At 37.7% G+C, this 144,179-nt stretch overlaps 1 protein-coding gene across 4 annotated transcripts; it reads right to left on the reverse strand.

The window, feature by feature from the left end:
* Positions 1 to 23,429: 23,429 nt before the first annotated feature.
* On the reverse strand, positions 23,430 to 100,666 carry LOC131070756 (protein CELLULOSE SYNTHASE INTERACTIVE 1). 4 transcript variants are annotated; one of them, XM_058006396.2, is made up of 8 exons: positions 100,080 to 100,665; positions 74,571 to 74,760; positions 63,467 to 63,590; positions 32,568 to 35,643; positions 29,554 to 32,098; positions 24,684 to 25,138; positions 24,386 to 24,502; positions 23,430 to 24,271 (listed from the first exon to the last, which is right to left on the reverse strand). In XM_058006396.2, exons 3-8 carry the CDS (start codon positions 63,475 to 63,477, stop codon positions 24,128 to 24,130), a joined length of 6,348 nt encoding a protein of 2,115 aa, XP_057862379.2. In that variant the 5' UTR covers positions 63,478 to 63,590; positions 74,571 to 74,760; positions 100,080 to 100,665; the 3' UTR covers positions 23,430 to 24,127. The 4 variants fall into 4 exon arrangements, with proteins under 4 accessions (XP_057862379.2, XP_057862380.2, XP_057862378.2 ...); XM_058006397.2 differs by lacking the exon at positions 74,571 to 74,760 and adding an exon at positions 99,874 to 99,930 and having other exon boundaries at positions 100,080 to 100,191; XM_058006395.2 differs by lacking the exon at positions 74,571 to 74,760.
* Between the last annotated feature and the right edge of the window lie 43,513 nt (positions 100,667 to 144,179).

Raw genomic sequence — 144,179 nt, forward strand, 5'->3', positions numbered from 1 at the left:
AAACCACATTTGATTTTCTTAAGGGAAAGAACTTTTTTCGTGTTTGGGGTGGACCTACTATTGCATTAATTAACTTTCCACCCGCCTTCGGGGTCTTTGGAGAAAGGAAGGAGGTGATAACGACACCCAATTTTATTTTATTCCACGTAGTGAGGGGTATCTTTGACTGGGGATTTCATCACCCCACAGAGGTACTTTGAATTGGGATGCGTTGGGGATATCATCTCCCCCAGCGTACTCTCGAGCGGGTTTTTATAAATATATTGGTTAGGGGGCTAGAGTATTGAGTGAATTCGACGTATGTGGGGGTCTTCCTTGCACCGATAAGATCAACTAAAGTCTTAAGTGGCTTGCTCTGAGAATCCGTCGTTGGATCGGGACCCCTCAAAATTTTACAATAAGAACCAACTTAGTAGCCCAAAATCCTACATTCAGTGATTCTGAGAGTGTGGATCGTACCCCATAGATACCCCTCATGTACATTGCATTATGAGACAGTTTGGATCTTTAGGGTAAGAGAGACTGGCATGCCCGAGAAGTGTGTGCCTGGAGTGGAGCTAGTGCTGCCAGACTCTCTATCTGTCCGTCTTGTTTTAGTATTTTGCTGCAGGGGCCTCATTGAATGGTGTCCACTTTCTAGCCTAAGATTGTATTTTGTGCTTTTTTATGTATTGTTGTATCAGACTAGTATTGAGTCAGTTCTTTGGGCTATTTCACGCCCTATCCTACGTATCTTTGGATTCTCTAAGATTGTGTGAAAAAATAGTTCAGTCAGCTATATCTACCTCCAAACAATTGTTCTCAGACTTGGAAAACCACAAAACCCGTCCTACACACAGAATTACTAAAAATGAAGTCCATTTTGAAACGTCAGACAATCCTACAAACTCAAAAGTTTTACACACTTGTGACCCTAGGTAGTCCTTGCATAGTCCTCATTTACGCCCTTATTATCATCCTTAGTCCTTGAATATTCCTCATTTACGTCCTTACTATCATCTTAAGTCCTTGCATAGTCCTCGTTTACATCCTTATTATCGTCCTAAGTCCTCATTATCATCCTCATAGAGTTCCCATATACGTCATCATAATCTTCGCATAAGTCCTTATTTGTGTCCCATTGACCTCCTAGTTCATTTTAGTGTTATTATAATCTTTATTTTAGTCCTTGTCTAGACTTCATATACATTTGTATTAGTCCGTCGTCAGTTGCATAATCATCCTAGAAAGTCACACCCCAAACGTCCAAATTACAATCAGAGGATCAATCAAACTCAACCTCAACTCAAACAAGCTGGTCAAGTTCAATCAAACATTGTCACATTCAAAGAAATAGAGAAAATATCTTACATGTGGTGATCCTAGGTCCAAACCAATCAAGAAAAAATCATGGATTGGCATTATACATTTCTTAGAGAAGGTGGACGATTCATCCCTTCCATTCCTATTCCATCACCATCCATATAAACCTTAGCTCAAGAGATCAAGACTTTGCCACAACAAGTGACAGACACAACTAGTCCTGACAACCATAGCACGACTGGTTAGAAAACATGATGAGAGAAGTGATGACCACGAGGGGATCAGTATCAAGCCAGCCTTCTTCTTCTGGTGAGGCCATTCAAACATGACAACCTTCATTCTTCAACAAAAGCATTCCTACCTCAGTTCAACCAACATTAGAGTCATGTAAACCTTCTTTTTCTTTCAACCCACTATATCAATTATACCAATCACACCAACCCAACATTCAGACCCCTTTCAACCAAAATCAAACCCTATTCAACCAAAGTCCAAATCAAAATTTACATCAACCCAACATTCAAACCTCTTTCAACCAAAATCACACCCCTTTCAACCAAAGTCCAAATCAAAATTCATTCAACCAAAATCAAACATCTTTCACCCAAAATCTTACCCCATTCAACCAAAATCAAAGTCCTCTCAACCAAATCCCAAATAAACTATATCTATCCACCATTTCATCATCCCCTGAAATCACACAAGACCAATCCATGCCATCTCTATCTAATAACACAATCTCCCAAGGGCTATCCATCGTACAAATCCAATCTAATTCAAGTCATGATTCAGAGCATCTCATTCAAAATCCTTCTTCATCAGGCCAAAATGTTGAAACATTCCAACAATCTCCCATGCATTTCCAAACTCCTTCCCCGAGTCAAGAGGATGATCCAAAATCAGAAGAAATGAGTCCTGAAATAAATAAAGATCAAGAACAACCACTTCCATCCTACCCAATTTTTGATCAAGATCTGTCCGACCAAGAATCTTATGATGATCCGCTCGCTCTTTTCTATTCCATTCATAATCAAACCCTTCCATCTCAAGAACAAAGTGTCATTTCAAGTCCCATCCAACATCCACCTCCTAAGCAAGATCGAGACATCCCTTCTATCCTTCATAATAACCCCTTTCCAAGACAAGATCAAATCATACCTTTAACTTCATGTCCTAAACAAGATCCCATTATCTCTCCAAATCATGATCAAGGTCCCTCCATCCCTTCATCTCCATGTCATAATCCTCCATGTTCCTCACAAGATTCCCTCTCAAATAAACTTACCATTTATCCTAGTCACCCTAGTGATCCCAATCCCTCTACACAAGTTGTTCATGAACCCCTTATCAATGAAATCACCAATCCAAATCATATTGTAGAGAGCAATTTATCAATGATTGTATGTGAGCTATCATCAAATGCTAATGTAGTGACAAAAACAAGCATAACACCAACTAATGAGATCGACACCTGGTTGACTTCATCATCCTCTTCAAGTGCATCAATAGAAACAAGCATAACACCCGCTCATGTCACAACTTCAGAACTAGAATCTATTTGCCTCATGCACCCACACTTGAAAGACTGGGGGCAAGAGAACCTACCACAGTTGGATTTCTTTGAAAATGATAACGTTATAGCTAAATTCATGGGTTCCAGAGATGAATTTCCCTATGATGATCCACAAAATCCAAAAGCTAAAAAATCAACCTTGGAGATGTTGAACGTGTACACTTAGTTGAGTCCTTAAATCCTATTGAAAAAAGACATCTTTATCCGACTCTTCAAACAAAGACCAATGAACTATCTACACAAAACTCTGACCCTATGAACAACATGCACCTTAAATGATATTATACCTAAGGGTTGGGTTAGTTTAGGTTTTACTTTCCACATTGCATTGCATATTATTCAAAGAATTGCATTGCATATAGTTTCTTTTTCAAGTGCGTCACATTCGCAAAGTTTTCGCATTTTCATATAGCAATACCAATAAAACAAGGCAACTGCCCAAGTTTATCATCTGTTTGCATTCAAGAGAAGCAAGGGTCATCTCCTTTCTTAGATATTAGGACATGAAGTCTTTGAGGTCCTGAGGTCATTCATTTTCAACATTACCCTGTGATGACACTTTACTTATGGTTGGGTAGTGATTTCACTATTTGAGACTTGTTAACCCAAAATCTATCAATTGCTATATCTCAAACATATTAAGAAGATCTCTAATTCATTCTAGACACCTAGTTGATCATATGACTAGTGAAAAATCTAAAATTCTACTTCAGCGCCGCTGTAATTGTCACACCCAAGTAGGTTTCATTACTTACAAGTTAAGGCAAGAAAAGAAAAAGAAAAAGAGCTATGCCAAATATTCATCTCAAGGCAAAAGAGAAATGACATATAATTGAAATATAATGCATACAAAGTGCGACAAAAAGATTGACTATGGGAACATACAAGTAACTCCATCAGGGCTATGAACGCCTACTGGCAATGAAGCAATATTTGAGAAATTGCAGTCCATAACCTCGTAAGCTTGTTGGCAGCGAGACTCTATTCAGGATGCTTTTGAAGTTAGGATAATCCATGTAGCTAGTCATGTAGGATGCTAAGGATCTTTAGTGAACACAAGAGTAAGAATTAACTCATCTGCACACACATGGGCAAAAGAAGATCAAAGTTTCAATAATCAATGGGGAAGTTTTTCGCGTCTCCATTTGTAAATCCTAGTCATTGAGTGTGTTGATTTGTATGTTCCAAGGGACCTTAGGGATCAATTGACCGCTTATCTGCTAAAAGTTTTGCACCTCCATTTCAATTGGTGTATTATAAAAGGCTAAATAAACATAATCAATGTTGTTTGAATAGGAAATGCATCTTCATCATGTATATTGCATTAACATAGGTCATGTCAAAAATTCATTGTCTCCACATGCATTCTGCAGATCATCATGTCATACAGGTTTGCACACTAGGGGAATAACTGAAAAAATCCTAAAAATCATATAAAGTCCTGAAAAAATCCTAAAATCGTAAAAAGTCCTGAAAAAATCCAAAAACACTGAAAAACTCAAAAATCCAAAAACATTCAAATACGATCCTGAAAAAATCCAAAAATATTCAAATCCGATCCTCAAAAAATCCCAAAACAGTGAAAAACTCAAAAATACCAAAAAATTCATATAACGTCCTTTAAAAATACCAAAAACATTTGGAAAATGTCCTTAAAAAATCAATCCAAAAACATTCAAATATTGATCCACATAATCCAAAAACATCGAAAAAGCTCTTGGAAAAGAACTAAAAATTGAAAATCAATCAATCAAAAAACTTGCAATAAAATGTCTTGCGAGAAACAAATACCCTAGTAGATATCCAACAAACACTTCACACAAAGTTAACAAAGGATACGACTATCCAGTCAAGCATCTGCAATCAACTAAGCAAACTATCTTATCAACTGTATCATATCCATATCCAAGTGATCATTATCTTGTCTTAAACAGAAGAGAATACACTTGAAATCAGACAGGTCAGTCTTAAACGAGGTCCACAACTTTCTGAGATCAAACATTATCAACCATCACATCAAGCAACTGAGAACGAAGGCACAAGGTCAGTATAGCTGCTGAATTTTGTCTGGGTCAGTCTTTATCTTTTATCATTTGGCGACAGATTATGTCCCTATGCTACTCAAGGATGTCCACAAGTGACTAGAGGAGCCGTGATGGGCATTATCTTTTTCTTTGTTTGCTTCTTGTTTGCTACGTGTTTGTTTCTTCAATGAGATATCTTTACATCTTGGTTCCTTATACTCTGATGTGCTAAGCTCCATTGTTCAATAATAAGGCTCAGTGATGAATATATATTGTGCAGTAAATAATGATACGGGTTCGTGAATCAATCATTCTCATTTCATCTCATTTGCTTATTGCTAGTTTGTTGATTCTTTTCTCATCATCTCTTTCTAAATCATTTTCTATCATCTAATATTATTCTATTTCATTCTAAGGTTCATTCTCTCATATTCTATCTCAATGTCATCTTCACATCACCTATCTCTATCTCTAATCCGCTAACCATTCTTCTGTCTTTCATCTCACATTCTTCTTTTTTCAAGAGATCATTCATGTCTTTAGTGCACAAACAATCTCTCGAGGGGGCATTACACCTTAAGTATCACTAGAGCATACAGGTAGAATTTTTCATTTTCTTTGAAACGATGTCGTTCTGACATTGTCTCAAAGAGGGGCAAATATAGACACCTAAAAATGTCTCATTGATCATGTACTAATTATTCCTCTAATTGATTAAATAATTCTTTAATTATTTAATGAAGTTAGTTAATCATATTCAAGTGTAATTTCATATTTCCTCATCATCTTACTAATTATTTCATTTCCTAATCTATCATCATTTAATCATTTTAACCATTTTCTAATATTTAATTAATTCTTTTTAATTCCATAATTTAAATAATCTTTATTATTTAAATAAATTCTATTCTCAATTTCTATCTCTAATCAATTAATCATTCAATCCTTTTCTAAATATTAATTATTTAATTAATTATAATTTAATCTTTTAATTTAAATAATCTTTATTATTTAATCGAAGTCCATTTCTAAAATAATTAAATAGTTTCTTTAAATTATTTAATTAACTAATTAATTCTTTTAGTTCTTCTAATTTCATTCTAATTTCATTTAACTAATTCTTCTAATTTCAAATACATGTGCATGATTTCAAAAACCAAATTGAAAATCAAAGTCAAGTTCTAAATATATTCAAATGCTAAATTGAATTAAATAAATTCAATTATTTGAATTAAAATCTCATGCAAAGATTAAATTGAAAATCTAAGTTAAAATGCAAGTACATGCTAAATTAATTAATTAAATCAATTATCTCTCCAATCTCTATTTCCATCTTCTAGTTAGCTTTGTCATCTTCTTTATTTCCTCCAATCATTCTTTTTCTTCCTTCAGTTAGTTTTTTCTCAATCAGTTGACTCAATTAATCTATTCAGTCTATTCTGTTTCACCTCCAAGTCAGCAGTTCAACTATCAATCAACATGTGAGCTCACCTGAGTTCCACCTCTTGATCATTTTGTTCCACCTTTCAATCAATCTCATCCAATTATCTATAAATTGAGCATTCAATCCTCACAATTCCTCTGAATCACAAACTTTAGATTTCTGTGTCAATTGCAGGTTGCTAGCGCAATATCTAAGAGCCATCATACCACAGAGAGGAGAAGAGCAATGAAATCCATATGCGATCATGGAATAGGGAGTTTTGATTAATATATTTTACATTCATATTTCTTAATTGCATTATTTAGTTAAGAAATTCGTAAGAAATTTCTTAACTATTTAGCAATGATGAATTTGAGCATTATCACGAATTGCTTAGATAGTTAAGAAATTCGTGATTGTCCTTATTTACTATTTAGCAATGATGAATTTGAGCATAGCACAATATCGATGGATGAAAGTGCAATGTTTCAAGAACAACTTACGGTTTTTGTATAAGAAACTTATTCTTTTTTGGGTTTTCTTTTCATTTTGCTTCTTTTTGGTTTTTTATAAATTGACTTTTTGACATATTTGAGAGATTTCCAAACACGAAGCATGGGTAGCTTTTTGCAAGAATGTGTGAAGTTGTTTTGTTGAGATTGTTGTTGGGGTGTAACTTGTTTCAATTTGTTTGAATCCTTTTGACAAGAAAATACGTCAAACACACAAGCACATATTCTTGCCTTTTAAAAAAATGGCACAAAAGGTGTGGGTCTAAATCAACCCAATCATGAAATTTTTGACCCTGATAAATGTATGTATGTTCATAGGCCTAAAGTCGGTCCAAATTTTCACTGGTATGAAACAAGACGAAGACAACTAAAACACTTTTTATCCCTAAGGTAATGGTCAGTTGCGATATTTTCAGCCCACAACTTGATATTTTTTCGACTTTGGTACTACATACCTTATGTATCCCGCCATAGCAAGTAAGGATGTGATATACTAAGTCTTGCATGAGCATAATAGATAGGTGGTCCCTATGATGGGGGAGTCACCATTTTCATTCAAGCTACAAGTAGCCTTTCAAAAAGCCCTGTTTCTACTCAAGGAAATATGTATGGTGAGTATCTTGGGAGCAAAACCATCTATGCTTTTGCACTGAACTTTTCACAAATATCCTCAATCAATAGAACGGGTGGACTTCTAAATAAGAGGTGTGTAGTAATGTTCGATGTCTTTAGACGTAAGTTCATTTTGCAATGACTCACTTAAGAGCCTTTTAACTCACGGTGGGGCCCATATGTGCTTTCGGCAAGTTACATTGTAGGAACAACTACACCCAAGGCTACAACTTTCGCTCTCACCTGATTTCTATAGCTCCTCGAAGGATTTACCGCTCAAGGTCATCCCAAGGGTGATGTGTCCCTTGGTAGGCCTCTCTTAAAAATAGAAAATTTAGAGTGTTACTGACACTTTTCTCTTTCACCTAGGACCGCGAGATCCAAGGGAGAGGATAGCCTGTGTTAGTTTTGGGACCACTCTACAAATTTGCACAAGTGTGTCAAACACAAAAGACACTTGTTCTTTTTAACCCATCATTGCAATGTGATCTATTTGCTACTTGGAGATGTTGCTCCAACAACCATGGTGTTCTTTTTAGCCAAGATAGCAAAATGAAATGTTCGTTTTATCCAAGATCGTACCAAAATGACAATGTGATTGTTCGTTTTAAACCAAGCTAGCAATGTGATTGTTCGTTTTAAACCATTTGTTGCTTAAAATAAAAATTGGCTATCCTAGGATTGGTCAATTTTCACCATTAAAACGTGTTAACAAAAAACAAGATTGCAAATTTGATATTCTTCCAAAACCTACAAGCGATGTGTTAGAAACACGCTCCTTGATGTCCTGCACAAATGTAAACCTAAGATTAGTTTCCAAAGTAAAACAAAATGGATTGAAAAAAATCAAAACTTTAATCTAACCAACTAATCTAATCACACAAATAAAAATCAAACTTAACTAACAAACAAAAATTAAATCTAAATTAACAAACTAATTTAAATCTAATCTAAAGATTAAATTAAAAACTAAATTAAAATCTAAATTAAAGACTAATTTAAAAATCCCAATTTAAAGACCACTTTTAAAAAGAAACTAATTTAAAAACTATGTAAAAAAAGTTATTCTAAAAATCTAATTAAAAACCATGCCTTAAAACTAATAAAAAGACTAAATAATAAAAAAAAGAAACTTTAAACTAATTAACAAGTTAGATAAAAAGATAACTTAAAAGAAAAGCTTTTTCTACTTTTAGGCCTCACGTAGGCTTTGAGATAAGTTGCAGCATGTGTCAAACAATGAAAAAGGCTTTTGGAGTCTTTCAAACAAATGCATTTTTCAGGTATAAAATCAACTTCCACAAACTTTGCCAGCCATCTTCCTGCACAAAACTCTTTGATAGAATGCCTTAAAATGATGTCAGCTCACGGGATACAGGATGCCGTGTAAAAATGGATTTGTTGAAAGACTTTAAAACTTCCAAGCAAACGTATTTGGCAGGTTTAGAACAGCTTTACTGCTAAATCTACAATCAAATCCAATAGCACAGATATATATATATGAAAGCCGATAGATACTGGATTTGTTGAAAAGGCTTTACAAACGGTTAATCAAATGCCATCTGCAACTGTAATTGGAGCTATGGAATCGGGTAAGTACAGCTATCAGAGCACAAAGAAACTTAACTGAACTGCTGGACCAAATGCATGAAAGTGATAGATGTCTCATAGAATTCATTTAAGCTTTGAAAACATGGCGATAAATCTATTGCTCTCTATTCCATAAACCCCATGGCAATTTCATTGATCTGAAAATTAAAGAAATGAATTAACAGAGTGCTACTTTCAATAAGACTCTTTTGAAGGAAGATCATCCATAATTAATATGTGTTGGCGGTTCATTCCATGGAAGATCATCAATACATAGGTGCAGCCAATATTGAATAAGCATAAAAGAGATCTGCAAAGTTAGCACAAAATAAGCACAAGTGTAAAAGTAGCACGAAAGAGATCTGCAAAGAGGCGTTAGAAACGTTCAAGCACATGCATGTGATAGGTGCATTATAGGGCCTAAAGTCTAATGTCACAACCTTTGGCAATCAAGTCTGATATTAGAAGGTTACGTGTTCGATTCATGTCAGGTTCACCAAATGATGCAATAAAAATGAGATTAGTGGACAATCACAAGGAAATCATGTTACTAAACTTTCAACCATAAGCATAACATAAAGATGAATCCATTTCAAAAGCATATCAAAAAAGAATAGTAACAAAGCAAATAGAAAAATAAAGAACTGGACAACTCCAATACTCCCCCTATGCTTGATGATGTTGGCTCTTCCTTGTTCCTCCCCTCTCCAAGATCCAAAAAGTCTTGCTTAATTGTAGGTCTTAGCTTCTAGCATAAAACCATGGATGGCAAATGGAGTATTGAGTGTGGTTGAGAATGTAGCTCTATGACTTATGCAAAGGCACAAACTAGAGTTGCTATGAGAAACTTAGTAATGTTATGCAAGTATAGTAACAATACTCTAATGCTTCCTCCCTTTTTTTTATAGGAATGAGGTCCTTTTATAGGGAAAAATGTTGATTGAGTGGCCAAGATTGAGTGAGCTTGTGAAGGGCTAGGATTGATGGGTTTGTGAACCATGTGATGGTTTTCAATCCAATGTACTGATGACAAATGTCACTATGAGAGGCCTTGAGAGGAGAGAGAAGAAGCATTAAATGTTTGAGATGACATGAGGGTTACTCCAGGAGGGTTTGGTTAGGCTTGAGTTAGTGGATAAAGCTTTTATCCAAGGGCGATGCTTTTATCCAATGGATAAACTCTTGTGCAAAATTTAAAGGGATAACCATGGTCAAAGCAATGAATGCTTGAAGAGACTTGTGAGTTAAAGGGATAGTTGAGTTAGAGAGAAAGTCTCTAACAAATGGTTGAGTTTGAGTTAACCATAAATGGTTATTGAAGACTTTGGAAGGTAAATTGATGGAGACACAAAGCCTTTAATGGTGATTGCGCATATTTTGAGAAGTGATCTTTCTTAAGGAATGTGCAAATGATTAGGAGGGGGTTTAGGCTAATTCGAAGGGTTTAGAAGAATCTAGAAGGAAGTTAGTGAGCAAGTGGGCTAGGATAAAAGGGGATTTTAATTAAAATAAAATCAATTTATTTCAACTAAAAGTATGCAACTTGCATTTGTAGGAGAATGCAAGTGGGAGGGTTTTAGGGATTTTAAATAAATATTTATTTATTTAAATGTGAGAGAGAGGATTTTAAGGATTTAAATAAATGTTGATTTATTTAAATGTGGAGAGGGGTTAATTAAACAAATATGTTTTATTTATTTAATTAATTATCACAACATGGTTTAATGAATTAAATTAAATAAATTGAATAATTTATTTAATTAATAGGAGAAGAGGGTTAAGATGAATTAATTAATATTAATTAAATTAATTGTTGATCGATGGTTAAATAATCAAATAAATACTAAGTATTCATTTAATTAAGTGGACATATTTGGGTGTCTACAATTCCTACTTTTATTGTTAGGATATATATATTGTACATAGTCAGTTATCATAAAGATTCCTCTATATCTTTCATCCAATCTATCATCTCATTATGAACGGGAGAAAGTGCATATGAAGAATGGAAGTAGCTAGAAATCCATTCAAGTAGAGACCACCCCAAGTGGGCTTGGGAGATTGAATGACAAGTGTCATTCTGTGTTGTTGGGCTTTATGAAATGGTTCGAGGCGCATTGTATGATCTCCCACGGTGCTTCATATTGTGGATGGGTTGTTGGGTAAAGCCTTAAGGGAATCCACATGCACATTATGAATTTACAATGATGATTAAGATAATGTTCCTAACCCTAGTAGGAAAATACAATTTTATATCGAGCATGATTCAGGGGTCTCAATTAGGATCTAATTGGTAAATAATGTCTATATTTCATTTCTTATTTTACTTGGGATTAAGATCTAGGGCAAAACTAGGGCAAAACTAGGGCATTTACAAAAGGGGACATTACAAATGGAATCAAAGCCTTAATCCTTCCAACTTGTGGGATAAACCTACTTAACCGCTAGTTAGGGTTAACTATTCAACACTTTATTAATTGAATTAAATAGGCCATTGCACCGCACTTCTATATGTGTGTGCCTTTTAAATGTATGCTTCATGCCCAACATGTATTTATATGGTTTCATGTCCTACATGTATTTATACTTCATGCATTACATGTACACTTCATGGCTTATGTGTGTTACTTCGTGCCTCAAATGTATACGTTATGCTACGTGTATTCACGTGCATGCTTCATGCCTTAAGTGAATTACTGTGTGTACTTCATGCTTTATGTACTATGTGTATTCATTTGTATGCTTCATGCCTTAAGCGAATTCATGTGTGTACTTCATGTTTTATGTGCTACATGTATTCACGTGCATGGTTCATGCCTTAAGTGAATTCATGTGTGTACTTCATGCTTTATGTGCTATGTGTATTCACGTTTATGCTTCATGGCTTAATTGAATTAATGTTTGCACTTCATTCTTTATGCACTACATGTATTCACATGTATACTTCATGCCTTAAGAGAATTCATGTGTATACTTCATGTGCTTCATGTATGCTTTATGCCTTAAGTGTATTCATACATATACTTCATGCTTTACGCATCACATGCCTTATGTATATTCACATGTATGGTTCATGACTTACATGTATTCATGTATATGATTAATGTCTTACATGTATTCATGTGTATGATTCATGTCTTATGTATATTCATGTGTATGATATGTACCTTATGTGTATTCATGTGTATACTTCATGCTTTACACCTTACATGTATTTGTGTGTATAATTCATGCCTTATATGTATGCATGTGTTTTATGCCTTATGTGCATTCATGTGCATACTTCATGCTCTACATGTATTTGTGTGTATAATTCATGCCTTATGCATATCATGTGAATACTTCATGTTTTATGTGTTTGATTCATGTCTAATGTGGTTTTAACATGGTTACTTTATGTGTGTATATAGATTCCTAATGTATACACTTTATGTTTGGTGCGTCTCCATACAAATTTATTTCATGAGTGTTTTATTACTTATAAATGTTTCAAGAGCTATATTCTCGCATTCAAATTAAAATGGGTTGCATGTTTTTGATTATCAATACACTTTTGTTTGCAAATAAAATTGGCATGTCACTAGTAAATACAACATAGGGATTGTTGAACAAAAAATGTCATGAAAATCTATAAGTTGTATGCCATAGGATAGGAAAGAAGAATGTGTGAGAATATAGATGCTCAAACACCATGGAGTGATGAAGTAAGAAAGTGATGAATATAATGAGTTTGCCTATAAAATATGAAAGGAAATGTGTTGAACCATTCACAATAATTTCATGACAAACAATAGCAAGCCACTAAAGCCATAGGTCAATAACCATAAAATCATATGAGGAACAATCCATAATAATAGAACCATCCTCAAAGGCATATTGTGATAAGTTACAACACAATACCTAGCAGTCCTCTTTGAAAGCCACCTGGTTAAAACCTTACTACCCAAAGTCCAACTATATAGCATGGTAAGCTTATAGATTTTTTTGTCATATAGAGAATCATGCTTACAAAGAAGTTACTAGGAATTTCCAAATTATTATAGCATGAGGTTCGTAATGCAATTTGGACCTCTTCTTCACAACTAGACTCCTCAACTTCCAAGTAGATGGAAATTCAGTCATGTACCAAATATCAACATGAAATTTAATAAGTACCAAACATTATATAGACAACAATTAACATTAAGTTAAGTCTACACAATAGCTTTTGAACCTAATAGGGTCAAACTTCTTTCATAAATGATGTAGCCCCTACAAATTTTTTCAGAAATTTATCTCACCAATTGTCATTGACCTAGACATAATTATCTAACAACTTATAAAGAAAGAAACATAGACATATCGGTATGCCTATCATGAACAATATGTAATCATTTAGGGTTTCCTCATAGTCACTTCCACAATCATAAGTTATACTTAATTGCTCTTTGACTCCACACAGTAATTATCATTTCACAAGCTACTTATCACACATTGTGGAACACACTAAAACCATATTAAAAAAAAATACACTTTGATTGAACTACTTTGTAAGACCATAGATGTGTGTCATGCTTCTAATCCTCATCTAATATGTGTTAATCTTACCCTTCCTTTAACGCAAAAATATATTCATAATGTTGAACAGATGTCAAGCTCCTTTATGAATATTGGTACATCATACAAACAATTGGGATTCAATAAAAAGATTCCTAACATCATAAAATCTCTATTACTATTCTATATTTGGCCCATCATCAAAAAATACTTTGATTGAACTACTTTGTAAGATCATAGATGTGTGTTAATCTTACCCTTCCTTTAACGCAAAAAGATATCCATAATATTGAGCAGGTGTTTGAAGTAATGTGGTCTTATCCTTCCTCTCTATTGATGGGAGAAGACTTATTCAAAATTATGAACCTTCCCAACTCTTGATTATGTCATTGAGAGATATTAATTAAGCTAGCACAACATAAATGAATTGAACAAGTGGCAATCATCTCGAGCATTCCCACATTGGTCATCCTAATTTGAATTGCTTAAGGACAAGCAATTTCGGGAAGGGCGGATTGTCATGTCCCTGACTTAGATTGTAGCCTCTATAAATAATGATAGTGGTGTACAAGGTAAGGGTGGAACTAGTTAAGTTTTATGGAAAATACATTCAAATCATATTTGGGCCAACCCTCATCTTTGGTGTTCAAGACAAAGTTTATGCCTAATGCTGGCTGACTTCCTTTTAAGACTTTTTGCATTATGAAAGACAAAATATTGGTCGACTTCCTTATGAAGACAACATATATTTGAATCACCCAAATAATAAATTAATAACACATCATTTATGGGCAGTAAATATACTAAAAGTTTAAGGAATGCATTAAAGTTGAGCAGATGGTATCAATAATTAATGAAAGAGCAATTAAGGAAAACATTTAGCAGTGATTGTATTTCATAGAAGGCAATGCTTAAGTTTACAATGCAAATATTTTGTCAAAGCAATGTTTAAGGTTATCAGTAGCACTTCATAAGGCAACAATCAAGTAATGGTTTAAAGGAAGAAAGTATGTTTATAAAAGACAACACTTAAAGTTTGAGTAAGGCTAGTCTCTAAACAAAAGGTTAAGATCTTTAAAAGGGAGACCACTCTTCAAAGAGATGCCTCTCTTTAGGAAGGCAATACAATATATAAATAAGAGGATTTTTTCATAAAGTGGGGGGGGGGGGGGAGGGGGATATGGGAAATATATTTGATATACACTAATGTATACTTGAGTATAACTAGTAGATTAGTTTTATATAAGGTTATACTCAGATATATATAAGCATTCAAAAGAATTGAGTGATCATCAATTGAACAACAAAATAATAGAAAGACGGTCAAATATAAAAGACAAATCTAATGGCAGGAGACATCAAGAATAGTCAACAAACTTTGTTAATCACAAAGAGTTGGATATGATATTGCATAATTTATATTATGATTCACTCATCGCATAATAATGCTTCAATTATATATATATATATATAGAACATAATCAATTGTCATAGAGATTCCTCTAAAGATTTCATCCAATTTGTCATCCCATTATGGAGGGGAGAAGCTGCATATCAGGAATGCAAGTAGCTAGGAAGCCATTTAGGTAAAGACACCCCAAGTGGGCCTAGGAGGCCGAATGGTCACTTGGGGTGTCATTTCATGTTGTGGGTTTGATGGAATGGCTTGAGGTGCCTTGTATGATCTCCCATGGTTCTTCATAATGTGGATGGGTTGTTGGGTAAAGCGTTAGGGGAATCCACATGCACATTATGTAATTTACAATGATGATTAAAATAATGTTCCTAACCCTAGTAGAAAAAAATGATTTTATATCTAACATGATTGAGGGGTCTCAATCATGATCTAATTGGTAAATGATATCCCTATTTCATTTTTTTTTATTTTACTTGGGATTTAAGATCTAGGGCAAAGAGTAGGGCATTTACAAAAAGAGACATTATAAACATCTCCTTTATCACCTTCTCTATCTCTTCTTTGTGGATATTGGGATAATAATAGAGAGTATTGATTGTCACTAACTTTGCACTTGTTTCCAACTCAATAATGTGTTGGAACACTTGATCAAGAGGGAATCTTGGGGAAATGCACTAATTTTTTTTTTTACATGTCCAAAATAGCTTGCACATCAATATTGTTGGTGTAAATTATGCCTCATAAGTACACTTTACTTAAGTTGACTTAAGTTAACGCATTTCATAGTAGTTTGGATATGAGACACTTAGGGAAGTGTGCACATAGGGAAGTTGCTTGTAGGAGAAATTCCACCTTTTGTGGTCTTATCTTGGTGTTACATTCCACCTTCGGTGGGTGATCCACCTCTTGTGGAATACTTTATCATTTCTCCTACCTACCCTTATTTCTCATTGAGCCACATGTCATGATTGTGTGCACACATATTCATATAATCTTGCCTTTATAAGTAGGCACATCTACATTGTATGTAATTTTGATGATCCAATTGATCAACATTTTGCATTTTGATTCGAATACAGTTTATTCTTATCAATATTTTGTCTCTCTTATGTGTTATTCATTGAGCTCTTGATCTTGGTTGTTTTTGACAAATTCTTACATGGTATCAGAGCCATTGGGGCTTCATTGAGTAGTCTTTTGGGAGAGATTTTGAAGCATTCATTTTTTTTAGATCTAGGGAGCAGCGCAGTTTGGGAGCGTCCTATACCAATTTCGACCTCACCATTGCGTCCGGAAGTTTGTTTCCATGAATTTTGAGTATAAGTTCGCCTATGTTTGGTGAAAATCAATTTTGGGGCTTTGGAGAAATTTTTTTCCCTATTTGATTGTACGGTATGATTTATTCTTTTTTTAAAAATTCTGCGAATTTAATTTTACTTTCATATTTTATTTTTTAATTCAAATTTTTAATGTAAAATTTTATATATATATTCCCCCACACACCCCGTCGTACTATACTAGTTTTTTCTGTAGGTTTTGTCGCACCGCCCGTCCGTATTGGCCACTGCCAGTTGTTGCCACTAGCTTACCATCGTCGTACTTACCTCTCTGGCGACAACCGTGCTCCCGACAACCCTCATCTCGGCCACCGCTTCTATTGCCCTCCTCACCGGCCCTTACCTCCAACGTCGCCCACCTCTCTAGCACCTACTTCTCCGATCACACTGCATGGGACCTCACTCGTCGAGCCTCTGCTAGCCAATAGTGCCACGTGGCATGCTTTTACTCGTTGGACTCGTTCCTAGACAATTCCACTTGTTCGACATTCACTTGACCACAGTGCGCCATGCGACATTCACATATTCATCTGCAACATATATGTGGTGGGCCCTCGCTTCTTCGTCAACGCTGACATATCCCTACATGTTGTCATGCGACAATCTACCATTCAACCACGTAGGTATATTGTGCGTCCAGTCAGCAACCAACATGGACACCACCTGAGTTCCACGTAGGTGACATACAGACACATGGCGCACCGCTATTGGTCCACGCCATCATTCAGTACACACATGCATCGTACAAAAAGCATAGTAAACAACCTGGTCAGCAGGTCCATGTCGGATTTTGTACGCCACACGATAAATTATTATTGGGCCACATGCCATTTTTATATTATATGGACAACCACATAGGAAGGGGCATTTTTGGCGATGTCATACGACCATCAAATTTACCTCTTGAAATATTGACGCAAGAACTACGTCGGCTCAATTTTTTGAAATTTTTTGACCCCTATCCATTGAGATTTTTTATTTTGTAGTCCAACTTCGGAGGCTCATAACTTGATCATTTTGAGTGCAATTTTTTTTTATTTGGGCTAATTTTTTGTTCTCTGCAGTGGTGTGGGTGTTTTCTAATTTTGGTGGACAGATTTTTTAGAAATTTCAGTTTTTCACAACTGTACTTGTCGAATCCTTCATTCTACAACTTCTCAAGATTCGTTCTAACTCATACAACCTCCCTTTTTAGGTACCTTTTTTTCAAAGTGCATAATTTTTATTCTACTTTCATGTGGTGCTATCATATTTTCACCATTTTGAGTAGAAATTGCACTTTCAGTATTTGGTCATTTTTGGCCTATTTAGTACTTGTAATTTGCTTGGATCTTGGTTTAGATATTTTGCATTAACTCTTTGATTCTTGTATAGCTTTGAGGTAGTTGTAATTTTGAAATCAAAAGCCCACTTTGTCGTTATTTGCAAATGGCCCATTGTAATCACGCTAAGTATAAAGTGCCATATCATCTTTTTTTTTTTTTTTTTTTGGGGGGGGGGGGGTGGTTGTTCTTTAATTGAGTGAATTTGGGGGGGTGTCTTGTGTGATTTTGCCTCTCTCTATCTTGTGCTCATGCATTTTTTTGCTATGGGTTCTCCTAAATTTTCACTTTTAACTCCACATAATTAAGTTTTTTGGAAAATTGATGCATGGAGTAAGTTAATGAAAAAAGGATTAACTCACTATATTGATGGAACTATTATGACACCAATTGATCCTAAGGTTGATCCTAATGCTCACATGGAATGGATCACTAAAAACATTATGGCTCTTGGAACTTTGAGAAAATATGTATCTAAGGATCTCATCTTTCATATTGAGAAGTGCACAACAGTTAAAGATGCATGAGATATTTTGGGTAAATTGTATGGTCAAATTGATGAGATTAGGGTCTATCAACTTGATAATGATCTCACTTTGTTGGACCTCAAGAACTTTGATACAATCCAAGACTATGTCACTAAGGAAAATGAGCTAAGAGCGCAACTTAGGGATTGTGGCATTGACAAGAAGGATGCACAGTTGGTCTACAATTTGTTGGGAAAGCTTCCATCAAAATATGCAACATTTGTTTCTAGCTTCCAAACCCATTGCTTAATAGTGGGTAGTTCCTTCACTATGCCCTCATTTGATGCATTCACATAAATGTTGATGTTAGAGCAGTTAAAGTAAATGAGCATGGGGATTCTCAAGACTTCAAAGTCCAAGCTTTGGTGGATAAAGGGAATCAAAGCAATCAAGGAAAATGAAAGAACCAAAAGTAGTCTAAGCCAAAGCCACAACAAGATAGAGCACAATTATCCTCTCCACAACATGGTGATTCTACATCCTCACCTAAGGGGAAATCATATAAGGAGAAGCTTTTTGTGCATATTGCAAGAAGTCAGGACATGGTGAACACCATTGTTACAAGAAGGACATTGATGAATTGAAACATCTTCTTGAGAAGAATAGAATTAGTTTGCCTTCTAGAATGTCTACTTTAGCTTCTTCTTCCAAAGAAAAGGAATTTGATAAAGGAAAGGATCACACTTCTGGACAAATAAAGGACAAGCTCTTTGTGCTACTACAAGTCATGATTCAAGAAGATGACTTTTAGATTCGGGAGCTTCTCATCATATGGCATCTTCACAGTCTATGTTCTCTTCATTTGAGACTTGCAACATGCCACCAATTTTGATGGGCAATCATACACATATGAATGTGATTGGGAAAAGATATTGCCATTGGGGATAGCTCCTTCAATGATTTGTTGTGTGTACCTCATTTGACAAATAATCTTCTTTCCATCTATTAGATCACTCATGGGGCAACAAGGAAGACTGTGGAGTTCACACCTGATTCAATTGCCATGACTTGGAGAGTAGAGATATCATTGCAACTAGGGTGGTGGATCATGCATCTTGGTTGTACTCCTTTGCAGATTTTGGTCCTATTGATGAGTTTGATTCTTCATATGATGATCACACTTATTGTGTGGATTTAGATATCGAGGAGTACTCTGGTTACTTGAACTTGGGTGTTCTCATATGTGACCCCATTCTTGAGACTAGCATTTCATCTCTCCCATTGATACCACATATACCATTGCACCCGATGATGCGGATATTATAACAATTTTTCCCTCTTGTGATTCAATGGAGCAGGATATACCTTGTCCTCTAGATTCAGTTCATTGGGATGACTACTTGATAGACATTGCAGGTTTGTTTGTGGCGTCCTACATTGCAGATTCGAAAGACATCATTGATGATTCTCATCTTCTCTTTGATGGAGATGATCCTTCTTTAGTTGTCGCAAGGGAATACTTTGACCCTCTTGTTCATTCTCTACATGATCATTCTTTCGAGGTTGACATGATTGTGGATACTATGTACAACATTTGGAGGAGGTCTCTTTATCCTTAGAGGAGACATGTGAGTCTTTGGATCATGTTCTACATTCATCTCCATTATATCTCGTATTGCCCTTTTTAGTAGTGTGGCCTAGTACACCTGATTTGGAGGGGGCAACTTTCAACATCGACATGGGGACACTTAAGCAGTTTTCAGAGACTCCATACATCTTGAGTTTTTTCCCTACATTGTCATGTCATGATTGGGGAGACTTCATGGACACACCTTTGGTTTTGTTTCTTCCTAAGGGGAAGAACGTTGTTCGATGATTGTGGAGCAATTTCTTCATTTAGTTTCGAGCTTCTACCATTGGTGCACATTCTACATTGAGAGGGGGCTACTTGGTCTCTCTTCTTCTCTCTTATGGGGAGGACTTTTTCCTCACATGGGGTTTTGGTTCTTTTGTAAATTTTATCTCTCTTTTGGGAGGGGCGGTGGAGTTTTTTCTCACGTGGTTTTCTCCCTTTCTCCATTTGTGAGAGATTTCATTGCATTTGTACAGGGTACCTAACATGGCCTCATAACCAAGACCCATCTTGCATTGTGAGCTTGAGTCAACATTCCCTTAAGTTGCACTTAAGGGGGGGTGTTGGTGTAAATTATGCCTCATAATTACACTCTACTTAAGTTGACTTAGAGTAATGCATTTCATAGTAGTTTGGATATGAGACTTAGGGAAGTTGCTTGTAGGAGAAATTCCACCTTTTGTGGTCTTATCTTGTTACATTTCACCTTCGGTGGGTGATCCACCTCTTGTGGAATACTTTATCATTTCTCCTACCTACCCTTGTTTCTCATTGAGCCACATGTAATGATTGTGTGCACACATATCCATATGGCCTTGCCTTTATAAGTAGGCTCATCTACATTGTATGTAACTTTGATGATCCAGTTGATCAATATTTTGCATCTTGATTAGAATACAATTTATTCTTATCAATATTTTGTCTCTCTTATATGTGTTATTCATTGAGCTCTTGATCGTGGTTTTTTTTGACAAATTCTTACAAATGTGATAATAATCCTCTGTGTTCATGGATGATTTTTTCATGTGATCAAGCAACTAACCACCCAAGCTACTTGTCCTCTCCTAAAAGCTATTTTCGTCCTGTTAATAGTAATTACTTGGGATGCTCTATTTTAAATTCCCTTGAGAACTAATTCATTTCCTTCACTTCTCCATCAATTGCTAGTTTTGTGAGACTTCTCCCAAAGATTGTAACCATTATACACCAAGCACCATGGTGGTATCTCCTAATCTAACCACATAGAAATCCTCCCACATTGCATGATATCCAAAAGTCATTTTTGGTTGTTGAGTTCTTCATGCACATAGTATGGTAAACCTATTAACCATAGTCCCATTGGATCCATTGAAAATCCCATCAACTAAGCCCATTCTCGCCACCAGACTCTTGTTTATAAAATTGTGGGTTTCTCTACTATTGATCAAGATGATTCTTTGGCTTGCTAGCACTCCAAAACCTTGAACAAATTATACATTTGATTCCAAAGAGAGCCTCAAGATTTCCTTCACCTAGGCCTTCTCCTTCTTCATCAAATTCTTCATTTGCCTTCTCAACCTCAACTTCTTCTATTTCCTCATCTAAGTTGACTTCAATATAGTCCATTGGACCTTTGCCAAGGCACTTGTGTCCTTGCTCCCAAGGTTCTTTGCAGTGGAGAGAATTCTCGAGTTCATGCTATTGCCTTCATTTATTTTTAATGGCGGTGAAATCATTTTTGTGCTTGATTCGACCTTTTAAAACTTCTATTTGTTTATAGTTGGAGCATTTGCATATGATTTACTCCAAGGTAAGGAAGACTCCATGATGAGGCCCCTTTTTATTGCCTCTTGAAGAGTGGAAGGCTACTATGCCTTGACCAATCCCTTTTAGTGGCTCTATCAATCCATCTATGAGTAGAACTATGATCCTTTTCTAAGATATATCATGAACTTTGACAACTATACTCTAATAGTCACTTGTAGTGCCCCATTGATCCATAGTATTTTAGTCGCGCTAATTCTTGAGAGTGAATTTCAAGGTCAATCCTCTCAAATCTCTCAATTAACCTTTGATTGAACTCTTCAAGAGTAGTGATGTGACTGGATTTTAATGATCCGATGAAAGAAAATATTTTATTATACTATTTAATTTTTTATGTAATATTGAAAATGAATGTATCAAAATGAAAATAAAATAATAAGAAAATTGCATTATTAAATAATAAATTAGAAAAGAACAAATTTATTATGTGATTAAAATGTCATCACAATATATTATTTTATATGTAATAGTTTTATCTATTATATGTAATAAAACAAAAATATAAAATTATGTATATTAAGAACAAAGAATAAATACTTAAAAATAAATCTAAAAAAGTGCATATACATATACATATTTCATAATAATATTTTAATTATAACATATTCATTTACAATAATTAATTTGTTATTTCTCTATTTTATTAATATATTATTCTACCTTCTTTTCTATATATTATAAGATAATAAATTAAAAAGAAAAAATTTATTGTGTAATTAAAATATTTCATAATAACATAATAATTTATTATGTAATAATTGTACTTATAATATATTATAAAACAAAAATATAAAATTATGTATACTAAGAACGAAGAATAAATACTTAAAAATGAATATAAAATAAATGTATGTGCATACACACATAAACATACACACACATATATATAATATTCATTTACAATAATTTATTTTTAATTTCACTATTTTATTCTACCTTCTTTTCTTAACTAGATCCAACTTTCATTATATTTCGTGTATAAGTTTTCATTCATTTATTCCTATTGTTTATTCACCTATCATCTTATGGATTGTGACAAATTGATGAATTAATTTAGTAACTGGCATTATGCTTTGGATCATTCCTACCAGTGGTAAGGAAATCCATCTTCTGGGTCAATTTAAGATCAGAAACAATCTACCGTAACGCCTTTACGGCTAATTGTTTTGGAGAAAAATGATCCAAGCAGTGTGATGAGTTGAATCATACAATAAAAACTGTTATTTGTAATTATCTGCAGGTCCAGTTTCACGCTGAGATGACAAACTAGTAACTGGCGTTGTACCATGTTATAACTTGACTCATCCCTGCAAGTAGTAATACAGCTCATCTTCTGGATCAATTCAAGCTCAGAAACCATACACTGTAACATCTATTTGCAGCTATTTCCAGTCTGCATGATTAATTGAATACCAGAATCGTATATTAATAACTCGCCTAACTCGTGAGTTCTCGTGAAATAAAACTCTACGAATCACTCACCCAAAAACTCGGGGGCAACTTTTTCTTGAAAATCGATGAGTTAATTGCCAAGCGCGCGGCAAAACTCAGCAAAAAACTCGCTCGAAGCTGTAAAGACACCATATGAAAGATATGGAATGCAGGAATCGCGCCGTTTTAAGATACCCTCGACCAAGCACATCCCAAATGCCAAAAAAGGGCAAATCCCGTACGCACATTTTCCAGTAGCCGTCCGTCAAGGGCACGTCGTCTGATCGGGAGTAGCTGATTAAATGTCTGCTGTTAGTTTGTGTATGGGAGAGTTTCAGGCATTTTCCATCATGAATGGACAGTTTACAATCACTTGCTGAGTTTTGGCAAGTTCTTCCAAGGTCGCCTAGTCCAGTTAGTTTCGCTGAGTCACAAATATTTAAACTATGACCAGAATAAAACAGTTATTTATATTTATTGGCAGGTCCAGAATCTTTCCAGACATAATTATAATTACATGCACATTTATGAAAGTGAATGTTGTAAATTCTTATAACACATAATTTCTTATGGAACAGTGTACAGAACCGTACACTCCGAAATTCAAATCTTGATTTCATTGTTCAAGAAAATAGAGGTCCAGTAGAAAGTAATTGACCTCCTTACTATTCGTAGAAATAAATACAATTTATGTGGACTTGTACAATTTATGTGCTTATGCCATGAGGAAACTGAGAAAGAATGACATGAGAGATGTGTGCCTTCTTTCCATTGGAATCATGCACAGTATTATTGAACTTCAACAACGTAGCAGCTTGTCACGTGAAGCTTAATGTTAAGAGTTTTTCCCAAAGCGATCATGCTGCACTCAATCCAGTAAGCAGGCTGCCTCTGAAAGCCTAATACTTGACAGAATACTATCCAAGCAGCAACAACATCAATGCCTCTCAGATAATATAGGATTGGCACTGTCTGTGGAAAGAAATGAAATCGACTGATGGCAGACATGCAGAGTTTGCATAATCTAGTACATATTTTCGTTACATGCTCTCCATTCTCAACTCTAGAGACAGAAAAATGCCATGTGTAGCAACTCTTAGTGATTACAAAGCGCAAAAAGCTTGTGAGGGGATACTATATTTAAGTCACCTGTTGGACCACTGAAATTCTATCTCGAGTGTTCGTGATGTACCATCACGGTTGCTATCAGGGATTAATGTATACTGGCCACTTATCGTTCCCAACATTACCACTCGGTCTATCTGAATAGCCACTTTTCCAAGAGCAACCTGAAAGTAAGGAACATAAATTGGTCAGGAACCTTTTTTTCTGTAAGATTTTTTGAAGCATTTATATTTCAGATTAGCCATCAGTAATGTCTTAACAAAAGAAATATAGCTCACCTTTCCAAAGGTATTCTTGCTCTTGCAAGAAATAATAAGTTTTTGACCCTTAGGAGGCATGTCAAATGCCCAAGCAAATCCTTGCTTCCATTCTGGTGAGGTATTTTGATTTACCACCTGTGAGATTCAAGATCTGAGTTAGAAAGTCCGTTTTTAACAATATATTCTGTTACTAAATCAAAAGGACATTTATACGGGTTTTTAATAGGACTGTTGTAAAGATGATAAAGAAAATTATGGAAAACGAGAAGTATATTTTCAACTAACACCTGAAAAGAAGAAGATATATGCAACTCACTTTGGTTTCTCTAGGAGGACCATTGCCAAATGTTAGTTTACAGTATGCATTAGTACTAGCCATAGCCTGTTTCAAGTTATTGCCTCGCTTTATGGTAACAGTCAAGGTTCCTGGCAAATATTGTAACAAGCTTTCAGCTTTCTCCTGGAATCGAGGGAGACCAGACTTGACGAGCAATTGTAGTATGGGAATTGCCTCTGCTGCAGCCATAGCCTGTGCTTTGCCAACATCCACAGGACTAGACGCCCATGAATGCTTTAGCAAACATAATGCATCCAAAGCAGCCTCTTGAGTTGATTCTATTCCAGCCTGTAGAGCACCAACCAAATGTGGGATGCAAAGGGTGGCCACTTCTGTTTCACGAAGTCTTGAAAAGTTACTGAAAATAGCATAAATAGCCCTGACAACATCTTCATTGACAGTGGCCGTTGCCCAAAGTTCCTTTTCCAATACCACTGCCACAGAAAATCAGATTCCATAAGAGGAAAATTTAAAGCATTTTATCCTACGTTCCATTGCTATTGTCCACACTGATTGCAAAGAAGAATAAAAAGGCCAAAACTGAGTAAATCATCTTCTAAAAATTACCGTCCAAAATTTTATTCAAACAGTTTGGTGAAGGGAGTGGAAATTGGATGAAAAAAATAGAGAAGTACGTTTACTCAGTTAAGCCTTATGGTGGTCTTATAAAATAAAACTAAGGGCAAATATTTCATGAGAATACTATGTGCAACATTTTTGAAGTAGATGAGAAAAAGATAGGGTTCTAAATAAAGAAGAAAGAAGTTCAAATTCATGATTAAACTAAATGAGAAGAAGAAAAAAATACCTCAACTTTAGAAAAAAAATTCCTTTCACCAAGAATTGAAAAATGCATCTCCAAATGAATTACTTGGGATACCTCTTAAGAGAGTTTAAAATTTTACCAAGAGTTCAACCTATGTCTAAGCCATATTATAGAATGAATGCAACCAAATTAATAGAACTAAAATTGCAATTAGAGGAATTATTAAGAAAGAGACTAATTAAACTAAGTGTATTGCTATGAAGAACGCCAAGATGGAACCTTAAGATTATGATGGTTCAATGGGACTCCTATGCTGAGATGGTATTTGAGAAAGCTGGCACATAAACCAACCTCAGCTCAATGTTGACAAAACACTTTCAGATCATCAACATAATTCAATACGTAACTAAAAAAGTATAGGTCGGGGCATATTCAACTCCACCAGAACTATGTTATAAGAATATAAATGTCTACAAGTGACCAAATTTAAGTCAATAGATGGACTTGAGAATACACCAGTTTACAAAAGCATGTCCTAAGAAGATAGCACTCTTGGGAAGCAAAAATATAGGAACAAATGCACTAGAAATAAAATGAAGCAGTGCAACAATGACACAGGTCATTAATAAACCGATACATATGGTCATGTGGGGGGAAAAAACTCTACAAAGAGAAATGGCTGATGAAGACTGGAAGACTAGGATACAAATTACTTTAAATATCTCTATCAGAGCCTGAAGGAAGGAATCGCTGGTGACATCATTGACTGCTGAAAAAGAAGAGAGGTGAGACAAACAAATATTGAATTTGACATAAACTTTCTGACATGTTTGTCAACTGCAGTCAAAAGCGAGAGGAGAGTCACATTTATATTGACCTTTAAAATATAACCTTTTCCCTTTCAATCCAGGAGTCTCTTATATTAACTCAATGGACCCTCCTGTAAACAGTTTCTCTTTCCATAACTAGACAACTTCTTGACCACTTAAATTTCATGAGCAACTCAGCTTCAGCCAAATGGTCTGTGGTCATTGGGCATTGAAAGCGCAAGGGAGGGAGAAAGAGTGAATATACTCTTTTTCCCATTATTACTTGGTGTCAGAATGCAATTGCTGCATGAATACTATCGAACACTTTAAATGCCTGATGACCACATACCATTTGGCCGAAGCTGACGTGCTCATATACTGACACAGAGTTTTTGCCATTCTTGCTTGGTGACAGAATGTAATTGCTGCATGAATATTATTACTTAAGCTGAGTTGCTCATATATGTATGAGAGAGAGTAATACTCAATAATATTCATGCAGCGATTGCATTTCTGACACCAAGCAAGAATGGCAAAAACTGTGTCAGGATATATATATATATATATATATATATAGTAAGAATGACAAAAAGATTATTACTCTCTTTTATATATATTATTGAGTGCTTTAAATGCTTGACAGCCACAGTCAATTTGGCAGAAGCTAAGTTGCTTGTATATATATAGTTTGTCATAGCACATGTAATATACATCCTTCATGAATCATCTGGATCAGATTATTATATTTTAGCTATGACTTGAGTTCACATTGATATTGATGTTGCTGATATTTGCATTATTTCAGTTTGTGATTGCATTTAGATTAAATTTGTCCTTGAGTTACTTTATTTTTCAAGTTTTGAGGTCTAATGGACAACTATAGTTGTTTGAAAACTCTTCTAGCTTTGTCAATGTTTTGTGAGAAAATCAAGCCTTTCCCCATCAGTCCCTTTATGCATGATGAATCCATTGTATGTTATCTAATATTAATCCTTTTATTTCTGGGGTAAATGCATCTTATATAACATCTATGAAAATAAGAGTTGCATCACTTGAACAAGGATTGAAATCCTCTCCTCTCCCTCTAAGCAAGGAATAAAAGCACACAAGCCTGTGCCCCATCATGAAAGTAATTGATATCTCTACAAGACCACATATAGTTTACTCTGACAAGGCCAGGTCTTGCTTAAATGTGTCAACTTCCCTAAGACAATAGGAAAGTGTCCTCCCGTACATCCTCTCTTCCATAATACATCAATGGCTGCCAGGAGCATGACATCAAATCCTGCAACTGCAATCCATAAATTCAAAAGAGAGGACCCCTATAAGCAAGGAAAAATGAAAAGGAGGCTGGATTCAGACTATGACCACATCCAAGACATATTGGCAGTGAAGCTGCTCAAAAGGACATAACTGTGTCTTCTTTTCCACAGAGAATGAAAAAGCATCTGAAACAGCAGCTTTGTGCAATCATGTTTTCACTGCCCCAATTGGATGAAGAGTTAGCCTTCCAAAGAAGAAGAGCAATCACTGAATGGTCTGCAAACGCTTTTACACTTCTTATTCAGATGTAGAGCAATAGCTGAGGTATCTAACTTGCATATACAAGTCCTTTGACACAATGCTATAAATTGCCTTTCCATTCCTCCAACAAGAGCCTGATCCTTAAACTTGCAATTTGAAGAGACAACCTTTAGGGACTATTTTGCAAAGCTCTTACTAAGCTGGTTTGCTCATTGCACTTAACTTTTGGGCCCAGTCTAAATCACACCAAGTGTGCTATTTCTGCAAGTCCAGAGTCAATAAATCCTCCCAGAAAGATAATCCTTTTCTTGTCAATCTTTAACCCACAAAAGAAGGCAAAAAACTAATCAGTCCTCGAGGCACATAGAAATTCCAGGTAGGTTGTGAAGCTGGTAATAAGCATAAGGTCCCCTATATTCCGGATAAAGACATCTAGAAGGCACTTTTCAAAGTGGCTCTGATTTGATTGAGCAGTTTTGATTGGACAAGAGTGATTTCCTTTGTCATTGCCAGTTATATCACAGGTTTGAAAGATCCTTAACCATTGAATATGATAGGCAGTATTCCTTTTGGTAATTCAATTCTGTTTTCAGCATCTCGTCTTCAAAATGAGGCGTCAATAACTTTTGACATAAAGCAAAAATTAATGGGTTGAACATTTATTTGAAACACCTGGAAGTCTAGTATGCGATAAAAATTAGTAATACAATAACCTTATTAGAAATTATAGTGACTCAACAAGAAGACTTGTTTTGCAAGGGAAGAGGTACTTTGTGATTTATAGACTCCTTAATCACTATGTTATTCCTCTTCATATTATCTAAAGAGTGGAAATTTACAATTTATATCCTAAATTGATTTTTGAGTTTTCTTCACATATGTTTGTAATCTTAGATCGATATATACTATATAGTTTTCAATGCTTTTACAGGCAACCAAACTAGGGAAACCAGATTTGTGGTATCAGCTATTGTTGCAGAGATTTTTTTGGGGGTACTAAATATACAACCAAAGGATGACAAAAGAAGAATGGAGTCTGTATGCATGCGATCTTTATGGAGAACATGCGATGGGTGAGAATGGTATATTTTAAGTGTCACAAACGGGGACAGTGCAGGCCAAACAGGATATGGCACTTTAAAAATGCAGAATGGCAAATTGGATGTGATAGGAAAAGTGCAATGAATGAATGACAGAGACAGACAGAAAATAGCCTAGAATATAATGTCAAAAACTTGGGCAGCTGGGTAATGGGGGTAGAGGGTCTAGCAGTAGCTGTGAGGAAAAATGGTATTGGCTGCAGAACGTGAAACCCAGTTGTCAAGTGAACAAACTGCAATTGGAGAATTGGAAGATGACGTATGATCTTAAATGAAGGGAAAAAAATTCTGAGCTTAGTCATGCCCCACTCCATCTGTAACAGGATGTTAATAAATTCCAAGTTGGATCAGATAAATAAAAACACCTAAAGAATGAATATGAATGTTGTTGAGGGCATATTATGTATACTGATTTATTGTTAATATATTTCATATGTTTAAAAATTTAAATTTATTACTTGTATAATTTTTTAAGTATTGTCCTTTATTGTTAATAATTAGATTTTAACAAGATTACACTATTATCATGTTTTCAAAAGAAAATGTGTATCCTATTTGAAATTACAAACCTCAAAGAATCAAGTGGAATTAAAAATGAAAATTGAGATAAATAATCTTCATGTTTCCGACCATATTGGAGCCTCTCTTACCTGTCAAAGAGTGTAAGATTTCACTAGAAACATATTCTTTGAGTACATGACTGGAGAACAGAAGTTTTATCAGCAATGCTGCTTGTGCAGATATCTCTGAATTATTTGAAGTTAAAAGCTCTTGCACAACCTGTATACCACCTGCCTCTGCAACTGCACGCCTATTTGTCCTACTGTGTGCAACTAAATTCTGCAATGCACATATTGCAACCATTTGCATATCTTCTGTAGGCTGATCCTCAAGCAGACTAACCAGTGCACGGCATGCTGAGACAGAATCACTTGTCCGGGCTAGTCCATCATGCTGGAAAAGATCACCAAGTGCAAGAGCAGCTAATAATCTGGCAGGCTGGGCTCTAGTCTGTGGATCAAGAAGATACTGTGACAGAGGAGAAATTGCATGCTTGGCTACTTTCATTTCTCGCACTTTGCTATTGTTGAACAAGGCCTCTAGTAGACCAGATGCTACTTCCTCACATTGGTGACACCTTAAAAGCCCCAACAGTGACTTTACAATCCCAGCTTCTGCCATCATTTCAGCACTGGAAGCATCATCTTTTTCTAGAACAACTAGTGCTTTGAGAGCTACTGCAACAGTTGTCTCGGAGCTTGATCGCAACAGCTCAACTAGAACAGAAAGAGGCACCTTAAAATAGTATTGTGAACTAAAACGCAAAACATTTGAAATTACTGAGGCAGCTGATTCCCATAATGAATGCGGTGGTCTTGGATCAACTTGTAAGATGACCTTTGATAGCTCCATAATGCCACCAGCTTCGGCAATTGCATTTGGCCAACTGATAGATGCGTTTTCCAGTGCCTTGATTGACTTCTCCTGTAAGCTCTGAATACCAATACCCGCAAGCCGTACAAGTGGAACAACAGCATGCTGTGTTAAAGTATCACGTTGAAAATACTCGTGAGCAAGAAGATGCGATAGTAGTTCAGCACCATGTTGTTGTACGGTTTGAGATGGTGATTCAAGAAGCATAACTAATGGCTCAATGGCCTGATTCGGTGTAAGTTTCAAGTCAAGAGAGCCTTGATGTTTCTTCAAGATATTTACAATTGCTTGCAGTGCACTATTCTGTCCCCATGTACTCAACTCTGGGTGAGTCAAAGCTATAAAAAGAGGCTCCACTAGCCTGGAAGCAACTGCAGCCTTGGCAATACTGCTTGTAGTTGTTAAAATCCGAAATAGCTCTGAAATAAGAGCACAAAGAGAATCAGGAACAACTGGCATAACTTCCAAAGCATAATCAATTACACCAGCTTTAACCATGTCAATCTTGCAAAGTGAGTGGTCCTTTGCCAACTTGATCAGAGCACTAATGGCTGCCTCAAGTAATGGATAACTTGTACTAGACACTAATTGAACAAGAGGTATCACAGCACCACAAGCCACAACACATTCTGCCTGTTGTTTGTCATCCAACAGCTTATCTAGTGCACAAGCCCCTGCTTGCTGAACTGCAATGTGATCTGTCTTCAGGAGTTCTACAAGAGATTCGATACAATTAGAGGCCACAGATGTAGTTTCTACCGTGGAGTTCCTGAATAAAACACAGAAAAGTTGTGCCGCACTTTCCTTCAATCGCAAGGAACAGGAAGTTGATAAAATCTTGCGTAAGCATTCCACAGGATTGTTTTCATCATCTGCAATGGCTAGTGCCCTGGCAGGATTTTCAAATGATAACTTGATAAGGGCATTGATTGCAGCTTCTTGTTCTTTCTCAGATCCTGTGATAAGAATTTCCACCAATGGTTTAACAGCTTTCTTTGATGTATCACTGGATTTTATCTTTTTGGCATCCAGAATTTCTTCAAGAGCTCTAGTTGCATTATATCTAGCACCCCGTGAACCTAATCGCAGAACTGCTACAAGCTGGCTTGCAGCACCTTTTGCTGCTTCATGATGCCGAAGCTCATAATTTTCAAATAGGATTCGCAACAACTCTGTGCCAGCTTCTTCTATTGAATCTTGAGGACCTAATGATATATACCTGGTTATAGCTTCCAAAGCTCCTGCATCTGCCATAGCAAGTTTGTTTGCATCACTGCTTATAGCAATCTGGGATAGAATGTTGAGTGCTAATGGAGGTGCACCTGGGCGATCTGGCATGGGCCTTAGTAGTTCAACTAAAGCAGGTATTGATTTTCGAGCAGTTGCATTCACCCTAATTTCATCCACCTGGAAAAGCTGTTCTAGAACTACTTGATCAGGATGATGCACTAAAGAGAATTCATCTGATAACATCTCAAGATTGGCTATGTCACTGTCCATGGTACCAAGAAATGGGATTAGACTTCCAGCTGCTCCAGAATTTGCAACTGCAAGAAGTGTCCCCTTCTTTCCATTGCAAACAAGACTAGCCAATGCTTGTGCAGCAAAGTATTTGTTGATTACTTCTTCAGAACTTAACAAATGAGTAAGAGATGCTATTGCACGCATTGTAGCAGCAGTCTCAATGACTTTTCTGTCTTGGAACAAGAGTGCCAACAATAATGCACCAACCCAAATGCCTTCATTGACCTCCACCTGTGCCTGGTAAAAATAAAAGAAGCTCTCTACCTTAATAACAGAAACCTTAAGAGATCGCCTCTGGAGGGCATTGAAGAGCTCACAAAATGAGCTAGAATAAACAAAATTTTAATAATAAAAGAGTGCCTTAGAAAGCTCTCAATAATAAGAGATGAGAATTGTTAGAAGATGAAAAAAAATTAATTGTCATAGCATACCGATATTTTCTTTAAGCCTGCATAGACTTCAATTCAAACCAAACTTTAATAAACACTAGCAGTTCAATATTATTAGTTGATTTAAATGAAATAGCAAGTAGTCTGGCCAAAACTATATAAATTTTAATTCATTCCCACAATCAAAAGTCCACCATGTGACAAATAAAAATGTAAAGCAAAAATGTGCATCCAAGGAGAAAGAAGTTATATGTTGATATTAAACATGCATGAAGATGGAGGAAGAAAAGAAAGTCTGAATTGAGAGAAAATCATACCTGACATGAATTTGAAGAGTAAGATGATAGTTTATGAGTCAGGATCTCAACTGTGCCTGCCTCCATGATAGCAATTTTACATGCGTCATCATGTGATGCAAATATGGATAGCAACCACAGTGCAAAGTTAGCTGCTGTGACAGATTGAGGATCAAGATCTGAAAGTGGTTCAACCTTGGCTTCTCCATCCAATTCCATGAGCCTTTCTTGGCTATTGTACTTTCTATTTTCCTCAGTTTTAACAAATTCACAATCACTAATGTCTGCACTTATCTTAAGCATATCAACAAGACAGTGGACAAGCTCTCTGAAGTTTCCTGATCCATTAAGAGCTTCCATTGTTTTCTGCTTGTGTTGTTTGGCAGCGCAAATAAGAACAGCAGTTCCTCCAACTTTCACTTCCAAACTGGAAGAATGTAAAATACAATCACAAAGTCCATTAATGCAACTTGATGCTTTTGTAACCATGTCTCCAAGAACTACAGGTGTGACTCGACACAGTTTAGAAAGAATTTCAATTGCCTTTTCTTGTACTGGTGGAATGCCAACTTCCAAACATGTAACCAATGGCTGCAAGCAGTTAGGTGCTTCCACAAGTACTTCCCATAGAGGATGATTCACTGCTCCACCATGTTGTTCTTTGCACAATAAGGAAAGTGCTTCAAGTACCTTCTCTTTAATCTTATCTTTCAAATTTGTATTAGAAAGGAAAGAGACCAGATGAAGAACAGTTCCAAAGCGGTGAATTGCCTCAATGAATACATGATCAACTGGCCCATGACATATTAATCTAGCTAATGCATCTGCCGCTTGTTGCTTTCCTCTGAGAGTCCCTTCCATTAATACTCTCGTCAATGGAGGAATAACATCATCTGCGATAGCTTCATTAGCGATTTGTCCATCTAATAGAAGATTAGCTAAAGCAGCTATTCCCATCTCTACAGCAGATATGCTTGGAGATTTTGTGAGATTAAATAATGGTATAATTGCATCTTTCGCAAGAAAAGACATCTGCTTATTAGTTTCAATTGATACAAAAAGGGCTGCAAGTGCTCTGGCAGATTGAATGGCAATACGCTCCGTTCCACTGTGTAGCAAACTAATCAAAGGGCCAATGATCTCCAGTTTATCAAGACTTGCAGAAATGCCTTTGTGGACATCAAAAACATCAGCCAGAACAGATGCAGCTTTCTCTTGGATATCCAAATTAGCAGATCCAAGCAAATTCAAGACCACATGAAGGCTTTTGTTAGCAGCAGCTCCGTCAGAAACCAGGTCTTCAAGAGATGCCAATGAAAGCATATGGCCCAACACATCGAGTATGTGCACCTTTAACTCTGGATGATCTCCTGAAAGTAAACTCCTCAACTGGCTGAAAGTATTAGGATTCGAATCCTCAATTAGTTGCCTAAGTGCCTCTGAAGCAATTTCTTGACCTTTGGTACTAGAATCTTTCAGCAGGCATAAGAAGGCTGGAACAGCTTCTGCACTCTGGACACAAGCACGAATATCTCTACTATGACAAATTAAATTTCGTAACACGAGAGCAGCATCTTCTTTTGCTTTCACAGAGCCTGTTTCAAGCAGTTGCACAAGTGGAGGTATTCCACCTGCAGCTGTTATAGCCCACTTGCCCTCATCAGCTTCTAGAGATATAATAGAAAGTAGAGCAACAGCATGTTCTTGTTGTTGCCTACTAGATAAACTCAGCAGTGATATCAACAGCTGAACCCCTTCTCGTCCTCTAAGAGATTGCCAGATATCTGAACTAGTAGTACACAAGATTTTTAATGAGTGTGTGAGCTCTCTGCGCACTTCAATACTAGCCCCTATAAGCAGACCAATGAGCAACTTTTTTGCTTCTGCATGATACAAATGCCTATGGAAGTAAACATTGCCGTACAAACCAGCCAAGGCTTCAATTGCATGTTTTTGCACAAGCCTTGGCACGTCTGGCTTGAGTTGTGTGATTAGTAGGCCCTCCAATTCAACCACATTTATGGAATCTTCTGAGTCTGAATCAGAAAACATCATCAGTACATAAGCCAAAGCACCAATTGTGTCAACAAGTTGAATACCATTACTGCCACTTCTGATGGTTTCTCCGAGACTGCAAACTACAGAAGACATACTCCCCAAAATATTAGCTAATGCCTTCATGGCATTCTCTTGCAAGGCTTGGGCAGATTCTCCATACAGAGACTCCTTGGAAGGTGCTGCAATTGCACCAATCAGAAGTGGAATGCCACCTGCATCCTCTAGAGATTTCCTTGCACTCTTTAACTTGGAGGTAAGAGCTTGCAATGCACCAACTGCCTCAGCACGTACAGAGGTCTCATTTTTGGAATCTAAAAGCTTAAGCAGAGATTTAACAGCACCAGCCTCATCCACTAGAACACTGCTAGTTTCAGAACCCAAAATCAGATTAGCCAAGAGAAAAGATGCATTGGCTTGAGCAACTGGATTGCCAGAAAAGAGTAATCTCACAAGGATTTCCACTCCACCAACCTCAATAGTTACTTTCCAGAATCCTTCGGTATTATTACATAAATTCTTTAATGCCCCAGTTAGAAGACCGTCGACAAACTTGTCTTGATTGCAATTCATACCAAGTTGATCCCACAGACAGGTGACTACACCCTCAGTCACAAATATCTTGCTCCCAACATGATCTGTCAGACTGCCATACGAAACAGCATATATGGCCTCTCCAGCTGCTTTCTGTGCTTCTACCGACCCAAGTTTTAACAGTCCAAGCAAAGGAGGAATGCAACCTCCAAGCAGAACTTTGATTCTTAACTCCTCTTCTTGACATAGGACCCCTAAAATTGAAGCTACATTGATCTTGGCAGTGGATGTTCCAGATTTAAGGAGTGCAACAAGCAAAGGAATTGCCTGTGAATGAGAGCAAATTGCTATCCTTGCATCCTTCCCTGACTTTGCTATATTCAGAAGCCGTTGGGTGATCAGCTCCTTCTCATGAGTAGTGGAAGAACTTGTGCGTAGTTGTTCAATGAACTGTGCAACATTTGCCCATATACCATCAGGGTCTTCCAACCCTACTCCATTTTGGTTCCTGCAAAATTAACAAAATTCTAATTAATGACTTAAAAGAAATATATTGAATGATCAAAGTGAATGGAAGCAATCCAGAAAATAAAAACATCAAGTATTGCTGCTTACTGTGAACAGTCACTAAAACATCAGGGGCTTAAAATTTGAGGTATTTTGTAATTTTCATGAGTATTATTTTCAAATGTTTGACTAAACAATATGTAAAGCTTGATGAAACTATTTCCCATATACATTTACTATATTACCAGTTTCATCAACTCAATTGTAAAAAGTGCACAGAAAGTAGTTTTCCCATTTATTTTTATTTGTTTATTAAATTATAATCAAGCATCCTTTTCTTTTCCTTTTTCCTATACCAAACCCCCAAGAATATTTTGAATGTTATTATTTATATAACACAAACATGTAATGTTTAATAAGATTTATTCTGACAGACCATTCCATCACAAGCTAAATCTGAAAACTACAAAATAATTAGCAGACCTAAGTAAATAGCATTTGCTCCCATAGTGAGTTAGGTGAGAATAGCCTGTCAGATTAAATTGTTTTAGCCTTCCCCCTCCACATCTCACCGGGATTCATATAATTTAACTTTGATGGAGCAACAAAAATAATCCTAGTCCTACAGAGAGTGGTGGGAGATTTACAGACCCAGATAGTCGGTCAATATTAATTTTCATGGTAGATGTTACAAGGAAACCAACCACCAAGCCAAACAATGGCTATGATGAAAGGCCTCCAGCTAGTCATCATCTGAGGCTGGAAATACTTAGTTGTATAAGGGGATTTTGTCATTAATGATGTGAACAAGAGCAGTGAGCCACAACTTGGAAATTACTACATTGTTGAAGAGATGAAATAACAAAATTGCAGACTTAGCAGCAAACAATGGTGTTGGACAAAAGGATTTGGATGGAGCTCAAATAAGTTTTGGATTGCCACTTTACCCACCAGAGTTTTAGATCAATTCTTTTCTGCCCCTCTAATTAATCATTCCCATTTGAATATTTCAAATGGAGGGGGCGTATGGCTACCAGGGGCCTACATTATTCACTGCATTAAGCATATACCTAAGAATAGCATCTATGCAGGTTGCCACCTTTGGCTTTTTCAGACTTGTCTTCGTCTCTCGTAAGTTACTTTCCTATTTGTAGAAATTTTGATTCAAAAGTTTTCTTGCTCATCTTTTTGTCTTTCTGTTGGTAAATTTGTCATTGATGTCAAACCATTGAAGCAACTTCATATACAAAGATTTGCAGATGTTGAGTTTCGTGTTACCAGGATTGACCATGTTATTGATCTGAAGACAGTATTTTTGTATGTTGGTAATCTGCATATTGTATATATCTTTCAAATATATTTTGTACAATGTTATTTCTAGTAGCATGCAGAAGATATACTTACAGAGTTACCATAAATGGCAAACAAAAAGAATAAATGATTGTGAGAGCATTGTTCAGGTCAATGTCTTCAATCAGAACAGAACCCGCCGACTTTATAATGATTTTAAATACTTACATTCGACCCTTGAATATATCCGAACAAGAATCTATTTGAACATGGTTGTATTACGATGATAATGTTTTTATTGTGATCTTCGGCATACATATATATATATATATTGATAATCTTCTGTTTTGGTAAACGAAAGTTAGTTGAGACACGTAACTGGATTAGTTTGATGGGGGAAACAATGGGTGTATCATTTTGTTTGTTTGCCCGGCAGAAAGGAGTTAGAATTAGTTGATATCGGTTATACCAAACTCCTTCAACCAATTCAATATTCTTCCTTATTGCTCTGTATAAAAGGTGTGGATTGTCTTGAGAAAGTTTAAGTGGGTGTAACGTGTTATAAGAAAGTTTTGATAAGATTGACATGTTCATAGTCTTTTTATTAAGAGGTGACTAAGGCCTGGAGTTGCTCTGCGTATGGCTATTGCTATCAAGAGAGAACATGCTGTTTGAAATGGAAGTACAGTAATGATAATGTTGAGATTTTAATATGTCTGGAAAATATACAGCAACTGGTGAATATCTCCACGATGATCAGTACGAGATTGAGGTATACAGTTTCAATTAAACTTATTTGTTCACACATTTGAATATTGTGCTGCAAATATACAGTAGATTCAGATGATGCTTAGTGCTGAAAATTTTTCTTGTTTAAGCTGGTTGATGAAAATGTCAACAGGGCTTTTCAAAAGTTTGAAGACAGAATATATATTTATTTGCAGACTGAGTTTAGAACAGTTTCATATATCAGCAGTCATATGATACTTATTTTGTAATAACTTCAGTGTGTGTCTTCAGTATTGTATTGAAATCTGAAACTCATTACATAATTACCATAAGGTTGGTGCCTTAAAGTTGTTGAGTTGACACTCAAATTGATAGGTGATATTTTGTGAGAGTCGGTGCTCTTAAGCAAGGGGTTGGGTGACTCCATAGGGTTGGTGCCCTTAAAGATGTTGTAATCATTTTAATTGTGAGGCTGGATTAGGACAGTAGATCCTAGCAGCGTTTCTCACTGTGGTTTTCCCATCCTGGGTTTCCACGTAAAATACTGTGCTTTGTCCTTGTGTAGACGTTTAGCTTTCATGTTCAGTTACATTCTTAGTCACCGCGTTCACTGAATTTTCGGCTTCAGGTTCGAAATTCGGCGACCATATAAAAAATGTATGAAATTCAAAAAAAATCGTTTAAAATTCGCAGGAAACAGGCAGAGATTTTTGCTGTTGGTGGATGATTTTTTCACTGTTGCCGTCAGGAGGTACGAGGGCTGCGGTTCGATGCTATGCTTGCCACCGGTAGGGTTTGTAAACAGCCACATGGGGAGACAGAGGATTTAAAAGTTAAAATTAAAGAGACTTCATAAAGTTGCCCGATAAATGTGAACCTTTATTAAACATTTAATAATATTAAACATCTAATATAAGTTGTTGCTGGATATAATGTTGTCGCCCAATATAATGTTAACTAATATTAAAATCTGATATAAATGTTAACTAATAATAATGTTAATATATTAACATTTACTATAAAAGTTGTCGGATTTAACATTTAATATATTTAAAATTAATTTTAAAATATTTAATTCAAATTTTTAATTATTCATAATACATATATAAAATTTGACAAATTTAAATTAAAATATATAAATTGAATTAAACAAATTTAATATTGTTTTTATTCTGATATTTTTTAGATATATTATTTATATTTTTTAAAAACTCAAATTTATATAAAGCGAATTTAATGACAAATTTTTTCTTCTCTTCGAGTTTCATCCAAATTTTATTGTTGGCGAATTCGAACTCGAACTTGAATGCAGTGACTTAGGTTACATTCTCTCTCAGATTTCTGTTTGAAGATTAAACAGTTTTAGTTGCACACAAGTTGAGTATTAAAGTTTTAAAAGCCACTAAAGTTAAAATTTTGTATCTACTACTGATTCACCCCCCTCCCTCTCAGTAGTAGGACTGTGTTCTACACTTTCATCCCATGTTTCCTGGTTTATTTTAAAGATTCTACATTTGAGAGTCCCCCCTTGCCCTTTTCTCCCTTCTCCTGACACTGCCTTGTGTATGGCTAGTTTCTTTGAGCCTTTCTCTGCTTGGTGTTGCTCCTTATTGACTGACATTGCCTATTTCTTCTCTCTGCTTTTGAGAAATTTATTTTTTCCTTACTTCCCTCCTGTAAAGTGAGTTCCTTCTCTCAGGTGCAACAGACTTCTGCTTGCACTCAAGGCTCCTAAGCCCATGTGACCTGCTCTTCTCACAGGCCATAAATGTTCCTCCCTAAACCTAAGAAAGAAGAAGCTTGGGGGTGAAATGTAGATCATCACATCCCATCTACAGGAAAATCTTGCTTCATATATTAATGAATTCAAGAATCATCACTTGAGAATTTAGATATAAAGTTTGTGGAAATATGCTAGTGAATTAGATGGTAAATATGCTGTTGTTATATAAGCAGTGATTAAAATATGATGCTCGATCCTAGGCAGTCAATTAGGATGAAGAATGTCTGAGCTATGGCTAGTACCCTATCTAGAGCTATCATCGTATCTTATGCAGGTATAAAACTATATTGAGGTTGTCCTGTAGGAGGTCCATGAACAGCAAAACTTTCATTTCCACATGATAATGGATGGACTGCATACTATTGCAAAAGGAAATCTGGGGTTGGCAGATAATTCCAAAACTCAACTCTCTAAAGAGGCCAAGAAGCCCATTCTTAACTGCTGAATTGTGATTGATTCTGATTTTGATCCTGATGATAGTTGAGGTAAGTGAGAATTAGTTCTTGTCTATGCATCTGTGTCTATCTTTTCAGACACAAATTGGGCAGAGCCCATGAGTCAAAGTATCAAGTTAACAAGTGATCCCAAAAAGGAAACAACCACTAATACATCATTTGATAAACAAATAAAAAAAACACAAAAACTAATCATTTGATAAACAAATAAAAAAAAACACAAAAACTATGTAGCTAAAGCTATGAAATCAGTGGCCAAAGGAGAGTCCCAATCGTCAAGATTGCCCCAAGTTCCAACCGTTGTCTAGTAAGTCTTTGCCATCACTCTACTTCAGCAACTAAGTAGCAAGAACATCCTACTATGGTTGAGTATCCAAAACATCTCATGTAGGTGAAATAGCAAGAGCTAGATGAGGGAATTTATCCTAGCCCTAAGTGGGGCCCACCTAAGTCATTGAGAAAATCAGCCTACTAGTTGGAATTTCTAGCCCATTTTGTACCTTCCAAAACAGCTACAATGTTTTTCTAATATAAATCTCCTTTTGATGAAACCAATTTGTTTAGGGTGGACTACTAGTGGAAAAATATGGCAAATATGTAGCACAAGAGCTTTGGCAATGATCTTGTAGGAGCTATTGAGCCGGGTGATAGGTCTCCAATTGTAAATTAAATCAAGATCACCAGCCTTGGGTATGGATTTAATTTTTCCTTTGTTGGTGAGTTTTCTTAAGGAATTGGAATGAAACACTTCAATATAAACTGTAAATTAGGGCCTACATTGTCACAATCAGTTTTATAAGATCTATATGGAAAATTATCACAACTAGAGGCCTTGTCACTAGCCATACTAAAATCATCATTGCATGCAGATTTTCTAGGGAAAGAAGCTTGTCATGAGCTACTATTTGAATGGTGGTGAGATGACAAGGATTTAACATCTAAGCGTCACTTAAGAGTAGTGTTTCAGGCTTGAGAAGGATATTGAGCTTTGAAAACATTCTTGTAACATTGAACAAAGGCACTCAATATATTAGAAAGCCCTGAAAAATGTCAATTTGCTTCTCAAATGGCCTTTGTTTTTTGAAATACATTTTGTGCATGCAATTCTTTAAATATTCTTTGGCAGCCCTATCACAAACTTTGACCAATGAAGTCTAGATTTGATTTGGGCTTCTCTCAGATTATAAGCATCAACTATTTGCACTTGGTGGCAAATTTGGCCTTGAGTTGAGTAAATGCATAACTAAGATCCAAGGTAGTGGCAACGTAGGACTTACAACAAATGAAAGCTAGTTAGCAGCCATAGATCTGCAAAAAGTACGTTATGTGTGTAGTGGCATCAACCAACCAAGAAATGCCACTAGTGCCACCTCCTAGACATGGCACCATATTCCAAACACTTCAGACATGAGCAAGCATGGATCCATGTTGGAGAAGTAATGTGTTCAAGTAAAATTGCATGTTATTTATTTTAGGCTTTTGAAGATTCCACTTAATCCTACAACAAATCAAAGTGAACAAAAGAACAATATTTGACAAGGGCTTGACTGAAAGCAAGTAAAACTAGCTATCGAAAAAATACAGTTGGGCAGAAACCAATGCATGATCAAGCCTCTTTATCGAACTTTCAAACCTACCATACCATTTGGTCCATGTGTCCCACACTAAAAAGCCAATTTAGTAGCCTAGATTAGGATCATAAAGGCTGAATTTATTGTGCATGTAGAACCATGCCTCTCTCTTCCTAGCCGTCTATCTCAACAAGAGGTGACCTTGCTTCTCATATGCCACTTCAACCATATTAAAGTCAATATTAAAAACCCAATAAGCCTCAGGAATCTTGTTAGCAAGCAATTGCCAAAGATGGGTCCTTTTGACCATATTGTTTGAGGTGTAAATTTAACAATCCTTACGGTTTTGGTATTAAAATTAGAAATGACTAATAATGCCCTATTGGACGGGTTACGATCGTGAACAATTTAATGAGACTAGCGCTTGGTAGAAACAAATGTCACTATGCTCCCATACCCTTTCTCATGATTACTATTGAAAAGGAAACTATCTACCCATATGACACAACAAATTGTTGAAAGCAAAAAACCAACAACCTTGATACCTTGAAGACAAAGAATATCCAAGTTAGAAGTCTTTGTCCAAAATACTCGCAATTCAGGTTCATTAGACCCCACTCTATGAGTGCTTGTTGGGAAAAAAATCTCCAAACTTCATCTATCATTTTTCTAGAACAAATTCCCTTACTTCAAACTAGTGAGGAGGATTGTGAGAGCACCTATAACCTTTGGCTTTTGGTGAAGATGAGGTGTGAAGTTGAGAGATAATATGGAATTCTGGTGAGGATAAAACACTCGCCATGAACAATGTCCTTGAGTTTTTATTCTTACTAACCTCTTTTTGAGGATTCCCCAAGGTTCAAAAGGTCTCCAGTTGTGTCATGGCAGCATGTTTAGCCTGTTTATCAGCCAAAGGACTTAAGTTAGTTATAGGCAATAAAGCTTTGGCTACTACTCCATTATTGGAACCAAGATGAGAACCTTTGTTGGGCACAACACAACCACCATTGTAGTTGCCAAAATGGTCCATCCTTGATCATCCTTTGCAGGAACATCACTTGATGGCTTAGAGGCCAATTTAAGTTTGTGGGTAGCCTGAGTTTTTCTCAAAGGATTGGTCCAAAAAGCAAGCTTTCGGCAAGTTGATTTATAAGACCAATTAGGCATGGCACATATTGTCAATGTGTATCTTAACGGACTCCTTTAAATCTTGTAAAATGTCAAATTATACACACTTGATTCTAAGGTCAAGTTGAATAAAACCTATCCACTTCGATGCAAACCACCCTCCAAAGAAAGGAAGCTAAGCAATCCAAAAGTGTCTAAAGAGGCAAAGGCAACTTGTGGAACTCAAGTCAAACCAGCACCTTAAGAGCTAACTGGTTTACACAAAAATATGAATATCCCTAGTCCATAGGGAAAATACTAGTAATGAGCTACACAAATAGCAAGGACCATGCCTAAGAACAACATTTGCATGTTTAGCTTCTCCAAATTGAACAAGGAAGAAAACCCTAGTTATGTTCTAGACTATGTCTAGCTTATTCCTGTGAGGGATCCATGCAATATTTACCCAACCTTTTAGTGTACTTTTAGAAAGAATTCTTCCAACAAGATATTCTATAAGAGTATACTGCTCTAACCATTTGCATGCATTACCAAAGTTCAAAACAAGAAGAACAACATTTGAAGGAGTTTCAAGACTCTACCTCATGAAACACTTTGGGACAAATTTCCTAGTTTCTTTAAAGGTGGTGCCATCATGTGCCACTACAATACTAGTTGCTTCAGCAATAACAGCTGAACTATTTGGTTTAGGTGCCATTGTATCAAAAGAAACTATTCCCATAACATCTCTAGTATCAAAAGGTTAAAATAAAGATCTAATAACAAAATAACATAAACTAAGCTTGCAAAGGAAAATTAAATAATTCTTAAATTGATCCCATGAGAGAAACAATACAAAAAGGTTACAGATCTAAAGCTAAATAGCAGAGAAAACATGACACAAAAGATATCTTTGAAAACTCTAGCAAAAAAACCCTAGCCTTCAAAGCACACTCAATGTATTATTAGATAACAAAGGGGTTACAATACATTGAAAGAGTTGCAGTGTTCTATCCGGAGTACAAGGAGATAAAATTCACTAGCTTTATAGAGTCAAACTATGCACAAAACATGCCTCTAAGATCTTCTCTATGTTAATTTTAGATCAGACAGTAGCAAAATAAATAACAATCAATGAAATGCACACAAAGAACACCAATGTATCCTAGGAAAACCTCCCTCTTGGAGGTGAAAAACCCAGCTATAATTCTCAGATCTTATTATCCAATGATTAGTAGGTATCTTTTACAATTAGCTTCAACACTTGAAGCAATCAAAACCAGTAAATTATGCACAGTAGAATAGCATCTTCAACCTGGGTTATACACAATGATGAACTTATCTCTAAGAATAGGGTGTTTGCTGTCACAAGGAGGTTCGCTGTCTCAGAGATGGAGTTGGCTGCCTTCAAATGATGTTCACTGTCAGAAAGAACAGTTCGCTGTCCTTTGTATAAGATTCACTGACCTCTGAATGTGCTTCGCTGACTTAGGAATGTGCTTTGCTGACTTAGGAGATGGTTCGCTGATCACAGAAGTAATTTGCTGGAGAATGCCGAATAGGAATGTAATCGCTGATTGTGTGTCATTACAATGAGATTGACTTTGCATATATATGAGTCTCTAGCATCCTAATTCACTTAAGTCGGCCTTGTTAACTTTTGGCGCCAAGGAGGATCAGACCTATAATTTACAAGTTACATCCATATAGGTCTTAACTAGTTACAAGTTACACATGAGTGGTTACAAGTTACATTTAATCACAAGTTACATATGATGCCCAATTAGGGCCCGACTAACATTGAATCAATAATGCCTTCTAAGGCCGGCAGGCCACATAACCGCTAAGTGTACTAGGTCTGCCCTAGAAGGGATCCGACCTAGCTACAAACACCAAAACTCCCTCTTAGCTATGGAGGACACCTTCTCAAGATCCGAGATACATGGCTACTCCCATGGATGACATTCACCATAGCTACTCCTAGAGGGTGAACAAGCACAAGTGCTAAGTCATGGAATTTCTTCCATGACATCCACCATGCCTACTCGCAGAGGGTGGAAGAGGGCTTTCACCTCAAACTCCTCCCAGAGAAGAGTGCATTACCACCATGCCTACTCGGAGAGGGTGGAAGATACATCTCAATGTATCACTGATGCTGAGACTCCCTCTCAGCAAGGGCTTCATTCTCCACGACTCCAAGTTTGTCCCGAAAATGCGCAAACTTCACTTTGTCAAGGGGCTTGGTCAGAATGTCGGCCGTCTGCTCCTCAGTGCAAATGTATCTCAGCTGAACAACATTCCTCTATACCATATCCCTGATGTAGTGGTACTGAATCTCAACATGTTTTGATCTGTCATGGAATACTGGATTAACTGAAAGCTTCACACAGCTTTGGTTATCACAATGAATGATAGTAGGTTCCAACGAATGTTCGAACAATCTTGCAAGGAGCTTCCGAATCCACATTGCTTCGGGAGTTGCCACACATGCTGCAATGTATTCTTCTTTTGCAGTACTCAGTGCCACTGAAGACTGTTTCCTGCTACACCAAGAAATCATGACAGATCCCAAGCTGAAGCAAACTCTAGAAGTGCTCTTACGATCAATGACACTTCCTGCCCAATCCGAATCAGAATAACCTTCCAAATTCAGTATTGTGTTCGAGGAGTACTTCAATCCATATCCATCTGTGCCACGCAAATATCTCAAGATGTGCTTGGCTGCAACTAGATGTATTTGTCTCGGTTCACTCATGAACTGACTAAGTGCACTCATTGCATAACAAATATCCGGTTTAGTGTTAACTAGATACATCAAGGATCCAATCAACTGCCTATACATGGTAGGATCCACAAGATCTGAACTAGATCGGAGTAGGCATGGACTTACAATCTAACATTCCAAACCTCTTCAAGATATCAATGGTGTATTTGCCTTGACTTAGGATGATCTCATTAGGCCTCTGCCATACTTCTAACCCTAGAAAGAAGTGCATGAGTCCTAAGTCTTTCATCTCAAATTCTGAAGTCAACTCCTTGCACCTGTGAATGAGATGATCTTCCCCTGTAACAAATAGGTCATCAACATATAATACCAAGATCAACATATCACCATTAAATACCTTAAAGTAAAGGTTCGGATCAGCATCATTCTTGCAGAAGCCCAAACCTGTTAACTATCTATCAATCCTCTCATACCATGCACGAGGAGCCTGCTTAAGGGCATATAAAGCTTTCTTCAACTTGCATACATGACTCTTTCCCATGAATCACGAAACCCTCAGATTGCTCAATGTAGACCTCTTCCTCAATCACACCATTGAGAAAGGTTGTCTTCACATCCATCCGATGTAGCTTCCATCCCTTCGCTGCTGCAATGGCAATAATGGTCCTAATAGAAGTATATCGAGCAACTGGAACAAATGTTTCTTCATAATCTATCCCTTCTTTCTGAGAGAAACCACAAGCCACGAATCTAGCCTTGTATTTCTCAATGCTTCCATCAGCTGCATGCTTGATCTTGAATAGCCACTTGGAAGATACAACTGACTTGTCCTTGGGTCTCAGCACAATATCCCAAACATCATTCTTAAGGATGGATTGATATTCTTCGTCCATGGCATCTTTCCATACTTGCTGATTTGCGGCTTCCTCAACACTGGTAGTCTCAGTCTCAATGAGATTACACATCGAAGCAACATAACAAGAGAATTTTCGAGGTCTCTTACTTTCTCGGAATGTACCTCTAGGAGCTGCGAACTATTCTGCCTCCTGCATAGTGTTCCTTGCCCAAAGAGGTCTCGTCCGAGTTATAACAATATCTCTAGGCCCATTAGCAAGGTCCATAGGCTCAACTGGATCATCGTGCATCTCAGGTTCTGAAGGTTCCCTCTGGATCTCAAGATCTGAAGGCTCCCTTTGAATCTCAGGATCATGATCAATATTCATGTCTTGAGGATGAGCTTCATCATCTATCTCCATTCATGAGCCCTTGGATTTCCTGAATGCAACATCTTCCTCAAATGCAACATCTATGCTGACCTCAACGTACCTCTGACCTGGAATGTAGATTTTGTAGGCCTTGGAAGATTTGTTGTAGCCCACAAATATTCCTCTCTTGCCAGAAGGTTCCAACTTGGTTCTCTTGTCTTTAGGCACATGTACATATACAAGACATCCAAAGATCCTCAAGTGACTGATATCAGGCTTGATCCCTGAAAAGGCTTCTTTTGGAGTCATATTCTGCAATATCCGATGAGGGCATATGTTTTGAATGCATACAGTTGTTCTAGAAGCTTCTGCCCATAGAAACGTCTGAAGATCCTGATCAAGAATCATGGCTTTTGCAGTTTCAACTATAGATCTGTTCTTTCTTTCTACAACCCTGTTTTGCTGAGGGTTGTAAGGGACATGGAACTCCCTCTTGATCCCTGCCTCAATACAAAAATCATGAAAGCTACCCGAGGTGTATTCACCTCCATTGTCAAACCTTAACACTTAAATTATTTTCCCAGATAAGTTTTCTACTAAGGCCTTGAACTCTTTGAATCTACCTAGGACTTCATCAGACTCTTTATACTTCAAAAAATAAATCCAAGTTTTCCTAGAGTAGTCATCTATGAAGGTTACATGATACAAGAATCCACTAGGAGATGCAACTGACATAGGTCCACATAGATCAGAATGCACAAGAGCTAATATTTATTTTGACCTAATCTCACTACTATGAAATGGACTCTTAGTGTTTTTACCCATAGCACAGCCTTTACAAGTATCATCATGAACATGATTGAGTTTAGGCATACCTTTAACCATCTTCTCCAATGTTGGAAGAGTCCAGAAGTGAAGATGTCCAAGTCTTCTATGCCACAACTCGCTTGAACTGAAGGAGTTATGAAGGAGAGCTTGGACTGGACGAGTGGAAAGCTTGTACAGGCTTTCATACCGATTCTCAATCACACGAGCAGATTTGATGCTAGATTTCTTTGGCCATGCAAGGACCCTTCCTTCTGAGAACGCCACTTGATAACCTTTATCCTCTAAAGCTGAAATAGAGATAAGGTTTCTCTTGATTCTTGGCACAAACAAAACATCACTGAGATGAAGAGATATTCCCGAATCAATGTTGAGGGATGTAGCACCGAACCCTCTCACGGAATAGTGTGCATCATCTCCAATAATAACTTGAAGATTCGACTCCCTCTCAATCAAATTTGAAAGATGCTCCCGATAGTCGGTGATGTGTCTAGAAGCTCCACTGTCAATCAGCCAGGTATCACTATCTGTGGGAACGTTGCTTGACAAGGCTGAAATGAAGAGGAATTCATTGGAGTTGTCTTCCGCTTCCTTCTGATTTGAAACTTCATTAATGTTGACCCCTTGTTGCGTCAGTCTTGATTGGCAGTCTCTTGCATAGTGACCAAACTTGTCACATCTGAAACACTAAATGCGGGTGAGATCTTTCTTCTTCTTCTTAGAATCAAGTGCGAATGCTGACCCTTGATCTTTGTTCCTCTTGAAGTTGCCTTTCTTCCAATTCCCTCCTTTCTTCTTGACGGATTGGGTAGCAAGAACATGAGAGTCTTCACCATGAGAGCTCTTGATGATACTTCTTGCAGCCAACCTTGATTCCTCTTGAAAGCAATCAGCACGAAGGCGGTCAAACTTGGGAAATTTGGATCTCCCACTTATGCCTTAGATAAATGGCTCCCATGAGTGAGGAAGACCATTCAATGCAAGCATGACAAGGTCCTTGTCCACAACTTCATCTCCAATGGTGTTGAGTTGATCTCTCAATTTTGAAATCTTCATGAAGTAGGTGATGATTGAATCTCCCTTTGCCATCTTGACTTGATGAAGTTGCTGACGCAATGCAAGTGCTCTACTTGTGTTGTTGATTTCATACATCTCCTCCAATGTCTTGAACATATCTCTGGCTGAAGACATCTAAGAGATGATGGGAACAAGATGATCTTTCACGGAGTCAATAAGGATCTTCTTGGCTTTGACTACATTCTTCTTGAACTGAAGCTTCTCTTCTTGATCTTCAGGTTCAGGTTGCTCTTTTCCTTGCATGAACTCCAAAAGATCATTTTCTTCTAGGGTGACAAGGATTCTGAATTTCCATGAGGTGAAATTCGATGCTCCTTCAAGTCTGTCTTCAACTTTCAGACCGTACACCATCCTGAATGCTGGAAATGGTGTGAAGAATGTGAAGTAGGAGCGCTGCTACAAGGTTTGATCACAACCGAGACAACCTTAGCTCTGATACAGTGTTAATTTTAGATCAGACAGTAGCAAAATAGATAACAATCAATGAAATGCACACAGAGAACACCAATGTATCTTGGGAAAACCTCCCTCTTGGAGGTGAAAAACCCAACTATAATTCTCAGATCTTATTATACAATGATCAGTAGGTATCTTTTACAATTAGCTTCAACACTTGAAGCAATAAAAACTAGTAAATTATGCACAGTAGAATAGCAACTTCAACCTAGGTTATACACAATGATGAACTTATCTCTAAGAATAGGGTGTTTGCTGTCACAAGGAGGTTCAATGTCTCAAAGATGGAGTTCACTGCTTTCAAAAGATGTTCGCTGTTAGAAAGAACAGTTCGCTGTCCTTTGTATATGACTCGCTGACCTATGAATGTGCTTTGCTGACTTAGGAGATGGTTTGCTGATCACAAAAGTAATTCGCTGGAGAATGCCGAATAGGAATGCAATCGCTGATTGTGTGTCATTACAATGAGATTGACTTTGCATATATATGAGTATCTAGCATCCTAATTCACTTTAGTCGGCCTTGTTAACTTTTGGCGCCAAGGAGGATCAGACCTATAATTTACAAGTTACATCCATATAGGTCTTAACTAATTACAAGTTACACATGAGTGGTTACAAGTTACATATGACACCCAATTAGGGCCCGACTAACATTGAATCATTAATGCCTTCTAAGGCCGGCAAGCCACATAACCGCTAAGTGTACTAGGTCAGCCCTAGAAGGGATCCGACCTAGCTACAAACACCAACACTCTAATTGTAGTGATCCAGAGCACTCTTCATGGAGATATTTGCATATATTGTGGCAATAGGAACCTTGAAAATTTTATCGCTGGTTTCTGCATCCAATCTGATAATAGTATTACCATCGTCGTCCTTGATTGTCCTAGATCCATTGTCAAAATGAGCAGCATAGGCAAGAAAAAATTCTGGTTCCAATGCCACCACTAGGAAAGTAGATACCGAGTGAATATGACTATTTAGGAGCAACTGCATGCCATGGCTTGGCGATCCTTCTGCTCTCTCAAGGAACTCAAACATGTCAACATGCCTGATCTTTGTGTCTTTGATTTCATCGACAAGAGAGCTCACTTGAGAAGGAGAGATTTCATTCCGATACTTCTCATATTTGTATTTCATCTTCTTATTGGAAGGAGATGCTGGTTATTCTATCATTGAACAAGAATCTGCAACACTCCGATGAAAACTCCAAAGAGTTAAAACATCTTCGCAAGTTATGGGAGAAGCCATGACACTTTCTTCAAAAGAAAGAGCTTGGAACACAATACCTTTTCTTTGACCTTTCATGATACTTATCATGGAGGAAGTGAATGAATGAAAGGATAAGCTTGAACGAAGCACTACGGACAAGAACTTGATAATGACAAGAGCAGAATTTTGGATCTCAAGGGGTGGATTGCAAGTGGAGAAATTGGATAGCAAGCTTAGAATATGCAAGTGGAAGAGCGCAAATGAAAGAGATGGAGAAACTTTTACTTGCAATCGGGTCTTGGAGACCCGAATGCAAGTATGTAAGCTTGCGAGATGGATAAAAGAAAGCTTGCAATCTGATCTCAAGGACCCGATTGCAAGTATGAGTGAATGCAAATGGAAAGGCAAAGGGCAAATGAACTTGCAGTCGGGTCTTGGAGACCCGAATGCAAGCAAGCAAGAGATGGCATGGTAAATGAAACCTTGCAATCGGGTCTCCAAGACCCGACTACAAGTGCTCAAAAGATAGTAAATTAATTGTTCACTTATGCATACTTGCAATTAGGTATTGGAGACCCGACTGCAAGTGTTTATTCTTGTTGTGGAAAACCAACGGAGGAATAACGACTTGCAATCGAGTATTAGAGACCCAGATGCAAGCGTTTAAATTTGCTAGTGCAATATGACTTACAACGCAAAACAAAAATCACTTGGAAGGAAACGCTTGCAATCGGGGTTCCAAATCTTGACTACGAGGTTAAGATGATAAAAAGGAATTCAAGGTGAATCAAAACTTGCAAGCAAATGTGCATTCGTCCGCCATTGGCAAGGAAGGACATGAACAACCTAGGACAGAACAAAAACAAAAAGAAAATACAAAGAGAAAGCAAGAACGAACTTACCTTTGAATCGAAACCCTTAGGGAAAGAAAACTCTCCCAAATTAGATGCAGTTTGAAACGGTAAGAACAAATGATTCGAAAATCTTCACTCAAGGGCTTTAATAGGCAAGCAAGGAAGAACACTCCTATTGAAAACCAAACACGCCTTAAAGACACTCCCTTCAAAATCGTTGAGCAAAGGAGAGATGAATCAGGTTTTAAGAGGCCCGAAGCAAGCACAAAATACATCCACTTTGGGCTTTACAAGACTTACTTGTAATTGGGGTCCAAACACCCAATTACAAGCAAACATAAACGCTTTACATATTTGCAAGAGAAAATTAAACTAACTTGTAATCGGGTCCTTAAGGTCCGATATTTGATGAATTTACTCGTAATTGGGTCCTAGAGACCCGATTACAAGTGAACAAGTCTATTTACTTGCAATACAATTAAAAAATTCCTACAACTTGCAGTCATCTGCTTAAAACCCGAAATTGCACAAACAGGAGGAAAAAAGACATCCAAAAATGACACAAACTTGGACAGGATGGCAAAAACGCACACTAGCAATTAGACACAAACAAATATGAGTTTTTAACCTTGTAAAACGCACCTTAGGGACGAAAAATACTAATTTTAAGCAAAAAAATCGTAGGAGTTGTCAATTTTTGAAAATTAAAAAATTAAGACAACAAGCATGAATCTAGATGGTAGGCTCGCTTGTATGGCATGGATCTAAATGATAGACCTAGAGCTCCACCGATTACAAGCCAAGGCATCCCTCTTTAGTTTCTCTAAAAATTATCTAAGAATTATTTGTTTAACCAATAGAAATGGTGAGTTGGTTGGAGTCATTGTGTAATGAGCTTTGCTTCCCAAAAAGAGAAGATGATGAAAATCAAGAATGCTTGTCTATAGATGGGTTTGGTGTTGATAGTAACAACCTATGGCCTGTGTGAAAAACTACAGTTTTTCAATTACACATATTTTAGATGCATTATTTTTCCTAGTTCAACCTAGGCTTGACTGATTTATTGAATAACCTAGGCCAAAAAGTCAAAACAACATGACATAGGTCCTAGGTATGTTTAAAACATGAGTACTCATGTGTTCTATTACTATGGTTGCCTATGTCACAAGGTTCACTGAATTTAATCCTTAAGTTCGAAATTTGACGAACCTTTAACAAACTTTTAGAATTGTAAAATCTGCCCCAAATTTTGTACAGAGAAAGGGCTGGGGCTTTTTCATTAAAATATACTTTTTTAAACTTTGAATTGAGCTGATGTGTGAGAAGCAACTGTTGGAGATACCAAATGAGTAATGAATAATAGGTGGGTTGGGCCCATTGCTTGTAGATAGCAATATATATCTAGAATTGCTTTGCTAGTTCACTCGCAGAAACACCTTTAAGCAGGCTCAACTCTGCACTTCATGCAGGTAGTGGCGGCTGTGAGAACAAAGGTGACTGCAATACACAGTGAGAAGGAGATGGACCACGCATCCCTCCTTATTTCATTGTTTTCTTCTTTGTTTGCTGTTTGTTTTCTTAGGAGTTTGCTAAATTTTGTTTATGTGTTATTTTGTAGATTTAGATTTTGTTTTTTAATATTTAATTTATTTGTTTGGTCTTTAATACATTCATTGTAATAATAAACATTTATAAATATTATTATATTAACATTTTATATATAAAATTTTAATGTTTATAAATATTTAAAATCAATTCAGACATTTAGTTTTAATCTATGTTGCCGGGTATGCCAAGAACCGGTCTCGTACCCAATCCAAGAGCGTCCCAACACAAGTTCTCCTATAGGTATGCCCAGGGAGCACCCTCGATGCCCCAAATTCCTTGTGCATACCCACAGGGAACCCGAGATGTCCGAGGCACTCCCTGGGCATTCTTGGCTGCACACACACATACCCAGCGGGTTTCACTGCCAAAAAAGTGCCTGAAACACATTTTTTTAACATTTTTGAACTTAAAAAAACAATAAAACCCTAAAAGCACCATTTTCCCCAAAACAAGCATAATTTTTCTCTCTTCACTCTTGTTTTTCTCATTTTGGCATTTTGAAGGCAGCTGGTTTTTTCGAAGATGGTCGATCTGAGAGTGCCAAAGGAACAAATTTAGCTTGCACAAAGGAGATTTAATCATTTAAAGTAAGCATTTTACCCTATTCTTTATTCTTTTAAGAAATGTTTTCAAGTTTTTGATGAAGTTTTTTTTAATAGTTTTTTTAGAAAAAAAAAAAGAAACAAGTTTCACTATTTGTTATAATGTTTTTTTATCTTCATTTTGAATTTTTATTAATTTGTACATATTTGTAGGCTTGCATTTATTTTATTTTATTTTAATTTAAAATTGTATAATTTCTTATAATAGCAAAATCAAATTGCAAGAATGGCCAATAGTTCATCAAAGTTCAATGGGTGTTGATGCAAACAAAAAATTTAAAATCGATAGAACATCTCCTTTGTGGAAATATACTATGATGCTTGAACAACTTCTAGGAGGTGGGGCATTCCTTTGGAATTGTAGTGTGTAAAACCAACTTTAAGAGCTCATATAGTCAAGCGAGAAATCACTTTTATGCCATAAGTGGAAAAGGGATTAGAGTATGTGAAGGGCCTTCTAGGAATGGATTGTCAAACGAAAAATTATGGCATACATTAGAGAACAAGAAGTTGATGTTGTGACTGAAAGACAAAAACTAAGATCCCATCCTTTAGCAAGGAAAAAATCAATGTTTTTACCTATAGATTTTCATTCAGTAATGACTTCCTGACATCCTTTCTTGGAGACACCCTCTATCCAAGCAGAAGATCCCACTCCTTTCACAAAAAAGGCCCATTGGACAAGGCATTTCAAAATGAAGCAAGACACTTTGCAGAGGAAAAAGTTGCATGTTGCATTTATGACACTACTCTTCCTTTCAACTTGGTGAGATCACCATATTGGTGGGAAATGGTGGTGGCAATCAATAGTGTACCTTTTGGTTTCATGGGTCCTAGATATGAAAAGATGTGCACCATCTTATTGGCAAAAGAAAGAGGTAGCCAACAAGACCTTTTTTCAACTCATAAGAGGATACAACAATAAGTGTCTTAAGACTTGGGATGAGTCATTCCTTACATTCAACACCCTTATAACAAGGCAATTCGTTTTACTACAAAGTGGTCATCACTTGAGGCATGTTTAAGAAATTTGCCCTCAAGTCCACTTGATGTAAGTTTTGCAAAATAAATAGAACAAGATAATGAGATGGCTAAAGCTTCAAAATTTGTTGAGAGGATTACACCACTGCTCCCTAAGGATGTCCTCCCTGCCCTAGTACCCTTGTACCCTAAAGGAGACATTTTGGGGACTCGGGGATGCCTAGGAAACATCCCCCTAGCCCCCCATCCCCAATGAATGGCAAAAAAAGGAAATGTTCCCAAAACATCCATAATTGATAGGGAATGGCAAGAGACGGCTAGCCATCCTTGAGATGGCTAAGGGACGTCCAAGTGTTCCCCTACTGTCCTAGGGACAACTAGCCATCCCCTACAAGTCAACATCAATTTCACTTGCATTTAAAAAAATACACATTTTTTTGGCAAGAAGTATTCATCCCCACTTTTTCTTTTCATTGGGCTATACACATTGTAAATGAGAAGAAAATGACTGACTTGCGTGAAAAACATTGTTGTAGTATATAAATTTAGTTTTGTTTTCAATTCCCCATTTTTTTGTGTAGATGTGAACTGATTCCAGTTCTAAACTTTAGAGCAGACTTGCTATAGGAATACATATGTTTTATGGATGGTGCTGGTGATTTCATCTTCAAAGGTTCCTAGATAGTCATTGACATTTTTAAGCTCTTTCATCCTCATCTTGAAGATGTGCATAATTATTTCTCAAGCATCTAATGTTTCTCATGCATGATTAACATTGCTTGGGTTTCTATAGATATGATTTAAAACTTGAATTATTATCAGTGTCTGCTAAAATTTGGGGAGTTTTTTACATCGAAAAAATTTCAGAGATTATATAGGATTCTAGGTATCACAAACCTACTGTTAGCATTGACATAGATTTCAGATGCAGTCTTTAATATTCTATGCAACATAACGTTAGAAAGTTTAGGGTAACAATGCTTTAAAGTCTAAATGTATTGAATTCAGTTTGAAATATGTTGAAGAGAAAGTTGGTAGAAACAAGAGAATTCTTTTATTAGATAGCATTAATTATAAATCCTAAAATTGGTCCTTTAAGCAATGTATTGTATATCTAAGTTATTATGAATGTTTTGATTTTGGAACAAAAAGTCCTCATCAAGATAGGAGAGGCACACTTTCTTCAAACTGATCTTTGTTTGTTATACATGATAATCTTAAGTTCTATATATGTTTTTGGATTGCACACCAACAGTCCATTGTGTAATCAACCATTAATTATTATGAACTGTAGTCTGAATTGTTTGTCTATTCTCATGTGAAATCTCAATTCAAATCCAATGTTATGTATTAAACTTCTATAATGTCTATGATGAATGCTTTATCAATGTTAATGATATGAATATTTGAAATTTCTCTAAATTTTTTAAAATTTCCCTTTTTTTTAATAGTTGTCCCCTGTTGTCCTCATCCCCAAAACTTAGGAGAGCATAGAATTACACAAATCCAACTCAAAATAAATAAGCAATTCAAAAGTACTCAAAATTTGTATAAACAAAATTTTTTTTAAGGCTATGCTGTTTACTGACCAAATTTTTTTTTTTGTATAAACAAAGGAACCATCAACATAGAAGAGAGTGTCATCTATAGGTAGGAAACAAAGTTTGGCTTTCCTTGGGTGAAGAAAGTCTACAAGGAGAAGCTAAGAAAAAAAAAATCACCAAGGTATGGACCTTTCACCATTTTGGAGGCCACCAGTGAAAATGATTTCAAACTTGATCTTCCTCCCTTTATGAAGATGCAGTTAATTATTAATTGTGAGTATTTGCAACTTTATAAGCATTCTATGTTGAATGACGACCAATAAGTACAAATGCTAACCTTTCTTTAAGACATGGGTGTGGAAGGAAGATCCTTACAAATGATGTGATGTTAGAAAAGAAGACAAGGGAAACTCAAAATAGAGACCAAGAAACACAAAATAGGACTCAAAAACACAAGATTGTTGAATTTTTACCTCAGATAGGAACTTCCGAATATGTTCAGTTGGAGCATGTGGAAAGGTTCAAGTGGTTCAAGTTACTCTATTTTGCATTTCACTTTGAAGGACTAAAATGAAAATATATTATTTAGCTAAATAAATCTAATAAAAGGAAGATATGCATTAGTGATTTAGAATTATCTTCCATCTCCTCCTTATAAGTGATAGGAATGCTTTTCGTAACAAATACTGATTTTTGGAAGATTGGATTTTTAGCTAAATTAGTATAAAGATAGGTGCAAAATAGAAAGATTGTAATATACTGAATACAATGAATTTCTGCGTAGTTGCGAGTTGTGTCAGTTGGGGAGGTTGCCTTGTAAACTTTTCAAAGAAATGGACTGATTTGAAGATACAATTATCTGTGTATGCTTCCAAATTTTGAAGTTTTCATTATTGTGTGATTATGCAATGTTATTTGGCATTAGGGCATAATTACCAGAGTGGAAATTTTCTTCAAAGATAAGCCAAATGAAGTAGTATTCCGAAGAAAAAAGTGAGAGAATTCTTCCCTCACTTAGCGTCTTATTAAGCTTTTGTGGGACCATATTAGATATAGAAAATGTACAAGAAACAAAAACTTGAACAATAAATTTGATTCAGACACGGGAACAGGTACAGAACAAAGAACTGACAGAAAAACAAATACGGAAAAGACTGCAATCACGGTAGTTACTTGGTCAAGAGTGCAACTGCAATGCTACCCATTGGAAGTGAACACTTCAAATTCAGAATGCAAAATGTACAAGCTTCTTGTGTGCGACTGAATTCTTCTAGGACCTGGGAGAACCATCTTGTTCACACAAACCTACTGAAGGGAGTTGAAGCTTGAGTTTGAAGCATGCATTGACTGTTGAGACTTGAGAGGATATAAAGAATATTGTAAGAGAATTCAACTGTTCATTAGAAGAGATGAGCCAAAGTAGAGAGCAAAAGATTGAAGTCCTCGTAATTATCTTCCCAAATTAATACATAGGATAACAAGGCCAACGCCACTACCATAAATCTGAAAAAATTTCCACATTGGAGTTTACAGCATAAAAATATGTGCTTTTTGAGTCTTATTCAAGATTATTTTTATGTTTGATCACAAAATTCTCTTCTTAAAGCAAACTTCATTTGTTAAAAGAAGTAGCAAATAATAGATAATTTTTGTGATTCTTGAATTCTATTTCAAAGAGTTTACAGATCAAGAAGAATGAATGAACTTGAACATGTATATAAATGTGTTGGTGTAAATAAATATTCATTATGGATATTATTACACTTTACTTAAGTTAACTTAGGATAATGCATTTCTTCGTAGTTTGGATTTGAGACACTTAGGGAAGTGTGCACATAGGGATAGAGCTTGTAGGACAAATTCCACCTTTTGTGGTCTTGTTTTGTTGTTACACTCCACATTAGGTGGGTCATCCACCTCTTGTGGAATATTATATTATTTCTCCTACCTGCCCCTAGTATTTCTTACCTACCCTTGTTTCTCATTGAGCCACATGTCATGATTGTGTGCTTGTACATCCATATGGCCTTGCCTATATAAGCAAGCCTATATTCATTGTATTGATGAATCTAGTTGATCATTTTCATATTGATGAGAATACAGTTTGTTCTTGTCACTCTTTTGTCTCTATTTTAATACTGTTCATTGTGCCCTTGATCTTGGCAAAATCCTACATGGTATCAAAGCCTATAGGGCTTCATTGATTAGTCTTTTGGAGACATTTTGGAGGCTTCAATTTTTGGATTTGGGGATCTTCATTTTTTGGGGGCGTCGTACAACAATTTGGACATCACGATTGAATCCGGGAGGCTGTTTCCATGAATTTCGACTATAAAGTCGACCTATTTTGGTGAGAAATTTTTTTTGCCCATTTTGGCTATTATTGTACGGATTCCAAAAAAAAATTTGTAAAAGAATTATTTTCTGAAAAACAAAAAAATTGAAAAATTTTGTCGAAAAAAAAAAAAAAAATTCAAAAAATATTATTTTTGGGGGGTTCGCAGACCCCCCCGATCTCTTCGTACCTTGCAGGCTATGTGTGCAGGGTTGCCTCATCGCCGTCGTACCGGTGTTGCTCGCACAGATTTCGTACTCTGCCGACCACACAGCAGACTGTCACTGCCGCCGACCCGTGTTGTACCTACCCCCTGGCGCCCAGACCTCCGTGCTTCCACCCGGCAGTCCGCTCGCCGGCCGGACCCTACCACAGGTAGACCTCCCGCCAGCCCTTTGGCAGTCACCAGCCCTCCGACCGACAGCTCACTCCCCGCCCCCGCCCCCGGCACCTCACCACCCCACCGGCACCGACAGTCATTTAAACCGGCGGACCCGCGCCCGCCACGTGGCAGGTGGCCACTGGGCCGCTGTCAGCATCCCTACACCAGCTCATCGCCCAGTCACACAGTGCCACATCAACCTGTCCATACGGTACGGATGCCACACAGGGGGAGATGAAGTTTTTGTGACGGCTAGACGGGCGTCAAATTTAAGCTCGTCATTTGTTGACGTCAGCACCACATCAGCAGATTTTTGAAATTTTTTGACCCCCTCTTCATTTTGAGCTTTTCAGTTTTGCTATTCAACTTTGAAAGGCCATAACTTGCTCAATTTTGCTCCTTTTTGGGTGCAATTTTTTTTATTTGAGCCAATTTTTCGTGCTCTTCGCAGTGGTGTGGTTATTTTCTGATTTTGGTGCACAGGTTTTTCGGAATTTTCAGATTCTCTTAGCTGTACCTGTCCAATCCTCAATTCTGCAACTTCAAAGGCCTCGTTTGAGCTCATACGACCTCCTTTTCAGGTGCCGTTTTTTTTTAAAGTGTATGTTTTTTCATCTACTTTCATAATCTATGATCAGATTTCAGAGATTTTAAGTAGAAATTGTACTTTCAGATATTGGTCTTATTTGGCCTATTTGGTACTTGTAAATTGCTTGGATCTTAGTTTAGATCTCTTGCATTATTAGTTTGAGTCTCTTTTGGCCTTACTGAGGCAGTTGTAAAATTGGAATCAAAAGTCCACTTTGCCATTTTTTGCAAGTGGCCCATTGTACATGCACTAAGTATAAAGTGTCAAATCATCACTTTTGGGGGGGTTCTTTGATTGAGTGAATTTGGGGGGGTGTCTTGTGTGATTGCGCCTCTCTTTGTGCCCTTTCATTTTTTGTTGCAATGAGTCCTTATAAATTTCCACCTTTAACTCCACATAATTATGCATCATGGTAAATTAAAGTATGGAGCAAATTAATGGAAAAGGGTCTCACGCATTACATAGATGGAACAATAGCAGCACCACCTGATCCTAAGGCTGATCCTAATGCTCAATTAGAATGGCTCACTAAGAATTGCATGGCTCTTGGAACTTTGCGCAAGTATGTATCAGATGACCTCATTTTTCACATTGAGAAGTGTACAACAATCAAAGAGGCTTGGGATATGTTTCAGAAATTGTATGGTCAAGTTGATGAAATCAGAGGTTACAAAATTGACAATGAGCTCACCAACTTGGATCCCAAGAGTTTTGATACAATCCAAGATTATGTCACCAAAGCAAATGAGCTAAGAGCAAAGCTTAAGGATTGTGGAATTGATAAAAAGGATGCTCGGTTAATATTCAACTTGTTGGACAAGCTTGCACCAGAATATGCAGCATTTGTGTCTAGCTTCCAAACTCATCGTTTGATAGTGGGGAGTTCCTATGTTATGCCTTCATTTGATGCTTTCACAGAAATGTTGATATTGGAACAATCTAAGTTGTTGAACATGGGGCTTCTCAAGTCTTCAAAGTCCAAGGCTTTGGTGGCTAATCAAGGGAATCAAGGAAGTCAAGGCAAAGATTCCAACAAGAAGAAGAAGCAATGCAGGTCTAAGCCACAACAAGAAAAAGGACAATCATCCTCTCCATCACAAGGCGATTTTTCATCCTCTTCCAAGAAGGGGACACCACCTAAGAAGGATAAACCAACTTGTGCATATTGCAATAAGTATGGTCATGATGAGCATCGATGCCACACAAAACAAGTTGATGAGTTAACCAATCTTCTTAAGAAAAACAACATCAACTTGCCATCCGCCTACACAAAGAAGGATTCATCTCCTTCCTCTTCCTCCAATTCTAAGGGAAAAGGGCAAGCATTTGTGGCTACAACAGGTTCTTCACAGCAATGGATACTTGACTCGGGTGCTTCAAATCACATGGGTTCTACAAAGGAGCAATTTTCTTCATTGGAGCCATCTAAGGTACCTCACATTTACATAGGTGATGATACACAAGTAGAGGTTGAAGGGAAAGGTTCAGTTGACATGGATGATGGAACATTTGAGAATGTTCTCTATGTTCCTAACTTGTCTACCAACCTTCTCTCTATCTACCAAATCACTCACTATGGAAATGGGAAAAAGGTTGAGTTTACACCAGATTCAGTTGTCGTAAAGGAACTTGATGATGATGCCTTGGTAGCAGTGGGACAAGTCAATGACAACTCAAGGCTTTATTCATTTTCCCACTTTGTGCCAAGTTTGCCTTCTAGGGCCTTGCTTACTCATTCAAATTCCGAAAGTAAGCTATGGCATGAGCGGTTTGGTCACCTCAAATACCGCTATCTTCAGCAGCTAAGCACTAAAGACATGGTCACAGGTCTACCTCGAATCAGTTTTTCAGAGGGTGTATGTTCAGGTTGTTCCATGGGCAAGCATCCCAAAGAGAAGTTTGATAAAGGGAAAGCTTGGAGAGCTTTGGAAGTTCTTCAACTTGTTCACAGCGATGTAGCAAGTCCATTTCCAGCACCTTCATTTACCAAGGCCCGCTATGTCCTCACCTTCATTGATGACTACTCCTGCTTCACTTGGGTCTAATTTCTCATTCATAAGAGTGAAGTATTTGATAGATTTCAGGTCTTCAAGACTCGTGTGGAGAAGCAATCCGGGAAAGTGGTCAAGATTCTTCGCACAGATAATGGAAGGGAATATGTGAACAAAAGACTTGAGGATTTTTGTACATTTGAGGGGATTGATCTTCAGCATTCTGTCGCTTACACTCCACAGCATAATGGAGTTGCAAAACGCAAGAATAGAACTCTCAAAGAAATGGCTAGCTGTATGATACATGCACATTCTCTTGATCCCGCTTTTTGGGCAGAGGCTATCAGTTGTGCCACACACATCCAGAATCGGGTTCCTCACAAAGCTTTGCAAGGTATTACTCCTTTTGAGGCTTGGGCTGGTAGGAAACCGATTGTGAGACATTTCAGAGTCTTTGGGTGTCCAGCATGGGCTCGCATACCTCCGCAGAAAGGCAAGGCATTGGAACCTCAGAGTCGGCCTTGCATACTTGTTGGATATCCTGAGGGTGTTAAGGCATATAGATTGATGGATCCTGAGACACATGAGGTATTCATTGAGAGGAGTGTTCACTTTGAGGAAAGCTCTCCTAGCTTAGCCTCTCTACCTCCTCCACCTTCCTCTATTGTGGATAGTGATGTTAGTGATTCAGATGATAAGACTCCTTCAACTCCGACTCGCAGGGTTACACCTCCGCAGGGTCCACTTGCAGTTGAGGAGCCTTGTTCTCCACCTCCACCTAGACATCGTTGGGCTCGACAGACACTTGAGTCTGCGGTTTCTCTTGTTGGGGATCCTTCAGATACACGAAGAACTCGATCACAACATCAGGATCTTCCACATGCATTCATTGCTACCACTTCCAATCCACAAACATTTAGGGAAGCATCAGGGGTTCCTAAGTGGGACCAAGCTATGGAGGAAGAGTATAGTTCCTTGATGAGGAACAACACATGGGATTTAGTCCATCTCCCTAAGGGGAGAAAGATGGTTCGATGTAAGTGGATCTATCGGACCAAGTTTGCAGCGGATGGTAGTGTGGATAAGTATAGGCTGAGTATCGAGGCGCTGTTAATGCAACGACTAAGACCATTTGGCTTCAACAGATTCTCACAGAGTTTGGGTTCACCACTCCACGACCGACAATTCTACATTGCGACAATCACAGTGCTATTGCTATCTCGAAGAACTCGGTCCAGCACCAACGGACCAAACACATCGAGATTCATATGCACTATATCCGAGAGCTGATTTAGGAGCAGGTCATTGATTTGCAATATTGTCCTACAACGGAGCAGGTTGCAGACATATTCACCAAACCTTTCACCGAGAGTAAGTTCCAGCAGTTGCGATCTCTCTTGGGGGTGCGGGATGTGTCATTGGGGGGGGTCAACTGACTTCTCCTTCCTCTCTTATGGGGGGACTTTTTCCTCTTTGAGGTTTTGTCCTTCTTCTTTGAGAGTCTTTTGTACTTTCATCTCTCTTTTGGGGGGGAGTTTTTTCCCACTGGGTTTTCTCCTTTTCTCCGTTTGTGAGAGATTGCTTTGCATAGTTTTGCTTGCATTTGCATATTGTACATGGGTACCTATCATGGCCTAGTAGCCGGGACCCATCTTGAATTGTTGACTTAAGTCTTCATTCCCCTAAGTTGCACTTAAGGGGGGGTGTTGGTGTAAATAAATATTCATTATGGATATTATTACACTTTACTTAAGTTAACTTAGGATAATGCATTTCTTCGTAGTTTGGATTTGAGACACTTAGGGAAGTGTGCACATAGGGATAGAGCTTGTAGGAGAAATTCCACCTTTTGTGGTCTTGTTTTGTTGTTACACTCCACATTCGGTGGGTCATCTACCTCTTGTGGAATATTATATTATTTCTCCTACCTACCCCTAGTATTTCTTACCTACCCTTGTTTCTCATTGAGCCACATGTCATGATTGTGTGCTCGTACATCCATATGGCCTTGCTTATATAAGCAGGCCTATATTCATTGTATTGATGAATCCAGTTGATCATTTTTATATTGATGAGAACACAGTTTGTTCTTGTCATTCTTTTGTCTCTATTTTAATACTTTTCATTGTGCCCTTGATCTTGACAAAATCTCACAAAATGCATAGTGATCAAAATGTTTACAACTCTTCTTTGAGATGCAAAAAGCCTACAAAATCCACCAAAACAAATTGATTATCGAGATCAAGTAGGAAGTACAAGAATAGTTTTCAAATTTTTAGGTTATTACAATAATAAAAACAGCAAAACATGATATGTTAGTCCACATATGACTAAAAGCAAACCACAAAATTTGTAATTTAACAAAATTTTATAATCCTGCATAAAATAAAATTTCAGATCACTTTGAGTGAAGAAATTTATATGATACAAAACAATAGCAAAGACAAATAATAAATACAAAAAAGAATGCTAGACAGGTACTACAAAGAAATACAACTCACTTAATTGGCATCTGAGATTTTATAGAGTTTATCTTGAATATCTGGAAGCCTACTATTATCCAGTTAGCGATTTACTGCTAAGAAATTGCTTCCTAGTTCAACTTCTAGTAATTCACATCAATATCTGCAATAAACGATAAAACAAAATCAGATTTCTAGCATGTTTCCATCAACATTAACAATTGCATTTTTCAACTGATGTTCTATAGAGACTTTACTTCAGATTGAAAGTATTTCACACAAACCAACTCAGCATTTAGACATAATAGGTGATTTGCATTACAGGATGTGTCACAAATATATTGAAATTAATGGCATGTCAAAAATGAATTTTAAGAGGAAACAAGGATTACAAAAACCATACTTTTAATTTGATGGAAAATTATTGCTAAGACAACTTGGAAGACAAAAATGATTAGTGGTATGACATAACATGACTTTTGAGTTGTGAATACTCAGGGTGCAGTCATTCTTTAAGTAATTGTTTAAAACATATGAACTAAAAAGTTGATAAGCCAAGCTTCCTGTTGATTGATATACTAGATTCCCAAGAAGGTACTTAACATGAACAGATTTGGCCTTTGGGTGATGTCTAGCATTATGATTATCTGTAATACTGTATAAGTAACATGTCATTTGTAACTGGCTATGATTTCACATAAACCAATATGGACTAATAAATGATAAATGATTAAAGAAGTCAATAACATACAATAGAGATCAACCTTGCATGCAACAACTGAGTGAAGCAAAAATGGATAGAAAACATTGAACAAATGATAGATATCTCGTCATAGAATAGGAACAAGATACAGTGGAATCACAATCCATAGTGAATAAGATCTTTATAGATTCAAAATGCACAAATAATTTATATCTATAGGCAGTAGTTTCTCCTTCCTTGGTTGTGTTTAACAATAATAAAAATTTGAATACAGCTAAGCTATGCATGCCAATTGCCAAATAATTATTGTGATCCCCCTCTACTGACTATTCATACAACTAGGTTTTAGTATGCACATTTTTGTACTGTACCATATTTTAAACTTTCTTCTTAATTCTTGAACTATGTCTATTTTCAGGGTTTCTGGTGTTTTTATTTGGGTTCTCGGCATAATGGAGCTTATTTCCATAATTTGCAGAATTTGTGTTATTTCTGGTCAAAGGGGTAATTCTGCAATTTCTTCTAAGGGGTTGGATCTTATGTTTGTCTAAATGTTTGTGCGTCCCATTTTCATGTGGTTGGGTCCTTTGTTTAGACTTAAGGCAGTTGTGCTAAGTCATCTTATTAGCTTATTGTGTCTAAGACTTTCACCGCGATCATATTAATGATTATGTTTGCTCCCAATCATATGTTGCGGTCATTTTTTTTTTGTTGGTTTTAAGAATGGAGCTAAGTGCTAAGTTGTTTCAATTTTTTTTAGAGATCAGCTTGACCAATCACTTTCCATCTTGAGATATCTAGAAGCATTGTGGTTTACCAAATGACCAACTTGTACATAGTTGTACACCTTTCAAAGCAGTTAGTGTCACTGGGTTTGGATGTGGCAGCTATTTATTTGTGCTACTTGTTTGGATGGGGACAACTCATTGGTCCTCATGTGAAAGGTGACTGATTTGGTAGAATGGCATGGCATGTTTCTAATTTATTTCTGTTGGAATGACAAAGAACCCATAATGAAGTTGTGTATATTTCAAAGGATCAACCATGAAACATGCCTTCATAAGAGAATGTTGCAACATGAGCTTGCATGAACATGAGATCGAATCGATATGAAAATGATGATTGAGATACGATACAATGTACAAATGAGCCTTGCTTATAAAGGCAAGGTGATGAAGTGGGATGACAACTACCCTTGATACAAAATTAAATGCATGATGCATAATAATAAATGCCTAAAGCAAATATTAAATAATGAGATATGACTCATATCTTCTAGAATGTGACCTAGGATAACTAACATGATCCTATAAACAATATTAAATGACATGTTACATAAAGCAACTTTATGATAACTAACTTATGCCAACTAAGCCTAAGCTTAACGTGTAAATGAGATTTAATGACAAAAAACTAACTGTCATGTATGCCTAAGTAAACTTAATATGTGAATAGGTTCCAATTAAGAACTAGTTAAAGATAAAACCATATTCACACCAATACCCCCCCTTAAGTGCAACTTAGGGAGTGAAATTATTACGCAAATGATGCAAGACTAATATGAAGAACGCAATATGGGTCCTGACAACTAGGCCATGTTAGGTACCCATGCACAACAAATCATGCAACTAATCTCTCACAAACGAAGTAAAGGAGAAAACACTGTGGGACAAAAATCCTCTCCAAAAAAGAGATAATGCAAATCATGTACAAGTGATAGAATGAGTGATGTATGGAGGTCTCAACATCAATATCCCCCAAGAACTACATCCATCACGAGAACCCAATCGGTAGCCCCCCCATATGAGGGAAATAGATAGACTATGTAGCCCCCCAATAATGAATAATTGGTTGCAAGAATGATGAGTGTCTGAAGGCAAAACATAATCCAATGCTTAGAAACCACTTGTCTCCCCTTAGGAAGAAACAAAACCATGTACAGATGTAGGTATGCTTCCCATTTAAGATATGCTATGAAAGACTAAAGCATGAAAAATGAAGATGATGTCTCTAAAAACTACTCATGTTCCTCCTTGTCCAAGTGAGATGATGACGTCACAATCCAATTAGGTATATGCCCAGTCAATGATGTAGAACAAACTCCAAGGACAAATATGATGTGACAATAGGAATGCAATGGTTGTCATCAAGGAAGAGAGATAACCCCTCAAGAGAAACCTCCAAATCTGAAGTAGAATAATGACAAACCAAGTCTGAGATATTGGATAGGAATCCATCCTGCAACCACAAATCTGAAATATTGAATATGTCCTGCTAATCAGGAATGATGGAAGTCTCAAATGACTCTGGATAAGAAGGCAATGGAAGTGAAGGTGGATCAACTATCTCTAGATAAGAATCAAGAAACTTTGAAACAAGCTCAACCTCATCTGAAGTCTCAAAATACTCAAAAGTATCAAATTCCCTAATAGTATCACAATCATAGGGTATTCTCTCTGAAGAGCGAAGAGGCACATTGCAATCTGAAATAGGATCATCTAGGAATGGCTAAGTATCAGGATCTCCATATAACTCCCAAATTTTAGTCCAAAGAGCATGACGACATTCAAAATCAACAATAGAATCATCTACATGCATAGCAATAACTCTTTAGACATGATCCCTTTTGCAATTCCAAGCAAATCTCTTACTGGGTGTGCCAAGTAGACAAACAAGATCATACAAATGTGGCAACGAATGAAGCCATCTAAGATGAGTGATAATGCCATCTCTCCATTGTTTGTAATTCCCCCTCTTCGAGATGATCAAAGAAGGATGACATGAAAAAACCATTACAAACTATGACAATTCTTTAAAATCTCAAAGATAGAACCATCACATGAATATAGAAACCTTCAAATATGATAAGCAACTAAAAATGGAGCCCCCCACAAATTGCACCTTTCCAAGTATCGAGATATCCAAGTTATCAAGCAAATGCCACAAATTGAAAAAACTCAATAGATAGTAATTAGGGTTGAATCTAGAAAAAGTGCATGGACTGAATGATAGAGCTCCTCATTACCTTACCAATGCTGATCGAATGACGAAAATTGAAGATTGTGGCAAAACATTATGAGCTCAGGGGTCCAAATAGAAGGGTTGACTTCAAGCTGCAACGAACATTGATAAATGGCAAAATTATGTGGATTAACATGCACCATTGCGGAGTTGTTGGAACCAGCTTTCCAACGATGTACGTATTGTGAAATTTTGACTTCGTATGCCCAAGATATGCTCCATGGAAAAAAATCACCTATATGGAGCCCAATGAAAAAAGAGGGGGCTGGATTGAGCCCTAGGAAAATTGACCTCTAGTTGTTGATGTGACCAACCTGCTTCAAAAGGCAAATTAAAAATCTCTATTCTATCAATAGCTATATTCTCTGATATGGGAAGGGGTTTACAAGGCCATAACTTTGATGTCATGTTGGAATGATAAAGAACCCATAATGAAGTTTGCACTGCTTCAAGGAACAACCAAGAAACATGCCTTCCAAAAGAGAATGTTGCAACATGATCTTGCATGAACATGAGATTGACTTGATATGAAAATGATGATAGAGATATGATACAATGTACAAATGAGCCTTTGCTTATATAGGCAAGGTGATGAGGTAGGATGACAACTACCTTTGATACAAAATTAAATGCATGATGCATAATAATGAATGCCTAAAGCAAATATTAAATAATGAGACATGACTCATCTTCTAGAATGCCACCTAGGATAACTAACATAATCCTATTAAATGACAAGTCACATTAAATAACTTATGCCAACTAAGCCTAAGTAAGCTTAACATGTAAATGACATTTAATGACAACTAACTATCACGCAAGCCTAAGTAAACATGCGAATAGATTCCAACTAAGAACTAGTTAGGATAAAACGATATTTAAGCCAACAATTTCTATGTATCTAAAGATGGTGAGTGAGGCTGACCAAGGAATTTTCTAAGATCCCAAATGTTCCTAAGTGCAATTGATCTATGGATACTTTTGTGATTGACCATACAGGTGGTGGCTTTTAAGGATTTGTACATGACAATGCATACCAGACACATCAGTAAAATATATCTTTATTTGCACAAGCAATTATTACAGAGAAGAAGACCAAAGATGGTCGGCCAAGGATTACAATTCACCCAACTATACTGTACTACATTCTTTGGCGGTACACAACATATTTAAAGAACCCAATGGTTGTCGAGAGGAACACAACCGTCAACCAATCGACACATAACTACTTGAGAGGGACAACCCACTTAATACAATTAATTAATACATTGTCACGTAACCAAAATTATCAAACACAACAATAAGCATTTTATGCCAACTACATCATCCCCCCCAAAAGAAAAAGTCGTCTTCCAGACGACAAGCAAACATCAAGTAATATTCGGGAAGACTAATGACAGACAATGAATTGGCCTGGACAACCCCAACTTGTAGTGCACGTGCCAAATCAAATGGGGGTCTGGGGGCAGCACCCCCGACGAGGTCAAGGGGTAGCGCCCTTTGCGGGGTCTCGAGGCAGTGCCGCCAACACCAAATAAAGACCTTCAAAGCCACACGAAACCCCATGCCACACATGATTTTCATGATTTTTTTAGACACCAGAAACATTGTTGATGGAGCCAGAAAATGGAGATTTCGTAGTGTTTAACTACGGCCCAAGTGGCATTCCCACATACAGCTTGCAGCTTTTACTCGCAACCTTGATTCATTCCTCACGTACCGGCTTGACCGGTTTTCTACATACGGTTTAGTGTTTTCGTATGGTGTCTTCGAATTCCAGTATAACTCCTTTGCCCCGTACGAACTTGACTTTTCCACTATCATGTGTGGCTCCATGTACGACCTCAACCCATGCATCTTCTTCTCTTGTCTGTACGGTATGTGAGCTAGTTCCAGGTACGATCTTTCATTCCCATAAACTTACTGTCTCCACTTTTGTTTAGCGTGCGAGATTTCCTCTCGTACAACATGTTTATGGTTTATTTGTATGGTCTCCTCCACACTTGCCCGTATGGTGTACTCACATACGACCTTCTCTTCTTCACGTACGACGGTCTACTCACGTACGACATGTTTATGGTTTCTCTATAAGGCCTCCTCCACACTTGCTCGTACAATGTACTCACATACGGCCTTCTCTTCTTCGCGTACGACTCTCTCACGTATGTTTCTACCTGTCACCTCATCATCTCCCATGTACGGCAATGTACTCACGTACAGCTTACTTGGCAGTGCTGGCACCTCATCATCTCCCACGTACGGTGTGTTTTTTCAACCTTTTTCACCTTTGAACGGATTGTGCACTTTCTGTTCGTTGTACAGATTACTTGTTCTCACGCTTGGCTGGTTGCTTCTCCCTACATACGGTATCCTCCTTATGTACGGTGTTCTTCCCTCGTATAGTTCCCTTGTGTATGACCCGAGCTTGGATGGTACTTCACCTCCTTCATACGACTCACTTCTTTCAGCTCCGGCATTCGGCATGTGGTCCTTCCTTCCGTATGGGTTACTTTCTTTCACTCCAACGTAAGATGTGTGGTCCTTCCTTCCGTACGGATTACTTCCTTACACTCCAATGTAGAATGTGTGGCCCTCCTTTCCGTACAGCTCTATTGCTTTGCTCACATATGACCTACCAATCTTTTCCTCATATGGTTCAAGACTCCCATACGGCCAAGTATCCTTTCCACGATACGGTCCTACGTCTAAATTCTTGGCGTTTAGCGTGAGGGTTGAGGAATGCCATGGCCAAACTCTTATAGTGTTGTCCTCCAAATGCTATCATGCCCTCCATTTAACTTTTTTTAATTTTTATTGACTCCATTATATTTTGCATTTTCTTTTCATTCTCCATCTTCATATTGTCAAATGCATTGTCCATAACTTTACACGCTTTCATCGATTGCTCTACACCAAGGGTTCTAACTTCAAGGAAATTACATGTTGGCAAAATTACATTGTAGTCCTCCATTTGCCAGTGGAATAATCCATTGAAGGAACTTGTTTCATCCTCCAAGCAATCTTCCAGTTCTAGTACCCCTTAGTCATTCGGTTCCATCCTCTTCCTTCTTTCCTTCGTACTCCACTCTCCCCCTCGGACTTGGAGTCAGAGGATCCCATTTCTTTACTCACCACTTGATTCCTCAAGTCGATGACGTACTTCCTCTCGTCACTCTCGATCGAGAGCGTGCTTCACTTCCAATTATGATTCGCGTTGGCCGTAATCAACCATCCCCTCCAAGGAGTTCATCGTACACCTTCTTCTACAATCAAATGACAACAAAGTCCAAGAAAATTTGTTGTGTCCCAATCATTACTTTTTGTGCCATCAATGTTCCCAACGGCTCGATGTAGTGCTGGTTGGCGACCAAAGTGTTGGCTTCCCCAAACATTTACAAGTGTCTTCTGGCAGCACATTAACTCCGAGCCCCCATCAATGATGGTGTTTGCCAACTTTTGGCCCATTATTTCCATCTCGACAACAACTGGCTTTCTCCCGATGCTCACCGTCAGCAACATTGGATCACTGGCCTCATTCCCTTCGAGTTGTGGTTTTCCCGTCAGTTCCTCCTCTTGTGGCTTACATTGTTTTTGGATGATTGTGTTATCACTGACTGTGTTGGCAATCGCCATTCTTAGTTGCACCATAGTTTGAAGAAGGTCTGCCACCTTGATGGGTTATGGTTGTTTGTAGCACCTGTCGAACTATGTTCTCTAGCTCCCGCAATGACGTACTTGCAGTTCCATTGGAGGTTACTCGTTCCTTCGCTAGCACTTGTTCTACTTCAGCTCTAGCTTCTCAGAGTCGCTCCTTCTCCGTACAAGCATCTGGGTGCATCACCTTCTTCATTTGTGCTCTCATGATTGCCAGAACTGCCTTGTCTTGTTCCTCTACATCCGGCATATTAATACCCTTTTGCTTCAAGCAGTTGGTGTCTTCATGATTCTCGAGTCCACACCATTTGCACAATACTTGTATGTTGTCTTTCTTATTTTGGCAGTCTCTCGCAAAGTGTCCCCATTCACTACATTGTCGACACTGTATGATAGGACGTCCCCTGGAGCCATACTATATTTGGTTTCGCCCTCATTGATTCCCATTGCTGCCAGGCAATACATTTTGTGGTTTTGATGGGCTAGACTCTCCCTGTGTGAAGAGTACTTGTGTACTTCTAGTCTTCAAATTATATGGACACTCCTTTATTGAATGACCCATCACCTCGAAAATCTCACAAAACATCTTTTTAGGACAATTACCTTTCGTGTGCCCCTCAATTTTTCACTCAGTACACCATAGTTCATTACATTCTTAATTGGTTCCTTTCTCAGCCTTCAATTCTTTCATCATTCTTAACATATCTCGTTGAAGGGCTTGTACGGTTTTGGATTCTTCATCACTACTACCTATGGTGCTCTCGTCATCATCGGTCTTCCTCTTCCCTTGGGAGGATGTTTTGTTTTCACTCTCGATGTCCATCGCTCGATTGTAAGCATTAGCGTACAAGGGCGGAGGTGTTGAGACATGGACCAGCTAGGACTCGAACCTAGGACCTTCCATACGCTGTTGGAGTGCTCTACCACTGAGCTACTGGCCCCTCTTGGACCAGTCCATCGTCGGTTTGGCTGTGGCTTATTTCCAACACCAACACCCCCCCTTAAGCCACACCTCTTGTGTGCTTGGGGCTCCTAGCCTGGACCTGGCTCTGATACCATGTTAAGACATGGACCAGCTAGGACTCGAACCTAGGACCTTCCATACGCTGTTGGAGTGCTCTACCACTGAGCTACTGGCCCCTCTTGGACCAGTCCATCGTCGGTCCGGGTGTGGCTTATTTCCAACACCAACAGGAGGCACTACTTTCATCTTCTTGTGCAATGAGGGTATCAATCCCTCATTGAACCACCTCTTCTTCAAACCGTCGGTTGGCTGGTTCTCCATCTTGTTCAACAGTTATTTGAGCCAATGGTTGCAAGCGCATACCCTCTCATTTTTCCCTTGCTTGGTATTATAGTCTTTAGCCACGATCTCATTGTCATCCCTCAAGAGTTTGAACTCCTCTTCGAATGCCCTCCTTAGTTCACTCCACCCTGCCTTGTCCTTAACATCTAGGTTTGTGTACTAGTCAATAGCAATGCCCCGAAGGGTAGCAGGAAATGCCTTAAGCCAATAATCATAGTCATCTTGGCCATTCGCCTCCCATATTGTTATACATGCCATACGGGATCCTATGATCCATCCCCTGTAAATTTAGGAAGTTTCTACTTTCTCCTAAGTGTTCATCATTATTTTCACTCAGAAGGTATTCGAGGAGTCTTCGACTCAGGCCCCCTTATTCTCGGTTCCTCGATGAGAGACAAATTCCCACATATTGGTTTCTCGCCTACTTACTCCCTTGTGTGTCAGACCTGGGTGGACTGTTTCGACTACCACATTCCAATGCTTTCCTTGCACTCTCGGCCACGCACGCGTCCTCTATACATCCACCTCCAGCATCCCAACAATTTGGGTACTTCCAGGCTCTGACTCGTCCCTATGCTCCCTCCGGCTGAGTGTTGGCGAATCACCTAAACGTTTGGTATTGACCACCCTATGGCCTCCTCTCACCTTTATTGGGGTCTACAGGCATGAATCACTTAAGGCTGACCCGATTTCTTTTAAGGCAACGACGCCAAAATATTTACCACTACAACTGATAAATTAAATACAAGAAATAATAATGTACATGACAATACATACCAAACACAGCAGTAAAATATATCTTTATTCGCACATGCAATTATTACAGAGAAAAAGACCAGAGATGGTCGGCGAAGGATTACAATTCACCCAACTATACCGTACTACCTTCCTTGGTGGTACACAACATATTTAAAGAGCCCAATGATTGCCGAGAGGAACACAACCGTCAACCAACCGACACATAACTACCCGAGAGTGACAACCCACTTAATACAATTAATTAATACATTGTCAGGTAACCAAAATTATCAAACATAACAATAAGCATTTTATGCCAGCTATAGGCACCATGGGTCTGTGAGCGATGTGGCATTGACATATTCTAGTTGACAATCTTTGTTTTGTATTTGTATACAACATATATATAGATAACTAATGTAGGCCAACAGAAATGCTAAGATGTTCCGATGGATGTTGATGTACTCTTATGCATTCACCGAGATCATGCAATGTGGTAAGAAATGTGACATAAGCTGGTCCATGGGTTTAGCAGTACACCTCTATGTCCCCATAGATTTATCATGAGCCTTTCATCTATCTAGTAAGTAATCTTGTAGTGTTATTCTTGTGTGAACAAATGGAGTTTGTTTGAGTCCATTCACACGAAGAAGCAAAATAAATTAACTCAAAAATGCCTCAAGACCCTTTCTCTATATACAATACAATGTTTAGCTTGACACAAGAAAAGTAGATAACAAATTGAAAGAGGTCACTGATTTGGATGACATTGCTTCTAAAGGCGATTGGGCGGGGCAAGATGAGAAGACCCCATTGATTATTACACATGAGATTCTTGATTTTGAAAGGCAATCAATGGATGATGTGGCTGCAACAAAGGAGCTACAAGATTGTCATTGGATAACATTGAAGAGGCAGAGCCATAATGGAGGTCAAGCCAAAGCCACAAACATAGCCTTCTATTCTGTCCGAGGAACCATGATGAAGTGCAAGTATTAGAACCTCTCCCCAAGTTTTCACTAGATCAAGGAAGAGGAAAATGTAAAATGTTGTCATATGTAATTTATGAATAATGATAATGATTTTCAAAGGCAATCATCATAAATTCATAATAATTGCCAGCTAATTATTCATATTGTATCAAGTTCTACATGATGGTGTGATTTTATACTCAATTTGTATTACAATGAATCGAACTTAATAAAAAAAAAATGTACTCATTTATGGACTCATTGGATACATTTTGACATTGAATTTCTGCCACTTTGTTGTTTACCTCATTCTTGTATTTGATGACCAGATTGAATTGTTCCAATAATTTCCTCCATTTAAGATCTCAACTAATTTCCAACTTACTAGACTCTATTGAATCTTACTTTCAATTAGCAAGAACTGCATTATTATGATCAATCTACACTAAATATTACATTTTAGCAAGTAATGGTGCCAATGTATTACAGCTTGAGGCATAGCCAACAACTTGTTAGTTGTTATACATCAAGTAATTGGTCACAACTAAGAGAGAGGTTTCTAGGTGATACACTATAAAATGGCCTTGTTGTATGTGTATCACGCACTGATTCTAGTCCATATCCTAGATCATTTACTTTAATCTCAAATGACATCTAAACATTAGGGAGGCCCAAAGTTGGCACTTTTCAAAAAATTTTGCTTCAGCATCTAGATAGAAATCTAGTGTGTTATAGCTTATTGAAACTTACCTTAACCCTTCAATAAGGCACTCAAAGGTGTTGCAAAGTCAGGAATTTTGGGAGCGAATTTACAGCAATATTAAATTGCTCCAACCAAACTGCACACCTCTATTGAATCAGTCAGTCTTAACAGGTTCAAATGACACATTTTTGCATGGTCTCCCTTCACCTCTCCACCTTGCAATAGATTGAAATAAACCTGATACCGTCACAAAAAATTGCACTTCTTTAGATTCAATTACAGTTAGTAGCAATACCAGTCTTTGACCCTGACCAAATGCTCACCCACATCTCACTAAACACAAGCATTTTCATATCATCAAGCTACATAAAGACAAAGTGATTCAAATAGGATCTCAATACCTCATTTGCAAACCTCATGGTTGCTTCTGGCACAATGCATAATCCAAATGATATCACTAGCTACTCAAAGTGTTGCCTGGTCTTGAATTTTAGCATATGGGCATCTTCTTTACAAATAATGATTTCGAGAATTAAAATAGACTCAAGCCAATTTAGTGGAATATATTATTTATTGCATCAGATTCTATAGGTCGTTTACTTCAACAACGTATAGCAATTCTTGAAAGTATCTTTTTCTGAGGCTCAAAAACCCACACTATCTGCCACAATTTATCCTTCTTGGGAGCAAGAAGGATCACATGAAGAAAAGACCAAATCAATTGCTCCACGATCAAGAAGCTCTTGCACTTGCTACTTAGTCTCACCTGATTCCTGAACAGATTATCTGTAAGAAATATGTGCAGAAATGCTACAACAGGAATGACTTATATTTTTGACTCGTGTTCAGAATTTGAACTCCCTTATATATCAGTAATTTTCAATCTGTAACATGGTATCAATGTAAAGAATACTGAAACAACAACGTTAGTAACTCTCCCTGGTTCCAGCATTCCTTCATTTCAAGATTTGTAGTATGGCAAATGCAATGATAAAACAAGCAATAGAAGACTAGCACTTTTGAGCAACCAACTCTTCTTAGGTCAATTAAGTTTTTCAAGTTTACTACAAAGTGGGACCACCTGTTCAAGATTAACATGAAATATCCTTTGACAAGCAAAAACAAACAAAAACTCTACGCTAGATGCAACAAATACTTTTTATTGATTTTCAGATTTCTGGAAATAAACTGGAAATGAAAGAAACAGAACCATAAAGAAATTTGCTGTCTGAAGACATGCTCCACCTTATTACATATTCTCAAAAGCACTCACAAAACTCAGTGTCCGCGGATAGTAGTTTGTATCCCTGAAATCTTCATGAAACTTTGAGAACTTGGTGACTTCTAGAAGTCTGAAATGAGTTGCAGACTTCCTAAACCCTAAACTTCATGGCTGATTCAACTATTGTGATCCTCAACAGATGCTGGATGCTGATCCCACGCAGTTACACTAACATGCAGACCTTGGGTGGCCGTCCAAGCTGGTTATCATGGGGTTTTCATCCCAGGGCAGGCAGAGAGAAATAATAAAAATCAGAATCATTAATAATATGATCCGCCTTAACTCTTCTCCAACCTTAAGAAGGCAATCAAACCTTAACCCACGCCCACCCTAATTCCTATAAATCAGGCGGCTTTCTTAATTAATTCCAGTGATAATACTTTTCCTTAAAAGTATTCATCAATTATGTATTTAGCACCTGTTGTGACGTATTCACACATCGCCCCATTGCAAATGGGGACCCCTACTTTTTTTTTGCTTTTTGGAGTTTGCTTTCTGGGTTTTTAGGATTTTGTCTGTTAGCCTTTGCGTTTTGAGTGTCGTCAAGGGGATCACTAGGATGGCAAGCTCTGCTTGAGCCAGGGGGAGTCAGCAGGTGCTCCAGGTTAGGGTTTCTTTGAAAGTCTTCCTTAGGACAAGGTTTTGTTCTTGTTGCTAATTGTGTCCTATTTGAGTTTGAGGAGGTCAATGAAGCGTGGTGAGTGAGTATCATCTTTGGAGGTCTGAGTTAAGTCAAATTGGTGAGTGATGAAGTCTGGAATGTCATCCTGATCTTCAAATGTCCTGAAATTTGGCTAAGTCTGGAATGTCATCCTGATCCTGAAATTTGACTAAGTCTGGAAAATTGAAGAATCCTCCAAAAACTAGATTTTGCATCATAACCCCTGGAGGTCCGAAACCACTCTCAAACATCTTGACAGTATATATGGAATATAACTTAAAGTATAAGTAACATTTCACTTATACTTAAATGTTATATTCCATACATGAATCCTGACGGAGAGACCAAAATGTCAAATTTCGCTCCTGACCCTTCCGAAGGGTACAAAGCGAATTTCAATTTCGCTCCTGACCCTTCCAGAGGGTCCAGAGCAAAATTCTCCATAAGACATTCTACTTTGACCCAAACTTAGAACTAACTCATTCCCAGGAATTATTGAGGGCAAAACACTTGTTTGGATGAAGAAATGTGAGAAATGAAGTCAAGATTTGAGCCTAAATGTGAATTTCGCTCCTGACCCTTCCAAAGGGTCCAGAGCGAAATTCTCCCTAGACACTATTTTCTCCCTTGTTTGGGCTAACATCCTTGTTCTTTGGACATTGTGGGGGTAAATTGGTCATGTTCTTGCCTAAGGAAGTGATTGAAAGTATTGAAAAGTGAGGGTTTTGTCCAAGAATGGGAATTTCGCTCCTGACCCTTCCAAAGGGTCCAGAGCGAAATTCCCAATAAACCTTATTTTCTTCCTTGTTTAGACCAACATTCTAGTTCCTTGGACATATTTGGAAGTGGATTAACATGTCTTTGCCTTTTGAAGTGATGGGATGTAAAAATGTGAAGGATTTTGTCCTAAAACTAGAATTTCGCTCCTGACCCTTCCAAAGGTTCCAGAACGAAATTCTTGGAAACTCATATTTTCTTCTTGGAGATGGTCAAATTCTTGAGTTTTGTGGCATGGTTGGAAAGACTTTGATGTGCTCTTGCCTTTGAAAATTGGGTCGAGGCGACGGAGTAGTCAGAAGCAACCTGTTGTGACCATTTCACACATCGCCCCATTAAAATGGGGACCCCCTCTTTTTGCTCGTTTTGCCTGTTCTTTTCTCTGCTTTTTAGGGTTTTGGTTTAGTATGCCAGTTGTCTGGACTAGGGTCAAGCCTTAGGGTTTCTGTTACTGTGTTTTCAGGCCAGAGTCCAGTCCAATTTTGAATTTGAGAGCTTCCTCCCGAGGGATGCAATTTTGGAAATAAAGTGAATTCGCCAGAAGCTAAGTGAGTTGGTCTAGTTTCAGTCGGAATTTTGAATGCAAAGTCCAAATTTGTCTAAGTGTGAATAATGAGATTTTTTTTTTTTTGAATGATTTTGACCGAATTTTGGAATTTTGATGATTGATTCTGGGCATTGGAAATGACTTGTTTTTGCTTTGTGAAGTGTTTGAACTCATAAAATCATGATATATTGGCCTATAGAAGCAAAATCGCTCCTGTCCCTCCCTGAAGGACCGGAGCTTGTTTCTCAAAATTTTACTATCCTTGCAGGATCAAGACAATTTTCGGATTAGGAGTGATAAAGGGAGGCATGTTCTTTCCGTTGAATATAATTTGAAGAATTTCACAAACACGGAAATGTGCCAAGAGCAAAAATCACTCTTGTCCCTCAGTGAAGGACCGGAGCTTAAAATCCAACATTACCTTGTCCTTGCAAGATTTGAGCGATTTGACGATTGGAGGAGAACCAAGGAAGTGCATTTTATCAGTTGAATATAATTTGAAAGCACAAACATGAGGAAAATTAGACCTAGAAGCTAATTCGCTCCTGTCCCTCAGCCAGGGACTAGGGCGAACTTGATGTTAGCTCCTGTCCCTCTCCCAGGGACTAGAGCGATTTTCCTCATAGGGCAAAATTCGAGCGAAGATTAAGTAAGTTTTGAGTTTGAAGCAAGCAAGGAAGGTGTAACGAACCTGTTAAAGACAAATTGAAGATTGCAAGACACCAAAAGGAGGCTCATATTTGCCTAGGCGCTCCTGTCCCTCAGTCAGGGACTAGAGCGATTTCTTCCTTAGATCAATTTCTTGCCAAAATAGAACGAACTCCAGGCCAAAGATGAATGAAAGGGGGCACAACGAGTCCATTGAAGATAATTTTGGAAGTTAGCAAAGTGTGATTGAGCTTGAAAATGAAAATTCGCTCCTGTCCCTCACCCAGGGACCAGGGCGAAATGTTAGTTATCTTGCCTTCCACCCAAATTCAAGTCACTCCAAGTCAAGGTGTAAGGTGGCAATGACGTTTTGAGGTGTCTCGACGAAGAAGGAAGTTGCAAGGACCGCCAAAGATGAAGGAATTGCACTATATGCTCAAGTTCGCACCTGTCCCTCAGTCAGGGACCAGAGCGAAATTTCTAAACATGCTTAAGTTTTGGATGTTGATCACGTTTCAAGCGTTCAAGAAGGATCAAAGGACACCGTTTTACATTGTGAAGGCGATTGCAAGATTGATAGAAACAAAGATGAGCCCAGGACACCAAAGTTCGCTCCTGTCCTTCAATGAAGGACCAGGGCGATATTCACAAAATCACTCATTTTCTTCCAAAGATCACATCAAAACAAAGTGGCATAAGGTTAAAAACGTCATTTGGGAGGCGACAAACAAGAAGCTAAGGTTAGGAGATGATGAATTTTGGCTTGAACACAAGGATCGCTCCTGTCCCTCACCAAGGGACCAGGGCGAAAATCATTCAAACATCAAAGTGCCTTGTTAAGGACGAATAAAGTGAGCGTGGAATGGAAGGATGACGTTATTGCTTGCCTCATGATGAAGATTGGTGATTGAAGAGACAAAGGTCAAGGAGAAAATGAAAGTTCGCTCCTGTCCCTCACCAAGGGACCAAGGCGATAATGACCACAAGGGACATTCGTCTACGAAATCAAGTCAATCAAGCACAAGTTTCTTGTCGAAGATGTCAGTTTCAACGTGAAGAAGGTGATTTTGAACGTAGAAGGCAAAAGAATCAAGACTAAGATGATAATTCGCTCCTGTCCCTCTCCCAGGGACCAGGGCGATATGGTTTGTACCCTTACCTCTCCAAATTTTGGCGCTAACACATTTTTTTTGAATTTTATTAAATGCTAAAAAATCGATAAAATTTGAATATTTAATTAATAGCATTTAAAAATTGCGCATGGACATTTATTAATTGATTTTTGCCTTTTAAAAAAATCGAATTTATTAATTAAAAACGAAGGCATTTAATTAATTAATTATTATTTTAAATAATGAATTGGGGCGCTTGAATTTTAATTTGCTTCATTTTACAAAGTCGGCCCTTGGTTTTTATTTAAAAATTGCTTTTAATTACTTTATTTTTACCAAGTCGGCCTAGAGGTTAATGTGAGGGTAAGCGCCTATAAAGGAAGGGTGGTTCATTTCATTTCAAATCATCATTCAAACAATCTTTGCATGCGAACTATCAAGAGGACAAGGAGGTGCGAAATTATCATTAAAGGAGAAGTGCGAATTGTGTTCAAGGTGCGAGTTTCATCAAAAGGAGGCGCGAGCATCATCAAAGGAGGACATTCGCTTGAGGAAGATCACGTGGGAAAGCTTCAAATTTTGATTTTGCCTAGGCGAATTTCCTTGTTTTGCTTTTTAGAGTTAGCTCTCAAGAGAGGTATGGCGATGTGATCCCTTGTCTTGAATTTTGAATTTTGATCGTCATAGCCTTAAGTTTTGAATTTTGAAATTTTGAATTTCAGTAGCTCGATCGTATTTAGGAAATGATAACTCAAAGACTTATCATGAAGTTTCCTAAATCTTTAATCTAATCTATGTTATACATTGCAAAATCTTTTACTTATTATGAAATGTTGTGTAGGTGTTACAATGGCGACCCCGAAGGCGGGAGCATCCACCAGTCGTCCAGCTCTCATGAAGGAAGATCAAAAGAACGAAGAACTGGAGACCAAGATCGTGTCTAAGTGGAGCAACATTGGAGATACCAACTTGGGCAACTTCACTACGAAGAAGTTTCGAGAGGTCCCTTACATTGGCAAGCCATCACCTGTCGCCAGGAGGATAATTGAGAGTGGCATCATTAAGGCGGCCGGCTTCCCTCCAGCAGTTCAATGCCATGAGTTGATGATCGAGTGTGCTCGTCATTATGATCCACAGTCCAGAACGATCGTATCCAATGAGGGAAACACTTTAGCTTATCTTTCAGAGAAAGCTATAAGTGAGGCTTTCCATCTTCCAGAGCACAGAGATATGGTCTACAAGAGCATAGAAGGAGCCAGGTCCATGTACGAAGATGATCTAGATGCTTGCCTAAGCATCATCAACAAGAACTGGTTACTTAAGAGTCGTCCTCGCCTGAGCAAGATCCCGAACACACCACATAGGATCGATTTCCAGGAGGAGTACAGAGATTTGATTACAATGCTCAACCGAGTCACAGGAGCTCCTCAAGCCTTCTACTTTGAGAAGTGGATGTTCTACTTTATCCAGGTGATAGTTCAGGGAAAAGGAACAATTCATTAGGCTAGGATGATTAGCCATTGCTTGGACGTACAGTTAAGGAGACTCAAGGCTACCAAGTCCTTCCACATGAGTTCATACGTCATATATGCCTTGATTAGGAGCTTTGAGTACGCAGGACTACCTCATAGAGGAGTGATTGGAAGAGGACCCGGCGAGGTCAGAGTTTGTGATTCCTATGTTCACCTGCATCATCCACCAGGAAGTAACTACAAGTTAGTTAATGATACCTTCACGATGAACATCACAAGGACGTTGCAAGGCGGGATTCACAATAGATTATCTTAGGATGCACAGGAACTAGTAAAGAGGTACGGTGCTTGGTTTATCCAATTTCCGAAATTTACTTATATCAGAGTTCATGGATGTCCTTCACCTCCATACATGTTGCCGAGATATCCGACAAACAGAATAGTGTTACTCGAGGTAACAAGACAGTTGGCAGCTTATGCGAAGGCATTCAGACACAGACATGGGAATGGAGTTCCTGTACCTATCATCTTAGGCAATTCAGTTGAGGTATGTCCTAATGCTTTAGCCATGGATGACGCAGAGAAGGAGTTAGCTTTGTATTCTTTTTCATTCTTTGCTTTGAGAGAAAGCTTTGATCCACATGGATATATAGAGGAGACAGTCGGTAGGAAATTTAAGCATGAGTTTCAGATAGAAGATTTTATGATGAATCTCTTAGACAATCTTGAAGTGAAAAGAAAGATGCATTCTAGATTGCCTTTGGATTTCACTAGGAAATGCAAGATTTACAGAGTGGCCGACCAAGCTCAGGACGGTGGCAGACATCTCCAATCATCCTATGATCGAGATAGCAAAACAGTGAGGTTAGATTGGAATGAGCCCGAGGTTGTGGATCTAGATGCTTTGATGGCCCCAGTCTTGTCTTGTACTCGCAGATGGGTTGATGTGCAGCATTAGAAGTTGAAAGAGCAGGGCATAGCTATGACTTTCACCTTGGAGGAGAGACCAGCTGAAGGAGGAGCAAGTGTAAGCGAGGGCAATCCTAATCCCAGAAATACAAGTGAGGGCAACCTTCGAAGTGCAAGTGAAGGCAATCTCCATCCAAGAGGCTCAAAGAGGAGAGAAAGACCTGAGAAGAGAGAATCTTCCAAGAAGAAGCAAGAGGCCAACCGAGATCGTTCATCCGGCACATCTTCTCGACAAGAGAAGAGGACACTTGAAGTGGAGGAGTCTATGGAGTCAATGGTACAGAATGATAAAGAAGGACAGGCACCAGGTGGATCTCTTCAAGATAATGAGTTGCATGAAGATAGGGAAGATAATGAAGTAACATCTCCTCCCAGAGAAGAAGAATTGCTCAAGGAAATACAGGTTAAAGAGACAAGATCCGCCATCCCAGATTGGTTGAAGGAAAGATTAACGAAGGTAATTGTGATCGAGGACGAAGACAATGTAATTGATTTGGAGAGCCTTGTCGAACATTCCTAGGAAGTGACAGAAAAGAGGAAGGCTACCAGGATGTCCAAGATGATTAGAGATGAGACTGGATCCAAAAAGTTGCAGATAGCTACACCAGCAGTGGACAAGTATGAAGGTGAGATCCTAGCAGAGGAATATGATATAGAGACATTTGAGCTAGGTCCATCCACAGCTGAACAGACGATGGATGATGCCACCGATTCATTTGAGGCCTTGAAAGACAAGCTTAGAGAGGAAATGGAGAAGAATAGAAAGCTTGAGAGAGAAGTCGGTGCATGGAGAGCATATTTCAGTCATCTCAATCAGCCTTTAGGACGTCAGGATCCAGCAAGATCACCCATACAGGCACTTCCCCTTCAATCAATTGGTGAGGCAGAGAGATTCAGGAGTATGGTCCAGCGTATGAGTACTTGGATGGACAAATCTCATACAGTCGCCATGGAATTTGCAACAAGGATGATGCAGACCATTCACCGAGCTATTCAGGTTCTTGAGATTATCCACAATTTGATGATAACAGTAGCTGCTTTTGCTCATACCAAAGAGGTTATCATTCCTGTCTTGCGAGTAATCAGACAAACATCAAGGAAGGTCTTAGCGCAGGAAAAGATCATGGATGGAGGACCTCACAGTTTGCTTCAGTGGTCAACCTTACTCCAGATGAAGGAAGTTCTCTTCGAGGACATCAGTACTAGGTGCAATCATGTTGAGGAGGTTATCAACCCGATCCAGGACAAAGTATTTGAGGTACTACGTACCATTCTTGGCAGGAGGATCGAAGTTGAGACAAATGTGGATTTGCAGGAATTGGAGGATAGAATCAAGGTCATCTTTTGCAAGGATGCTAATATTATTACAAATGAGCAACAGGATCAGATGTTTGCTACCATGCTCCTGATTGAGAAGATTAAGGAACTTGAATCTGGTTGGGACGCTGCTCTTCTCGAGGCATTTGATCAGGTCATCCACTTGGAAGAGAGAATGAAGAATCTTCCCGAGATTCCAATTGCTGAAATCGAAGGAATCGTGTCTAGATTCATTGCATATGCTAAAAAGGAGCATTGGAAAGGGAATAAGATTCTAGATGAGAGGTTGTTATAGATGACATGGCACCTTAATTGTCATTGGTTTATGTCTCCTAGATTTTCATGCCAAATTTAATAATTGGCTATGCATTTAATGTTGTGCAATAAAAGGGGAACTTTTGTAATAAAACCCTAATTAGGGTTTAGGTGTCATAATCTTGGCCATTGATCTTCTTTCGATCTGGACCGTTCATTGTAATTGAGGATGCTATATATACCCTCATTTCTTTTCATTTTGTATAAGGAGAAAACTAGAAAATCAGAGAGTTAGAAATTATTGATGTATTAGAGAGATTAGAGTTTAGAAGCAATTTACTTTTGTAGCAAGATTGAGTTTTGAAGAAAGAATTCAAACAATTGTTGTACATGATGGCTTTGAGATCAATGAAATATTGAAGTTATGGTGTTTTGTTGCAATTCTCTTGGTTATCTTCATGGTTGTTCATTTTTCTTGAATCATTCTCAATCAAAGTAGTGTGTTAATTCGAAGGACAAAGTGTTGGACTTGATCTTTGGTAGGATTCGCTTTCCAAACCACTAGCTTCTTGCTGATTGTAGGAACGCCTTGCATGGTCGACTGGAGATATTTGAATCATTTAAACCTTCAATCGTTGTTGTATCTTGGATATGTACCTTCGTGGTAGTGTCCTTGATCTTTGATGTATTGAAAAATCATTTGTTACCTTAGAAGATCGCATCAATTTCAATTGAGTTGTTAATTTATGGCAATATTGAAGTTGGTAGAATCTCACCAAGTCTTGTCCACATTGAGTCATTCTTAGGGTTGGACTAGATTAGACCTCTTGCAAACCCTATCCTTTTGATATTTTTTGAAAAGCTTGTTTAGTTTAGCAAAATCTTCGGCAACGTAAGGCCCCTTGATGACACAGCAATCACAACGACCACTGGTGCTTATCCACACGTAGAGACCCTACTAAAAAGAACATTGGAGTCATCCTAACTGATCCTTCTTGCGATATCTTCAGCAGTTAGCGACTTTATTCAAGAGAGGATAAAATGCCTTTGGGTATTTTATTCTGTGTATGATTGTGTACAAAATACACGTCAACACAACCCAAAGTAGGAATTTCGCTCCTGACCCTTCCAAAGGGTCTAGAGCGAAAATCCTTATAACTCTCATTTGCTTCCTTGTTTTGGCTAGGCATTGGAGTCCAAGGCATGTTGGAGGGTAGATTGGTATGTTCTTGCCTTGAGAGGTAGTTGGACGCATTGAAAGATGAAGATTTTGCCTAGAACAAGAATTTCACTCCTAACCCTTCCAAAGGGTCCAGAGCGAAATTCTTGATAAACCTCTTTTGCTTCCATGTTTAGGCCCCAAACCTTGTTCCTTGGGCGAAAAGTGGTGTATTTTTGCCTTGCAAAGAAGATTGGAGTTGAAAAGATGAAGAGTCAAGCCTAGAGTTGAAATTTCGCTCCTGACCCTTCCAAAGGGTCCAAAGCGAAATTTCACAAAACCACTCTTTTCCCTCAATTTTGTGCCAAGTCAAGTGTGGACTAAGATGAATTAGGATTGGAGATGTCTTTGGGCATAACTTTGGGCCGCTAAAAATCAACAAATGTGAAGGAATTAAGCAAAAATAAGGATTTCACTCCTGACCCTTCCAAAGGGTCCAGAGCGAAAATCCTAAAACCTATTCCATCCTCCAAAGTATGTGTCAAGACAAGCCTAGGCCAAGGTGAGAGAAGTTGGGAGATGCCCCTAGGATTGTCCTGGAATGGGTTTTGGCCATCAAAGATGAAGATTTTAGGCTAGGACAAGGATTTCGCTCCTGACCCTTCCAAAGGGTCCAAGGCGAAATCCCTTAAAGGTCCTGTCCCTGGTCATGGTTTTTAGCGAAATCCTCCTTTTTAGCCATTTTGAGGTCAAGCAAGTGTTGTTATGTTGAGAGATAGATCCAAAGGTGAGAATCAATTAAGAAACAAAGTGAGAGGAATGGAGTTGAATGAGGGAAAACAAGCAAGAAATGAATTTCGCTCCTGACCCTTCCAAAGGGTCCTGGGCGAAATTCTTCAAACCACCTATTTTTCCCTTGATTGAAGCCAGAACTTTGATTCCTATGGCATGATTGGAAGAAAAGTGATGTATTCTTGCCTTGCAAGATAGATTGGAGTGAAGGAAATGAAATATCAAGTGAAAAACTTGAATTTCGCTCCTGACCCTTCCAAAGAGTCCAGAGTGAAATTCTCAAAATGTCATTTTTCCTTCAAGTTTGTGCTAGGCCAAGACAGTGATCAAGGTGAATTGGACTTAAAGATGGCCATAGGCATAGTTTAAAAACTCGTGGACTTGCCACGGACTCGCGAGAGCCAAGAGTCGACTCGCGAGGCGAGTCCTAGCGAGTCCATTTGAAAGACTTGCGAGTCTTTTGCAAGGACTTGCACAAGTCTTTCAAATGGACTCGTGCGACCCAAAAAAACCATCAGGCAAGCTTTAAAAATGAGTTTTTTTTCGTTTTTTTGGCCTTCACTTGGCGTAACTCCCCCCCTTTTTGACTTTTTTGGGGGTCAAGGGGGAGCGCGCAAGGGGCGCTGCCCCTTGACCCCAACTTGGGGGCGCTGCCCCCAAACCCCCGTCAAAAAATATAGGGGGAAACTGCGCTGATGGAAGTAGGGAAAATTTAACCTCCGAGTCCGATTAGGCTCCATATAACAACATAATTAGCATTGAAGAAATCTTGGTATTAAACATTTTAGAGTTGAAAGTTTGAAACTATGAGTATGAATGATGAAATTTCAAATATTGCGCGTTTGTTGATCATATGACGTGTAATGTTTCAATTATGGCTCTTATGTTCTCTAAATGCATTAATTTCTTTATGTTTTTTTGTAAAAGTACGGTTTTTTTTTTGCCGAGTCTTTCGCGAGTCTTTCACGAGTCCGAGTCCAAGTCCAAATTTTTGGTTTGCTGAGTCTGTGGCAAGTCCGAGTTTTTCAACTATGGCCATAGGCATGTGTTTGAATAGGTTATGAGTCCAAGAGGTAAGGATTTTGAGCTAAAGAATGAATTTCGCTCTTGACCCTTCCAAAGGGTCCAGAGCGAAATTCTCAATTTCACCTAAGTTGCTCATGATGAAGGTCAGGAGATGGATTCCCAGGCTTTGGTGGAGAGAGGACTAGTGTATGCTTGTCTTGGAAGACATTTCGGAGTGGAGGAGTGACAGAGCTTGAGCCTAAACTAGAATTTCGCTCCTGACCCTTCCAAAGGGTCCAAAGCGAAATCCTCAAAAACTCCATTTTTCTCCAATTTTGTATCAAGCTTGATGTTGGTTGAGATTAAAGTGATCCTTAGACATGCATTTGAGCAAGTTGTGGTCACAAGTTGTGAAGATTTTGTCCTAAAATGCAAATTTCGCTCCTGACCCTCCTAGAGGGTCCAGGACGAAATCCTTTGAAACTCCTATTTTTTCACCCTGTTTGAGCTAGGCAGAGGGCTCGTTGTGAGATTATGATGAAATGAGGTCTAAATTGGCCAGGAATGCAAATTTCGCTCCTGACCCTTCCAAAGGGTCCAGAGCGAAATTCTTATAGGGCTTGTCCTTGGGGAGAATCTTAAGCAAACTTCATTTTGATGTCTTCTTGTTGATGATTTAAGGTAGAAAATGCTATGTTAGAATGAATTTATTATGTGTCCTTAATCATCTTATGGTTTGTTTTGCAGATGAAAGAAGACTAGGCCAGGACAAGGACGACCTCTTCCAGTCCATCTTCATCAGGACGTTCCACATGCAAAAAGGGAGGATTCAAGGTGTTTTGAAGTGTTGGAAGACTAGGGGTGTTCAAGGAGTTCAAGTTAGCCTCAAGACCTCATTCTACCACAAGATGACAAAGAAAGGGCTTTGCCAGCACTTCCAGGCAGAGGTGTGCTACCGGAGAAGAAAGACTTGACAATAAGGAAGCCTGGTCAAACCAAGGAAGTACATCATTCATCATGTCAAAAGATTGAAGAGGATCAACCAAGTCACAAGCGTTAGACAAGGTGGCATCTCAGTCATCATTCTTCCAGTCGGATTGGTCCACCTCAACATGACCAGATTCAATGTACCTAATTTATCGGAGGCGGCACAAACTTCGATGTACCTACCCCTGCTTCTTATTGGTCCTCACTCCTGAAATGTAATTTTCTAATTGGCTAAGGAAGTTTGTTGTAACAAACCCTAATTAGGGTTTCTATCTTGTAATCCTAGCCATTGGTTCTAAGTCAATCAGAGTCGTCTGTTTGTAAAGGGTTCTCTATATAAAGCCCTGGCTCCTCATTTGTAAAGGTTCATAGTTAATAGGGGGTGAATAGTTAGAAATAGTGAATAGTCAACTGATAGAATAGCAATTAGAGTAGATTAGGAGGACAAGGCAAGAAATTGTTGCCATTGATGGTAAATAAACTCCATTTTCATTGAAGTTATGGTGAAGTGTGTTGTTTCTTTGCAATATGCATGGTCTCTTGTTGAATCTTCATTTTAGATGATAGATAATTAAATTGAATGAAAGAAGTTATTGAATGCACTCGCATGGAATCCACCTAGTCCAAACCACTAGCCTTTTGCTGACTGTAAGAGCGCCTTGCATGGTCAACTGGCATAGAACGAGCTTAATCCCGAGTCATAACACCTCTGTTGTTCATGCATTATCTTGAATGGTGATCAGTATCTGATGGTGTACGATTTGGACATTTTTAAAACATCCCTTAGAAGATCGCATTGAGTTGGTGTTGAATTGTTCAACCTGATGGTGAGACCCAGCCCAGTAGGACTCCACCTAGTCATTCATCCATCTTATTGCATTCTAGGTCTTAGAGTAGACTTCCTGAACCTTGTATCTTTTGCCATTTCTTTATCTTCCAGTTAGTAAATAGGACTTGTGATTCCAACAAATCAGACGTTCAGGTCGTCGAAAGTAACTCCCCTTGTGATTCTAGCAAAATCACATCATACCGCAAAGAGCTTATCCACACATAGAGAACCTACATATCAGAACCTTGGAGTTACTCCGACTGATCCTTCGGCGAGATCTTCAGCAGTCGTGAAACTTTGTTCAAGAGAGGATAAGGTACCTTTAGGTATTTTATTCTGTGTTTGGTCGTGTACAAAAGACACATCAACAACGCCCCCTCCATAAAGCATAAGGAATCTAAAGAAAATGTTTGGATAATGAATTGCAATGGCCCCATCCTCATGACTGAAAATTAGGAGTTATTTAAGTGAACATGGACCCCACCACCTTATTGAAAACAACCTCCTCTTTATTGACTGAAATGGACTAAGTGTTGGAGGAAAACTTACACTTAGCGAGTTGTTTACTGAGCTACAATGGCGCTAGAGAGGGGACATGACAGTCCTCCCTTCCCAAGATTGCTGGTCCACAAGCAATCGTAGGTTTGGATGATGTAGTATCTCCTCACCTTCCCAAGAAGCATCATCCAATGGTAACCCTTTCCACTTAATTAGATATTCACGAACAGTCTTATTCCTTAACTTATTTTCCCTCCAATCTGTAATACCCTGAGGTTCAAGAATCAACTTCCCCTCTTCGTCCAATGGTGGCAATTCAAGAGAGGTCCAATTTTCCATAATATGCAACTTCTCCAATTTTCGTCAGTACCTTGTATGGCCCATAAAACTGTGGTTTCAACTTTTTCGCTCCACTACTTTTCAAAGAAGACTGCTTGTAGGGCTGCAAGCATAGGAAAACCAAGTCTCCTACCTGAAATGTCCTCTCAACTCTATGTCTATCTGCATACATTTTCTGTTGGTTCTGAGCTTGTGAGATATTGTCCTTCAATGCTTTGAGAATGTCTTGGTAACCTTGTATGGTTTCTTTTGCTCGGGGTACTTTGCTATCATCAAAAACTAAATCTATAAATGACAAAGCTTCATACCCATACAACGCTTTAAACGGAGACATCCCAATAGTCATGCGGTAGGTAGTATTGTAACAATACTCACCTAAATGCAACCATTTGACCCAAGCATGTTGCTATCCTGAAATGTAGTTTCTAAGATAGCCTTCAACCCATTTGTTTACAATTTCAGTCTGCCCATTTGAGGGTGATAGCTGGTACTGGGTGTCAGTTCTGTCCCTGACAAGCGGAATAACTCCTGCCAAAATATGCTGATAAATCTGCTATCCCTATCACTGACAATGGTTTTAGGGAGACCATGCATTCTTAACACTTCCCGAAAAAATAAATCAGCAACCTGAGAAGCTGAGTAATTTGTAGCAATGGTGAAGAAATGGGAATAGTTTGTCAGTCGATCCACCACTACATAAATGCAATCCTTTCCCTGTACTCGTGGAATTCCTGTGATGAAATCCATTGATATCCCCTCCCACTTCTATTCTGGAATGGGTAATGGTTGTAAAAGACCTGTCTGAAAAGTGTGCTCTGCCTTATTCTACTGGCATGTCAAACATTCACGGACATGTTGTAGCACATCATCTTTAAGTCCCTTCCAAGAGAATCTCTCTCTTACCTGCCTATAAGTTTTGAAAACCCCCTGATGTCCAGCCAGAGGTGCGTCATGTAATGCTTTCATAACTCTCTGCTTTAGTCTAGACCCAGGTACAAGGTAGATCCTGTTTTTGTAATATATTACTTCCCCCACTACGACATACCTATCATCATGTACCTTTCCATCCACTATATCACAAGCAAAGGAGTCTTTAGTGTATTCGGACGGCAGCTGCGATTTCCAATCAACAAAAATTTCTAAAAGTGAACATAGAGTGGGTCTTCTAGAAAGTGCATCAGCAACCACATTTTTCTTTCCTTTGATACATTCCACCTCAAAATCATATGCTTGAATCTTACTTACCCATTTTCTATTGACGTTCATTGAAATCCTTTTGCTCTAAAAAATACTTCAGACTATTATGATCAGTCCTAACAGTGAATTTTGCACCCACCAAATACTGTCGAAACTTGGCTAATGCATACATGATAGCCAACATCTCTTTGTCATAGGTGGAGTACAATTTCTCTAGATCTCTGAGCTTTCTGCTCTCAAACACAATAGGATGTCTTTCCTACATTAGCACCGGTCCAATTCCCTATCCTGAAGCATCACATTCCACAATGAAAGGCTTCGTAAAGTCGGGGAATGCTAGTACAGGACATGTGCTCATGATGTTCTTTTGCTTCTCAAAGATAACCTGAGCCTTTGTAGACCACTGAAAAGCCCCTTTCTTTGTAAGATCAGTTAAGGGAGAAGCTAACTGGGAAAAGCCTCGTACAAATCTTCTGTAGTAGCAACATAAGCCCAAGAAGCCTCTCAAATCAGAAATGTTCTTAGGAGGTGACCAATCCAAGATTGCTTGCATCTTCTCCTGATGAACTTTTACCCCTTCAACACCAATCGCGTGTCCTAAATAAAGAATCTCTAACATTCCAACCTCACACTTGGAAGCTTTAGCAAACAATGACTATTGTTCCATGATACTTAGAACAATATCTAAATGTTGCAAATGTTCTTCCCAAGTTTTACTATATATTAGTATATCATCAAAAAATACTAATACGAACTTCCTCAATTGCTCACGGAAAACGTGATTCATACAAGATTGAAAAGTTGTTGGTGCATTTGTGAGACCAAAGGGCATAACAAGGAATTCAAAGTGCCCAAAATGACAGCGGAATGTTGTTTTCTGAATGTCTTCTTCCCTCACACTTATCTGATGATAACCTGACCGTAGGTCAATTTTGGAAAAGAAAACTGAACCATGCAGCTCATCCAAAAGTTCATCTATCTTGGGTATAGGATATCTATTCTTAATAGTTCTTTTGTTCAGTGCCCTATAATCAATACACATACGTAATGTGCCATCTTTTTTCTTGACCAGCACTACTGAAGATGCAAAAGGGCTATAACTTGGGCGTATGTGTCCCATCTTCAACAACTCCTTAATTGTCTTTTCGATCTCTTCTTTGAAGTGACGAGGATGCCTGTAAGGAGTGGTTATAACTGGTTTTGAACCTTCTTCCAGCTCAATCACATGCTCAAATCCCCTATCAGGAGGATGTCCTGGAGGAATATCTCCAAACACCACACCATGTTTATCTAAAATAGATTGTATATCAACATGGTAAGAGGGTTCCTTATTTGTGGCAGCATTGTTAGAAACAAAGCAGTGGGCTGCCCACTCAATGTCATCATGGCGGAAGGGCTTCCATTCGTTTTGTTGAGACCACTCTTGGTCCTCCATCTGCCATAGCCTTCAGTATGGTTTTCTTACCTTCAACCATAAACTCTAATTGCATTTGTTTGAAGTCTTGAACATACCTTTCTAATGATTCAAGCCACTGTAGACCCAAAATAGCATCCACGTTACTGAGACCAAGAACATAGAAGTCTCCTATTAAGGTATAGTGTCCCATCTGAATTTTCAGTTGTGGTATGACACAAGTACGACTCAAGGGAAAACCATCTGCCACAATCACATTAAATCCCGGAAATTCTTCTACTTGTAGTCCTCGTCTACTGACTAAGCCCTCATCAATAAAGTTATGAGTGGCACCGCTGTCCACTAAACATACCATTCGCTGCCCCTTAAGGACTCCTTTCAGTCAGAAAGGTCTACCTCTGGGAATGCCCGAAAGAGTAGCTATGTGTGGGTTTTCTCTAACAGTAGTGTCTTCCAACTCAATCTGTTCCAGCTGATCTCCTTGTGTGTTATTTACCTCATAACTGTCCTCTACTTCATCCTGACTTTCCTCCTCTGAATGCACTTGAATCAAATGATGTTTACCTTTTCCAAGGCAGCGGTGTCCTGGTTCCCAAGGCTCTTTACAGGAGAAACATAGTTTCTTCCTCCGTAGTTCATTTCATGACTCTTGGTCAACCTTTGAAGGTATGCTTCTGGGCTGATTAAAACTTGTGTTTTTCTGCCAACTTGGGCCCTTTTTATCATTTTTCCAAGAGCTGAACTCTTTCTTTGGAGGTTGATATGGAGCTGTAACCTCCAAATCCATTGCTAAACCAATAGCATCATCAAGCGAACTAGGTCTATGAGCTTTCACTAGACCTTTTAGTTTGTCACCGAGACCTTCCACAAAGAGCATTGTGACCCTCTTCTGAGGCATATTTGGAACCATTACTACAATCTTCTGGAATTCATTGATACATGTTTCAAGTTGTTCGGTTTGCTTCAACTGGGCTAACACCCTGTAATATACCTCTATATCCTCCTTGTCAAAACGGGTGATCAGCCTATTAATAAATTCTTCATATGATTGAATCATGGCATGGTCCTGGGAAATGAGTCCGTGATGCCACCAATCATATGCTACCCCTTCCAAGTGCATGGTAGCAACTTGGATTGCTTTTTCCTCTTCCATAGGTTTGAGTGTCAAGAAGGTATCCAACTTGTGAACCCATGATCTTGCTGATAATTCTCCAGTTCCATCAAAAGTTGGTATATTTGTCTTAGTCAAGGCATCTTTGTATTCCAACAGCTGGAAGGTTTGCCTCACTGGTCCTCTAGGCTCCTGTCTAGTCTTTCCAAACGATTCCTAGCCTTGTCCCTACGCTGGTTCATGAACTGATTTAAGTTCAATAGATGCCTTACATCAGCTGGTAGCTGCATATATTCATTTCGTGCCATCAAGATATCATCTGTGATTTAAGTGTCTACTTCTTCTTCCAGGATGGGCTCCATTCCGTTTTGTCGAGGTAAGAAATTGGGATGCAATGGTCGATCAAACCTTGTGTCTGCTATCCTTACGACATTGGAAGCCATTCTATCTTGGTTTCTGGGTCCTCTCTCGCCACGGCTATGTCGACTACCTTCACGGTTATGAGGACCACTTTCACGGCTGTGATGTCTACTATCACGGCTATGATGACTACTAGACCTCTTTGATCGAGAACGACCAGTTCTCAGTTGTCCCATGGCTGCAATCACTCTGTCTTGAAACTGCTGCATTGTCTGTTGCTGTTGGTGAGCAAACATTGTCAAAAAAATTGTCCAACTGATTATTTAAATCTCTAGGCAGGCTTGCTTCCCTTTTGTCATATCACCCATTTCTGATTCAAATGGGTTAATTTCCGCTTCTTCTCGCTGCCTAGACCTACTACTTGTATTGTATCTGTGAGTTCCGACTCCTCTAGAGTGCATAGAACCCTAAAACAAGGACATCCAACGAAAAAGCACGAAAAAGCAAATCGAAACCCCACAAGCAGGCAGGGTTTGTGGCTCTGATACCACTGAAATATCCTTTGACAAGCAAAAACAAACAAAAACTCTACGCTAGATGCAGCAAATACATTTTTATTGATTTTCAGATTTCTGGAAATAAACTGGAAATGAAAGAAACAGAACCATAAAGAAATTTATTGTCTGAAGACATGTTCCACCTTATTACATATTCTCAAAAGCACTCACAAAACTTAGTGTCCGCGGATAGCAGTTTGTATCCCTGAAATCTTCATGAAACTTTGAGAACTCGGTGACTTCTAGAAGTCTGAAATGAGTTGAAGACTTCCTAAACCCTGAACTTCATGGCTGATTAAACTATTGCGATCCTCAACAGATGTTGGATGCTGATCCCACGCAGTTACACTAACATGCAGACCTTGGGTGGCCATCCAAGCTGGTTATCATGGGGTTTTCATCCCAGGGCAGGCAGAGAGAAATAATTAAAATCAGAATCATCAATAATATGATCCACCTTAACTCTTCTCCAACCTTAAGAAGACAATCAAACCTAAAATCCACACCCACCCTAATTCCCATAAATCAGGCGGCTTTCTTAATTAATTCCAGTGATAATACTTTTCCTTAAAAGTATTCATCAATTATGTATTTAGCGCCCCCTCCATAAAGCATAAGGAATCTAAAGAAAATGTTTGGATAATGAATTGCAATGGCCCCATCCTCATGACTGAAAATCAGGAGTCACTTAAGTGAACATTGACCCCGCCACCTTATTGAAAACAACCTCCTCTTTATTCACTAAAGTTGACTAAGTGTTGGAGGAAAACTTACACTTAGTGAGTTGTTTACTGAGCTACAGCAACGCTAGAGAGGGGACATGACATAACAATAATCTTGCTATGTGATATTTGTATTTTACATCAACTTTCTTATTGTGTAGCAAGATATTTGTATATTTACGTCAACTTTCTTGTTGTGTAGCAGTTGTGAGTCATTAATTCATGACCAAGAGTACAAGAATCTTTAACATGAAAGGTCCCCATAATCTGTAATCAATGTTGTATCACTGGCCATTATGTAAAAAAATTATACTGGTAAAAGTTTGGTACTAGTAGCATCTAGACTAGAATATGGCATCTAGGTATTGCTACAACAAATCAATGTGTTTTGTCTCATGGTAATCACTGATGAAAATGGTCTACAGATGATCATTATGAGTGATATGTACACTAAAAATGGCCACCAACACTTTTGTTGCCAAGGACACACTGACCTCCCTTTCTGATTTGACTGATTATTCCTACCATCACTGAATGTCCACATACCAGAAGATGAGATTGGCATGAATGACATGGAGGAAGAAGAAAGCTACGCAAAGCTCATCCAGAATTTGCACGATAAATTAGTGGTAAGGAAATGAATGAAAGGTTCTTCTAGTGGACCATCTAATAACTCACTATGCATCCTCCATTGGTGACAATAAATGAGAACCAGATGACAGGAAAATGGATAAAGGTCCTTCTTGTGTGCGATCTAACAATAACTTAACATGCATCCTCCATTCGTGAAATAAATGGCAGATGAATGGCTCCTAGACCTCAATTTGTCTCTTGCTCCTGCCAAAAATTGCATATTTTAAGACATTAATGCATTGGACCATTGTTCTAGAGCTCTGCATCCTATGCTGTAAGATCATGATGCTCTGACATTTACATCACATTCACTACAATGATCCTAATTATATACATAATGGCCCATGGGGTAACCTTGGGAAATGAGTTGGGCATTCTGCCACTTTGTTGGAACTTTTTTTAATGTGTCTAACTTGGCAATATATAAAGGTAAGCAGTAGGTGATAAATGTATTTCAATTATATGATAAAACCTACATGAAGGGAAGGGCATAGAGTTTACTTAGATTAATTATTACTTTTATATCATCTTCCACTACGATACATGAGATACGTACATCGCTAAAAACAGGTCTTGGTTTTACTGAAGGCTATGCCCAGAACGTAACCAAAGAACTTAAAAATAATTTACCAGATTAATTATTACTTTTATATCATCTTCCACTAGCATACATGTGAATGTGATGCCTACTTGGATAAAAACGTGCCTTAGTTTTATTCAAGGCTATGCCTAGACCATAACCAAAGAATTTAATCACTTGCTACTTTGTATCCCTACATTATAATAATGCCCCTGATGCCTATAGAACCTAGAATAAGTTTACTTGATCCCTCAAAATTAAGATTTAGATAGGGGCTGTGGAGGAGACTGATCCTGTAGAGTTGACTTTAAATATAGGGAGAATATACATTTAATGATGCCTCCAAAACTTAAACAAGGGAAAGCCAAGCATGTTGGTGGCTTACGGGTGGATGGCCTTTATCATAATTTCAGCTTGTAACCTTAATCTATAAAGGTAAGATAGAGAAATTGTTGTTGGTTCTGATTTTTCCCTTCAAATGTTCTCTAGCTGTATTCAAACCACGCTTCCCAACAAACAAATAGAGGCATCACACAATGGATCAACTTGATGATTTGAGATTCCACTACGTTCTTTGGCCATTTATTGAGTAAGTTGAACAAATCAACAAGAAGAGGCCATGTGATTGTCATCAATCAACACATCTCAGTCCACATTCCAAGTGCCAACAAGCATTGTAGAAGTGATTGATTGAAATTCAAACAAAAAGAAACATCATAAAATCAAACTTGTTGCTTTGAGATTCTATTCTACCTATCAATCTATGCAATAGGTTATGCATATCAAACAGCACGAGCCCATGTGGTTCTCATCCATCCACATACTTTAGACCAGATTTTAATTGACCTTGGTTCCCTCCAAATCTTGTTTCAGATGTGTTATCATTTTGATATTTCGTGATGGACAAGTGTAATCGTACATATGTCTAATGCAAGGGATAGCAAGGGATAGCTTGTCTTGTAATCAACAAGATTGGTCTCCTTCAAACTTACTCTATCAGTATCTATTATACTTTGGATTTCTTCCTTTAAGTCATGGAAAATGTTCTAGTTCCATCTCTTATCCAGCCCATAGCTAAGCTATCTTGGATAAATTCAACATGTTTACAATCCATGTCTTCCCTGAAATTGTTTAATGAAATATTGAGGTCAAGGAATCATTGGCAACTATCATGCATAAAGCTGTATTTTGTTCCATTCTGTATTGCTAGAAAAAATCTGATTTCTGACATACATCCATGTAGGAAATCCAATAAAAAACCAAATGGCATTAGAAAGATTTTGAAGTTCTCCTTAGGGAAGTGCTAAACAAACTTGATTTGAAGCTTATCTGTTGGTATGATGCATTTGCATGTTTACTATTTGAATAGATTTCTTTTTTTATTACAGAATGCCCAAATTTCTTCCTTGGAATGGTGGACCCATATTACATTGTACATTATATTGACAATATTTTGTAGTCAAAGAAAAAAGCCTAAGACCTGGCATGGAAGGCATATATGATATAACCGATGTTAGCTAGCATAAAATGAGTACTAGAATGGATTTTTTGTTGTAAATTTATTGTAATTGAGTCTCCTATAATGTCTGATAAAAGTATATAGCCATGAGATACACAATGGCACTATTTTCTCCTCTAGATCACTTTACCTTGCCATCAACCCTAATCAATTCACTTGCCCTTCTTCACTTCTCAAGCATATACTCCTTAACACATCATGGCCCAAAAGATTAACTACTTACAAAGAGTAAAATCAAGAAACATTTATTGATCTTTTCCGCCATTTGTCCAAAAGCCGCAAACAACAAAGTGGAAAAGAGTTCCAGGCAATGTAAACGCATGGCATAATGAACATGTTTGAATAAACACTAACACACAACAAGAGCCGATAGCACTTTCCATCACCGACCCACATTCAAGAAAGATACAAAAATCAACATCCCTCAATTTTATAGCACCTTTTTTATGCCAAAAAAATTGACACATGAATCAAAAGTTTGTAGGCCTATTTCCAAACTCAATGTACCAAAACATTTTTATAAGTGATTTTTGGTGTTCACATTGAAGAACAGGTCCTTAAATGGCCAAAAGAAAACGTACACCATTTAAAGCCAAATGGCAGCCACTTGTTTAAGCACAGGATCTGCTGAAATAAATCTAGATTAAAAAGAAAGATAATTTGTGACCATGTACAAATAAGTATGCTTTATATAAATTCATCACAAAAAGAAGAGTTTAGTTCCTTGAATCATGAGTTTCTATAGTTTAGAACAACTAACTGCAAGGGACCAAATATTTCACAAAGATTGACCTAAGCTCATCAAGATTGCACAGATTTGATCAATGTGCAAAAACGTTGCATTCATAACAAAATTTGTGTCCTTTGAATGGCTTGTTGTGCCCTTTAGACAAAATAACATACAAAAAACTTCACGTGTTCAATCAACTTACTGGAAACAGGAAAGCATTCAAAATTCAGACCAAAACAAAGGCCATTAAAAATATTCAACAACTCAGAGAGGATCTTTATTCAGACATCAGCAATCACACTTTTCCACATATAAAATCCCCATAAAGTAATAAACAAATATCTCTCAACTTGTCATAGGCCTAATCATTACACAGGGACGGCATGCAATAATATATAAACTAAATTGTAGCAACTAAGAGTTTTATGCTTTAACACAGATCCTCAAATGTTGGCCGCGTTCCTCAAATAGTTAAGAAACAAGCCTATTTATTGATTGTCCAATTGCTGCAATTTCTTAAATCCCAATCACATTAAAAAGTTGCCACACATAATAAATTTCATCACATTGATTCTCCAATAGTAGCAATTACACTGTCACATAAAAAATTTGTCACACAAAATAAATTTCATCTAGTGATCAACTACAAGAAGGGGCCAAAAAATAGCAGACCTCCTTAGTCGCCTTCTTGGACAAACTTGAACCTATATCTAGGATATCAAGCGCAATAGTTATGAACATTGGAAGGAGTTGTAACTTGAACCTATTACCTCCGATGTTACGCGCATTAGTCATGGACATTGGAAAGATTATTTCCCGTAACCCACGTTTTAAACCTATCGTCCCAGCTTCGCAGCAGCCAACAATTGTCACTACGAACTCTTTTTTGACCATGATCCTCATAATGGGATGCTATATAAGTCAAATCAGCTATGTGTAAGAGTTGGAACTTACTGCAAGTTGCTGCCCAAAAGAGTCTCACTTCTACTCATATAATGATCCTGGTCTGCACACATGATTACAATCCCGTATTGGTTGGTATATTAGGCATCTGATGACGACAGCTTTTCATTAAGTTCTCAGATTTGAAATTAGCATGGGAGCAACGGGTCTCTAATCTATCAGGGACATACATAGTGACCCCCGTGCCGCGTGAGTACCCTTTTACCTTGCCACCTGCTGCTCCTGCCCCATTGTGCCAATCATTCCTTCTGGTGTAGCCCCCACATTGTTTCCCCCACTCCACTTTGATTCGGTCACCTTCATACGCTATCGTTGCTTGATTTCCAAGACCGCAATGCAATAATGTCTTAAATTTGCCTGAAAATATCAAGTCCTTGAACTCTAGACGAAATGCATATTGAAAAACTCACTACATATTTGCAGATCATGCAGATGCACTAGTTACTAAATCTTGTCAATATTGGGCTGTATTCCTTAATCCCAACTACAGTATTGATTCATAGAAACAGCAATAGAACCCTCTAACCCCCCACCTAAATGAATCAGTAATGGTGTTGATTTCTAGAATCCTCAAACCCCCAACCAAACGAAGGAGCAACAATGTTGATTTCTAGAATCACCAAGTAGAATTCTCGAACCCCACCAAACTGTATGAATAAATCAATCCAACATGACCAAAGGCAAATCACATGCACGAGTTCTGAAGTCTTCCCACAATTAATACATTTAAGTCCAATAATCATGCAGACTAGCAATTTACTCAAATTTCAGCAACGGAATTTCACTTTAAACTTAGACAACGATCCTAAACACAATTTCTCGAAATACAGCGTTTCCATCTAACAAGCATCTTAATCTAAAGCCGGAAATGCTACAGATCAGCCAAAACAATGCATTCTAAATCTATGTAACTACCTGCATTGGTTCCACGAGGCCTGTGCAGCTTCCATTCAACAAATTTCCTTCAAAATTCTAACAATTCAATACTTTCAGCCATACAACACATCACTATAGAACATAATTACATCAACAAGGCAGATGCATTCATCAAGCTAATTCAGGTTACATTCAGCAACAAACGATCTACACAAAACGCAGACAGTGAGAACACTTTAACCTACCGTTCGTTGAGTAATCCACTCGCTCGTAAATCAACGACCAATGCAGAAATGCTGAAGCAACGAAGCTCCCGGGGGTCGATTGCCAAACCTTTCGGGCGCCTTTGCATAGTGCGGCAATTTGCCAGCAGCTGTACTGAGAAGCTAAAATCTAGAGTAGGATTTGCTTAAAAAACTCCCACTGTCGTTTGAATCCAACGGTGCAAATGCTGATCCAGAATGGGGTTGCACTGCTGTTCGTCCGATTCGATAGAACAGCCGCGATTTTAGGCAAAAGAAAAAGGAGGTGAACAATTAGGACAGTACAGCGAAGACACAGTATTTAATGATTTATTTTAGTGAGGACAAAAAAATTAGAGTGGACAAAGCTTTGACGCCTGCTTCACTTGATGACTGTGAGAAGATTAAAGCTTTCAGCTCTGGACAAAAATATGTTCAAGTGTCGTTGGGACATCACACCTTTACCTACTTTTTTTTTGTGTGAATGAATACAATAAACTTAGGGATTTGTCACCGCGGATTTTGGAAAGGAACATTGTTAGAATCCCAATGACCAACTGCCTTGGAGATTCTCTCTAAGCTTTTGACCGCCCTCCACCATTCTTTTGCCTTGCAACTTGTCTAGGCTTTGTTTGCCTTAAGGATGAGTTAGTTATAATGGTGATGAGTAGGATTTAGTTATTGTTATTATTAAATAGGTTAAAAAGAGAGTCACAAGTTGATTATGATAAAATCAAATGTATTTTTTATTGGATTACAACAAATAGTTGTGGAAAAGCAAGAAAATAGTTAAAAGACAACTAAAAAGATGTTATAGAGCAGTTGTAAGCAACAACAAAAAGAATTATAATAAATAGACATTGATGTCACTAATAGTAATTACATAGTTGTAACTTGTAAGCATCAATAATAAGAACCATAACTAAAAGACATTAATGTCTGGGTGCCAACATCACTAATTACCAACAACAAAAAGAACCATAACAAATAGATATTAATGTCTAGGAACCAACATCACTAGTCACCAACCATAAAAAGGAACAGACATTGATGTATGGGCTTTTTGTAACAACATGCTCAATCATAAAAGCTTCTACATCTTTATAGATATATTTTCATCCCAAACCAGGAGCTTAAGATCTATAATTGATATGCATATAGTTGTGATGGGATAATCAAACTAATTTAATGGTTGTTGGAGTAATTTAAGATCTATAATTGATATGCATATAGTTGTGAGGGGAAAATCAAACTAATTTAATGGTTGTTGGAGTATTTTAAGATCTATAATTGATATGCATATAGTTGTGATGGGATAATCAAACTAATTTAATGGTTGTTGGAGTAATTTAAGATCTATAATTGATATGCATATAGTTGTGAGGGGAAAATCAAACTAATTTAATGGTTGTTGGAGTATTTTAAGATCTATAATTGATATGCATATAGTTGTGATGGGATAATCAAACTAATTTAATGGTTGTTGGCATATGAATGCTCGTCAACATTTTGAAAACACCGTGATCCATCATTAGGATAAGATAGCAATAGAAGAGATAAATTCTTCCTATCTTACTCTCATGATGGATCATGATGGTTGATCCTAAGCGTGGGTAAAAAAAGTTAAGAAAAAACACACTGTTAAATCTAGAAAATACTACAACAATTAGCATAGACTGTGGAAATGCAATGATTTCATTTAATGGTTTCAATTTTTTGATAGCCTGTTGTTATTTTTTCGTTGTTCTCTCATGTAATTATTTTAGCTTTTTCCAATAAAATAATAGTATTTTTTATCTTTCATGTCAACATAATTAGTAAATAGATTTTTTTAATTTTTCTATTTTATAATATGATAAAAAAATTATTATTTTTTAATTAGCATGTGTTCTTTTTATTCTAGTTAATAGATCTACATTTGTATTCCAAAAGTAACATTAAAGATTTTTATATTTAAAATAAAATAGTAAATGTTTACTCGGTTCATTATTGTTTTAAATTGTTATGATAATATTAATTTAAATATTTTATTATGATATTAATAAAATAAATTTTATTTATAATTATTTAAAATTAGTATAGATATTTTGAATATGTTTATTTAAGATTATTGATAGATATTTGTATTGAGTTATATTTGTTGGGAATTGAGGTGTTTTCATTTTGAAAAAAAAAAATTAATTGTATTTATTAGCAATTTAGTAGTTTTCATATATTATTATTATTTAAGCATGAGATTTTGAGATGGCATTGCATGTCACATGTAGGTGCTTTGTAGGTGTTGTAAGATGTCATTAAGGTGTTTATACTTAAATGATTTGGAATGCCCTATTTTGAAAGATTTTTTTGACTAAAGATTATTATGTGTAAGAGCTTTTAAGAAGGAGGTTACTTTGGAATCTTGATCAGTTATGACAAGAATTTATTATTTGTCATGAAATATTTATTTTGATATGGGGAATAATGATAATTTTGGTGGCCATATTAGGTGGATAGAATTTATTATTTGTCATGAAATGTTTATTTTGATAGGAGGATTAATGATAATTTGAGTGTTCCTATTAGATAGATAAATTTAGTTAGTTATGAAAATTGTAAGATTGTAAGAGAATATGTTATTTTTAGTGGATAGTGTAAATCTTCAAAGATGGAGTTGAAATTTGGGTCAAACTAAGTACCATCTTTGTGAGAGTTTTAGCATATTGTATAGATAATCATAAATAGTTTCTAGCTTGTTCATTTATATGTAAATTGGGTAGTTCGGAGTTGTCTATATGTTGAATTTGCGGGTACTAGAATGCTACCAAAATACATGTTGAATCTGTAGATACTAGAATGCTATCAACATTACTCATGAAAAATTGCTTGTGAGAGTGTGTTGTAATCTTCTGTTGAATTTGAATAATACATTGAGTAATTTCTGGAGTTGAGGGTTTTTCTTATTAAAGAGTTTTCCTTGCACAAATTTAGTGCAATATGTTAGGTTGTCTGTATTGGTAATTTATTACATGTTTCTTTATTTTTTGTAATAATTTAGATCATATTTAAAAGTTTTAAGTACATTTATTCTCTCAAGATTAATGCAACTCAACTTTCCTACCCCTTTTCTTTACAATAGTGAATTCATTACATAAGTTAGATAAACATCTCTAAACGAATATTTATAGGTCTTTTAAATAGATATTTATTAAAATATTTATATTAATTTATCTATAATTTTAATAAGAAGTTTATTAATTAAAAATATATGTATTAAAAAAGAAACCAATGTGATACAAATACAAAATAAGAATTAAATTATTATTTAGAACAATGAATTTTTTTTCATTTTTCCATAAAAATATTAAATAATATCTATTTAAACTATTACAAATACACAAATAGATAAGTAGATAGAGAAAAGAATTATTTTCTTATACTTCAGAACTTTTTTATTTATTGCATATACATGAACAACTACAATTTATTTATTTTTATCTATATTATTTATCTTATTTATATTTAGAAGCTATAATTCATGACTCCATCCGTTTAACATTTGTATATCCAATTCAAAAAATCTAATTTACTCAAAGTAAAAAACAACAACAAACAAATCATTATTTACAACCTAAAAAAGAGGGCAATAAAAAACTTTTGATGGCTCCTACCCACTCTACTTCATTGTTAGTTGTAAATTCCAAAAATATAAAAATATTTTTTAAAACAAGAGACTAGTATAAAGGTGTTATATTTGTTGGGAATTAAGGTCTTTCGATTTTCAAGAATTTTTTTATTTGTATTTATTAATAATTTAGTAGTTTTCATATATTAGTATTATTTAATTAGCCTCACATGAAAAATGGGCCATGAGATTTTGAGATGGCATTTTGTACTAGATTTTGGTGCTTTATAGGTGTTGAAAAATGTCATTAAGGTGGTTATACTTAAATGATTTGGAGTTCCTTATTTAAAAAGAATTTTATGACTAAATGTTATGTTGTGTAAAGTTGGGATCCCATGCAGGGGCTTAAGCAAGAAAAAAATTTGATACGAGATTATTTGGAATCTTTTCCTAGAAAATATGAGCTCCTATTTTTAGGTCTCCATATTTGAGTAGGTGAAAATGGGGTAGGGCTATAAATTGCCCTACTAGGTTAGGAATTTTAGATGCCATTTGTCAATCATCTATAGATTTATGTTAAAAAAATTTAACAACTTTAGCTCAATTTTTAGGAAGCATCTTCCATGAGACCCAAGTCTAAGAGTTTGTAAGAAGGAGGTTACTTTGGAATCTTGACCAACTATGACAAAAAATTATTGTTTGTCATGAAACATTTTATTTGGAGATGAGAATAATGACTATTTGGGTGCCCATGTTGGGTGCGTCTTTTTTTTGAGTTATGACACTTGTAAGAGTTTAGGAGAATATGTTATTTTTAGTGAATATTGCAAATCTTCAAAGGCTGAGTTGAAATTTAGGTCAAACTAAGCACCATCTTTGGGAGATTTTTAGCACATGAGTTGTATATATGTTGAATTTGAAGTACTAAAATGCTATTAAATTAATCATAAATTGCATGTTGATGAAATGTTGTATATATGTTGAATTTGAGGTACTAAAATGCTATTAAATTAATCGTGAAGACTTGTTCCGCAAGTGCATTGTAATCTTCTATTGAATTTGAATAATACACTAAGTAATTTTTGGAGTGTAGGGTTTTTCTTTGAAAGAGTTTTCTTCATCTATAGTATGTTCTATTGTCTACATTATTAATTTATTATGTGTTTCTTTATTCTTTTTTGTAATAATTTAGATCATATTTAAAAAGGTTTATACACATTTCTTCTTTGGAGATTAATGTCCTAAGACAATTTTGCTACCCCTTACTTCTTTACAATAATGAATTCATTAGATAAACTAGACAGAAATCTTTACACAAATGAATCTAGTTCTTTGAAATAGATATTTATTAAAAAAATTATATTGATTTATTTATAATTTTAATTAAAAAATTAATAATAAAAAACATAATGATTTAAAAAAGGATATCAATGTGACACAAATACAAAATGAGAATTTGTAATTTGTAAAAATAAATTAATATTAAAAAAGGAAATCAATGTGACACAAATACAAAATGAGAATTTGTAATTTCTAAAAATAAATTAATATTTCAATGAGTTGTTTTATTTTTCTATATAAATTTTTAAATGTTAATACTATTTAAACAATTACAAATATACAAATAGATAAATAAATAGAGAAAATAATTATTTCATTATGCTTTAGAACTTTTTTAATTTTTTGCATATATACATGAACAATTATTTTTATTTGAGAATAATTTATACATATATTTCAATGAGTTGTTTTATTTTTCTATATTATTTTTACATATTTACATGAAGAATTATTTTTATTTGAGAACAATTATTTAATATTTGTATTTCCAATTGAAAAAAATCTAAAATACTCGTAACCAAAAACAACAACAAACGAATCATTATTCTCAACTAAAAAAGAAGCCAATAAAAGACTTTTGATGGCTCCTAACTACTCTACTCCATTGTTGATTGTAAAGTCCAAAAATAAATAATTACTTTTTAAAAAAAACCCTAAACAATCATGAATAACCACCACATAACTAGCCCCTCAAATTACCTCCAAAAACACCATTAAATCTTAACTTACAGAACTCCTTTAAAGAAACTTTAATTTAATTAATAATAATAATTACCTATATTCCAAAAGTCCTTTAAACAAACTTTAATTTAATTAATAATAATTACCTTTATTCTAATTAATTTTTAAATAGTCTTAGACTATTAGAAGTGGTACCTTTGAAACCATAAAATGATTCGTGGATATATTTTAACTATCCCAAATCACTTTAAGTCTTTTTTAAAGTATTAATTTTGTACTTCAAAGAATAACTTCTCTATACATGAATTTTTTCCATTAAAAATAGTATAAATATTTCAATATTTGAGATCTCTGAAAAGGTAGTTGGGGCCATGTTCACCTAAAAAAAACTTTTAATTAGTTGTCATGTCACGTGGAACGTATGGCTTCTCTTAATTCAGGCAAACGATAATTTCATGCAAACTTTTTTTATTATTTTATTGGATTATTACATGCAAACTTGCCTACGTACTTGTGTTTTATGTATAATTTTATTGTTAAATTTTTGCATTAAACTTTAGTCACATTTTCAATGCTAAGTAAGCACGCAATAAATAATGGAAGGACATTTTGAGTGTCACGAGTCATATCACGCCTTTCTCGGCATCATTATTACTTTTGTAATCAATTAAAGTTATAGTGTGTCAAGGCTTTTTCCAAATTATTTGTACCACATCATTGAATTGAGTGTTTATGCAATGAGTGGGTGTACTCCAGGTCTAATTGCTACCTAAATATTCTTCAATTATGAACTGTAATTTTTTTAATTGTAATTTAGGATTTTTTTTTTTGGGTAAGTGTTATAGTAGGGGGTAGTTCACTCTATTAAATTTGAAAATTAAAGTAAATAAATGTCACAGATATTTGTGGAGGATAATATGTATCATCATATTCACTTCATAGTTCATACAACCTAACTACTTGAACCGAATAGACAGATCTTCATTAGTAGCAAGGAATGTCTGAAACCCTTGTATCATTCTTGCATTGTAATTCAGTATTGTTTAATATAAAAATATATATCGAAGACAATAAAAGGTAATATGCTAACTAAACATTTAGACATGAAACACAATTCAAGACCAAATAAATAGCATTATACCTTCATATTCTCCTTGGATTGAACTTGAGGTAGATGCACCCACACTCTACTTGATTTGTTCTTGACCTTAAGTTAATGTGAATTGCTCTCCAGATTGCACAACAAAGGATGAATTTGGAATCAAAATAGTAGCATAAGTTTAGGTTTAGATTGTGTTGTTGATATAGGAGGGGAGGCTCCAATTTATAGATTTTTTGAAGGCGAAATGGACCTGGTTGAGATCAAAAGTTAATTAAGGGCTAGGATTCAAGGAGAAGGTGTGAGTTGGAGTGAAGGCTTAGCCTTGTGACAAGTGTCACAAGTCCATTTGTCACAAGTCCATTTGTCATGGGGAAGAGGGCAAGGTGTGCTCACATATGTGTGAGCACATCTTGGGAAGAACATGAGGATGACAAGTGGAAACAAAAGTGGCAAAATGGAAGAGGTGCAGGATGGGGGATATGACAAATGAATGAAAGGGGAAAGTGTAGGGTGGCTCTATTGGGAAGAGCATTCTCACACATGTGAGCACCTATTTTTTATTTGAGACAAGGATGAGTTGAAAGTGAGAAGGTGACTTGTGCATGCAAGTTCATTTAAGAGGGGTGTCACATGTGAACTTGGGTAGGTGTGAGGAAGTTAAAATTAGAGGAAATATTAATGAGGGTTAATTATTTTAAACCAATCAATTAAATATTAATTAATTAGTTTTGTGGGAGGATTTGGGAATCAATGATATTAGTTAATTAATTCTTAATTAATTAACTAATATGAATTAGATGAATATTTGGAATATGAACTAAAGTGGAATTTGATTCATCAAAATAAATCGAACCTTTGGAACGAAAGGGGAATATAATTAATTGATAAATTAATTATATTAGATAGGGGGCATAAAAAAAAAATTGAATAAAGGGGTAAAAACTTTATTAATAATCAAAATCAAGAATTACATAAGAAAACCAGAGCCTCAAAGCTCCAGAAGAGAACAACAAGCCCAACCAAAGATCAACCAGCTTCATACCTATCCATATCCTCAGCAAAGAGCTTATGCAAATCCTGACAATAATCCGGGGAAAGATGCTCCCAACCCTCGACTTTCCAATCATCACCATGTCCTGAGGCCCACTTAGCCAAACAATCAACCGCTCTATTCCATTCACGAGGAATGTGGATGAAAAACACCTTCTCCATCATAGCACTGATTTGCAAAATCTGGTGAACAATCCCTACCAACTGCCAATTAATCCCACTCACCTTCTACTCAATCAATAGGTTAACAATAATTTGCGAATCCGATTCGCAGATAACCTTACGCCACCCCAACTCAAAAGCGCGCTCCAGGGCATAGGAAATTGCTAATCCCTCCATAAAATTATTAGACTACTGCCCTTTATGCACTGAAAAGAAGAAAACCACACCCCCCATACGATCCCTACCAACACCACCAATCCCAGTAGGACCCGGATTACCCCTAGAGGATCCATCGGTGTTAATATTGATGGAGTCATCCTGAGGGGGCATCCACCTTCCCACCCTTTGAACCTTCTTCATAGCATGTCTACCTCTCCTAACACAAGCTGAGACAGGAGGCATCTCCTGCAAACCCAACCTACTCACAATATCGGCCTCTCCTCTATCCAGAGGAAAATTTACCTCACATTTAGCTTCCATCATCTCTCAGATCATTCTAATGATTCTATTCCACACTTGTTGAACTAATAGTCTGACCTCCCTAAAGATCCTCCTATTCCTCTCTAGCCAAATCTGCCAAAGTATGAAAATGGGCCCATTGTGCCAGACAGTATGGAGAAAAGAGGACAAAATAGGAGGCCTACCCAAACTGCTCCAAAATTCCACCAAAGAATCCGTGTGAACACAAGGGTGCTTCCACACCCCCACCAGTAATGCCAGGTTAGCAGCGAGAAAGGGCATCTGAAGAATAGGTGTGAAGAATATTCCTCCCTATTACCACACAAAACACAGATGGAAGGCCCAAGGAACCCACACTTGTGAATATTGTCCCAGGTTAGACATCTATTCAAAGCTAAAGTCCAAGCAAAACAGTTACACTTCGACCAAGAGAAATTGTTCCAAACATATTTCCACCAATGCACCTCCCTCCCCTCCAATCTACGGGACAATAGCTCTTGGTACCCACTGGCAGTAGTAAAAACACCCTTAGGATTCGGGGACCAAGCAAGTCTATCCCTATCCTTAAGGGAACTACACTGTCTACTCGCCAAAATGCCATGCAGCTCAACACAATCTTCATTCATACCAACAACCAGCCATTCATTAGGAACCTTCCACCACACCATCTCCAATTGCCCGCACCTATAAACAACCTTAAAGTCGCTCACTCTAAACCACCCTGCCTCCAGGAACCTCTGGCAAAGATTCCCTAGGTTAGGAAACTGATCAATGATGGCGGGGTAGCCATCCCAAGAATTGAACCAGAAAAGCACCTCTTCCCCCCTCTTACAAATCCAAAAAAGTCATTTTATTAGAGCAGCCCCTTTCTTGAGATTACTCCAAATCGCAGAGCCTTTTCCCGCAAGCAGATATCTTGGGATTTCCTCCTTCGGGATCCTTTGCATATACTTGTAAGACAAAATCCTAGCCCAACCTTGATCTTGTTCAACACACCACCTCCAGTACAATTTTACCACCAACGCCTCCCCAAATAAAGTAGATTGCCTTAAGCCAAGCCCACCAGATTATTTCGGGCTACACACCAAGTCCCATTTGACAAGACACCATTTATAGGAAGACAGGTTGCATGTCCATAAGAATTGCCTTACCAAAGAATCCAATCCCTTCACAAACCACTTTGGGGCCACTTGGCGCATACACTGATAAATCAGAAGAGCCTGAACCACTGATTGGATCAGTTGAACCCGCCCAACAAAGGATAGCCATCTGTGTGTCCAGTGTTCAAACTTAATGCGAAATTTGATGAATACTAAGAGTGGGGGGTGAATTAGTATGCCAAAAATATTTGCACTAAAACACTTATACAGTCTAGAGATAAACCGGTAAAGCAGTCTGACAATCAAACCGGTTATCACACATATAAACCAAAATGCGAATAAACCATTCACCCACAAAAGCAATGCAACCATGACACAAGATATTTGACTTGGAAATCCAACTGGGAAAAACCACGGTGAGATGGAACTCACAAGTCACTATCTGCAGAATAGAAACCAGACCGGTTAAGGTCTTACAATGTTCTTCACCAGAACAGATTTCGTTAGGAATCTCAATCTCTGTTAGGAGATAAGTCGGATTAAAGACTACCTGGTTAGAGGATTTTAGATTCACATGTGTGAACCACCTTGTTAGAGGATTTTACAAAGGCTTTGAGGCCTACCCGGTTAAGGGCTACAAACTTGTCAAAGATGTGAGTAATCAACAAGTGTTTGATCTATCTACTAGCACAAATTGCTTGGTTAGATCCAGTATTGCTCACAGCTAATGCATTCCAGCATTACTTCAGTCTTCTTTGTCTTTCTTTCAGTTACAACTCAATCTTCACTTTTAAGATCGCTCTCTACTTCCACCTTAAACCCTAGCTCAACATAAACCCTATTCGTAACCTTCTTCAACAACACAAAAACCCTAGACATGATGTCCTTTTAAAGGAATTTGATTTCATGTCGGTCCAATAGGATTATATTACATTTTCCTAGGTTCAGTGAATCTAGACATACTCAGTAACACAACACAAGAATCACCGTCAATGTGTCGGCACCGTCAAACAATCGGTGGATTGGTAACTCATCACAAAATGCTAGTTGGTAACTCATCACAGAGTGTTATCGGTTCATACAAAATGTCGGTTGCCAGTTTGACAAAAATGAAGACTGGTAAGAATGTGTTGTGCCGCTTTGCTTCCTCGTACCACTTGTGATCTACGAACCGCTTGGGGTCAACATGCCGCTTCAGACCGAGAAACACATTCTGCAAAATCACCACTAGTCAAAAGACTAGAGTACAACATACCGGTTGGAACAAATACCAGTTGAGCATGAGCTCATACATATAAAGGGGATCTCAATACAAGTGTGTGTCCATCAATGACAATCACAACATAAACATCAAAAATGCCAACAAAATTTGTCCAGAATACCCTGCCAAGAGTCCCTGGGAGGATTACCAACAGAGATAGGAATACCCAGGTAAGTCAAGGGAAGGGAACCGACCTAGAATCTCAAGATATGAGCAATCCTCATCTGAATAGTTTCAGGTGTGTTGAAGAAGAGAATGGAAGATTTATCCTCATTGATCAACTAGCTTGAAGCAGCAAGATAAAAATCCAAGACTTTACGCAGGTTTATAGCTTCTTTGATTCGAGCTAGTCCCATCAGGGCCATATCATCTACAAACTGCAAATGGGACTGAGGAGGCATGTCATTACCCCAACTCCAACCTTGAATAATACCCAGACCCACATTATACTTAATCAACCTCCCCAGACCCTCAACCAAAAGAATGAATAAGTACGGGGAGAGAGGGTCCCCCTGACGAAGACCCCTAGACACACCAAACAACTCAGTATGATCTCCATTAATTAGCATAGAGAATGAGGTAGATGAAACACAACTCATTACCCATTGGACCCATTCATCAACAAAGCCAAAATCCCTAAGGATCTTCTGGAGAAAGGACCAACATATTCTATCATAAGCCTTTGCCATATCCAACTTGATAAACATAGCTTTTTCCTTGGAGGTTGCCATAGAATGAATGGTCTCGGTAGCAATGACCACACCATCCAAGATTTGACGACCCTCCACAAACCCACTCTGCTCCTCAGAAATGACACCCCCAAGCTAATTCTTCAACCTTTCCACTATCAACTTAGAAATGATCTTATAAATCACATTACAAAGAGAAATAGGATGAAACTGGCCTAACCGGTCAACCCCATCACACTTGGGGATGAGCGCAATGAAAGTCACATTCAAATCCTAAAGCATCTTCTTATTCCTCTAGGACTCTTGGACCACCTCCAATAAGTCCAATTTGATAATATCCCAGAAATCTTGATAGAACTCAATCGAAAACCCATCTGGTCCAGGGCTTTCCCCTTCTTCATGTGAAAAACAATCCTCTCAAGTTCTTCCAACAAAATAGGACTCATAAGTTGCTCATTCATCTCCCTAGTAACTAGATAAGGAATACAAGCAAGAACCTGATTCTCCTCTTCCGATTCCCCCTAAGAGTCCTCACTAAAAAGGGACCGGAAATACTGCAAAGACTCCCTAGAATTCTCCTACAAGGATAAATACTTCTCACCTCTATCATTAACCAGAACTAGGGATGGAATTGCCATATCTTCTTGCTTTCACTGAATTGAAGAAGAATGCAGTATTCTTATCCCCCACTTGCAGCCAATCAATATGAGCTCTCTGTTTCCAGTAGATTTCCTCCCTAAGATCCCACTCCTCTAAAGCCTTGATTGCCCTGTCTTCCTCCCTAAGTAAGGCTTCTAACAATCCATGCTCTCTTATTTATTTGGTAATGTCATTCAACTCTAATTAAGAAGCTATCTTAGCATGAAAAATATTACCGAAACACTGACGATTCCACCGTTTAAGCTAAAACTTAACAAATTGTAGCTACTTGGCAAAAGTGTACATAGCAGTGCTAAAGGTTGGCCTCCCTTTCCTCCACCACTCCGCAACATGATCCTGCAAAGAAGGATCCTGTAACCACATAAGCTAAAATTTGAATGAAGGAGTGCAAGTGACCTGAGCAGAAGAAAACACCAATTTGGCCAGTGGTCTGAACCTCTCCAATCTAAAATCTCAAAGCATGTGGACCACCCCCCACCAACCCCAAAACTAGAAACTAGAAAGTGATCCAGTCTCTCCGCAATCCAATACTCCCCTACCCTCCTGTTGTTCCAGGTGAATAGACCATTGTCGAGCTTAATGTCAACAAGATGCAAGGTTGAAATACTATCCCGAAGAAGGAAGGAAGAAGGTTCCAACCGCATAACACCTCCCTTCTTCTCACTCAACTCTACGATGACATTGAAATCACCTGCCATAATCCATGGATGAAAAGGGACCAACCCTCGCATAAGAGAAATATGAGACCACAAATTTGGCTTGCCCTAAAGATTAGTGGGGGCATAAATGTTAGTAAACAAGATATATTCCACAATCTCAAGACTAGAGGCAACCCCAAATAAAGAAGATCTAGAAGCAACCCACCATATAGAATGAATTCTCAAGGGGTTCCAAAGATAGGCCACCCCTCTAGAGGAGCCAAATGCCCCAATACACTGATATTAACCTCTCCCCCATAGCTTTGGCACTAGACCCAACATACTTTCCACAGATAATTTAGTTTCATGCAAGAAAGGGACATCAGGAGAATGACTCCTTATCAACTCCCGAACAACTTTTTGTCTAGGCCCACTGTTCAAGCCCCTCATGTTCCATCATAGCACAATCATTTTGGGGGATTGGAAAAATGAGAATCCAGTGTCTTTACTGACCCTGATTCAACCAAATTCTCCCCCATCAATTTGATCTTATCCAAGTCCTTCTTTTTGCCAACCTTCAAAATCTTCTTTGTTGCTCCTTTTTTAATGTCTTTCTGATGAAGACCCAGATGTAAGGATATCTTATTACTTTTGACCCTAGCAGATTCCAATTTATGTATTATAGGAGAACCATCCCCACCATCCAACTTCACTTCAGCACCAGAAATGGGTCCCAACTGAGTCACTACTAGCTGATCCATCTCCATTTGTTGACTCCCAATCACTTGCTAAACCTGGATAGTATCCATGTTCAAACTATTAAGAACCAACCTTGATGCACTTTGATCCAAAGGAATCAACCCCGGATTCACCACATGTTGGCTAAGGTTATCCAAGGCTTCAAATCTGTTAAAGGTATCCTCTTCATGTCTTTTCTGCAAAGACCTCTTTTGTCCCTGATTCATGTTCTTTGTCTTAACTGGGATAAAACCACCAGCACCCACAACCTCATCAAACATGGAAGCTTTTCCCTTATCAGCCCCATCTAGGTTACGGGAAGGTTGTTGAGGTTGATGCACAACTGGTTTAGACCTAGGGCACTTGCACTGCAAATGACCATACTTATGACATAGATGGCACATAAATGGTAAAGTGCCATAATCCAGTAGTTGGACCCAAGAATAAGAGCCTGCACACATATCTATAGCATTTGGTAAAGGTTTACTAAGATCAATTTCAACATAGATATGAGCGGAAGTCATTACCTTTCTCCCCAAGGTTTGCGTTGAAGATCCAACCGGCTTCCCAAGCAATGAAGCGAGCATCCGCAACACATCCTCCCAACAACATTCCACAAGAAAATGAGGTAAACGAACCCAACTAGGACCCTATTCGGAAGCTCCTCCGAAGGGTTAAATCATGCATGCCAAGGTTTGATGAACAACCCCACCTGGTTATAAAAAATACGGCCCTCCTTCAAAGACCCTATTGCGGTCCTCCATGCAATTGATGTAACCATGAAGTAGTTGTTTGCCAACAACATAATCTCCATTTCCCCTTCCGACGCCCAAATCCTCTGAGCCCAATTCTCCAGAAACTACAAAGAAACCCTCATCCCCAAAAAATTGCAATAAAGTGAATGCTTTGAAAAATATTCAACATCCTCGGCAATCATCCCAAGTGAAATTACCAGTTTTGGCCTCTCTTTGCATCTCTTAAGACAGTCCTTAAACTTTAAAATCTGGGATCCATTGGACACACCAGCACCAACAACCCCTGAGTCAGGAGCAAAGAGATTATTATCAAAAGTATTAACACCATGATTCAGAGAATGCGAACCCAAGGCTACTTGAAAATCCAGGTCAGGAGAAGCCCCCGAGGCTTCCCCTCGAGAACTAGCCATCCCTGTCCAGCCTCAAAACCCACCCCGCAAGAAAAAGAGGAAGAGCAAGACCAACACCTCGAAATAATCCGCTACACTCTCCACTCAAAATCCACCTAGACCAGAACCCAAGCTTAATCCCACCTCTCCTCGCAAAGACCACACAATATTGCTCCAAAAATCCTTGCCAATGCACCCACCACTCAAACCCCCACTGCTGTGACACCACCAACACCAAATGACCCTGCACCACACATCGCCCCTCCTTGCACAAACAAAAAGCTTCCCTCCCCCTTGCGCACAACCAACAAACCCCACTCATGAGCTAGGGCACAGATGCCCTAGCTCGGCTCTCGCGAAGCCTGCACACGCCATCCATCAAGAAGAACCTTCATTAAATGGGGGCATAATTAATTAAATATTAATTAATTATTTTGGAAGGATAAAGGGGCTATTAATAAAATTAACTATGTTACAAAGGATAATTAATTAAATAAAATTTAATTAATTTTGGGTATCTACATTTTGCCCCCCTTTGGCGTAGTGTTGTAGAATAGCATCGTGTCAAAGAAAAAGGGTGCTCTAACGAAGATAGGGAGAGAAATATGGAAGGATGATGCCCCCTTGAGAATCTGGAGAGGGAAATCAAATTTTTGGGGCAAGTTTTCGAAAGAAGAGAAAGGTGAGTAGAAAAAGGTTCAAGGGATAACAAAATAAGGTTCTCGAAAGAAGCGAAAGAAAATGAGGAGAAAAATATTAATGGTATAAAGGAGAAGGGTGATGGTTAAAGCTACATATAGGCTATGGCGGGGAGGGGGGGCATGGAAGGTCATTTGTGTACTTTCAATGGTCAAAAGTAGGAGCCTAGAGTGAAAGAGAGAGCATGATGGTGAACATTCTACAGCATTCGCAACGTAGAGAGTGGGTTGGGTGATTCTAGCGACCGTTAGAGTATGAAGAGTAGGTACGTACCCCAGACCACTCTATGTTTTAATAGTTAAGGGCATTTATCAGGTGAGAAAAGGGGGGAAAAGGTTATCGAGGAATAGATGTTGATCGTTGGTTTGACGTATGCATCTAACAAATGGTGCATGTGGGGAACCATATGCATAGGAATCAACCTAGCAATCTATGTCTACATCTACCTAAATGGGGTAATAGGGAAGGGGAAAACTATAGAATGATGTCTCTGACATTCGGCACAGGCGCCTATGGAATGGAATATATGCCTCAGTTTCAATGTCTCTGCCAAAAGGGGTGAATAGGCGTCGAAGAAATTAGGGAAGGCAGAGAGGGGCATGCCCCAACTATCATGGGTAGAAGGTGATTATCTAAGCTTAGAAGAAGGGAGAGGCTGACTAGATTTGCATGTGGTTATGGATGCAAAAGTAGTTATGTTTAGTGTAATCGTGAGAGCACTGACCACCAATGATGCGGTTGCAAAGTGATCTACAGAGCATGGATCGAATGTGCTTGTCAATGATAGGGTTGGATTATGTGAGCAACTGGCTGCGTTTGTGCTTGCACAACACGATGATGACAACACTATTGGAGAGATGACACAATGATACGTGCAGCTTCCACCTACAGATGGGGTAGACATCTTTCACCTCAGTGGATGTTTGGAGGATTTTATGGTTGCTAATTTGAGGGGTGATTCCAAAGTACAAGTTGGAGCACAAGGAGGATTACCTGTGACAAGTTTGTGAGACAAATTAGTTGCATATGGATAGAACACAGATGAGAATGAAACATATGATGGAGAGACATAAGATAATCCCTAAGATTGTTTTGTATGTAGTAGGGTTGATTAGAAGGTGAGTGATAGCATATCTGAGTGGGCATGGATTTTCGATCAGATGAGTGACGTGTTTATATCAAATGGTGGGGGATGCAATTTAGTATGTGTTGGGATATGTGCTTCTTAAATAGTTATATCATGACATCCATATGTGTGTGCATCCTGGGTACATAAGTTTAGGCATAAGGGTCACCTTACTACACATGTGGGTGTTTGAGCATATCACAATTTGTCGACTTGTGGGGGTTAGGGGCAAGGAGACACAATAGCCCTATGAATGCAAGTATGGAGGGTTGTGGCACTATATGCAAATAGGTGCACTAGGATACTAAAGACGGTGCCTGGATGAGATAAGGGACTTTACATGCAGGGCCTACAAGACTTGTGAGGTGTGGGCAGACGATCAATTTTATCTATCATTTGTGTAGACTTTATGTTGGCTGATTGAGCAGTTCATACATGTGATTGACCAATATTTACCATGTAAGGTCATGCGATAGTTCACATGCAGCAAGTTGAGGTGGTAGAGGAGCTGAAATATCCATGTGTGACTCGTGAGATAGGTGTGCGGGGAGAAGCCATTAACATCATGTGGGTGAGATCCAATTTTTTTGGGATAGTGTCAGTGTCATGGGACCCACGAGTGGATGTCGTTAATGTAAGGATGACTCTAACATATGCAGCATGGTGGATTGACGATTCATGGTGCGTTAAAGGTGGATGAGATAGGAGATGGCATGGATAAGGTGGTAGGTGGAGATGAATATGATGGGGGAGATGGAGGAGATGAAGGGGTGGGGGAGGAGATGTACTGGTGGCTAAGGCAACAACTATAGGATAGGCATAGGGGCAAAGGGCACCACAAGTGCCACGATAGAGGAGGCACGAGGTAGCACATACTATACCACAATCACGAGGATAGGTCCAAGCATAGGCACCAATAAGAGGACAAGTACCACCATAGGGGTAGGCAAGGGTACAAGTACATGAAAGAATACAGGTAATGCCATAGGTACAGGAAGGGGTATAGGTACTGCCATAGGTGGAAGCATACAAATAGGAGCATGATGGGGGTTAGCGAGTGGGACCTTGGGATAGGCTGATAGGATATCCTATAGATGATTACATAGGAGGAGTATGATCAATTGCAAGGGGTGAGAGATTAGTTTGCTAAGGCACAAGATGAGGAGAGCACTAGAGTAATGAGCCTTCAGGCTGAGTTAGACACAAAGAGGTCTCAATGAAAGAGCATACATTTTGAGGTAAATAGGGAGACAAGGCGTGTAGACACTCTATAGGTAGAGAGGGACAACCTATTGTAGGCACTTAAATTTGGCTAATCAATTTAATCAAATTTATTTCCTTTATCCATTTAATTAATTAAATATCTTAATTAATTAATCCCATCCCTTGAATTAATTAATCTAATTAATTAATTACCCCTTCCAATCCCTTGAATTAATTTAATTAATTAATTAATTCCCCCCCTTTCCAATCCTTGAAATAATTAATTTCTAATTAATTAACGCCCCTCTCCAATCTCTTTAATTAATTAATTCTAAATTAATTAATTTCCCTCACCTCATTTAAATAATTAAAATTATTTAAATATGTCACATGTCTCCTAACTTCTCACTACCTAGCTAACCCTCTTCTAACCTAATCTCCAATCTAACCCATGGGTTCTAACCAACCATATCCCCCCAAACTAACCTTATCCTAACCTCCCCTCACATGTGTGTGCACACTCATATTCCCTAATTTCCTTAATTTTAGGAAATTAAAGCATATTTTGGGTGTCTCCCTCCCAAAATAGACATGTTTCCTTGTGGACACATGTCAAACCCCTTTTGACACTTGTCCTCCCTTGTTGAGCCACTTGAGGACAAGTGTGGAATCTTGTTCCACTTGTCATTTCTAGGATTGCCACTTGTCCTCAAGGAGGACAAGTGTTGCATTTTCCAATCCCTTCCTCTCCTCCCTTCTCCTATTTAATCCCCCCTCATTTTCAATCAAATCCTCCACTTTCATACATTCATAATACCATAATGTAGAATTATATCCACTTTTCATACAATACACCGTTATTATCCAGAATCATATCCTCCATACTTAGCACATCCATACTCTCATAATGCCAAAATCCACCTTCATATCCAATCATCCCATCTTTGCATCTTGAATCCAATCAACATATTAGCATCATGGAGTGCAATCAAGCACGACCTAGCATCATGAGAACACATACAAATCAGGCATAATCAATTCAAAGTTGGAGTATGAGGTTTGTGTTTACTTGATTATTGCTTCTTTATCTCATTTCCTTCTTTTTAAGAATCCCAATCTTGAGGTGTTTGGAGTTAATTGTGTTGCTTAGATTGTTTAGTTTATCTTTCAATCGAATGCCTGGTGGGACCCACTTCGTGGGTTGATCTAATGGTTTTATGAGTGGTCATTTTGTAGGTATTCTTATGTTGGAAGGCAGGAAATTGCATCACCATTAACCTAATTTTTGCAGGTTTCCGTACGGACTTGCACCCAATTTTAACTAACATGCATTCGCCATCATAGTAATTTGCATTGGCTAAGACAGTGATGCAAATTCGCCTTGACAATAATTCACATTTTCTCACACAATGATTTGCATTCGCTCAGATAGTAATTCACATTCGCATTGATGTTGATTCTCATTAGCTGAGTTAAAATTGAACTTTGGGGATTTTTTGATGATTTTCTTCACATTTTGCATCGCCTCTATTTTCTCTACTTATCTGCATTCCTAGAACATAAAAAAATTTAATTAGGGCAGATTATATGAGTAATTTTGTGAAATTTGTTAACTATGGCCTGAAAAATCAAATGGAAAGTTGTAGGTTCTTGCGAGCAGGCAGAGCATAGGAGATCACACAAGGCACAAGGACGAATCATCAAAGTGGAAGTGGTCATTCATGAAACTGAGGAAAAAATAGAAAACCTTGAGTATGAACAACATATGATGGAAATTATCTTGAAATTCAACATGCCCCCAACCCTGTTTTGACTTTGCCAACCTTAATTTCTCAAAATTCTATCATGCAGGTTTTTTTGCAAAATTGAGAAAAAAACAAATTTGGTATTCTACTAATTGATGCACATTCGCTTAGACAGAAATTCACATTCGCTTACATGTTAGTTTGCATTCTCTATTACAGTAATTTGCATTCATTATTACATTAATTCATATTCTCTCACATGTTAGTTTGCATTCACTCAGACATTAATTCACATTCGCTCAGTTAGTGAGTTGCAATCACTCTGTTGATTTGATGCTTCTCAATTTTCGCTTTATCTTTGTTTGCAGGTGTTTTTATGTGTTACTAACTCTATGTTTGCAGCGTGTGGCAAAAACAGGGTGCCTACAAAGGTGTTTCGAACGATCAAAGATAATATAAGACCCCAAACTACTAACTCAATTTCCTTGCAGAGACGTTCTGATCGATCAAAGAAAAATTTTAAAACTATTAACGCTTTATTTTGCAGGGGTAACTTAGGAGTGTGTTTTCTTTTTAGAGTAAACAATCTTATTTGGGGATTAAAATTGAACCTTTTATCTTTCATGTTTGGCACACTTGTGCACTCATAAGGTGGACCTACAATTACACTTATTATCCTCTCCCCTTGCCTTTGCGGAACTTTGGTGATGAGAAAGGTGGTTAACGATGCCCATTTTTATCTTTATTAGTGAATCACCTCTTAGGGTCCTCATCACCTCAAGGGAGCGTTTTAGAATAGGGGCAAGTTGGGGATATCATCTCTCCCAGCGCAACCTTGAGCGGTGTTTTTCGAGCCGCTATATAAAAAAATCTATCAAACGACTAAAGTGTTGAGTGAATTCATTGTATGTGGAGGCCTTCTCTGCACCAATAAGCTCAATTAAATCCTTAGGTGGCTTGCTTCGAGAATCCGTTGTTGGACTGGACCCCATCAAAAAATTATTATGAACCATTGTTATAGTAGCCCCAATCCTTCTACTTGTTGGCTCAGTCATTGTGATACGCACATGTCAAAGACACCCCTCATGTACCCCCCAATTGGAGATAGAAAATTTCTCTAGATCCTCGGATCTCCAGAAATTTGAAGCTTGGCATGCCCGAGAAGTGTGTGCCGAGGGTGGAGCCAGTGTTGTCAAACTTCTATCTATCCTGTTGGATGTGGTATTTTATGGTTAGGGGTTTCAACAAGTATCGTCTTTGACTATCATAGGAAGTGCATGATTGATTTTCATTATCATACTTGCATGTTTGTCGTGTTTGGTGTTGAAATAATCTTTTGTCAAAAATCAACTCAAAACATCAAATAATCTCATGTCACTAGGTCTTAGTTTGGTCTCGTCCTTCTATTAGTTTTGTGTCAGTTGTCCACTTACATTGTCAAATTTTACCTAGGTCAAGTGTCAAATTAGTTCATCTTGGTCTCATTTCAAACCTAACATCGTTATTATCATCTACCAAGGTCTTGACTTGCATGTTCAATTTTTCCATCTCAATTTCTAGTCATCACCTTGGTTGTCCTCATCTCAATTCTTGCGTCGTCCCTATCATCTATCATCATCTCTCATCTCCTAATTTGTGTCATCATTGCCTTCTTCCTAGGTCGTCAATCAAACATCAAACATCCAAAATTCCAACATCAAACATCATCCTCTTTCCAACTTCCTCAAAGTCAATCTTCATCCTATTCTGAGATTTAGTCTGTCATTCTTTTTCATCTTTCATCTCTCCAACTCATCAACTAATACTCATGTCATAATTTTATTATGATGAGTTTGGTCATCCTTTATTTGCTTTCGCTTACATCCCTAATCCAGATCCACCATCTCATTATCCCCAAATTCATTACACAATCTCTAATCATAGTCCTCCATCTTATCTAAATTCTACATCCAATTCTAATCCTCCATCTTATCTAAATTATCCATCTAGTTCCAATCTTCCATATTTTCTAACTTCTCCATCCGATTCTAATCTTCCATTTTATCTAAATTCTCCATCTAGTTCTAATCCTCCATCTTATCTAAATTGTCCATCTGGTTCCAATCTTCCATCTTATCTAAGTTCTGCATCTTGTTCTAATCTTCCATCTTATGTAACTTCTCCATCTAGTTCTAATCCTCCATCTTATCTAAATTATCCAACTAGTGCTAATCCTCCATCTTATCTAAATTCTCCATCTGGTGCTAATCCTCTATCTTATCAAAATTCTCCATCCAGTTCTAATCTTCCATCTTATCTAACTTCTCCATCCAGTTCTAATCCTCCATCTTATCTAAATCCTCCATCTTATCTAAATTCTCCATCAAGTTCTAATTTCCCATCTTATCACACTTCTCCATCCAGTTCTAATCCTCCATCTCATATAAATCTTCCATCCAATTCTAATCTTCCATGCTATCTCAATCCTACGTCTAATCCTAATCCGCCATCCTTTGTCACACAAGCTATGACTAGGGGAATTAATTACACAATGCCATTATCATCGGTGCCCCCACCCATCCAATCGGTGCCACAAATTGTTAGTACCCCACAATGTCAACCCCAAGTGACATCCAAACCTTTTGTTTCACAACCACAACTCCATTACTTAGACAAACCTCCTTCATCTTATGTGGTGATGAATATTCATTAGTTACAAGGTGATGCTAACCAAAATCCTGCATCGCAAAATATTATACCTAACTATATCAGGGCCAAATGTCTTCAAGGTGGCACCTCTCAGGTTTAGTAGGTTCCTTATGTGCAACAAACCAAAACACCTTCACCTGCTTCATACTACCACAATAATCCACCATCCACTTTATCCTACCTTAGTCTACCTCCATTCACCCCCTCTTATTTGCATCCACCAACTTCACTTCCAACCCTCGCACCTATCATTCCTCTCACACTTCCTAACACCATTAAAAACCTTTCATCCATTGAGATAGTCCACCCACAATCCTCATCACCTACTCCTACCATCATCCAAACTCTAGTTGAAGAACCTCTTATCCTCCCATCCACTTCATCTATCCTAGTTGGAAAACCTCCCATCCTTCCATATACTCCATCTCCCCCAGTTGAGGAACTCCCCATCCTTCTATCCAGTCAATCTATCCCAATTGAAGAATCTCCCATCCTTCCATCTACTCCATCTATCCCAACTGAAAAAATTATCATCCCTCCATCTAGTCCATACACCCAAGTCATTGAACCTTCCATCATTTCATTCATTCCATCTGAAGAGTCAGTTGGTTCCCAAATCAACAGATCCTAAATCCTAGACAAATAGCCACTAACTCATGATCAGACTTTGGGATTGGACTTGGACAACGAACAAGATTCAACATAAGTTGCACAATCTTCTATATTGTAGGCTCTGCAAAACCTAGGTGGGTTTCCCTATTGAAATGTTGTCAATAATTTGGCTCTATGCTAACCAACAATGCACTATATAGCAGATGCTTTCAATGAAAATATACCAAGGAAATGCATAATATACTATTGATTATGGTTTGAATCTTAGTTCTTATCACTCTACTTGTATTGAAAGATGACTCTAATCTATTTCTACTCCTAATATAGAAGAACTAAAAGCTGAAACATAAAAGGTGAAATAAGAATGGAAGGATGATCCACAAACTTGAAAGATACATGACTAGTGCCTATCAAAGGGGATACAGAGTCAAATAGCAAACCTAATGACAAACAACACCATTGTATTAGCATTGAGATTCAATACTAAACATTCAAGACTTGCTCAAATTGATCAGAATGAGAATGCATTCATAAAGTCCTCACACTGTCTCAGAATATTACAGTACTCAAGACAAAATTTAATTCATTTACTTGAAATGAAGCCCATCAGAGAATACACATTCCCCCTTAGAAAAGACAAACTGTGAATGTCATTAACATGGTTATTCATACAACAAAACACAAGAGATAGGAGAAAAATAAGAATGATCTCATTGATTTTTAGAAGATATATGATACATTTATGACATTGTTCAACACTAAATTTACAAAAGACTAACTGTCATTAAAATGCTTCTAAAAGCCTATCTGATACATATGCATAAAAAAATTGGGTCTCTCTTCCTGGCCCTGAATTCCCTTTTATAACACAAGGGAGCAAAAACAAAGCTCGGGCCAAGAAAGTACACTTGTCACAAATTCATTGCATGGGACCCAAAAAATAGTGAAGTGCCCAACCTCCAATTTTGCACGCCACCATCAATGCAAACAACTACAAGAACAATCACCAAGACCTAGGATCATGAACCCTAGGACAATTGAGAAGTAACTACCTCGAGACACACATAGACCAACCACATTTATTCATCTTCAACTACAGTCTGACTGACCTCTGAATCTGGATTTCCACATTTAGTAATCTATATGCATTGTCTCCTTTCTTTCTCGGTTGGTGACCCTCTGGCGCACACAAGGCGGCGAAATCCCTTTAACAGGATATCCTTTGATCTCATCGAGCCCTTCAACCATTTCTATCCAATTTGTATTAATGCTAGCCCTGCCAAAACATCATCACCATAATGTTACAAGACATGCCTCAAATCTTCTACAACAATTGCTATCCTATCCCGCATTGTTTTCCTTATCCCCGCGGGAATGTGTGGGATAAGGAAAAATCTTCACAAACAAGCCTGCAAACCATCCATGACCATTCGCGCGCAAAGATTATTTGAACAAAGATTGAGTCTCAACCATTGATCTTTATCATCATTAGCGTATCACACAATTCGAATTAGTCAATCTGACATTGACCGTCTCCCGTGGCAAGTGGACCCATCAAAGCTCTGACGCAGTGCCTCCAACTCACCACTAGCCAATCACGATTTCACTGTTGTCAGCAACCCCATCGTCAGCTTACCTCGGGATGAGATTTTCACTTCATCTTCCTTTACAATTTTTATCACAGACCATCGAAGGATGCACTTTCCAGTCCTTTGGGATAAGACTTCTATTGTATTTTCTTCTACCTTTTATCCCGAGCTCTTTCCTTTGACCTTTGCGAGCCTCCGGGATAAAGATTTCATTTCTTATTTACTAATCCTCTTATCCCGGAGCCCAAGTGTCTATATGCATATTCTCACTAAAACCCAAAGTATTGCTCCGTGTACGCCCTCTATTCCGTTGGGATAACTTTTTCTTTGTTCCATCTGACTTCCTTATCCTGAGACATATCCTTTGTTCTTGATAAATCGCTTGGGGCAAAGAAAACCTTCTTTGTTTCTTCATAAAATTATCCCGGGGCCTCTCAACGCTAATTGAAAATCTCTCCGGGGCAACCTTTCTATAGAAATTTTACTCTTTGGAAGCTACCCCAGGATAAAACTCTATCCCTTTGCAACTCTTTGCTAGGAGTTATCCTAGGCGATCTTTGGATGTTGCCTTCTTCTCCCCGGGATAACTTTTCTCCTTTGTTTATGTTGCTTTTGTTATCTTGGGCAATTTTTTGATGACCCTCATTATGTAGCAAGGCAACTTTCAATGTCTAGCCTCTTTGAAGTTTTATCTCGGAGCACAAACCACCAAAGCTACTTCACTTAAGATCTGAAATAAGAACGTGGGGAAGCCTTGAGGGTTTAAGACCGTGGTGTGGGGCCACTCCTTAGGACCCAGTAAATACTTAGACATTAATAGAAGACCATAACCGAGACACATCGTTTTCAAGGGAAACTGGTCTGACAAAAGGTGTTGGCAATTGACACTCAATTGATTGGTTTCAATATGTTGTCATTGATGGCAACATGTTCTGGCTTCATATTTTGGTTTAGTAGTGTACCGACATACACTTCATCGGCACTGACAGTTATCTTCACTGGTTGGAAGGAATTCTTTGGTTACTAGTATTGCAAGCCGACATGACTTCATCAGGCTATTGGTATTGGAGGCCAACATCATTTGGGAGATCCGACATCGGCAATTGTTTTTGATATTCATGTATTTATGTTATTGAGTCGACATGTATATTCATATTGTAATTATCTTTGTAATCTGACATAAGGCATGATGGATTATAAAGGGGTATATAGGTCAGTTGATTAGATCATTTTGTATTATATGGATATGTAAGGTTATGGAATGTAGTGGAGATGTGAAATATATGAGAGAGATCATGTATGTGAGGATATTTATGTAAGAGGTTATTCCAGTAAGGGTTTAAGGTTTCAGACCGGAACAAACATAGCTTAATCAGAACTGTATTCAGGCATAGGAGATGATATCTTTGCAGTTCAATCATTTCTCTGGATTGTAGTCTGGATTTATATGTAGTCAGTGAGGCTCCTTTTGTGATCGAGGAGTGTGCTCTAGGCTGTAAGCCTTCCTGCAAGTGCAGGCCCCTATATTTTGTAATATCTTTTCATATGGCCAGTGGATTGATATTGTGGGTCATAAATTCCATCGTGGTTTTTCCTCTTTGAGGTTTTTCCACGTATAATTCTCTGTGTTATGGTATTCATTTGTGTGATTATCTTATTGGTTGCTTTAATTCTTTCAATTCTATATTTACCGGTATACCAGGTGGTGAATGCATGTTTTAATAAGGTTAAAATTGATCATTTTGGTAGAACACTGATTCACCCCCCCTCTTGGTGTTCTTGGATTCCAACAATTGGTATCAGAGCCTTGTACCTCAAAGGAAGTTTAACAGCTTGAGGAAGATCCTGAATCCGGAATCCATGGATATGAGTTTGGAGAAGCAAATTGAGGCGACACTTGAAGATTATGATGCTGAAAGGATGAAGAACTTGAAGTTACAAGATGAATTGAATTCTTCTCAGGAATTCATTCTTGTCCTACAAGAGAGGCTGTTATCTGTTTAAGCTAGGAGGAAGGAACTTTTGCAGAATAAGGATAATGAAGAAAAAGATTCCCTTAATGAGAGATGTCAGAAGATGAGTCAGGAGAACATGGTCATGAGGAATGAAATGCAAGCCTTAACTATGAGGATGTCTAAAGAGATTGAGGATCGGAAGAAAAAGGAAGAAAATCTTGTTGTATCTCTGAAAAACAAATTTGAAGAATGTGGTAGGTTGGTTCATGAAACTAATATGTTGAGAACTGATTTAGTACAATCCCAGAACAATGAACAAGAACTTGAGAGACAAATGATAATTTTGAGATATTATCTGACTATTGCAAGTATAAAGAAAAAATCAAGGTTAGTTCAACATAGCTTGATGAGTTATTGAAGAGTCAAAGACATAATGGAGATTCCAGTGGACTTGGATTTGAACAAGGACATAGTTTTGGTACTGCAAATGAAGATCAAAAACATAAGGCATCGGTAAGGCAACTTAATGCTTATAAATTTAATGGTAGATATTTTGTTTATAATAAATTTGGTCACGTGGCTAGGCAATGTAGAAATAGAGCAAATCAAAACTTTGATTCTACTCCCAGTCAATGTTCTAAATGCAATAAGTATGGTCATAAGACATAAGATTGCAAAATGAATGTTAAATGTTATGCATGTGGAAAATTTGGACATATGCCTAATCAGTGCAGGTCAAGCAATTATACCGGTTTTAGCAAAGCGATTCAAAAGAACAATGTTACATGCTATGCATGCAATGAGGTTGGACATATTGCTAAGTTTTGTAGAAGCAGAAATCCATCAGTTGGTAATGATGGATCAAATGGGAAAGGGAAAGAGAAGGTAAATGAAATCTGACAAGATCATATGAAGAAATGGGTCAGGAAGTTAGAAGAACAATTAGTAGATGGAAATGTACTGGTTACTCAACCGACAGATGAGGTTGCTCCTGCACCGACAGGAAGCTTATCCCTTAAGGGTAGGCAAAATTCATGACAATACTTTTTATGCCCCGAGAAGAAGTTCTGGAAGATGTTCCAAACATTGGAGATGATTATCCGACATGGAGATGTTTGATCGAGATCCGGTATCTTTCACCGGAAGTCATTCATATCAATGACAGATTAGGGTTTATTGGAGGTTAAAAGGTTGAATTCACTTCATTTTTGATCACTTTGCATTCAGAGCAATTCAGAGCGATTCAGAGCGAGTCTAAGGTGATTTAGTGCGATTGATATCTTCTTGAGTGATTTCACCAGCGATTGGAAGAGTTCTTTAGGGTTTATCACCGACAACTATCTTTTAGGTATTTATCTTTCATCATGGAAGCGAGATCATCATCTATACCTACTTTTATTGCAAATCCTATTGTTGTTGAGGTCAAGGACCATCCTAGGCCGATTTTCAAGTGATATCTGCATATTGCTACTTTGGATGATTCAGTTGGCACATTTTCCCATGTCCCGGAAGGAGTTGTATATGTTGAAGATGTCATAGCTTACATTCACTATCATATTGAGGATTTTGGAATGAGTGATATTAAGAGAATGTACATGAGCGAATTAATGGGAGATTCTAGAAAGATTAAGCTCAAGTACCAGCATATTGAGGATCTAGGGTTTACCGACATTTTGGATATTCCAGAATTTGAAGATGAGATTGTCAGATATGTTTTGAGAAGAGTGCATGGAGAATTCATCTGGTTGGACATACCATATAAGATCTCGAAGGAGGCCATTAAGGTAATCATTGGTTTACCACAGGTTGGACAACATCCAGAGAAGGTTTCTAATGATCAGGTCAACAAGATCACCGGTGCAACATCGGACAAGTGATCAATGAGGGTTAGTACTATCACCGACAGAGATCTCAGATTCAGAAGTATGGTCATTGGTTACAAGGTAACTCAATCAAATTGACTGAATTTTGTTTCTAGCTCCTGCATTTATGCAGCTCATAAGATGATGAGGGAAAATGAGAAGTTTTGTGGTTGGATGTTGGATGAATTGTTGATTAACCTAAGAAAGATCAAAGGAGAGAAGAAGGGAACATTCCGGTATGGAAATCTAATTGTCTGTTTAATGTTGTTTTTCATTAATGAGACTCCCGATTTTGGGAAGAGATAATGGGTGTTTGATATCCCAGAAGGAAGGCAACTAAAACAATCTATTACTACATTGGGTAGTCAATGAGATGACAAAGTATGGGGTTACTTTAAGGCATTCCAAAAGGCTATGAATTCTAGAGAGAGGGTTCCAAAGCAAATTGTTGAGAAATACTCAATCGAGATATGCTTCATGGTTAAGAAAGATGAAACTTTTATGGAAGCAGTCAAGCCCCGAAATATTTGGATTGAGGAAATGGGTTATGAAGTTGATGCACAAATTCTAGATGCTTATGCACAATTGCTAATTGATGCACCTATGGATGAGGCAGAAAAATCATTTAGTACTGCTAAGCAAAAAAAGCAAGATGTTGAAACTGAGTTTAACTAGAAGAAGAGGGAGAAGCAACAGGGTAAGGCAAGGAAGTTTGTGGAACAGGTATCTCAGGACATTGAAGCATTAATTGATGTTGTTATGGAAAAAGGGAGAAAAAGGAAAGAGCCTGAAATATTTATTAAGCCCGTTGCAATAGAATCTGGATCTGATGATGACACAACCTTAGCATTCAAGAGGGTATTAAGGAAGAAAACTGAAGAGACTAAGGTAGAAGCAAAGAAGCAACCAGTTAGGAAAGTTACTATTAGGGTACCGACATAGAAATGGGCTCCAAAGGAAACACCTTCAGCTCCATCGAGTACTGGAAGAAGAAAGAAGATGGATGACATTGATCTGGCACTTGTCACTGGTAATGTAACTATTATTCCACCCAAGACTTGTGTAGAATTGGTTGATGAAATAACTAAAGATGGTATGTTGAAGATTGTACAATTTTATTATGAGAATTTGGATGATGATGAAAAGAGAGAAGTTGAGGAAGCAGTTTTACTGTATTTGGATATTTATAAGAAAACCTTGTTAGACATTGAAAATCAAATACTGGCACAGTTATATGACAAATTAGATGCTAGAAGATTATCAACAATGGAGGAGGACAATCATATAAAGATTGAGGAGTTGTTAACTATTTATGCTTCTATTACTTGAGAGGAGATGGACAAGACTCTTGAGGTTGCAGATAGGAAGATCTTTCACAACAAGCAAAAAATAATTAGTGTTATATTAGGTAGGGTTAATGAGATAGTCATTAAGACACACAAGGCATGGGTTTAGTTCTTGGCTACAAACCCTGGTTTTTATACTTCATCGGAACCTAAGATAGATACTACAGACATCCTGGTTGAAGGGAAAGGTAAAGGTATTGTGGGTACTTCACTCTCAATTTTGAAAAAGATTAAGATATTGGATATAGAGCCCTTAGTAGAAACTAATGTACATGCAAATGTTGAGATACTGGCAGATACAGAGAGTGTAAAGGTTGCAAGTGTACAGGTTACTAATGTTGAGGACAACAATCCTCTAGATCATAATGTACAGGTGGAGGTCATAGTTCATAAGGATGAACTGATAGTAACTATTACTGCACCAAGTGGTGAAGCCACCGATGCAAGTGAGGAAGCTATAAAAGTTAAACCATCAGAGGAGAAGAAAGGGGAATCTGACAGGGAACCGGTAGTGAGCCCATCATTATTGTCAATTGACACCTCATAGGTTGAACAGAAAAAAACATTACCGAGATGAGTTCTACTGAGCTCATGATGATGGTTGCATAGAAAATGATGAAGGAAGGATCTATGGACAAGGGAGTTATTGATTAGTCTATCACTGTTTTGCATAGACTTGTCCCTGAGTGCAAATTTGATAAAGAAGCAAGCCCATCCAACAAGCTTAAGGTAATCACAAAGCACATTTCAAAGGACTTTCAATCTCTACAATAAATATCAAACTAGTAGACACTGGAGCAATTTACCCAGGCAAAGAGAGCAACATTTGATCAGATGATTGATTCGAAGAAGAGGGAGATTAATGATAAGTTGAAGTTGATTGATAATGCTTTGATGTAGTGTACTAATATTTATAGAGTATGTTGTAACACAGGTTTACTTACAACTGAGAGAAATAAAAGGATTAAGGATATTCAGGAGGAGATTGTAGGTATAGTCAATTCTTTTGATGGTTCACATTCATTGAGTACATCTATTGATGGTAAAATTTTGGTATTAGAAGCCCAATTTTTATCTCTTGAGAGGGAAAAAGATAAAATCATAAGGAGAGCCAGAAGTCTTAGAGGATTGGTGAGTCCCCGGTTGGATTCATTAAGTGTACATAAGAAGGAGTGTATTGATATGGTTGGTAAGCCCACGCCGACAAAACTTAAGGATAAAGAGCCATATGCCCATATGCTTAATGGCCTTGTATATGTTTCTGGCACACTCAAATCAGGTTGGGATACCTATCTAGAGCTTTTGGAGAAATCCTATCCGAATATTTTTAAATATATTCAGCTCCGGTAAGGTATTTTGGGACATTCTTTGTACAGTCTTTCATTCTTTGTCTGGGTTTTTGGTATTTTTGGTTGGCATTGATGTCAAAGGGGGAGGTATAGGTGAAAAATATTCAGGAGATTTGGAGGTATGGAGTATTTTTTTCAGATGGATATTAAGCTCGTGGGGAGCAAGCTCTAGATGAAACCGACAGATGGAAACCATTATCATTTTTCACATGAGTGTTGCCAACAATGCCAAAGGGGGAGATTGTTGGCAATTGACGCTCAATTGATTGATTTCAATATGTTGTCATTGATGGCAACATGTTTCGGCTTCATATTTTGGTTTAGTAGTATACCGACAAACACTTCACCGATTGGAAGGAATTCTTTGGTTACCGATATTGCAGACCGACATGACTTCATCAGGTTATTGGTATTGGAGGCTGACATCATTTGGTAGATCTGGCATCGACATTGTTTTTGATATTCATGTATTTATGTTATTGAGTCGACATGTATATTCATATTGTAATTATCTTTGTGAGCTGACATAAGGCATGATGGATTATAAAGGGGCATATAGGTCAATTGATTAGATCATATTGTATTAGATGGATATGAAAGGTTATGGAATGTAATAGAGATGTGAAATATATGAGAGAGATCATGTATGTGAGGAATTTTATGTAAGAGGTTATTTCAGTACGGGTTTAGGGTTTCAGACTGGAACATACAGAGCTTAACCGGAACTGTATTTAGGTATAGGAGATGTTATCTTTGCAGTTCAATCATTTCTCTAGATTGTGGTTTGGATTTATATGTAGTCAGTGAGGCTCCTTTTGTGATTGAGTAGTGTGCTCTAGGCTATAAGCCTTCCTGCAAGTGCAAGCCCCTATATTTTGTAATATCTTTTCATATCTCCAGTGGATTGATATTGTGGGTCACAAATCCCACCGTGGTTTTTCCTCTTTGAGGTTTTCCAAGTATAATTATTTGTGTTATGGTATTAATTTGTGTGAATGGCTTATTGGTTGCTTTACTTCTTTCATTTCTATATGTACCGGTATACCGGTTGGTGAATGCATATTTTAATAAGGTTAAAATTGATCATTTCGATAGAAAACTGATTCACCCCCCCCCTCAGTGTTCTTAGATTCCAACAAAAGGCTCTAACACTCAGAGTCGGTAAAAGAACAACACATATCCCTCAACATAGTAACTTAAAAACTGGGAACCGCTAGTAGCCGGTCAACTTAAAATTAGAAAAATGCCCAAGAAAAAAAACAAAAACTTTGAGACAATGAGAAACCCATCTCCTTAAACCCTAATATTTTTCAAAGGTCTTACACGCTACCCAAGGAAAAAAACCATTCCAACAGAGTCTACTCACTCACTCCTCATCACACCATCCACACCAATTCCTCCATGTCAAGATCTTGATCCAGAGCATATTGAAAGAATCATCGATCCATCTCAAGATCCCTTATCATCCCTCAATCCAAATCAAGATCCTATTATTCCATCTCGTCCATCTAAAGAGCCCTTATCATTCCCTCTTTCAAGTCAAGATCCTACCAGTCCATCTACTGCATCAAAAGATCCCCTACCATCCCCTCTTCCAAGTCAAGATCCTCTCATCCCATATGCTCCACCACTTGATCCCCCACTTCCTCCTATCCAAACTATCTCACCACCATCACTTTATCCCCTTGGTTTGCTTATGTTCATCCATGGCAGTTTCCTCGTAGCAGAAGAACATTTCATATACACCACCCATTCTCCTCCATCTGATAAAGGACTCGCATCTTGTTACCCAAAGAACAAGTATCCTACTTTAGAAAAAAATCTCAAAAAAATGAACTATAAAGGTAAAGGTTTAGGCCTTCATGAGCGAGGTACTTCGGAGCCCATCCATGTTAAAACACATCTAGGATCTCATGGTCTCGATTACATATCCCAAGGCACTTCATCCAAAAATTTTGGTACAACTAATTCAAAATCCAAGTATGCTTCCAAACACACCATCACATTTTCCCATCATTCCTCCAAACCATTTATTGTCATTCCCCCTCCCCCATCCTATAAAGCCAAAACAACCATCCAGCTTCCTTCTTCATCCTATGAATTCATTTTGGGTCCCTATATCCCAAAATCTACCTTCATATATCCCCCACATGCTAAATCCATTTTGGGCCTGTATATCCCAAAGTCCCATCCTCCATCTCTTCTTACTCATCTCTTGATGACAAATCCCATATCTACATCACCCATCATAGACCTCCTACTCCTTTCATTCCCAATCAAGATCAACAAAGGCACATATCCCCACATTCCATCCAACATCCTACATCCATCATTTCATCCATAATTCCTCCATCCCCTACACCTTTGGACGCTCCTTCCAAGGCTACTAGCATAAATTTGGATGCCAAATAAAAAATACATAAAGCTAAACATCCAAATCAATATAAAGATGATCATGTCCACTCAAAAAGACATGTTCCAATAGTGCAAAATCTAATACAAAAATGCAATAAATCCCAAAGGTTGCAAAAGGCCCACTAAAGCAAAAGCAAAAACAATGTGGATTCCAAAGCAAAAAGAAGCAGTGCATCCAAAAGAAGAACCTACAATGGTATCCAAAATTGCTAGTCCACCAACTTAAAATTATCCCCCTCCATCTCCTAAGTCTATTTTGGGTACCTATGTCCCAAAGCTCCCTATCATAATTCCTCCATTATATCCACATGGTACTTCCATCTCCCCTCCGCTCATCCCACTTCCTCAACAACATGTGCCAATGTTGGTACTGACAACATCCCCCCATTACAATCACTTTCCATCCTTTTGTTCAAGAACTTGCGACCACCACATTCCTTACATTCCCCATCAAAATCATCTAATCCAATCCTTTGCATAATCACTCCTTAATAAAGTTGTACCAACATCCGATGATCACTCCAAATGGGCTCCTATTACCTTGATATGGAAATTAATGATTGAGTCCTCCATCCATCTTATCTTCCAAATCCATTTATCCTTGTCTATCTCCATCCATGAATTTCCTCCCCAAAATTGGAAAATTAAAAAGAAAAAAAAACGAAAAAAAAGGACAAAAAAAAGTGAAAAGAGGAAAAAATTCATGCAATGGTGAAAACTTGGCAAACATGTGCCTTGGACAAGTACCGTGATAAAAACTTGGTAAATAGGCATCATGCATAATTCTCCTCATCCTTTTTCTCTCCATGCTTGGGGGCATTTCTTATATCCATGTAACCATTTCCTCCTCCATCTCCATCATATCCATCATATCCAATCCATTTCATTTCGTTCATTCTCCCTTGGGATCTTGGTACAATGAAAAGGTCACCACGTATACATGCTTTGGACAACTCTTGGCCTTTGTTTCCCTATTAGGTTGTTCCTTCATATAATCTTTTCTCATGTCTTTGTGATCCTCATCCACCTATCACCCTATCTTCCATTCACTTTCCTCGGCTTCCTATCCTCCCATCAGTCATTTTATCATATCCATCCATCTACAAAACCCTTGTCTCCTAATTCCTCCATCTCTTATCCTATCCATTCATTGAATAATCCTCAGACCTCCCCCTTCCTCAATCCCTTCAATAACCTAATTTATTTCCAATCCTTTTCATCCTATCCTCCATCCTTTCATTCCTCCCATCATATCATTCCATCGCTTCTTTCATCCCTTGTCATTGGTATCTAGCTCTAGGCTACCCTCACGCAATCCAATGCCATTTCATCCAAATCAATCCATCTTCTCCTTGCAATCTACCATCGTGTGCAAATCTTATCCATTTTCCTCAACTATCCAAGGTCAAACGCTAATCGAATCATCCAATCGTATCCTTGGTCTTGTTCCCAGACTTGTTGTAAGACTTGCTGCAACCCATCAATCATCAATCTCTCATGGCTTTTCATCTTGATAGGGGCAACATCAGGCCTATCCTTGGGTCTTCTTCCATCATCCATATCTCTTGTACATCTTGTATATAGGTGCTTCTTTACGTAAGCATTCATTGCTCCGGTCCTTCGAGATCATATCCTATGGACTCATTCTTCAACAATCATCTTTGAGCATCTTGGTCATCAGGATCCTATCAGATCCTTTTGTCTATCATCATTAATATTTTATCCTAGTGTTGTTCTGAGATGTATCCTTCTCACCAACATTTATCATTTTTCTTATATAAGATGCATCCTTCCTGAAACCAGGTGTTTTGATCTATCTTAGTCTTATAAAGGATGCATCCTTCTTGAAGCCAGATGTCTTGATCATCTTTGTCTTATACAAGATGTATCCTTTCTGAAACCAGACATCATCATTGGGATGTATCCTTCCCAATTAAACATCATCTTTTGACAAAATATATTTGAGGCCCTCGTGTTGGCTTTGACTCTTTTTTATCTTTGTTTATCTTTTTAAGCTCCTTGAGCCCTGTTTCCTCTTGGTCACCATGATCCTTTATATCATGGTGCGCTGATAATGACAAGGCTCAGGATGTGATCTTATTGCTTTTTATTTTTGCTTGGAATGTCTTTTGGATGTGTTCCTTTTTGTACCCTCACGAGGTCTCTATTATCTCATTTTACAATGGGGCATATCTTCTGTTTGGGGTTATTCTAGCATTGTTGCCTGCAGGGTCTATGTAGCTCTGTGTGGTGTTAGATTAGCCCGTGTGTCTGTTTATATGTGTCAATCCATGCATTGCCTATGAAATTCCACCCTGGTTCCTCATACCTAAGTGAGTCACATACACTGCTAAATCAAAATAAGTGCTACATGATGTTTTGCTTTTGTAGGTGCTTGCGCTCCATGATATTTTCATCTTCATCTCCACTGCATTTTTTATTATTTCCTCTTCCTATGCCTCTTACTTTCCATCCTGACTGTTGGGGTAATTTTTCTCTCGAGACGCCGCCCGACCCTTTCTCCCCGTGCACCCTCTTGAGGGGGCATCTGTAATCATTCCTTCATCTGCTTGGGGCATTTTCTCACTCCCCCTTCTTTTTTTCTTCCCTCGCAAGTGTCTTATTGTCTTCGCATTGACGCTATTCTAGCACCACTGCGAAGAGGGGCAAAATATAGGCACTTAAATTTGGCTAATCAATTTAATCAAATTTATTTCCTTTAGCCATTTAATTAATTAAATATCTTAATTAATTAAGCCCATCCCTTGAATTAATTAATCTAATTAATTAATTACTCCTTCCAATCCCTTGAATTAATTAATTACCCCCCATTTTCCAATCCTTAAATTAATTAATGCCCCTCTTCAATCTCTTTAATTAATTAACTCTAAATTGATTAATTTTCCTCACCTCATTTAAATAATTAACTAATTATTTAAATATGTCACATGTCTCGTAACTTCTAACTACCTAACTAACCCTCTTCTAACCTAACCTTCAATCTAAACCATGGGTTCTAACCAACCCTATCCCCCCAAACTAACCTTATCCTAACCTTCCCTCACATGTGTGTGCACACACATATTCCCTGACTTCCTTAATTTTAGGAAATTCAAGCAAATTTTGGGTGGATTCCTCCCAAAATAGACATGTGTCTTTTAGGACACATGTCAAACCCCTTTTGACACTTGTCCTCCCTTGTTGAGCCAACTAGGACAAGTGTGGAATATTGTTGCACTTGTCATTTCTAGAATTGCCACTTGTCCTCCTTGAGGACAAGTGTTGTATTTTACAATCCCTTCCTCTCCTTCCTTCTCCTATTTAATACCCCCTCATTTTCAATCAAATCCTCCACTTTCATACATTCATAATACCATAATATAGAATTCTATCCACTTTTGATACCATAAACCGTTATTATCCAGAATCATATCCTCCATACTTAGCACATCCATACTCTCATAATGCAAAAATCCACCTTAATATCCAATCATCTCATCTTTGCATCTTGAATCCAATCAACATATTAGCATCATAGAGCACAATCAAGCACGATCTCGCGCCATGAATACACATCCAAATCGGGGATAATAAAATCAAAGTTGGAGTATGAGGTTTCCGTTTACTTGATTATTGCTTCTTTATCTCATTTCCTTATTTTTAAGCATCCCAATCTTAAGGTGTTTGGAGTTAATTGTGTTTCTTAGATTGTTTAGTTTGTCTTTCAATCATTTATATTTGAAAATGATTTACTTCACACATTTTCTGGTACGCTCGGTGGGACCCACTTCATGGGTTGATCTAATGGTTTTATGAGTGGTCATTTTGTAGGTATTCTCATGTTGGAAGGTAGGAAATCGTATCACCATTAACCTAATTTTTGTAGGTTTCCGTACGGATTTGCACCTAGTTATAACTGATGTGCATTTTCCATTACAATAATTTGCATTCGCTTAGACCATGATGCACATTCGCCTTAACAGCAATTCGCATTCACTCACACAATTATTTGCATTTGCTCAGATAATAATTCGTATTTGCATTGATGTTGATTCGAATTCACCGAGTTAAAATTGAACTTTGGGGATTTTTTGATGATTTCTTTGCATTTTGCGTCGCCTCTGTTTTCTTTGCTTATCTATTGGCATTTTTGATGATTATGTTGTGATTGTCATTGATGGACACAGACTTGCATTGAAACTACTTTTATGTATGAGTTATGCTCAACCGACAATTGTTCCAACCGGTATGATGCATTATAGTCCTTAGACTATTGGTGTTTTGTAGAAAGTAATTACCGATCTGAAGCGATATGTTGACCCCAAGTGGTTCGAGGATCTCAAGTGGCATGAAGGTTCAAAGCGGTAGAACACATATTTCCTAGTCTTCATTTTGTCAAACCAGCCACCAACATTTTGCTTGAACCAATATTTTTTATGAACCGGTAATACTCTGTGATGGGTTACCAACTGGCATTTTGTGATGAGTTACCATCCACCGATTGTTTGACGGTGCTGACACTTTAACGGTGCTTTTTGTGTCTTGTTACCAGATACGTCTAGATGCATTGAACCTAGGAAATTGTATTGTAATCCTATTGGACCGACATGAAATCAGATTCCTTTATAAGGACATCATGTCTAAGGTTTTAGGTTGTTGTTGTTGTTGATGTTGTTGCTAGGGCTTAAGGTGGTTGAGGATTCAGAGAGAGTATGAATGTATAGAAGACTGAAGTAATGCTAGATCACTCACTTGTTGATTACTCACATCTTCGACAAGTCTGTAGCCCTTAACTGGGTAGGCCCAAAAGCCTTTTTCAAATCCTCTAACAAGGTGGTTCACATCTATGGATCTAAAATCCTCTAGCAAGGTAGTCTTTAATCGAACTTATCTCCTAATAGAGATTGAGATTCCTAACAGGATCTGTTTTGGTCAAGAACATTGTAAGACCCTAACTGGTCTGACCTTAACCGGTCTGGTTCTTATTCTACAGATAGTTACTTGTGAGTTCCATCTCACCATGGTTTTTCCTATTTGGGTTTCCACGTCAAAATCTCTTGTGTTATGGTGTTTGTGCTTCTCTGGGTGAATGCATTATTTGCTATTTTGTTTGCATGTGTGCTAACCGGTTTGTCTACTAAACTGTTTTACCAGTTTACTGTTAGTCTTGCAAAGTGTTTAAGTGCAATTTTTTTTAGCATACTAATTCACCCCCCCTCTTAGTATTCATCATTATCTGCATTCTTAGAACTTAAATTTTTTAGTAAGGGTAGATTATATGAGTAATTTTGTGAAATTTGTTAACTATGGATCAAAAATTCAAATGTAAAGTTGTAGGTTCTTGTGAGTAGGCAGAGCATAGGAGATCACACAAGGCACAAGGATGAATCATCAAAGCGGAAGAGGTCATTCATGAAACCAAGGAACAAATCAAAAACCTTGAGTATGAACAATGAATGGTGGAAATTATCTTGAAATTCAACATGCCCCCAACCCCGTTTTAACTTTGCTAACCTTAATTTCTCAAAATTCTATCATGCTTTTTTTTTTGCAAAACTGAGAAAAAAGTTTTTCGTATTCTGCTAATTGATGCACATTCACTTAGACAAAAATTTGCATTCTCTTACATGTTAGTTTGCATTCCTTATTACAGTAATTCACACTCGCTCACATGTTAGTTCACATTCGCTCATACAGTAATTCGCATTCGCTTAGTTAGTGAGTTGCAATCGCTCTGTTGATTTGATGCTTGCTTTATCTTTGTTTGCAGTTATTTTTATGTGTTACTAACTCTCTGTCTGCAATGTGTGGCAAAAACAAGGTGCCTACAAAGGTGTTTCAAACGATCAAAGACAATATAAGACCCCAAACTACTAACTCAATTTCCTTGCAGAGACGTTCCGATCGGTCAATTTTTTTTTTTAAACTACTAACGATTTATTTTGCAGGGGTAACCTAGGAGTGTATTTGCTTTTTAGAGTAAAAAAATATTATTTGGGGATGAAAATTGAACCTTTTATGTTTCATGTTTGGCACACTTGTGCATTCGTAGGATGGACAGACAGTTACACCTATTATCCTCTCCCCTCGCCTTCTTGAAACTTGGGTGATGAGAAAGGTGGTTAATGACGCCCATTTTTATCTTTATTAGCGAATCACCTCTTGGGGGACTCATCACCTCAAGGGATTGTTTCAAAATAGGGGCATGTTGGGGATATCATTTCTCCCAGCATGACCTTGAGTGGTGTTTTTCGAGCCACTATATAAAAAGCCCGGTCAAATGATTAAAGTGTTGAGTGATTTAGTTGTATGTGGATGCCTTCTCTGCATTGATAAGCTCAATTAAAGTCTTAGGTGGCTTTCTTCAAGAATTTTTTGTTGGAATGGACCCATCAAAAAATTATTACGAACCATTGTTATAGTGGCCTCAATCCTTCTACTTGTTGGCTCAGGCATTGTGATACTTAGGAAGAAGGCAATGATGATGCAAATTAGGAGACAAGAGATGATGATGGACGATAATGATGATGCAAACTAGAAGTGAGAATCAAGATCTAATTAGCGATGTTCGATTGTAATGAGGGACAAAAGTTATGACATCTAATTGAGATGATAAAAGTTTGATTATGTAAGTCAAAAGCCTTAGAGGATGATAGTAACAATGAAAGATTGAGAATATATGACAAGGTAATGACTTAAAAATTGTGATGATGAAAGTTAGATTTCACGCGTCCAAGACCTTATTATATGATAATGACGACACAAATTTGAAATAAATGACAAGGTAATGACTTAGCAGTTGTGATGACAAAAGTTGGATTATGTAAGTCAAAGACCTTAGTAGACGATAGTGATGATATCAGATTTGAAATGAGACCAAGATGAGCTGATTTGACACTTGACCTAAGTAAATTTTGACAGCATAATAGGACAAATAACGCAAAACTGATAGATCAAAAGACAAGTGTTGAAGGATGAGACCAAGCTAAGACCCAGTGACATGAGATTATTTGATGTTTTGATTGGATATTTGACAAAAGATTATTTCGACACCAAACATGGAAAACATGTAAGTATGATAATGAAAATCAGTTATACACTTCCTAGGACAATCAAAGACGATGCTTGTTGAATCCCCTAATGATAAAATACCACATCCAACAAGATATATAAAAGCTTGGCAGCACTGGTTCCACCCTTGGCACACACTTCTCGAGCATGCCAAGCTTCAAATTTCTAGAGATCCGAGGATCTAGAGAAATTTACTGTCTCCAATTGGGGGGTACATGAGGGGTATCTTCGGCATGCGCATATCACAATGCTTGAACCAACAAGTAGAAGGATTGGGGCCACTATAACATTGGTTTGTAGTAATTTTCTAACGGGTCCAGTCCAACAACAATTTCATGAAGCAAGCCACTTAAGGCTCTAATTGAGCTTATCGGTGCAGATAAGGCCTCCACATATGACGGATTCACTCAACACTTTGGTCGTTTGACCAGGTATTTGTATAGCGACTCAAAAAACACCGTTCGAGGTCACGCTGGGAGAGATGCTATCCCCAATGTGCCCCTATTTTTAAACACTCCCTTGAGGTGATGAGGCGCCAAAGAGGTGATTCTCTAATAAAGATAAAAATGGGTGTCATTAACCATCTTTCTCATCACCCAAGTTCTGTGAAGGTGGGGGGAGAGGATAATAGGTGTAAGTGTCGGTCCAACCTACGAGTGCACAAGTGTGCCAAACATGAAAGACACAAGATTGATTTTAATCCCCATATAGAAGTTGTTTACTCTAAAAAGAAAACACACTCCTAAGGTACACCTACAAAACAAACCGTTATAAGTTTTTAGATTGGTTTTTGACCGCTCAAAACACCCCTGCAAGGAAAATGATTAGAAGTTTCAATCTAAGTCTATGGCCGATTGAAAATGTGTGAGGTAAATTGTGCTCAAATATAAATGATTGAAAGATAACACTAAACAATCTAAGCAACACAATTAACCCCATACACCTCAAGATTGGGATGTTTAAAAAGAAATAAATGAAGGACAATGAGCATAAAACAAGTGAATACAAACCTCATTTACTAATTTTGATTTAATTTTGCCATGTTTGGATGTGCACTCAAGATGTAGCTAGTGCTCAATTGCTCCATGATGTTGATATGTTTATTGGATTCAAGATGCAAAGATGGGATGATTGGATATGAAGGTGTATTTTGGTATTATGATAGTATGGATGTGCTAAGTGTGGGTGAAATGCTGCATTATGTTATTACGAATGTATGAAAGTTGAGAGAATTTTGCATGATAACGATATGGTAGTGAGAAATGTTAAAATCTGAGAAACAAATTACAACCCATAATTGAATTGAAAGAGATAGATCAAATAAATTGTAAATGCAAATGAAATAAACAACACAACAGTGATACTGAGAGAAAATTGATGTGAAGTGCTCCAAGGCAAAATAGCATGAGATTACTATCTCCAACTATATGAAAATACAAGCAAGGTAGCATGTTTATATAGACTCAAGAGAGGGGTGGAGGTGGCAATACCAGCCAATGATGAGAGACCACCATGATGGTCTAAACATAGTAAATGCACCTCCTCATAGCATGTCGACACCTCAATACCCACTTGTCTTAAGTAAACGTGCTTTATTAACCTAAGCAAGCTTAATTAACCTAAGCAAGCTTAATTAAAGTGTAGGAAAAACCTAGGAAAAGGGAAAATAATAAACCCAACTAGGAAAATAAAAACCTACACTAACAAGAAAGTGGATGATTTGACCTACAACAAGGAGGGATTAAATAGAAGAAGGGAGAAGAGGAAGGGATTGGAAAATGCAACACTTGTCCTCAAGGAGGACAAGTGGCAATCCTAGAAATGGCAAGTGGAACAAGATTCCGTACTTGTCCTCAACAAGGGAGGACAAGTGTCCCTTGGAGGGACAAATTTCAAAAAGGGGCTTGACATGTGTCCTTAAGGACACATGTCCAATTTGGGAGGAAGCCACCCAAAAATATAATCAAATTTCCTAATATTAAGGAAATTAGGGGAATATGTGTGCACACACATGTGAGGGGAGGCTAGGATAAGGTTAGTTTGGGGAGATAGGGTTGGTTAGAACCCATGGGTTAGATTGAAAATTAGGTTAGAAGAGGGTTATTTAGGTAGTTAGAAGTTAGGAGACATGTGACATATTTAAATAATTATTTAATTATTTAAATAAGGTGAGGGAAATTAATTAATTAAAGGGATTGGAGAGGGGCATTAATTAATTAGAAATTAATTAATTCATGAATTGGAAAGGAGGGAATTAATTAATTAATTAAATTAATTCAAGGGATTGGAAGGGGGGAATTAGTTAATTATATTAATTAATTCGAGGGATGGGCCTAATGAATTAAGATATTTAATTAATTAAATGACTAAAGGAAATAAATTTGACTAAATTGATTAGCCAAATTTTAGTGCCTACATTTTTTCCGTCTTCGCAGTGGCACTAGAATAGCGTTGGTGGGAAGACAATAGGACACTTGTGAGGGAAGAAAAAAAGGGGAGTGAAAAGATGCCCTAGGTGGACAAAGGAATGGGTAGGGATTCCCCCTTGAGAGGGTGCATGGGGAGAAAAGACTGGGAGGCATCTCGAAAGAAACGTTGCCCCAACAGACAGGTTTGAAAGCAAGAAGCATGGGCAGGGGAGATAATGTGAATGCAACGAAGATGAAGATGGAAGCATCATGGAGGGTGAGCTCTTAGAAAAATGGGACGTCATGTATCACTAATTTTGATTTAGTAGTGTATGCAAGTCACCAAGGTATGAGGAACCGGGGTGGAATTTCATAACCAATGCATGGATTGACACATATAAATAGATACACAGGTTGATCTAGCACCACACAAAGTTAGAGAGACCCTGCAAGAAATAGTTCTAGAAGAACCCCAAATAGAAGATATGCCCCAATGTAACATGAGATAATAGAGACCTCATGAGGGTACAAAAAGGAACACATCCAAATGACAAACCAAGCAAAATGAAAAAGTAACATGATCACATCCCAAGCCTTGTCAATCCTAGTGCACCATGATATAAAGGATTGTGGCGACTAAGAGGAAATAATACCCGAGGATTTCAAAAAGATAAACAAAGATAAAAAAGAATCATAGCCAACACAAGGGCCTCAAATATCTTTTATCAAAAGGATTTTGATTGGATAATGATTTGATGATGACTTGATGATGTCTGGTTTCAGGAAGGATACATCCTGTATAAGACTAAGATAGATCAAAATGTCTAGTTTCAAGAAGGATACATCATGTATAAGACAAATGATAGATGACAGATGGATAGATTAGATAAAAGGTACCTAATACGACATGATGACATATATACTCAAAGATGAATGTTGAAAAACCAGCTGATAGAATATGATCTCGAAGGACCGATCGATATGCGCAACTATGCACAATGACACCTATATACAAGATTTACAAGAGTTATTGATGAAGGAAGAAGCCTTAGGGATAGGAATGAGGTTTCCCCATTCAAGACAAAAAACCCATGAGAGATTGATGATTGATTGATTGGTTGATAGGATTGACTGGATCAAGTCTTGCAGCAAGGCTGGGAACAAGACCAAGGATATGATTGGATGATTCGATTAGTGCTTGACCTTGGATAGCTAAGGAAGATGGATAATATTTTCATGTGATGGTGGATTGTGAGGAGAAGATGGATTGATAGGGTGGATTGCATGGGGGTAGCCTAGAGCTAGATATGAATGACAAGGGATGCAAGAGACGATGGAATGATATGAGAGGAGTATGAAAGGATCGAGGATAGGATGAAAAGGATTTGGAGATGGAAGTATTATGA

The sequence above is a fragment of the Cryptomeria japonica genome, chromosome 2, assembly GCF_030272615.1.
Source record: "Cryptomeria japonica chromosome 2, Sugi_1.0, whole genome shotgun sequence".
Classification (NCBI taxonomy): domain Eukaryota; kingdom Viridiplantae; phylum Streptophyta; class Pinopsida; order Cupressales; family Cupressaceae; genus Cryptomeria; species Cryptomeria japonica.

What these genes read in the sequence shown, in the direction of transcription:
- LOC131070756 (XM_058006394.2), bottom strand. Translation starts at nt 100,186, where the DNA reads ATGCAAAGGCGCCCGAAAGGTTTGGCAATCGACCCCCGGGAGCTTCGT. An exon ending in AATCTTACACTCTTTGACAG is followed by an intron (nt 25,139 to 29,553) that starts GTAAGAGAGGCT and finishes TTTCTGTGGCAG; the next exon opens with TGGTATTGGAAAAGGAACTT. An exon ending in GTCCTCCTAGAGAAACCAAA is followed by an intron (nt 24,503 to 24,683) that starts GTGAGTTGCATA and finishes TGAATCTCACAG; the next exon opens with GTGGTAAATCAAAATACCTC.